The sequence below is a fragment of the Toxotes jaculatrix genome, chromosome 16 (genome assembly GCF_017976425.1).
Source record: "Toxotes jaculatrix isolate fToxJac2 chromosome 16, fToxJac2.pri, whole genome shotgun sequence".
Lineage (NCBI taxonomy): Eukaryota > Metazoa > Chordata > Actinopteri > Toxotidae > Toxotes > Toxotes jaculatrix.
Window position 1 is genome coordinate 22,103,840 of NC_054409.1, and position 116,249 is coordinate 22,220,088.

The window sequence follows — 116,249 nt, forward strand, 5'->3', positions numbered from 1 at the left end:
TGCCCATTGTGAGAGCAAATCCACAAGCATTAAAGCAATAACCCAATGGTAATGATTTTACCATTTTACGATAATGAGAAGAGGCTAAACACAGTGATGGTTTAAATACCTTCAATCATTTGTCCCCTCATGTTAACCATCACAGAAACATAGTTCATCAAAGGCGGATATATGTAGTTTATATTTGACATGTACTTATGAGCGTGTGAAAATGGCTGCAGGAACACCTAAGGAAAACAGAATGCACATGTACTGTCTTCCTTTGTGTTGACGTCCAACACCTTAATCTCAGATCTCTGTCCACTGGTCGTCATTCTCTCTCCATCCAGCCGGCTTCTGCTCATCTGGTTCTCATTTGCACAGCACAGCCAGATGGAATGTGCGCATGCTTTTAAAGATGAGTTATTAGCCCATTAATACATACTTCAGCCAACACTATTTTAAAGTGAACCAGGGGCAAGACACTAAAGGCAAACACATTGTTTTTTCATGCTTTGGTCAGTTTTGAGATTTCGGGCTATTTGCTTTCATAATAAGTCTTTTCATGCTGGTGGAAAGAAAATGTCCAAAACACATTGTCTATGTATCTCTGTAGATTTCTCCTACTTTCACCAAAAGTTAGCATTCATGTCCTCACACTGTATTGTTGTCAACCTCTCTAGGTACTTAAATCAGCACTGGTGCTGCGATGGACTGTGGCACCCCATCTTTATTAATATTAATAACATGTTATGCTTCATGTTAGTTTGCTGTTTTTTTTTTTTTTATTTGTGTCATTTGTACAAATACCATAACACTCAGTTCAATGGGTCAATAAAGTTTCACAAAGATCTTTTTTTTTCAACCAAATCTGTATGTGTACATATTTACAACTGGTACTCTATACCAAACATTTAAAAAATTAACTAAAACACCACCTGCAAAAAAAAAACCCCTGCAATTTTATGAACTGCATTTTCTATTACCAGCCTGAAGATGGCACTGTTCTCCTGACTAAGCATGTAAAGACAGAAATATTTCTTTTTCTTTTTCTTTTTAGTTTTGTCTTTTTGACATGGGTTGTGTGAGAACAGTAATTGTGTGTCAGAGAGAGTGAGAAAGAGAGACTATGTTTGGTAAATGGTCATGTTTCTGCTTAGCAGAATTCTTCATTGTTGGTGTCGCCTCTGCACACAGCTCCCTGGAGCCCCTCTGTGTTGCACCTGCGTGTCCTGGTGCGTTTCCCTCCAGTACAGATAGACCAGGTAGACCAGCATGACCAGTTACCTTCCTGATTAACAGTGGGTCTTGTACCTGTAAAACATTTTCCAAAGTAACACATAAAAAATAAAGTGATCTGAATGGCCTTATTGATATGTTGAAACACTGTGTTATGATCCAGCTGTTCACTCTTACCTGGGGTTTTAGATTTATCGCCCTTGAAATTCTGGCAGGCCATGCCTTCAAACAGGTGAGGGCACAGACACATGCACTTTCCATCTAGCAGAGCAAGAGTGCCACCGTTTTGACAAGGCTTACACTTGCATACGTTATACTCCGCGACATAATCTGCGGTGGCCTGCTTCAGGTTGGTTATCCTGGAGTTAGCACCAGGTATATCCACAGGAATTAACATATAGATGGGCTCTGGCTGCCAGAAACAACAGAAAATGTGCATCAGTTCACTTGCCAGAATATGTTGATATGTCACTCTGGTCCAAAGTGGTGGACAGGCCAACCTGTTGACCCACCGACAGATGGACTAGCGTTATAGCTTCACTTCGCTGATGTATTGGGTCCTACCTCACTGTAAAGTAGTGCAGGGGCCTCTGGGATGGTCCGTGCCCAGTTCTGATACGTAGTGATGTCCATCACCCCTTCCTTATTCAAGTGAGCCCTCATGGTTACAGCGCTTTCTAGAGTACCTCCTTTGACTGATGTCATCACCTTGTCCACCACTGCTTTTCCATGATCGCTACCTGTGCACCAGCAGCAGACCAACTTTTAGTAACTTTGCATAAACGATATAATTGTGTAAACCTTACTCAAACTCATTGCAGTATTTGTGCACAATGTCTTCATAAGAAAATAGAGGTTAGGTTTTGTAAGTTAGGTTTGGATTTTTACAAGTATGTGTTATTGCAGCCATCCAAAGTTAGTCTTTTTCATATGAATTTCCCTTTTATAATCAGTGTGATCAGGAAATACATGGGGAGGAGACCTTCTCCTTTTGATGTTACATCATCACAGCCATCCTTGTTGGTATGTAGTTTTCCTAGACCGCTAAGTTCTGCTGAGATCCCTAATTTGACGCACTCTTGAACCTTTCTCTCCGTCAGATCTGCAAGAATCATAAAATAAAGAGAATGAATGCTTATCACCATAAGACGGGAGAAGTTTCCTAACAGAAAATAAAAATTTATTTTAAAATTTAGACATTTTCTAAGGTGCACATACTTTTCGTCTTGATGGTGTCCTGGTTGAGAACATAGATCAACTCATATTCACCACCAGACTTCCCATTTTTGGTATAGTGGGTTCCATAGTCCTCCAGGAAGGCAAAATAAATACCCTTCTCATACTCCAAAGGCAAAGATTTGACATGCTCCAGGAATTCATCGGCCACTTTGAGTTCACGAGAGCGCATCCTGTAGGTGCTTAGCTGTACTCTTCCCTTTACCAGCATAAAGCTCTTGTTCTAAATGTGCAGGACAGAGGTATTAATGAATACAGGTGCAGACAGTATGTATATTCCTGAGATTCTTGGTTAGACAATTCACATTCTCTTTTAGTTCATTTAACGTTGCTATTATTACTTATACTTACTATAAACTGCACTGTGAATTACATGCGGCACAAGTATTCACCAGAGTAATTTTGCTATCTGGGAATTGTTACTGGCTCACATTTACCTTAATGGTGGTGTACTCCGAGACCTCCTTAAGCATTGTATTCTTCTGATAATTCTTCCCAACATTTATATTCACAGAAGAGTTTGACATGGAGTTCTCACTTGGGTCGAATTTGAAGGAAAGTCCAGCATCAACTTTAAGAGTCATCTCTTTCAGAATCTCCCTCAGAAGGCTGTGTGTATCTTCATAGATTTCTCTAGAAACTGTTTCCTCCACCAGAGTCTGGAAAGGCAGGGAGTTAAGGGAAGACAGATTTTGCTTTGTAGAATCCTCACGGGCATGTATTCATCATAATTTTACAGAAAATTGGTGACTGCATCCTCAGGATACAATAGGAAAAATGGTTGTGGCTGACCTGATAGTTGAGCACACCGACGTTCCAGGGAAGCCTGTCATTCCGCCCAGTGTTTGGATTCATCACTCGATCACACCTCCCGTTGAAGTAATCATTGTTGAAAGGGTTCATTCGAGGATCTGCACCCAAGACGTTGATTCTGGTGCGTGGACATAAAGACCACTTTCAGACTATATACAGCATAGCTAAGTTTGAAGAGTGCCTGAGCATACAACTCAAGTACACAGTCTATTGCTTGGACTTAAAGGGATAGTTTGATTTTTTGTGTAATGTGAAATGGGACACATTACACTGATACCTCTCGTTATCTTTGTCCATTAAATATGAAACTGTTTCCTGGCTCAAGCTCCATTTTTAGCCCACACACATGGTCAACTCAGGAATAAAACAACTCAGCATATTTCCTAATTTTTTTTCTTTTAACTATTAGTCAGTTGCAAACTACATATTGCTTTTGAATATTATTGTGCACTGACTCCTTCAGCTGAAGCTGAATTAGATCTTGAATAACTCTCTCTTACCCATATCCTGCTGTCCTGCCTTGCTCATTGCTATCCAGGAGAGCTGACCCACACGGTTTACGCCCAGGGTCACAGTCCTCATCTGATCCATCTTCACAGTCGTAGTCCCCATTGCACATTAATCTCTTCTTAATGCACGAACCTGTGCAAAGATGGGAGTTAAATTTATGCGGCCTAAAAAAAAAAGGCAGGGGTACTGTAGGTGACTTAAAACAATCTGAAGTACCTGACTCGCACTGGAACTCTGAGTCTGAGCACACAGGGGGCGGTGGCAGGTTACATCTGGCATCTGTTACACAGAACGCCCTGTCCCCAAGTGATCCTTGGCAAGACTCGCCTCCAAACTGGCCAAACACGTCTACACTTCGAGAACGTCTCTGAGGATCACAAACAACATACTTTGTTAAGCATCTACACCTCCTTACAAAGGCAGAGAGCACATTACTGCTTACAGGAGGGATTCTCAAACACCGAGGCAGGCCTATGAAGTGAAACTAAGTTGAACATGATTCGCGTAAGGAAAATAAACAAACAAGGGTTTGCTGATGCTGTTGTGCTGACCTTTATTTCACTACATTTCATCTTGTAACTTGTTTGTTACTAGTTAGTACTCTGGTTAGACCGAGTTTAGAAATTAGTTTTGCAGCCACTCTCACTGACCACTGTTTTAGCGGACTCACCCTGGTTTTTGTGCAAGGATCACAAGAACTCCACTCTGTCCAGCGGCTCCATGCACAATTCACTGCTGGTGGATCAGGCTCCTCTCCCCTGGAATACACACACTAGATGTAATGAATTTTGTCTGATATACTGAGATCCATAGTAAGTGATTGAAAACGACATCCTTACTATGCTTAGGCCTGAATGAAGCAGGAAATATACATACATTCCTTCTCCAAGAAGTGCCAGAGTCAGATAAAGGCCACAGAAGCCCAGCTGGAGAGCAACCTTAGTCCTCATGATGAACCTCTGAAAATACAAATCGTCCTATGCATCTCTGCCTGTTGAATCTTTTAAGCTACCTATCTGTCAATGATTATCCAACTGCAAAAGGACTGTGTTGTTGTCAAGAAAGTCAATAGTTTGGATTTCAGGTGCAGGGAAATTGATTCAGTGTTTGGAAACTCCCAAATCAGAGTTTACAGTGTTTGTTTGAAGTAAAACATTTTACTCATCCAGTTTGTATGTTTTGTTCCTAACAGTGTGATCAAAGCCTCTTCAAGAACATAATAATAAAAGTAAAGTGATGATTAATATCTTCTCATCATCTCAGCAGGATTGTTATATTACATTATTCAGGTATTAGCTGTTATTTTAGTTTGTCTATGTATGTCCAAAACTACACTCTGATGTTTAATGAACAAAATGAAATTAATGAGACGTGGAGTTGAAATGATTTTAATTTGCGTTTCATGGTCCAGCAGCTCAAGTTGTACTTTTATGTATTTTTATATGTCATATTTGTATGAAATTCAGTCCTACTCAGGGTTCTGGAGATTTGTGTTCCAGTTTTTATTTCTAGAATGCTTCTATTAACTGCAGACAATTTGTTAATTTCTGGTTTTCCCAGATGATGCAATCATTCAGGCAGGTTCACAGCAAGGCAGAGCAAATATTTAAAGAAGCGGTTTTTGACTGTTGTAATATATTGACTAGATACGTCCACAGGGCATTTAGGTCACCATCTGAGATTGGGAAACTGAATGGCAAGACTTTGAAAATTCAACCAGGCACACACAGCCGTGTCTGCCAATATTAAAGATAAACTGTCATGCACAGGAAAAAGGTTCTTGCAACACAGGTTGGTAATGTACTGAGATACAACTCTTTGTCCACAAGATGGCAACATTGAACAGACATGGCATTATTCAGTATTGTGTGTCCAAGTCTTACAGTTATACACTGTTCATGTATCCTGGGTGAAGAAACACACACCAGTAAAGTGACTATAATAATAATACTGCATATGTTTGAATCTGCACCATATCAAACACTGTTTTCTTTTGTTAATATATCCAAACGAGCCTTGCACAACTTGCAGGAAGTTTTAAACTGTTGCACCTAATGATCTGTCATGTGATCTGGGAGGCTTTTGCTGAGTCTGCATTACTTTGTTCTTCAAAAGGAGGGAGGGCAGTGTGTATAAATTACAAAAAAGAAAAAAAAAAGAAAAGAGAAAACAGACTTTGTCTCAGTGTGGAGAGATGAAAGCACTACTGAATTTAAAAGTACCGGATTTACTAAGATTATGATCAAATTAGCTGATCATTCATGATCAGGTGACTCATTATTCATGGATACAGAATTTTGGCACTGTTGAGAGGATGACGAATGTTTGCTTTTATCCATACGAGAGAGTAAAACTGATGTTAAATCCCAGAATATTCAGCATGTTGACAAGTATTTTCTGCTGACTTAAATAAACACTATTCCCTGATGTTTCCAAAGTCAGTCCGGGGGCTGCCCTGTCCTGGTTCTTTCCCTCTATCTGCAAGCAGAGCTGGGGTAGACTAGGGGCTATGTGGTCATGGCCCGCTGGAGAGGCACAAATATGTGCTGAAGTCACCACTTTTAGGAGGTTCGGCAGTTTCCTCCCAGCTTTCTCAGGAAACCAGAGGGTAGGTAAGGTGCTTGGCCAATATTTCTCCTGACTAGAAAGACTTCCTGTTTTTTTGGGGGGGGGGGGGGGGGGGGGGGCTGGTACTCTGTGGAAACACTGGAGGAGGATATTGGTCAGCTTTACTGTAATTTACACACTGTGTCCCATAGAATCTAGTCATCATGTGCAACAGAATTTGATGACATTGGTTCCTGCACTGCCACTTGTGCTACTGCTTTGTGCTGTATTTTTAGACCGAAATGGACAAAAGCAGTGATGGCAGCTGAGAGTTAAAAGAACAGAGACGATAAAATCTAAGCCTACCTCAATTATGGACTGGAGATAAGTGGCTATCTTAGGTTCTGGCTGCGGTGGCAGCCGGTTCCAGGATTCACGCCCTAAATGCTTGATGTTTGGATTGTGGCCTTCCTGTCATAAACTAAGGAAAGGACACTTCCCATTAGATTGTCTCTGTCAGCATTCTATCATAAAAATAAATCCTCCAATGTGTTACAGTCTGTGCTGACTTGTGCCATCTGTTGTCTGTTTCTTGAAAAGGGTGTCCCAAATTTTTCCCCTTCCTACCAGGATTCCTACTGCTCCCATGAGCCTGAATTCCACATGAGTAAGTAGAAACATGTCCAACATGCCCTCCTGTATTCAAGTGTGCGGTTGTGCTGGGTGTGCCACTGATCTAAACAGACAATGAATCACATACAGAAGAACAAGGAACCATAAGGAACCATAATCGTCATCAGACAGTGAGGCTGAACCAGAAAAACACATCACCGAAGACTCTACCAGTTTCCAAATCTGACTTCTACAAACCATATTTTGTAACCGCTGACGTGATTGTCTTTAGTACATGATCGTTATTTCATTGATAGACATGAAATCAGTAATCGGATCCAAAAAACCAACTGAAATTCCAAACAGCTCTACTTAAATATTATCATATTATATATGTTCTCAGCTAGAAGCATTTCTTTACGGGGTCTGGCAAGAGCAAACAAATCTGACGACACTAGATTTTTAACAAAAGGTTATGAAAAAGCTTATTCCCTTGGTTAGTGACTGAAAGGGAAAACACATTCTCATCCAGTCAATTATCTGGTTTCTGTGGGGTTCATCTCCTAAAAACCAGCCCCTGTCAGCAGAACGCAGGATGCAAAGCCAGGAAGGACATCCTTCCTCTGTCCTTTTCTTCCCTCATTTCTCATCTCTCGACCTACAACATACAGTACACTTTACAACTTTTTAACATTGTTTGTTTTTGTTTGCCAAAATAATAATCTGTTTTTGGGATGCCAGGACAATGTAAATATGATTGTATACAGTACCACTAGGATCTGGTTTGAAGTAGGTGCAGATGTGATTGTCACATCTGGCTGTTCTCATGTGGTGGTTGGATGGCTCTGTGATGTTTCAGTTTTTTTATGCCACCAACAGGCCATTAATGCCATTAACTGTGAGGCGATGGCTCAACATAATGATGAAAACACACAGATTTACAGATGTAAAACCCACCAGTTCACATGAAAACACCAGACTGACATCACTGCTTATGTTAGTGCAGATCTCTGTGTTGATGTTTACTCTATTCGTGCAGCTATTACAGATGGGTCTTTTCCCAAAAGTTTATTTGTATTGCTTTGCATTTTCCTGACAAAGAAGTTCTTTGTCTTTTTAACTGTGGCTACTCTTGCTTATAGTAACTACACACTTCTTCTCTTAATTAACCTAAACAAACATCCACTAATGCTTCTGCAAACATGACACAATACACTTCCTGTGTGACTTAAGAATTTTCTTCCTGGGAACATCATTAACTGGCACTCAGGGCTTAGAACAGCAAATACATAAACTGTCATTACATGGCTGAATCACCACATGGTATCAAAAGCAGAATATACATTTAGAGGAAGTTGAAGACTTTTTTTCAGTCAGTTTTACTGTGATTGCCGTAAGACTAGTGCATGGCAGAGGAAATGTAGAGCCTACTCTTTAAAAAAAAAAAAGTTCTGTGTCAGCAGCAGTGGAGCTTTCCTCTCTGGCTCATCTTTCCCCTCACTCTTTCTACATTTTGTGTTATGACGCTCATTGCACATAATTTTCAGCTGTTACTCTGATATGAATTATCTTTTCGGTTTGAAAGTCATGCAGTGTTGTGGAGCCACAGTGCCGGCAGAGGAAGGTGGGATATCTTCATGGTTTTTCTGCCATTGTTGGAAGAAAGTTCTGCCACAAATGTTGAGCAACAAGGGATACTTTCTTGGTTTCAGCCAACCCTTTGCCATTTTCTAGCCAGTCTGCCCCCTTACACAATGGAAACAAAAGAAAATCATATGTTTCACGCCACGTTTCATATTTCATTTAAAACAACAGTTATACTAAGACATATGATGTTTAAAACAACAATAACAATGAAAGCTAACTGTCCCCACTTTTACTTTCTAAAATACTTGGGAGGAGGGGCTTAGTTGGAAAGTCACTGTACTGGAAAATTAAAGTCAAAATGTCAGTCATATGGGCCGCAGGTAGAACACAGTGGGTTTTTTAGAGCTTTGTCATTGTAATCAGAAGCTTGCTCTTGCTGAAAATGATGCTGTGACAGCAGTGAGAGTGAATCAAAACAGTAAGGCTAAAGTTGCAGGCCCTGGAACCAAAACAAGCCGTTTGAAGGCTAAAAAGTTCCATAAAACTGAGGGCAACTGCAGAATCAGGTGATAATTTTCCTCACTGGGAACAACCCCTTTCACATGCAGCCAGTTTATTTAGAGAAACCTCTCTTTTTGTCAAAATTATACTCTCATAAATTTTTTAAAAGTGCAAATATGCAAGCAGAGGTGGTGAGGTGGGGAGGCCATCATTGTTAAACAGTGTTGTATTTAAAAAAACAACAACAAGCAAACATGTAATGGCATTTGATCTACTGTGGACATTTTTCATGACCCACTTAAGTTAGTGTATGACCGACGGTGATGTCTTCCCACAGAGACCGCCCCTCTCCCAGTTGAAATGTGCAGTGAGTTAGGTCTGACAGTCAGTGAAGGGTTAAACTGGGAGTCTGCAGCAGGCTCTCCTTTCTGTCCACTGCGTTTAGCAGAAAACATCTGACTCCTGCTCGCTCTCCGAGGCTGTGTTTGATTTTACTCATTTTGCAGCGTAGCCGCGGAGGCATCACGGGAACAACGACGTTCACCGTTTCCACAGCAGGACTTCACCATCTCTCTGCGCGCTTTCGAACAGGTACGGTATTGTGTTGTGAACTGTATTTTCCATCTGTGCATTAATTAAAGGATCTACCAAAGCGCTACAGGTAGTCGCTTTAAAGCAGTTTTGGATTAGAAACTGTTGTTATTTTGGTTCGGCTGTAAAAGAAAATTAAGAAGGTTTGTGAAAGTTGAGCTTCAGTCTCAAACAAACTTCATCGATGGCGCATCAGTTAGGGAGGTAAAACTTAATGCAGTGTTTTGCTTCATGTGTGACTCAATTCCTGGTCCTTTTCTGCTTCGACTGATGAAATAGCAAACCATAGTCTGACTATGTTAGTTTTCCTATCAGGACAAGAACATATCATATTTTTAATTATTAGACAATTGTGACTTTCTGTAAGTTTTTATTTTTTACTTTACATCCACATGGATATCCTAGTTTTAGACCCAAACTGTCTTTGCATGAAAGTGTTTGCATGCTCTGTGTTCACAGTGGGCCTGTGGTATTTCACCATCTCATTCACTTGCAGACTGAGTCATTCCCTGATTTCCTCCAGATGTGCAGTAGTTTACGTTTCCTGACGGCCCAGGATTGTGACATTTCTGCCTTTGCACTGCAGTTATTCTGCTGACAAATATGAATTTGCACTTGTGTTCTGTGGCTGAGTGCTCTTTGTGTCGTGACACCGGTGGATGCTGTTAAAAGCTACAGATTTTCCTTCTCATCCTTCCATCTGGTAGCTGTGACTGCCTTTTGAGTTAGTTGTTAAAAAGTAATCCTTTAACATGAATCTGCAATGAACAGCTGACATTTTGCCCTTTTTATTAGCCTGTCCTCCAGCTAGTGGGACTCTGACACCACTGCGGTTACTGTACAAGTGCAATCATGTGTCATGTTCGTGTAAATTGAGCGTCAACAAGTGTTTAGGGTCTTGTTTTTCCACGCTTCCTTGTGCAGTGGCGAAAACAGCATCTGAGCCTTGCAGGAATTTAAATGTCGGGAATCAAATGCAGAAGGACTTAGACGTTTTTATTGTTTTACAGCTACACAGTAGCTCGTGTGATGCAGCCCTCTTTCAAACAGCATTCAAAAAGGGATTTTTTGAATAAGGAAAACTTGCCCAATTCACAACCCAACTTTGCGCCCTTTCTTTTGAAGTTACAAATTCTCTGTGTACTTGTCTGTGTCTGAAATGGTCAGAGGTGATGCATAGAGAGGTAAATGTTGGCACAAAGCTGGAGCGCACTCAGTGACCTGAAAGTTTATGTCTGTTATCTCATCCTGTGTAGCTCTCATTTCCTTTATGAATCAAATGAATAGCTGCCTGTTTATTTCACCATAAACAATAACTCCGAACTGGACTGTGTTTTTATAATTGATTCTGTCTTTTGATGAAAACAGTCAGAATTTGCATTCTGATACGTCTGGATTTGTCTCCTTTTGAGGATCCTTTTAACCTGATTCCACATCAACTTTATATCGAGTACAGTGATTGGTTTTGTAGAGAGCTTGGAAATGAGAACATTATGAGTAAATGATCATTCCAAAGTCTCCAATTTCCGTTTATAGTTGCTTAGCTGGGCATCACGAGATCTTTTGCTTTGCTAGCGTAACATTAACTTCAGGTAATTGCTCAACCTTTGCTCATTTTCAACCTTTGGTCTGTCCTGCGGTGCTCACAACCTCTTTACTCTGGTATTCCAGCCAGTGCAGCCTCTGGAAGTGGTCCTAAAGGTATGTATGTCCCACACAGAGCTGTGTGTACATTGGCTGTATTCCACTGGTTGTACAGTGCAGGAATCCTTTATGTTTTTTTTTTTCATCTGATCTGACCTAATGCATGGGATTGCTTGTACTTTATTGTGATTGTTTGAATTATTAAATTACTAAATGGTGATAGTGATGTATCAACTGAACGCTGAGGAGATGTAGGTGAAACGCAGCTGCTGTGGTATCTGCTCTGGTCCACTGTGACGTGACTAAATGCAGAGGTGTTTGTGTCTGATGTCAGTATGTTGGCACTTTGATGATGACATTGTTGATATGCAGATACGGATGACTAGCATGTTGCTAGTCTGAACCACAGCTAGCGCCGCTCACTGATTTTTATGGGGTAAGAAATCGGAAGATGTGCCAATGGTTAGAAAATCTGTTTTTCTTTGTCCATCTGCACATTTATATTGATGCTCCATCCTAAATAAATGAGAAGTTCTGTAAAGGTGCAGTACTTTTATGAAGAGGTGACTATGAGCATTACCTTCTTTATCTTTAGGTTAATGTACTCCTTTACAGGAGCTGAACACCTGACACAGCATGTGTAAAGCTGGGTTAAAGTGTGTGTGTGTTTTTGGTGTACTTGACCATTTGAGGCCATGATGTTTTATGGGTTATATGTCTGCTTATGCTTCTGCCTCTGAGGGGTGTTTCTGTGGTTGTAAATGTTTACTGTGGATTGTTAAATGATTGTTTATGATGTGCAAAATATCCTTTCAGCAGCTACTTACAAAATCTTTCAATCAGTCACAAACTATTTTAACTGCAGCTGTTTACAGTCCAATATCTAGTTTGCAGTTTCACCAGGAGTGAGTGTTGACTACTCATCTTCTCCTTTTTTACTCACACCACACACTCTCTCACTTCACTTTTTCTGCTCCAGACAAATAACAAGAGAAGCATGTGTGGGTGTTAAGAGTCATCTGCCCGGTTGACCTCACTGCCCCCGAACACGAAGCTGCCATCTGCTTTTACCCCTGACTGTCCACTCGTCCAGTGAGGCTCACTCCACACCATGTCTGGAGAGGTGGAGAACAGCGCTCCTGTCCCTACCGACCCCAGCAACACTTCCCCATCTACAGCCTCAACCCCCAGCACTCCTCCTGCCTCCCCTGCAACAGCCACATCCAAGGTCCCATTCAAGAAAGAAAAGAAGAAAGGTGAATTATGGAAGAGGACACGTTCATGATCATGTCTTAGTGAAAAATTTGCATTTATTTTTAAGATATTTAAGTTAAATTAAGTTAAAATCTGGCACAGATCATAGTTTTTATTATTATTGTTTTTTTACAGTTCCAGAGAAGACAGATGAGTACCTGCTGGGCAGGTTTCAAGGGGATGGCGTGAGGTACAAGGCCAAACTGATTGGCATCGATGACGTGCCAGAGGCCAGGGGAGACAAGATGTGCCAGGACTCCATGATGAAACTTAAGGTGCAGCATGAGACCAGAGACTGTGCACTGCTAAGCTTTGAGATTCACGTGTGTGCATTTTCTACCGTTAGAGGTCATCTGCAAGTAAAAATGTGCGTCATGCTTGCCAGGCACTGTTCTTTCCAAATCTTGCAGTGGCTGATTCAACTCAATGCCTGCCTTACACAAGCACACTGTGTTTGCTGTAGATGAGTCCTCACAGCAGAGGGCGACCTTGTGCAGAAAAATTAAAGATATTGGCTTTAAATCAGCAGTTATGTTTTGTTAACTTACAAAAGTAGAAAAAAGATCGTTTTTGTTTTCACTCTAGGGCATGGCAGTAGCTGCTCGGTCCCAAGGGAAGCACAAACAGAGGATCTGGGTCAACATTTCCATGTCGGGTATCAAGATCATTGATGAGAAATCAGGGGTGAGTTCTTCTGTTTCATTCATTTACTGCCAGATTAGACTCCGGAGTTCATCAGATTTTGTTTGCAATGCAAATAAAACCTTTGTCCTCGTCACGTAGGTGATTGAACACGAGCATGTGGTGAATAAGATCTCCTTCATCGCCAGAGATGTGACAGATAACAGGGCATTTGGATATGTTTGTGGAGCAGAGGGACAGCATCAGTTCTTTGCCATAAAGACCGCACAACAGGTAACACTCGCTCACAAACAAACAGTAACACAAACTCACACATTCACACTCTTTCACAGGCATTCTCACTGATAATACCATAAACTGCATGAATAACAACACCTAATGGACAACAATGATGATGTGCTGTCTTTTTTTTTTCCACCGTACAGGCAGAGCCCCTGGTCATTGATCTGAAAGATCTCTTCCAGGTTATCTTCAACATGAGGAAGAAGGAGGCAGAGGCCTTACAGAAGGTAACTGGCTCAGAAGCTTTTGACTTCAAACTGGAAAAAGTTTTTTTTTTTTTTTTCCTTTTCAAAAGTTGGACAGTGAGAACATTTTCTTTCTGAAAGGAAAGCATGTGGTGCGGTCATCTGGGAGGGTTGACAGGGTACACACTGTATGCACCTCCTGAATGTCAACACTGCCTCTCTGTGTTTCTTCAAGGAATCACATCCTCAGACATTCCATTGAAATGATGTAAAAAGGCATGCACCTCAGGAAATTAAGAAAATAAGTATAATCATTAACAGTCTACCTCTGTTTACAGGGTGAAAATGGCAGCGCAGTAGTTGAGGTAAACACTTGGAAGCTCTTGTTTTCTTCAAATAGTTTCTCTCTCCCTTTCTTCAACCCTCTGTTTTTCTGTTTTGTTTTCAGAATGGGAACGATGCCTTGCTAAATATGGAAGGTGAAGTTAAAATTGCCCAAGTAAGAATTCCTGCTCTGTTTGCAGCTTAACACTGAATAAAAAAAAAATCACAGTTATAGTGGTTCTAGTAGCTGGATAAATACAGTATGTTTCTGTTTCTTTTTGACTTCCAGCCAGTGGAGCAGCTTGACCTTTTTGGAGCCATGTCGACCCCCCCAGACATCCAGGCACCAAATGTAAGTGCGGTGCTGTAGCGTCAAATGTTCCCTTTATCTGGACCACATAGTGGAATTATATTTAGTCAATGAAGTGTAGCTGGGCATTTACAGTATTATGATCTATTATAATTATTATCTGTACTTTTTACACACATTAATAATTACAACAGGGTTTTTATCCAGTGTTTTTTCTATACTAAGATTTTTTTGGCAAACAGAAAATGAGTCATTATATTGATACAGTAAGTGCAATATTAACAGTCTGCTTTGCTACATGCTCTTTCTTGTCAAAAATACATTTCTAAGATCTGATTTTCTGTTTGTAAGAAGAAAATTCCTCCATTGAATAACCTCGGCACCTCCCAGATCACTTCTTTTGTGTGTGTGTGAACTCAATTCTAAAAAGTTTTGTGCTTAATTCTTTTTTTCTTCTTATTATAATCATTATTATTTCTTTGTGCTTCAGATTTTATACATTGTCAATTTTAGGCTTTCTGTAAAAGAATCTTTTAAGAATTGAGTTTATGCTTCATGTTTACCAATCTCATTCATCAAACCTTTAAAGCTGCTACAGGTAGAATCCATGAAAACAAAAAAAATTGTTGTCTTTGGTCAACAGAAAAATTGACCAGAGTCAACTGTTTTCAGGTTAAGTAGCCAGTGCAGACTATGGCATATTTATGTTACGTTGCTGTTTAAAGCAAGTGTGAGTTTAGTGACAACTCTGGAATGTGGTTTACTATCAAGATTCATATAAGTGATATTTTGAAGTGAATGTTCTGCAGGTAGCAGCTTTAAATTGCCATGACTTTTCACGCCATGTGATTCATTTTTCGTTGTGTTAACACATATGTTTATCTCCTTTTGCAGAAGTGATTTCTAAATCTTTTTTCTCTCCCACTGTCCCTCTCATGTTAACCAGGACTCTAATGATATTCTCTTGCTGGACTTTTCCACTGAAGTTGACAGCAATCAGAATTGCATAAAGGGAAGCTCCTTTGTAACTTCCTGTGCCCCTGACCGTAGGGCATCTCCACATACAGAGAATCCTTTTTCCTCGACATTTGGCTACTTTCCAACACCAGACAGCGACCCTTTCAGAGATGACCCCCTTTCTAAATCACCCGCTCGGTCAGCACCCGATAATTCACAGATCATCCTCACCACCAGTCACCTAAACAGCACTGCTGGCAGCACTAGTAAGACACTTATTAACGGTGGTTTTAATGGAAACTCTGAGCACCTTAGTCAGCAGGTAAATGGGTTAACCAGTAAGACTATGATCCTTGCGCTCAGTAACGGACAGTGGCCACTAGGGGGCAAAATAACTCAAGGCAGCACAACTACCATGATGGATGGAAATGATTCTGGACCAGTTCTCTCAACCAAAAACCCATTTTTTGACTCCTCTTTGAAAACCTCCCCTGTCACTAACGGCATATGTCATCACCCACAACCTCCTGTGACTCATAGCAAGGATTCAGTTGTCATAAACCCGCCTCCGCAGAGCTCTAAGGCTGGACGAGGTCGAAGGAGTGCAAAGGTGAAATTCTATATAGCTGGACCGATCATAGTGAAGTTGCATGTGTGATGCCTAAAAATTAGGTTTCTGCACATTTTCCAGAGTGTAACTAGTTGCTAACATCTCCTTCTCTAAGCATTTGGGTTATGCATTGGTGTCTGACAGGAAATGCTAGGGGATGCATTGGGTTTACATAAGATGCAAGGCCTGTAATTTAAACCTGTGGTTAAGGGCTTGTTGTTTGGATCCGTTCTGTCTTTATGCATGCACAGGTGGTCACATGCTTCTCTAACTGGCTTTGGTAAATGACACTTTGACTGTGCTGATGAACACTCAACCTCACCCTTTGTCGTCTCTGCTCATAATTAATTTTCTAACATTCATGCTACAGTGATAAAAGCACTGGTAAGTGGAAAAGCATGCATATATATCAGTGTTCGGGTAAATAGTTTTTACTTATGACATACATAAGTATTGTAAATAATTTATTTCTGTAACTTATGAATAGCCATGTACTGTATTAAAATGATGTCAGTGTTTGCAACTTTACTTCATATTTTTATTTTATTTTTATTATTAGTCCACATCAAGTGACCTGTTCGGGGCAGAGCTGTTTGCTGCTCCTGGTAATTCTGAGGGATCACCTGCTTCCAGTAACTTCTTCAACAGCACACCTGCCAACTCTGCTCCCTCCTCCTTAGCTGCGCTGGGTAATAAACAGGAGGGGAACTTTGTCTCAGATGCAAATGTGTTTTTCAGGTTTTATGTTTAATTCTCTTTAAACTTCCATGTTCAATGTTTTCATGTTCAGGGAATCTTCAGTTAGGCCCTCCAGCTACCACCAGTATCCCTGCTGCAGGCATGTGGGGAGCCTCCACCACTGTACCCTCCATGTTTCCTATGCCAGGAGTGACAGCTCCCAGCCCCAGGCCAAACTTCCCACAGCCATCTGCCTTTGGCGGTCTACCCATACCACCCACCGCCTGGGGCCAGCAGATGCCATCTCAGTTTGGTGTCCCAGCTCACGCCTGGGGTCAGCCTCCACCAGTTGCACCACTTGGTGTCCCAGGTTGGGGTCAGCCCGCAAATACCAATCCTTTCCACACAAGCCCATTCCCTGCAATGGGTGACCAGCAAGGTCCGTCACGCCCCCCTCCTAGACCACCCGCTAAAGAGGCCCCTCCAAAGGTAGAGAACAGTGCCTTCACGGCTTTGGACCCACTTGGAGATAAAGAGAAGAAGACTGGAAAGGACATGTTCAAGGACTTCCAGATTGCAAAGCCTCCAGCCATCCCAGCGAGGAAAGGGGAGCTTGTGTCCAACTCTGCTCCGCCCTCAAGCAGCAGTGAAGCAGGGGCATTTGATATGTACTTTTCCAGTAAAGTGGGCCTGGCTCAGGATGCTGCAGATCATGATGACTTTGATATCAATCAAATGTCACCAGTTGTTAATGGTAAACCAGCTGCATAATGCATGGAGATAAACTTTACAAGCTGACATGACTCTAATTTTGTCCTCTGTTGTAATATGCCTGTTTAGATATCCCTGCTCCAGCTGCAGCTCCGGCTCCAAGCTTTAACCCTGACCTGCTCAATGCCGCCTTCTCTCCTGCTCCCATCGCAAACAACTCAGCACCAGCACAGGGACAAGACCTCAATCAGGACATGTTTGATAAAGCATTTGGGGCCCCAAATTCCAGTCCGTTTGGAATGCCACCTGTAACTATGGTACTGAGATTAACACATAGACATTAAATTACACCATATCAAGCAGCTCACAGAAATAATTTATCATTTTGATCTTTCTTTTTAATCAATCTCACAACAGACCGCTACTGTTGGGCAGACTTCTGTTTCAACAGCTGCTTTTGGTGATTCTTTTGGAAACCCCTTTGCTTGACCACAACTTTGTCCACAAGTAAGTGTTTTGTTTTTTGTTTTTTTTAACATGCTTTATCTGTTGGTACAGATAATTTTCACTGTTTTCTCTTGTTTCCTTACAGTGGAAATAGAATAAATGGATAAACGGAGCAAATGGAGATCTTCTCATCAAATAACATCTTTGGGACAATCTGCTACATGTGCAAGACAATCCAAAATCTCAAACCCTTGTAACCCTTGTCCCTGATCCACCCTTCTTTTATACCTCCACCTGTGATATTGTTTTTTTTCTGTCCAATCAGTTATTCCTGAAGACCACTGATCTACGAAGTAAATGTCATGTCAAGATCTACTGAAGAAAGAAACATGGTGTGTGAAAGAAAGCATATCCAAAGAGGTTCACTGCTGATGCTGTGTGTATTAAAGAAATAAAATAATTCAATCAAAATACTGCAAGGTGTTGACAAGTTCATTGCCCTCTTCAGACTGAATCAGCAATTTGCAATCAACTGGAGCTTCAGTAATCAGGTGGAAATACTGTATGAGTGAAATAAATAGAACATAACTGAACCACAGACTAATCCTTGGCTCATACTCCACTGTCATGTGAGACAGAAGGAAGCTGACAATGAGAAATCAAAGGTCAGAGTTTAGGTCAAAGGTCATATTATTGATCTATATTTAAAAAGGAAAGTTCTCAATAGGCACAAAAGAGAGTGTAATGTCAAAGAAAAAGACTGGAGATCATTGGTAGAAGAAGAATATAGACATTCTTATTCTTTAGGGAGCGATACCACAGTGCAAAATGCTCTGCTACAAGTAAATTTCACAGTCTAAATTTTACTTAAGTAAAAGTACATTAAGTATTATAAGCAAAATGAGCATGTGCTCATAATGCAAAGAGTGGCCTCTCTCAATGTTACCTATTTGAATTATCACAGATGAAGTATTTTCTGTAAATGAGTATGTTTAAAAAACTGACAACAGTCCTTGCATTTATGCACTAACACCACGAAGTAAATAAAACAGTGGTGAGAAGTAAGTACATGCATATATTCTACTGTACTGACACAGCTTTGAGGAATATATACTATATTTACAATTTCTTCTATTTTATACTTCTACTCCACTAGAGGGCAGTATTGTCTTTTGTTATCCCACCACATCTGTCTCTGTACTCTACCACTGTAGTTTATGTACTTTGAAGATGAACATTTTATGTACAAAATATTTAGTATGATCAGCTTATAAAATGTGATCGTTATCAGTAAAACTACCCAATAAAAATTATTATTATTATTATTCTCCAACTACAACATAAAACTGCTGCTTACATGCTGATGTGACCTAAACTTTGATATTTTTAGCTAAATGTTGGTGCTCATACTATTGTATTTTCTTTTAAATTATGAATGCAGAACTTTTATTAAATTGAGTATTTTTAACAGTGATGTAGCGTTGCTTTTAATTTTTATTAAAATAATAAATTTTAAAGTGATGCTCAACTTCCGTGAGAAGGTTAGGGCCAGTCTTGCCCACAGACCGTGTCATCTCTTGCCTCAGCAAGCGCGTTGCAGCAAACCGAACTACATTTCCCATGAGCACTTTCACTCGCGGAAAAAAAAAACAACCGCGTCATAAAAAAAGACATGGCGGATTAACCTAACGCGTGCATGGAGTCCGCTATTTGCTACTCGTCGTCGTTAGGTGAAGGCTTGTGTCTCCCAGCAGACGACATTTTCTCGAACAGGTACGTCCGCGTGTAGGTGCGTATGTGGACCTAATAAAATGACAAATGTAGCTGCCTCAGCTTCTCGGTGCTAACAACGGGACGGTCCACGTCCGGGAGACCCGCATAACACAAGTCTTGTCATGGGAGTTCTGTGCCAGTCTTTGTGTACTTTTTGTCGTGTTTTGCGTTTTATGGAGCGTCTTTATTTCTACGCCCTGCCCTCGTTTGAATGATGTGTGCTAGCTTGCTAAACTTCTGGTGATATTTCCTTGTGGTTTTCTTCGCGGCCGAGACTTAATTGCTTCTCGTCTGTCAGCGTCGCTGGTCACTACGTTACATATGTCGGTGTGTTCTTGCTAATGCTGTAATATGGTATCGCTGCATTGCCCAATGTTACACTTACAGAGGGAAAGCCTTAGACATGTTAGTGCTCCATCGACTCCCCGATCAATAACAACAGAGTTTCAATCAGCAAATCCCTCTGTACTTCTTAGTTTGTCCTGCACAATCTCACATGCATGCAAAGGTAGAATGTCAATATATCAAATCAGGAAATACAGTCCTGTGACTTTGAGTCCTGGGGTCATGGTGTCAGCCTGGGATTACATGAAGAGACAGTGAGACAGCCTAAATCCACAGAATAACTGTGGCAAATTGTCAACCTGCCTGTCAGTTATCTTGAAAAACTGTGCTCAAGAGTTTTGCACATTGAAACTGCCAACGTAATCATAACTTACTGTCAAACAGATTGAATATTTGTGTGTGTAATTCATGTGTCAGGTGTCACGCTCCTGCTGTTTTACCCTGCACCTCATGTTCACAATCCTCTGGTTAATTTTTCTTTAGTAATGTTTCACTTTCAGCTGGTTTTCACGTTGTACTGCTGGAATATTGATGCATCTTTTACGTCTTGCATGTTTTCAGGTCAAAATGTTTCGCCGGTCAAGATTCAGTGTTCGACCCAATGTCAGTACGGCAGGGAGAATAGCAACAACACCTCAGGACACCCCTTCATCAAATCAGGAGGCCAGTGAGACGCCCAGAGACGTCGGTGAGAGCAGCACTCCTGCTGCTGTGACAGATACCAAGGCTGCTGTGACTCCATCAGAAAAACCTACGACCCCAGAGTGAGTAACAAATATTAAACAGCTTCTTAAAGACTACTGATGCTATGTATAACCAAAACGATTATTTTTACTACTGCTTAGGGATGGCAATGACCAAAATGGGGAAGGTACCAGCTCCTCAGCTGCAGTCCAGAGAAGGAAGCGGTTTTCTGTCAAGCCCAGAGTGGCCCCAGGCCGCCCCTCCACCCTTCCTCGGACACCAAAGTCTCCTGTCAAGGCAGTCTGTGAAACTCCTGTTGAAGTCTCCAGCCCAAACCTCGAAAAGCCCACAACATCCAGCCAAACTGGGACTGCAGCAGCCCCTCAAGGACTCCAGTCCCCAAGGCGACGAAAGCCTTCAGGAGAGAGCAAGCATCCTAAAGTGCAACCTAAACCCACCCCCACCTCCTCTGACTCTGCAGGACCTTCAGTCGTCCCTGTAGCTGAGGAGTCACTAGAACAAACTGATCTGCCGAAAGACACTGGCAAACAGTTAGAAAACAAGGCAAGCAGTCAGGTTAAAGAAGCTCCTCACAGACCATCAGATAAAGTGCCCCCCTCACTACCAGACAAAGAAGCTATTGAAATATCAGAGAAGGCCAAGACTCTAGTGTCATCGAAGAGTGGACTTTCACTGTCACCGTCAGCGTTCTCCTTGAGTAGACTCCTGAATGACCCATCCGACTTACAGAGGCTGGCAAAGGCCCAAAAGCTCAGAGATCTGCTCAGACAGGAGAGACACAAAGAAAAGGTGAGTTCAGATTATTCTGTAAACATACTTATCCTCAGTGCTTTCTAACTTTGGTAAGATATTTATCAGATATTTACCTCTAGATATATTTTGATTCATTAAATTAAAGGAATGATCTTATTTAATGTTGCAGAAACTCAAGAAAGCAAAGGCACGTGCAAAGGAATATACTTTAGATCCTGCCAAAATGACAATGAGGGACCTTATCCGTTATCTACCAGTGTCTAACCCCATGACGTAAGTGTCTCTTCAGCGACTTTGTCAGGCTTGTGGAACATTCAATCCTTACCTCCATAAATAATGTTTTCTATTGATTATCCTGGGTTTTATTTGACAAGAAATTTTTTATGGGGTTCCTTGTCTTATGACTGTAATTTGCAATTTATCCAGATCTAGTTTAGAAGACTCATCTCAAGAGAATGAGACTGTGGTCCCGCCTTCACCAGGAAGAGAAGAGTAAGTTTATTTCATCATCTTTTTACAGTCTCTTTCCTTTAAAGTTTTATTGATATCAAACATATTATTGTTAAAGTATCACCACTGGTGTTTCAACAGCCGGTACAGGTTGTTTGTGCACCAAAGCCCTGCCTTCTGCCTGATGTTTGCAATGTAATCCCTGCAGGTCACCGGAGAGAGCGCAGGAACCTGAAGCCCTCCCTAAAATAGCCGAGCCTGAGGAAGAGGAGGTGGTGGAGGACGAGCAGGAAGAAGCGCTTATGGTTCCCCGGGTCAAAGTAGCAGAGGATGGCTCACTGATAATTGATGAAGAGAGGTCAGTCGACTTTTATAGGCCACAAGAGGCCTTCATTCACGTTGATCTACTTCCCATTGCTCAGTTATTGTAGATTAAAGATTGTACACACTTGAGTTTTTCATTATGATTTTCCCTCTTCATAGAAACATTGCTACATTATTGTGATATTGGAGATGATGAAACCAACTGGTAGTTTGATAATATCCTTTGTCTCAGCTTGACGGTGGAAGTCCAGCGAGCTAAAGGACCAAACCCAGCACACGATCGAGACCCCATCTTTGAGCGTGGGTCCACTACGACTTACTCAAGCTTCAGGAAAGGGACCTATTCGAAACCCTGGTCCAGTGAAGGTTGAGCTGACACAGATTATAGATATAGATCCTTAATTACAATATTTTCATAACACACATTTCGCTGTGATGCCTTGTTCATATTTGTTTTTAATCTGTTGATTATTTGCCTGTTTTTATCAGAGACAGACATGTTCTTCCTGGCAATCAGTATGGTGGGGACAGACTTTTCCATGATTTGTCAACTATTTCCTCACAGAGCTCGATCAGAGATAAAGGTCAGTGATGACTATAGGTAAACACGTATTTATAGAATATGATAATGAAGAGGCCACTCACTGCTTCAATAAAAAAAATCAATTGCACTGATTTAAACTTCCAGAACAAATTCAAAAAAGAAGAGCGAGAGAATGCCTGGAGGATTGATAAAGCTTTCAGTAGGTTAACTTTGTTTTTCTTATTAAATATGACATCAAATTGTTAAAACTCCCCGTGTGTATCTTAATGCAGCGTTTATTGCTGATTGTTTTGTAGGAGAGAGGCGCAAACTGGACATAGAGTATTTTTCTAAGCTGCTAGAGAAAATTCTGGAGGTTCAGAAAAATAGGAAGAAACTCAAGTCGCTCGCTGATAAGAACTCCCCCAAGAAGCACAAGAGAAAGGCAAAGGGTAAATTGATATGGTGTTATCATGTTTAATGCTCAGTAAGTTTTATATTATTTCTGTTCTATTTTATATTATTTCTTCATAACTTAATGCTGGAAAACAATTCTCAGAGTTTGTCTTCATTCAGCGATTCCTTTTGTGCTCTCATTCCCTCCACAGGCAAAAAAACTGCAAGGAAACTAAGTGATGTGGAGGAGGAAGAAGGGGAGGATGAGAATGAAGTTCCTGACTTGGAGGATGAGGAGGAGGGAGAGAAAGAGAATGAGGATCTCTATAATGAAGGAGGAACCTCTGCATCTAAGCCTAAGAGGCAATGCAAAAGAAAGACTAGAGAGTCCCCCTTGAATGAGGAACCAAATGATAAGAAAAAGAAAACAGGTGAAAAGAGCAACAAACAAGGTACAGGAGCGTTCAGTTATTTCATGGAAATGTTTTTGATTGTTAGAAAACTTGGTCGATTTAAATAATGTAGGTATGGAGATTTTTGTGGTTGGACAAAATTTGTAGAAAACTAATAACCAAGGCACTGGTATGTGCAATATTTAAAAATTTGATTAAAATTTGATAAAAAGAAAAAAAAGGCCAAGTGGCCGCAGAAAGTGCGTTTGCCCAAAGTTCTCCCTGTTTGTCCACATGTGCTTGGCTCTTGCTAATTTTTGTCTTGCTTTTATCCTCAGGCGAGGCCTGCACACCCGAAGACACTGAAGCAGCACTTCCTGGAGACCATACAAGTTCAGACATGTAATCACACTTTAAAAATGCTGTGAAAAATGCTTAAATAAAGCATTTTTATGCATTTCAAACTGGGATTAAAATACTCTTGTTTTTGCCTAATAATCAGGTCTGAAAAGACTGAGAATGTGAATGCACCCAAGGACACTGCAATCAAACCAGCTAAACTCTCACACACCAGAGCATCAAAATCAGTACTACCTCTGGGCCGGAAGTGGGGTAAAAAGCCTCCACCACCCTCCACGAAGACTGTGCCAGATAAAGGGGACGAGACTGTGAGTGATGGAGCCTCTGAAGAGCAGGTTATTATTTCATTTTCAGTTCAGCCATCAGATCTTTCTACACGTTGTTACTTCACCTCACTGAAACTTCTTAAATAACCTTTTAGGCGAATAAAGATTCATCACCGTCAGCTGACATTTCCTCTGAAGAAGAGGATGCCACCATTCAACCTCCAAAACCGACCAGGTTCAAAATATTTCACGTCTTTGTTGAATGTTTCTCATTTTAATATTGTAGCCAGAAACATCCCCAAAGAAACTACTGTATAATAGATATACTAGAAAATGTGATGTAATGGGATATGAGTGGTTCCTCAGTGTGTGATTATGTTTTGTAGGTATGGGAGAGTGCCCAAGCCCACCAAACCCTTGACTTACCCTGCCAAAGAAAATGCACACACCTCCGATACCACTCCCACTTCACCGGTGGGGTCCACTGGTGCTGCTGCCAAGCCTAAACCCAAATGCACAGCCAAGAGGGGAAGGTCATCAAAGCAACCATCAGCTCAAGAGTCCAAAAAGCCCAAACTGGTCACCCTCAGGGCCTCTCGGTCAGAGTTCAGTGATGATGAGGATGAAAAGCAGCTGGATCACGAGGAGATTGAGGACGAGGTGGAGCATCCTGCCTGTAGCCCCAGTAAGGACAGCATTGCTCCTGTGTTTGTGCCTGTCAGCCTGCGCTCCCCACAGCCAGTGATTTCAGAGGTGGAAGAGACTATGGAGGAGGTATGACAAATAGCTTCCCATCATGTCTTGCACAGATACACAGCATCAGTTAATTTTATTTGTTTATTACATCATTTTTGCTTTTTTTGCATTAGTTTTTCTTTGTGCATGTTTTTACATTCCATAATTCACACCCTCCACTCTGACTCCCCCATCCCACCCATAGCTTGATATCTTGGCCAATATGCCTGATGTGTTGGGCATCTCCCAAGATGCACTGTGCCCTGATGCCTCGTGCGAGCGGGCACAAAATGAGACAGGCACAGTGGAACCATGTGAACATCAGTTGGACCTGCTGGTTGTAAGTGTCCCATGTCTAAAATATACTAGTGAAATTAAATCATTATCCCCAGTTACACAGTTAATATGATTTCTGAGGTCTTATCTTAAAAATGTGACCCATATACTTTTATCTACAGTGATGAAAATGCAGTCTTATTTCCTCACAGTGTCTTCCCTTTTTCAGTTTTATTGCATGTATTTGTGGTTTGATCACACAGTTATATTGTAACTTGACACCATTTCCAGCTCGGTTTAGTTTTTGCACATTTTAAATGAAGAAAAGCAGCAAATTTGAGTTGGAACAATGATGCATGCATCCTTGGTATTTCCTTTTTTTCTGAGCTGAATGAACTCATAGCAGCATTTGTGTGTCTAGATGTAACCAGCTGATAAAGACGTATAAAGAAAGTGACAAAGAAATGTAATCGGGGCTACTGAAAAAAAAATTCCATATACATCACATCCTTTCGCAACTAGCCTGACATGTATGTGGAGCTTTTAATGTGACTTACTATGTATTTGTTTCCCTTGCAGGACGTTATAGATTTCCTTTCTTCAGAACACACAGAAGGTATGTTGAAGAGGTATTCTGAGTAGCTGCTACAGTGCATTACTCATGTTTTTAGACAGTTTCATTTCGTCTAAGTACATTTTTGTGGGGATCTTTTTGTTTCAGTAACTGAGGACGAGAGCTACAATGAGGCTGCTCAAACCCTGTTGGCCATTGGCACACTGACTCATCTCCCTCAGTCAACAACGAATCAAATAGTTGCACAAGATCACACGACAGGTTAGAGACACAGAAGCTACAAGAGTCCTCGTTTTGGAATTGGGTTGAGTTTGTTTTAGAGCAAATTACAGTGAAATTAAAATGTACCTCTATGTTAAATTGCAGGGACAACAACAGACAGTGTGAGAGAGACCAGGCAACCACTAGAAGAGGACGCTGCATCAGAACCTGCTGCACAGGAGGAAGACAGTGCAGTTCCTCTTATGTTTGTTCATGGAGTCGCAGAAACATCAGAGATTACAGCTTCTGCGGAGCCACAGAACAGCACAGCAGACAGTGGTGACATTCCCATTATTAAAACCAGTGATCAGATGTGTGCTGAGCAGAGCACTGTTTCTGAAATGGACTCTCAGTTACAGTCAAGTCCAGAGTGCTCGAAGAAAAGTTCTCCACAGCCCAGGAGGGGACGTTTATCCACGGTGAAATGTAAACCTAACCTAGGCCGAGCCTCAAAGACTGCACAGCCCAAATCCCAGCCTGACACATCAACAGAACAGACAGCTGAAGAGGGCAACACAGAGCCTGCCAACCTTCAGGTCACTGACTCAGTATCAGCTCCTGAAGAAAGAACCCCTACGATACCAGAATCTTCTTCAACAACGTTAATAGATGACATTTCCTGTACTGAAGTCAGACCTTCACAAGAGCTGTCTGCCAGTCAGGAGAGGAGTCACTGCTCTTCTGATGCCCAGTTTGAACCCAGTGGGGAACAAACCAGCGGAGACACAAAGTCAACTCAGGAGTCCTCAAATGAAGAACTGATGTCTCGCGCCGAAATAATTTCAAGTTGTTCTAATTATTTAGCGACATCTGACACACCAGTCACAGGATCACAGTTTGAACTAGGGTCAAACTGTGATTCTGTCCCGGTCGAAGAAAGCGGTCAACATCCCGCTGCTCTCAGCACACCTTTAGAAGATTCACCTGTCAGTCAGAAAACAGAGAGTGACGCTGCATCTGCTTGCCAGTCTAGAAGGAATCGATTGCAAAAAGTCAAACCCAAACCAAACATACCTCAGATATCAAGAACTGCTCGGCCGACACCTCAAACCACAAAGGACTGTGTTGAGAAAGACTCCAGCCCAACTCCAAGCTCCAAAGTCCAAGAAAAAACAACAGTAGAGGTTGAATCAGAAGCAACTTGTGGCACCTCTCTTGAAAAAACAAGTCAAAACATTGGTCCTGCTTCAGTTTGTACACTATCATTTGATTTAGGCTCTACTCTTACACCCACAAAGAAGCTGTCAACAATTGAGGAGAAAAGGATAGATACAGATGTTGGGCTTGTTGGTCAGGTACACTCTGTTGCAGCATCATCAGATCAGAGCGCCTCAGAAAACCACAACCTTTCTGATGCTGATAACCCAATGACATCTGACTCAGCTGCCACTGTATCACAGGTTGGACAAAACTCAGCCCCAAGAGTCCAAGAGAGCAGTGATCATCCTGCTACATGTGCTACACCTGCAGAAGATTTACCTGTCAGTCAGAAAGAAGAGAGTGAAGTTACATCTACATGCCAGACGAGGAGAGGTCGGTTACAAAAAGTCAGACCCAAACCAAACCTCGTACAGACATCAAGAACTGCACGGTCTAAACCTCAAACGACGAAAGAGCCTGTCCAGCACATGCAGCTTGTGGAGAGACCTTCCGTCCCAACTTCAGCACCTGGATCTGCTGACAATGTAATAGCAGAAGTAGAAGCGCTGCCAGTTTGCAGTATCACCCTTCCTGAACCAGGTGAAAGCAGTGGCACCGCTTCAGTTTCAGTACCATCACTGGAATTATGCACTGCTCACAAACCCGCCGAGGAATCGTCCTCAACTATGGAACAGAAGGCAGACGTTGGACTGAACTCAAGCTCAGCGAGCTCAGAATCAAATGTACCTCAAAGAAGACGACACCTTCCCAAGGTTAAACCCAATTTAGGATCATCCACCAGAACCAAACATACAAAGAATATCGTCAAACCCTTAGAGGAACAGTATATGGACCCCTCTTCAAATGTAACCTCAGAACCACAACAACCTGTGGACAATTCACACGCACAACCGAAATGTACAGAGGAAGACTGTAAAAATATGACATTAAATACAGAGCTCAGCTCAACAAAATCTGTACCTACAGAAAAGAAACTAGACAGCAAAAATGATAAGGGTACATCCTCTGATGATGTTGTCATAGCAACATCTTGGGTTGCTGAGAATCAGTCTATGTTGACAGACACAGTTCCTGATGATAAAAGCAGTGAAAAGTTCACATTTGAGAGGGAACCCACTGGGGACAGAATGTCAAGTAATGACAGGGTGGAGGCTGGACCTGCCTCACAGGGGGACTACGAGCTGGATATGTCCACCAGACTTAAAGAGTTAAATGCTCAACCAGCGTATGATCCAGCTGCAGTTTCAGATGTTCACTCTTCAGAAGGTGGCTCCACGGAGTCGAAAGTAAATTCTGTACTGGCTGCTAATGCTCACTCCATACCAGATCCTAAAGAAAGCAGCCCTCAGCCTTCAGAAAGCGACCCGGAGTTAAAAAGTCAAGACGCAGCCCAACAGTGGTCAGAAACCAGGGAAACTAATCAAACATCAAACGACAAATCTCCATCTGCCGAAAGGTAAGACATGAGTCATATTTTCTGTCAACATTTTGTCCTCCAAAAGGTCGTTTACAATGTAAATACTGCTCTTAATTCCAACCTTATGTTTTAGATGAATTATGGGGAAGTTGGGGAAGTTATGATAGAAGTTTGTCTTGTAACTTTCCCCAAATTTCCCCATTTAAAGTGCTGATGATACACAGTCAGAGTTGACTGACTCTTCCAAGTCTTCAAAAAAAGCCCTTCAGAGCCGTAGAGCCAGGCTTATTAAACCCAAACCCAACCTGGGATGCAGCAGTCGACCTCCACAACCCCAACAAGACCAGAACACAACACAAGCTGAAGGTTTGACATTTTAAAATAAAAGTTACCTTATCACCAAGAGTGCTGAGCAGCTTTTCATGATCACTGCCACTAATGGTTCTTCTTTTGCACAGATCCTGGTACACCCTCAGAACGTGTGGATGCTTCGGTTTCCCACAAACCTGTGTCTAAACTCCAACCTGATATTCAGGAGCCAGTAGAGGGAGCTGTTGAACCACGAAGTCCCCTCTCTGAGTCCCCCCCGAATGATGCTGGGGCCTTGCTGGGCAGTTTGACACAAATTATCGAACAACTGAGTGAACATGACTCCCCTCCAAATGATGCAGGATCCTCTCTGGATTGTGTGACACAAACACCGGACAATTCTTCTCAGGTAAGATATCAGTTGATATGTGCAGGAGGTGGCATGAGCATTGCATCTGTGATTGCAGTGTCTTTTTGTTCTGAAAACAAACACTGACTTTACCAGTTCAGGTGGAGCACTGACAGAGACTTTGATACTGACTAACAGTATCTGCTAAGATGCATTTAATGGTGTTAAATAATATCCAGTTTAAAAGGTTGGGAACAGCTGCTGTACAGTACCAGCAAAACACTACACCGAGGCATCGCTGTGTAGTGTGTGGTGTAATCTTGGTGAAGAAGCTCTTACCACATTCAAGGATTCATTCTGAAGTGTTTTCATCTGATTCCTTTAATCCTAGGACACATCAACATTAAATGCAGAGGAGACCCAAAGTCATCCAAGTCTCCCAATATTTCCAGACAGTAAGTCAAACACAGATTGCATTCAACTCACATCACATGATTTGCACTGTGAATTATACACAGTGCAAACACCGTGGCTTTGGTGAAAACCTCTCTCATCCCCTCTCTCAGTGCTGTCGGAGCAGGTGCCTTCAGATCCAGATGAACCATTTTTCATCCTCTCACTGACTGAGATCCCAGTCTGCTCATCCGGGGATGTGGTGGACACTGCATCTGAGCCTCTTCCTTATCTTCCTGTAGCAGATGCATCAGTACCACAACAAAGGTTTGTCCCTGCCTTTATCGGCTAGCCATCCAGGCAGGCTTGGAGTCTGTTTTGTTTGGTGTCTGATTCTGCAACCTTCTTCACCCCTCAGCAGTGTTCCTGGAGAGTGTTTGGCAGCTGAAATGGGAGATGGGGCTCTCTATAATGTATCTGTGCCCATGTCCACAGAGGAGAGTGGTGAAATGGGTCCCAGCAGTGTGAAAGACACTGGGCCAGATCCAGCTGCAAATTTAGTAAGTGAAGTTGCAAGGAACCACCTGTATCTGCAGTATGAGTAAAAATACCTGTATTTATCTGGTTTTCCTGCTTTTTTTTTTAACTCACACCAGGATTCGATTATGGAGAATCTAGTGGATCCACATGGTAGAGTGATTATATTATTATTTGCATTTTTTAAACTAGGTGGTTCATGTTGTATTACTGACGGTTAATTCTGATTTTCTGTGTTTTTGGAACAGAGAGTATGAAAACCCAGCCACCCAAATTATCAGAGGCTGTAGAGAATAATGATGAGACTGAAATTCTCCCTACAAAGCAGGGACTGACAACAAGAACTGGAAGAAGAGGTATGCAAAGGTTAAACACATACTCACATGCACTCTCGGCCAACTGGACACATCTGTTTCATCATGTACTCGTCTGTCTTTGAACCAGCCAAACTGCAGGTTAAGCCCAATACTTCAAGGAAGAAACAAACCAGCAAGACCCTCGCTACGAACATCGACCAGGACTCTGAACTTCCTGGCCCTTCCATGCAGCCAGAAGCCTCTGATGCAACTGCAAAAGCAGACGATGAGGTCGTCACTGAGCCACGGAAAAGAAGCAGTGATCATGTAAACATTGAAAAGGAGACTCCGGCAGATGGGAAAAGCCCTAAGGATAACCGCTCAGGAGCACGGACTCAGACTACAAAGACCGGCGGGACCAGCGCTGAGAATAGGTGAGGAAAAGCAGTTCAAAATATATTAAAATGTCTCAGCTTCCTGTTTTGTTGAAGCATAGTATTATCTGCCCATTGTTAAACAGAACTAAGGAACGAAGGAGTCCTCCGCCACGCTCTCAGCTTCGTGAGGATGCACTTAAAATGTCAAGATCTGCATGTTAATGTGTTCGCATTGACCATTGTTAGATGCTGGTGTTTAAGCTGGTGATGTTCCCCATTTTTGTTTAGCAATTTAGCATGCTAACATTTGCTAATTCGCACAAGTACAGTAGAGGTAGTTTATCAGGAATTCGGTCATAAACCAAGAAAACACAAAACACGAAGATTCCCTTCCTTTCCTCTCTGACACGAGCAGCGATCCTTCATCCGGCAAAGCAGCTTCCGAGGGCCTTAAGGTCAAAACTCCACACACACCGAGAAAACACTCCACCCCAACACCTGTAGCTTCAACATCACACAATGTCGCTCCCACGCCCAATCCGACACAGCTGCCAGAGGACACCCGCTCAACATCTTCTGCCACTTCACCAACACTAACAGAGGTGGTTATTGAACAGGCCACTGACCACAACCGACAATGCTCAGACTCAACTCCTAGCACTTCTCAGTTAACAGCTGAGGTAAGGAGGGCACATGGGCTCTTAATGCAGTGGATTTTTTTACACACCCGCAAGGAATTGATAAGAGCTGATCCTTTGCTCTTTTTTGTTGTAGGTTTCAGCTTCCCAGCAAAGTGACTATGTGGAGAGCAGCTCCACAGAGGAGGAGCCCACCAGTGTGTCTCAGTACTTCTTAAGTGATATTTTTACAGACGTAGAAGAGGGATAAAAGCCATAGAGAATTGGCTTTTTTTTTTTTTTTTTTTTTTTACCTTTTTCAAAAATTATTTCTTTTAATTTTTGTTGTGTGATATTATCTCTGTAAAGATTAATTTATAACTAAAAGGTTGTTTTTTGTTTTTGTTTTTTTTTTGCTATCAATGGAATAGTCACATTAATAACAAGCATTGGTCTGTCACCAGTTTGATTGGAGGTGGCAGCTTTTTCCTAATAATTCATAATGTTTCAAGCCTCAGTTTTCTTAATTTGTTTACTAACCAGCTGTGACAATGTAAATATTGTAAAATTGAAAACTTTTTTTTTTTTTTTTTGCCATATTCCGTTTTAACACAGACCACAACGTGGGTCTCAGGAAGAGAAACATAACCAGATTACTTGACAACATGTACAGTTGCACATTTAAATGTGTTTACCTTTTTAATGCCTCTTCTGTATATTTTTATGCAAAAAATTGATTGGCTTTTCATTTAGAAAACAGACATCGGATACAGAATATAATGAAGTACAACTGCATCAACGTATTCTGCAGATTCACCCCATACAGAGCAGAGGTAGTCAAGCTTTATTTAAGGAAAATAACTGCTAACAAGCAGATATTTTGTTTTATTGTGTATATAGTGTAGATCATTCACTTAAAGAGGTTGTGTACAGATACGCAGCATTCAGAACACGTGTCCTTAATTTAATTAATGAATTTAATTTCAGTGAATTAATGAAACATTTAAGGACACGCGTCCTTAAATGTTTCATTTATTCACTGAAAGTAAAACGTTGAACTCTATAAGATCTGAATTAAAGTGTTCATCCACCACCGCTGGATTCAGCGGTCTTTATTATGATGTACTAGCAGTATTCTAAAAAATACTGCAGATGTTATGAAAATATGATCACCTCCTGGCATTAAGGATTTTGTGCAGTTTTGGATACTGGTGTTGTGAAATTGTCCCCTCTGTTGCTTTTGCATCAGCCTCTTCTGACAGAGCTCATGTATGGCAGGTGGGACTTGATGAACGGTACGTGACAAACCAACACACCGCTGACACGTCGAAATCCCGTATTTATTTCCTGGTTGTGCACCACAGATGGGAATTACACTCTGAGGCACAGTAAAGGAACAACAAATTGCACCATACAACATTTCAATCCATTTATTCACATATCAAGGCTCATGGTCTCAGATATTAGTGTTAACACTTCTCTGACTGTGTCACTTAAAAATGGAACATTACTGTAAACTATGTAATATTAGTTTTGAAGCAACCTGTGTGCTTTATATTTAATAAACTGTACTTAAGTACTGTGTGTTTGTGAATGAATCACTGTATATTTAAACATTCACTGGTGGAAGTGATAGAGGTGCCGGAATAAAAGACTGCATGGTTTGAGACTCTAATCCCTCATGCTGCAGCCTCTTGTAGTAAGGCTTAAGACTGTTTTGATCTCTCTGTTGAGTAACTAACTGCTCTGTCTTCAGGTCCACTCGAACACTGTTGTAGTCAGCTGTAGGATTAGTCAGTCCGCTCGCTGCCCTCCCTGCTGACTGCATAGCGACTGGAGCAGACCTCTGAGGCACCGAACAGAAGGAACATGAACAATAACACCCAGGTCAGTGAACGGAGATGAGTTTTGTACTTTTTGCATTTCAGATGAATGTGGTTTGGAATAGAAATGTGTGGCTGTACTGTTTTGATTAAAGCTAGGTCTGAAATATAACATTTCATAAAAATCTAATTTTCAAAGGTAACTTGTCATTTTAGACATCAGAAAAAGGATCAAAACCATCTGCACATATAACATTACTTATGGTTCATTTATGGATTTCTTTTAAATGCATACTCTGGGTTTCTGTGGAAAAAGTAATCTTAATAATTATTATCATTATTATTATTATGTATTTAATAAATACCCAGAAATTAACATCCGTGACTGTTAATTTTTACTATAAGAAAAATATACAACGAATTATCCATTAAAATGTTTTTCTTGAGTTTGCTGAGTGAGGTACAGGTTATGTAATTATTTGGAAACTGTTCCTAACTAAATCACAACATACCAACAAGGCTTAGGCTCAGGAAACATGGCTGAATTATGTAACAACCTTCTAATCCCTAAAACTCTACTTCTCCTATTCTCCTTTTTCCCCCATCGCTCCATACACACTGTCTTGTTCTTTTTATCCATTAAAGAATGATGAGGCCTGTCGTTACAAAGAAATAGGTAACACCATCTCATGGCTTTGTAGACTAACCAGCTCACCTGAAATCAGTTTAGTCTTGGTGCTCTGACAGCTGGACTTTATCCAGGGATTAATGTGATGCACTGATTTATCTCAGGGTGTTAAACACCGTCACCCCATGGTTTCTGGCTTCTTAAGCAACAGGCCAGTGTTTGAAGTTGATGCAAGCAGAAAACTCAGGCTGTTTTAAAGTCACAAGGCGGATTGAAGTGACTACCACCTGATGTCATGTGGGTAGTCATGTTTGTTACTGTATATCATAAGCAGCAACTGGAAAAAAGGAATTAATCACACTTCCCTCACATTATGACACATTATCTATATCAATACCTCTGCTAAGGGTGTTCACTGATGCTAACGGCTCCAGGAGGCTGTACAGGCACAGTAGCACTTTGGGCTAAATGCCTATAATGCTAACTTGCTGACAATGATAATGATGGCATGCTGATGGTCTGCAGATAAAATGTTTACTGTCTCAGTTTAGCGTGTTAGCATGCTAATTTGCTGTTTCTAGATTTCCATGGCAAACTGTCCAATAGTTGTAAAATCACTTCACTAAAAACAGAAATGTCAATCTTTCAGTGATGCTCAAAGGAAAATTCAGGGTGTCACCAACATCAGTACAGACCCCACTTCCTCTGGGGACCATGACGACTGCACAGACTTTGATGCCAGTCCATCCAATAGTTGTTGAAAACAATATGAATATGGACAGTTTGGATTAAAATAATCTTCTTTTTCCCTAAACTCTCGGACAGGACAAAGAGGTGCTGGAGCAGATTGAGAGGGAGGTGCGAATGCGGGAGGGGGCCAGTAAGCTACTGGCAGCCTGTTCCCAGAGAGAGCAGGCCCTGGAGGCCGCAAAGAGCCTGCTAACCTGCAATGCCCGCATTCTGGCTCTGCTCAGCCAACTCCAGGAGATGAGGAAAGCCCAGATCCTGCAGAGAGTGGGATGCAGGTCAGATGGAGGGCAAGGATGTAATGTAGTTAGTTGTGGGTAAATAGATAATAGATCAGTGTAGAGGGATTTCAAAGGTTATACAGTTATGCTGCAGAAAGTAAGTACAAGTATTTTTGGACATTGCCATGCCTGCTACCAGCCACTAGAGGTCAGAAGAAAGTTGTTGTTTTTTTTGTTTTTTTTTAATCCTTGAGTCCTGATTTATTGTGTATATATCTTATATGTAACATTACGCAGGTGCATACAAAATTCACACTCATAGGATATGTATGTTATGACAGTTTGCATTTTAATGCAATACATACAATACAAATCTTTCTCTTGGGAAACTAAATTTTAAATTGTGTTGAGACTATGTTACAGTAACAGTTGATTCAACTCTGTTATTCTACTTGAGCCTGTAATTTGTGATGCTCGATTGCATTTGTGTTCCTGCTGTTTTATCTATCCCCTGCTCATACTACACTGCATGTTAGTATGTATGGATGGTTGATAAATGATCTGTGTCTTTAACTGCAGGACACCTGAAGATGTAGTGCCATGCACGGGAAAAGTAGCCCTTTCAGGTGAGTGTTAACAAAACATCTTGCCACTAATTTATGGAAATACCGGAATCTGGCTTTCATTTCTCCTAACGACAATTTGCACTCTGTAGACCTGCGAATCCCACTCATGTGGAAAGACTCAGAGTACTTCAAAAACAAAGGAGGTAAGTTAGAGGAGTGTGACCAAGGGAACTGATTAACATGAAGGCCTCAAGTGAGATTATTTTGATCAAAAGAGAAAAGCAATTAAAATATAAAGAGTTTGATAGCACCTGGTCATTTGTAATGTCATCACAGTGCACTTTCGCTTTTGCCACATATCATTATGATGAAAGTTTATATAAATGTGTTATCTACACCCTGACTTCCAAGAGTGAATGTCATCAGAGGAAAAAAAGACAAATATACACCAGTATCTTTAGGATGAATTACAGTTTGTACTGTTCTTATTTTTGCTTGCAGAGCTTCATCGCTGTGCCGTGTTCTGCCTGCTTCAGTGTGGCACAGAGATCTATGACACTGATCTGGTGATGGTAGACAGGACTTTAACTGACATCTGTTTTGAAGACACTATCATATTGTATGTCACCTCTACTGACACATTTTTAGAGATTTAGTTTTGTACATTCCAATTTTAAAGACATTTTATACGTCTGTGTGTGTGTGTGTGTGTGTGTGTGTGTGTGTGTGTGTGCAGCAATGAGGTAGGTCCTGGCTTTCAGCTTCGTGTTGAGCTGTACAGCAGTTGTGTGGTTGAGGATTTCTTCCCAGGGGCTCTAGGACCCAGGAGAATGAGCCGCCTCGGGGGCTCTCTGGGATGCTCCTCTGGGAAAAAGATCCGTGCTGCCTTTGAGTCTGCAACTGGTTGTGGATCCAGTGGAGGAGATGGAGGACCTGGAAATGTGTCCCTGTCTGATCTGTCTGCACTGTGAGCACGACAATTCTCCCTGAAACACAACAATAAAGGTGAATATTTTATGGATGAGTTTCACTTAGAAAAAGTCAAATTGATTTTGCCCCCAATGCTTTCTGTCTGAAGGGGACCAAAGTACAACCTGCTGGCTCACACAACACTGAGGATCGAACATGTGCAGGAAGGTTTCAAGACGCATGATTTATCTCTAGCAGCAGCAGGTGAGTTACAAACCCTCTCCTCTCTTCCCCTCTTCTTGTCTACTCTTCTCTCTTGTCCCCTCCTTTTCTTGTCTCCTTCCCTCTTGTTCTCCTTTACTTTCCCATTCCCTCTTCTCCTCTTTCTCCTCCTTTTTGTTCTAATTCTTCATATCTTTTTTTTTTCCAGAGGATAGTGTGTTCTGGTTGCCTCTGTATGGAAATATGTGCTGTCGCTTAGCTGCTCAACCTCTGTGCATGATGCAGCCAGTCATAAGTGGTCAACTCAAGGTTAAGGTGACTTGATTTCCATCTATTTCCCAGCATGTGATGTTTTTATCACATTATCATTCACAGTATTGCTTTACTCCCTGCTCCCATTCAGCTTGGAGAGGATCTTAATTGCTGGGAAAATGTCTATGGCGTCCTCAGGGGGCAAAGTCTTCTCTGCTTTCAGAGTCAAGAAGACCTGGAGTCTGAGGACAACCCATTACTTGTAATCCCTATTAAAAAGGTTGGTTCTAAACGAGCGAAGCCTCATGAATAAAGTGATGGTATCATTTAGCTTTTTTTTTCCGTGTTGATTATAATAACAGACCGAGTGCCCTGGTGAATGAATGAGATATTTCCTGGTAGGGGAAGTCTGTTGTAATGGTGAGCGTCTGAAGACTGGAATGTTTTTCATTCATCAGACAGACTATAACTCAAACTAAATGATACCTTATTGCATTTGATGTGTTCTCTGACAATCATACTACATAATAGCTAATATTAAAGCTAATGATAAAGCGTCCATGACATTGTAAGTATTGTATGTGAGACCAGAGAGCGGAGGTACTGAGGCGGGTTTAGCAGTAGAGCCTTACAGGTAAATAGCATTCAATGCAACTCCTACCTGTCTGTCAAGGAGGATGATCACACCTTTATTTATTTATTTAATTACATTATTGAATGGTATTTGAAAGGTAAACTGTAGTTAGAAAGTAAATTGGAGTGTAGAGTGGGGTCATGTTCAACCTTCCTACAGCTGATATATTTGTAAAAGGATGTTTTCATCAGTAGCAGATTTACTATGAGCTTCATTTAAACTGCAGTTAAAGCTGTTCTTTTATTTTCTGGCATGTGTTTGTTTCTGACAGGATACTAGTGTCGGAACATTCGAGGGACATGCTGTCCATTCCCCCAGTATCTACATCAGTACGCAGTGTCAAGGAGAAGATGTAGCCTGCACGCTGATCACGCCCATGCCTGGAGACACACAGCGCTGGACCGAGGCCCTCTGGCAGCACATCTATAACATGAGTGAGGTCTAGATGAACAATAACACCAATGTTATTTTAATAATCCAGGAGACTTACAGTCCTGTCTCTAGCACGTGCCTCTAACAAAGCTGCTTAGTTGATTTGAAATTATGTGTGACTTTAATCCATGATGCAAAAAAGAGGTGATTCCTTGAGTGTCACCTTTAATTAGAAAGGGCTTTGGTTTTTTCTTACAATTACAGGTTGTGCACACAAAAGAAAAAGAGTTTTAATCATAACTTTATTTAAAAGCACAGGGGATAGAAACAACACTTGCATCTTCTCTCTGCGACATTGCTTTACTTTTTCGTTCAGCTGTGGATGCTGCTGCTCTCCCTTTCCCTCGAGTTCCTCGAGCACTTGTGGTTTGTCCTCTACTCCTGCCACCTCTGCATCTTCTCTGTCTCTCTGACTGGGCAGACTGGGTGTGAAATTGTTGTCGATCCAATAATAATAATAATAATGATATCAATAATGAATAATCACACTGCAAAGTAAACCTGTGTGGAAAACATTATTCCCCAGTCCATGCAGGTTTGTCAACATGTCAACAACTGCACTATGCTGAGGTGAGATTTACTCAAGCTAATGTTAGCTCAGTGTGATGGTGAGGGTTGGTTGTGATTGGCCTGTGAGTCCAAACCCAGACCACACACAACATGCTTTCATGCACACGCAGAATGACAAGTACACAGGGCCGGTAAAATTTATGGAGTTTTGTGATGCTCCTCCAGCCCATCGACGCAGCAGCCCTGTGGGATTTGTCCCAGTATTCCGGTCCGACTATGGCATATGGAAGGGGAGGATGAAGTCAACAGTTCTTGTGAAACACCGCACATCCACCTCATCACATCGCAAAAACAAAAGAAAACCTGGGTACGTAGTACTCATAGGTTGGCCCTCACCCATGTTCGAGCTCAGGCTTCATTTTGACCTCAGCTACACACCTGTAAGGTTTGTGAGTGTATCTTGCTCGGTTGTGATGCTTTCAAGATGACAACATCTGTCCACAGACGGAAAGATAAACAGACGGGCAAGCAAACCTGCCAAAATACTCAAAACTGCCTCTGTGAAACTTCCTGGTATCTCCAGGACCATGTTTTGTAATGATGACGCACACACAGACACACACACATTCTCACAAGATGAAGACAGTATCAGCTGCTGGTAAAAAAATACCACAGTGCTGTTGCAACAAGCAGCTATACATGCTAGCAAATAATTCTTTGCATCATTTCATTGTGTTATTCATGTACCTGCTATGATTTACTTCCCAAACGCTGTTAGAACTCTGACACCACAGCCTGTAGGAGTAAGCTGGTTCATTATGACTTGGCAGGAAATCAGGAAATAAGAGGGTTTGTTTTTTTTTCCCTTTTTTTCTTTTGTTGTGTTTCTTGCCAGCTGATGACTTCAAGGCCAACATTCACCTTACTTTATCTCTACAACAACGTCTGAGGGAAATATATGACTCTTTAGCTGTTAAATGCTCCACTGTGTTCACCAGCTAGTTGCAAACTCTGCTGGTCTTCGGTTTGGTGCTGGGCAGGTGGCAGTGTGTTTATAAGAGCCTTTTGTTTTTTTAATGAGAGTGAACCGGGATAGGACAACCACAACAATGAGCTGAAAGATGCTAACACTGCGGTGATAATTAATTGGGGGCTCATCACTATAAGCACCTCACACCTTAAGTAATCACTTTTTTTGTTGCATTGATTTTTGGAGCTGCCACACCCAGTCTCTATTACTTAAATTAAATTATAACAGTCACTATAACATAAGAAAGGTCACCACATGAGAAGACATGCCGACTTTTAAGATTTAGGGAAGAATGCGAGGGACATGTTGAGTTAGAGAATTTCTGTTAAAATGGGAACGTTAGAGGGGCATTTCTCATTCTGCATATTTCCGAAAATCAGTCTCTACTGTGCAACGATAATTGTAGTCTTCTCCAGTTTTATACAGACAACGATACGTACAGAGAAAATTGGCATCCAACCTAATTAAATCATCCAGTCTTGTCATCTCTTTAATGAGAAACATCTCAGGAACTTCCTATGCTACGTTCCAATAGAATTCAAATAGCTTGTTGTCAGTTTACTTTTTATTTTTTTAGTAGTCCGTATGGTAATCATGAACATAATTTACAGTGGGGCCAGGGGGACCACATCCCCCTTAAAGCACATTTATTACCGCCAATACTGCAATTTTCTCTGATAGTATTATTCATATACATGGCGAATGTAGATGCATATTCCTTCTGTGTACCCACTGTGCTACAGAGGCAGTTTTATTATTCTGCCTCGCTTGTTGTGTGTTTCACAGAAGCTTGTAAAGATCATGCAGATAATCATGATTGGAGAAACAATTTGTTTGACAGTGGTTTCAGATGCCTTACTGTTGTTAGTAAGGTAGCTGTGTGAATCCGTTGTTAGGTAATTCGTTTTCATTACACACACACACCTAAAACAATAATAAACATTGGCTGTGTAACTTGCATCTTTGTCTCAGGCTCGTAAGAGGAGAAGTTAACTTGAGCGAGGGAAAGAAAAAGCAGTTTGCATTTCTTTCATTCATTTTTTAAAGTCCTTTGGGTGCTTCCACCAAGGGTGTGTCTCTAAGTCTGCTAATCCAAAATGAATTTAATACTGTGCACCCTGGGGCTGTTATTGTAACGTCTGCATGCCTCAGTGAATTACAATGAATCTTTGATAAGGATGTGTTTGTAAAAGGCATTTTGGTGGTAAAATGGATGTAGAATGTTTTTCCAAAATACTTTTTAGTTGCTCCTGTTGTGCAGACAGGGAACAGACTTGAGGACTTTTCTTTGAACCTGTTATCAGAGCCACACTGTGAACAAGTGTTCGGTGTTTGCCTTTAATGAGAGATATCATCGATAAGTTCAAAGTGTAAAGTGAAAAGCAGAAGAAGAAATATACACTAGAAATAATTTTAATCACTAAATTTATTTAACTTATATTAGCACAGTAACCTTCCTTGGGCATTTGCAAATGTGCATTGACAAATGGAAGTACGTGGGAGTTAATTCTCACTATTTTTACTCTTAACTTATTCTCCCATGCACCTATCCATGCACTACAAGTGTGCAAAGAACAGTCATCTTGCATGACAGAGAATACATTACGGTGTTTTAATTAAATGGCATATTTCTGGGGTGTATGGGAGCTTGATTTCGATTTGTCATCATCTCTGAAAATCTTTTGATGACTTGTTGAAATTTACGGCTGTCTGCATGCATCACTCATCCAGGCTCACAGTTTTTCTTTGTAAGTCAAGCTCGGTTAGATTTCAGGATGCAGCACAGGCCAAATACAGATAGTTACTATATATATACAGTATGTGATGAGTTCATTAAGAGTCATGCTTATGTGAGAAGGTATGTCGTATGTTATAGCGTCTTTATAAATTAGGTCAGCCTGAGATTCTGCAATAGGTATTTAGATGCTGCCAGGTTGCAAATTACTGTAAGCACAAATTGACAAAGTAATTGTGCAACAAAAGAAGATAATAAATCAAAAGCTTTTCAGTTCATCTGGTTTAAAATCAGTGGTTGTACGGTTTGTTGCAGGACAGTGGAAGCAGTGTTGCAGTCACCTCCTGAAGATTGAAAGGCCAAACCCCAGGAAATCCATCACAGTGAAGCAGGGATCACTATACCATGAAATAGGTAGAGTCACACAAGCACCGTGACACCTGCATCATGTACTCACACTTCTAAGAAAAGATTGTTGATCGCTGGAGGTCACATAACAATAAAAGGTGACTATGGGTCGTAACAAGTTGCTGGCACAGATAACCTGTGGGCTTGTTTTTTACAGGAGGACAGTCTTCTGTTTACACCCAGCAGATGCTGCTCCACGTTAGCATTCATTTGCAGTCCTGTCTGTGTCATGTGAAAATGAAAGAAAAGTGGTTTCGAACAGCATGCAAAACTTTAACATGCCTTATCGAGCTACAACGTGCAAATTTACTTATCCGTAGATGTATCAGAATGGCCAACTTTGTCGTGATCTGTAGAAAGCTGGAGTGACGCTGCCGTGAAAGTAGACAGACGGGTTTGAACAAATCACAGGATCTAAAAGAGATAAATGACACTGCCCAACAATGACCTGGAACAACAAGCCAGACGCTGTCGACGGGAACACCTGCTGACAAAAGCATGTCAGTCATGCTGATTGGAAAATATACAACTATACTGTATAGCAGCAACCAAGGAGAACAAATATGTTAACACCTAAAATGTGGGTGTGTTGTTTGAATAACATTTTTCTCTTCTTGAAGAGCATTCCAATCACTGAGATAACCTGCAAACCAAAACTCTTACAAGGAAGAAAAGACAAAACGCAGTGAAGGAAATAAGAAAGATTCTTCAAATTTCCCTTCATCATCCACTTATCAACTTTAAAATTCCAGATGTCACTACGAAGTGCAGCCCCACTCATGCTCATGCAGTGAAATATTTGATCTGGTGTTTGTTGTTTCGAAGTCCTCTTCCCATTTGTCTAATTTCTTCCTCTTCTTTTTTTAAGTCACACCCTCGCCTCCCAGAGAGGGTCCTGTGGATCCAGATTTATCTGTAGAGATCCGCACTCTGCTTTCTTCCTACTACAAAGAAAGGTAGGCTTTCTGTCACGGAGCACGTTCCTCTCACACGTTTTAACTGTGCATGAATTTGGCAAAATTATTTATTTTCTCCTGATGTATTAAACACAAAATCCTCCTAATGCTTATCATGACACCATGGTTAGTTGTTATGACAGTCCAACAATGCTTGCGTTTTGACTTGAAGCAGTGCAACACAAAATAGGGCATGCTACTGACGCCGAGGCATGAAAATGAACACTGACTTCACAACAGGCTTGTTCAGATGAACAAAAATGTCTCTCGGAATTTCTGACTGAGTGAAGAAGCAACTTCCCTCCCACATACTTTAGATAACCGTGGATATTTTGCAATCTTTATTTTTCTGTCAGTATTTCACTGGACAAAATGGCTGCACAGAGGCGACAGATATGTAAGAGATAAATTCTTAGAAATACCAGACAGTTTCTTGAGATTTCAAGTTTGTAGGTGTTGCAGTATTGCCTAATGCATGCTACTTCAATCTGTTTTATGTTAGCAGTTCTTTTCAGTGTAAACTGCTCAGTGAAATTGCATCACAATTAAAGTGGAATAACAGTGGGAGGTTTATTTTTCATATAAGGCTCTAGTGAGTGAGTCAGGATTTACTTACAAGTTGTAATTATAAGGCTAGAATTTCTTGTTTCGTCAGTTTATTAATTATCATGGAAAAACCAACAACAAACAGTGACCTGGGTCACAAACTGTTCTTTCATGCACAAATTGAGGTCAGCGGAGACATGACTGATCAGTGCCCTAACAGCTAAGCAAGATAAATACCACTTTGACTCAAACATATAATGGGCCTCTCATACAATGTGAGCTATGTCCTCAAACACTAACTGATAATTTGACTTCTTAGAATGACAAACACTCAAAGTTACAAGTTTAAGTCCGTACATAATGCACCTGGGTGTCAAATGTTACAGATATTGTTCAGGGGTGGGATGGTTTGTGTACAGAGAAAGGCCAGAAGTTGGTCAAAAGATGTCTTGGAGAACAGGTTTTGCTGGAGACTCTGATAGTTGATATATGTGAGGCAACAAGCTAAGGAGATGACTGGGTCCAGCTTTTACAATGCTGGTTTTGTGTAACTTTGAACGCTTTATGTGTGTGTTTCCAGGCGTGGAGAATGTTTTTTTCCAGTATTGTAGTAATGAGTCAGACTTGACTTCTGTATTGTGTACATAACTATACTCTAAGCCAGAGCTTGCTGATATGATATTCATGCAGGTTTCCTGGGCAAATGATAAGGACTTTCTGTCTTTACAGCTTTCAGCTGAAGAAAATGATTAACTATCTACAAGACAGTTGATCGACAGGACAGATCAGAGGTTTCTTTGGGATGATACTATCATCTGAGTATCATCCGTGTAACAATGACAAGCAGCACCATGTCTCTGTATTATCTGACGTTGGGGAAGCATATACAGTGAAAAAAAAGATTGGCCCTAAAATCGAACCCTGGGGCACTCCACGTGTTACCGGGGCCACTAACCCACTGAAATAAAAAAGAAAAGCTTGTAATCAGGCAAATATGCTATAAACCACGTGATAAGGCTGTATGAGGTATACCAACACAACACTGAAGACTGTTTATCAGGATACCGTGATCAATCGTATCAGAAGCTGCAGTTGTGTAATTTGGGATTCTGAGAAGCAATTTCTGTGGGCTTTTGTGAGCTGTCACGAGACTGACATTTCTAAGATTTTGGCAGTAGACAGAAGCTTGGAAACTGGTCTGAAGCTGTAGACATAGGACTCAAGGCCAGGTTTTTAGAGACGAGGCTGGACACAGGCAGTCTTGAAGTAGCCACGGACGAAGACATTAGAAAGTGAAGTGTTCACTATATTGAGCAGACTTTGAACAACCACATCACAAACTTCTAATAAAAATTTAGAGGGCATGATATCAACTGGACTAGAAAAGTGTTTCAAGTGTACAGTGTCCACTAGTTTTGCAGAAACTGGGTTGAAATGTCTGAAAATGAGACGGCTGGGGCAGGAGATGTCTGTGGAGGAAACAGGATTGGGAATGTTGGGTCTAATGCCATGTCATTTTTGTCTAAAGTCTAATAACACTCACTCATCAACACTAGATGAGGTAAAACCTCAAAAATCTGGTCCTTTTACAGTGTAATCAAGAATGTTAAAAAGAATTTTGGTGCTTGTGAGCAGTAAAAAAAAAATCAGAAACATATCTGACTCTCTCAGCCTTAACATGCTTATTGTATGACGTCAACAGTATCTTCGTCTGCTGATAGTGTATTTTGAATGTAGGGTTTTTCCACTGACACGCCGCACTCCTGCACTGTACCGTGGCTGTGAGGAAAGGCAGATGAGTCACTGCTGATTTCTAACTGTCAGTTCTGATCTGCATGATTTTAACATGTCAGCTTTAAGAAAAATAGTTTGTGTCTTAGTGGTGATTTTCTGTTTGAGGCATGAAATGTACTTCACAGTGATAATGTATGCAGTGACAGTTTTGTTTTTTTTTTTAACTTGGGTATTGAATTGCTCATGAGAATTTTTGAAAGTGCAAGCAGACTAATTGTCCCAGATGACTGGTTCATCAATGGATAATAAAGATAAACTGGATACTAAAATATCCATACATTTCCAGCCAGGAGGTGAATGCAACCAGCGTAGTGATGTACTCACATCCTTGTCACAATGATCAGACAAACACCGTTTTGAGTGTGTTCTGGTAACTGAAAGTTCCTCATTCCAAACCATGCACCAAAAAGAAATTGGCAGTCTCACAGTTCGAGCTGCGGTTTAGACAGATACGTGCATGATTAGTTCCACATGTCAGGAAGGTGTGATTTGTGCTGTTGTTATCAACTAGAATTTTAATTGGGGTGTGTGTCTGTGTGTGTTGAGAGAAATGATTTTCAACTCTACATACTTGCCTTGCAGTTAATTTCACACAGATCATTAGATAGCAAAACCAAAAATAGATTGCAACGACTAAAGCAAAGTTCATGTGATTCTATTTAAGAATGCTGGCATCTTTTTAAATTACCTTGTACTACAGTTTTCTCTGTTTTTATTTTTCGCAGTTATTGATGATCCTGCCACGGTTACACAGGAGGAGTGAGAAACTGTTCTGTGTGGTTACCATGCGTGGTCAAGGAAACAAGCATGGACATGATAAATGATGCTATTTCAAAATCTACAGAGGACACATCCAAACTTACTGTAACATCAGTTATTTTTCATTCCTCTTCCTCTCCTCTGTGAATCTTAACCGCGTACCCGGTATTAGTAGAAAAAGGAATGAAAAATGTGAGTGTGAGTCGAAAATCCCAACCCAACACTGACTAGAAAAATCTAACTGTACCACTGTGTAGTAATATTTTATATTTCAAGAGATACCAACACATAAACCAAGTACCATCTAATAATGATTCTGTTCATTGATGTGATGATTTCAACAAATCATGCTATCACTGCTATCACTCTCAAATTGATTTACAGTTCATTTGATACAGGGACTAACACTGAACATCGCTCGAATGTTTCCTGATGCTGTTAAAGGTTTGTTCAAACTAATAATGTTGTAAAACATGTCTGTATTTTTAGTTATGATAAATCCAGCTGTTACTTTGCTTTGGCAGCCAGGCTTTTTCCTACTGAAACTACAGAGGCAGTTGGGCCTGAAACCACAGAAGCAGTTTGGCCTGCTTCTAATTTTCAGCTGAGTCAAAATGCAAATATTATCAGAAGAAATCCTTCAGACTGACGCACCCCTCGGAGTGTCCAGTGGGCTCATGATGCCGACATGATGAAGGACATAGACCATTTATATAACCACACATCCTCGAGGGTGTTTCAATAGTAAATGTAGCTTCTTGGCTTTTACCTGACACATACAGCCGCCTTCCTGCAATCTAAAGCAATGCGGAACAAGTAAAAGTCAATAAACAACTTTGATTTTGGTTCCAAGAATAATTTGAATATTCAGCTGCTTCAGGTTCAGTCCAACAGAAACACAATACTTGGGTTCAGTTGTCATGTGTGTGGAATGACGGCAACAATCCAACAAAACAGTTTCAGTGTGCCACAATTAGAGCTGTTAACATCAGACATTTGAAAAAGTTAAGGAGATTTAAACACGTTCAAAATGAACAGTCATTTTCGATGTGTCTTGTTTATTTAAAATTACAGATAACTCCATAAACACAGTGTATTCTGTAAAGTGATACTTATAGTTTCAAGTTTTTAGTCTTATGTTAAATATTTCTTCTTCTTTTAATATTTCTTATTCTTGTTGCTTCTGATAACCTAATTTGGAAACTTTACTACTCACACTTTCGCAATGACTTGCGGTAGAAAAACAGTTCTTTCCTAAACATGTCCATACAGGATTTCACAAATGTCCACTATCATTTATTCGAAACCTCAGTGATGCATTTAATGGAATAAAGAGCAGGTAACAAGGTGAACAAAATAAGCAAAAAATAGAAAATGTGGAATCAGCTTGTAAGCAGACAGCTCAGTCGGTATGTTCCCTCCGTTGATGACTTACATTTTTAGGATAGTGAGGAATAATAGTTATCACAGATCCCTTGTGACGTAAATACCAAATGTACACACAATAGTCACCATCCAAAGTGACAATCATGAGCATGTTATTGTCACACCTGAACATTCCACAGATCGCCTATTGAATCTGAGAATCTTAATTACGATAATAACAATAACACAATAGTAGTCTGCACATGTAAGCTTCAAGCATGCAGTCACAACAAACAAATAAAAGCAAGGCTTACTGAAGCACAATTGACGTGTCCTCTTTTGACTTAAGAGATTTTCCGGTGTTTACATACAGTTTGTTGATAAAGGCCAGAAGGGCCAAATACGAGGTTTGAGTATAAAAGTTCATGAGCAAAGCGTCTGTTGTCGTTCACGCTTATTGAACTACAACAGACGTAAACAGAGAATGCTTCCCTCCCTGAGGAAACGACTTTAATGACGCAGGTGTGCACAGCCTAAAAATATCAGTAGTGGCAAAGTCTGGTGGGAATAAAGTCGTGGTGCTGGTATCGTTACCACACCTCTTTCTGAATATAGCTAGGCCTCATCCTCTTTGCGAGCCATAAAAAGGCAATAATGGCTGTTATGCTTGATACACACCTCTTAAATAGTGATGTCACGCTCTTGAAAAACCCAATTCTTTTCAACAGCTCTTTGTTGCGAATGAAGGGATCCGAGTCGTACTTGTTCTTTTTATTGTTGTGCCCAAATTTCTTCTTTGCCCCCAGTGATTATTTTGCAGATAAAGAAAGAAAAGGAAAAAAGAAAAAAAAACCCTGTGTATGAAAGGATAACAACGGGATCACTCAATCAAAAAATGAGTCATGAAACATTTACTTTGATTCATGTGAATTTATTTAGATTTACATTATAATTACAATAAAAAGTTAAAAAGAAGAAATTTCTGTAAAAAAAAAATGCATAAAAAAGTTTAACAGACCACATTGTCCTTAAATCAAGCTCAGCTTTTTATGAATTATTAATCCTTAAATTATCTTTTTTTTTTTTTTTTTTTTTTATAAATTCAAAGACAAGTAATTTTGATTATACAAATAGGAAGAAAGAAGTTGCAGTATAATGTATAAATAAGCCAGTCAGCTTTAATGTGGTGTTGGAGCGTCACTGTAGTTTTGTGAACTGATTTTCACGATGAGCTCGAGATGATTTCCTTCAGCTTCATCACTTCTGCAGGGGTGAGGTGCAACAGAGAAGCAGAGCCAGAGTTCACCATTAGCACAGCTGTGGGCCCGGTCTCCGACCTCTCTTTCCCTCCTTTGGGTGCGTCTTCATTATAGGATTTACTGGCTGTAAAGTCTTGCTGAACTGTGAGGGGACTAGAGTCAGTTTTCCCGTGGATGTGGGAAGCACGAGTTTCTTTGTCATAGGCGTCCCAGCAGTTTGAGGATTTGGAGTTGTACGATGTCATGATATCCTGCTGATCAACTGGATAGACGTCCCGGATGGATGCGTTTTTCAGAAGGCCACCTGAAGGCAAAGGCTTGGAGCTGGTGAAATGATTTTGGCTTGCACTGTGGTGAGTCGCAGTAGTCTGCATGGCTGGTGTGGGGCTTGGTACTTTCCTCTGCCTGATACTTAGATCCTCAGGAGCTGGACTCAAGTTTTGGGGATTCCTGTGAAATGACAGATTGGTGGGGAGGATGTCTATCGAGGAGTAATTCCTTTGTCCAGAGTCTTCCTCCTGAGTATGTAGCTGCTCAGCTACCTGCATCATGGCCGAGGACCCATATAGCCTGAGCCAGCTGTTAAACATAGAAAGTGGTATCTGAATTTCCATCTTGCCTCCATTGTCTTGAGGGAGGCTGGGCAGAGTGTGTCTGGGACTGAGCCTCCTTACTTCTGGGCTGCCCTCCCGCTCTTCGTTTGACTGCACTGCAAAGTCTGTTTTTGGAGAGCTGGCTTTTTGTGCCGTTGCTTTGGCACCTTCGTCTGTTCTCACTGTCGGAGCCGAGTCATGTGTGGGGCTGCTTGAGGCTGTAATGGCTTTGACGTCAATGACATATGCCTCTCCTGCTTTTGCAGGATACGAATACGGTGTGACTCCTCCATCTGCCTCAACATCTTGTGTGTCACATCCTTCATTTATCACCACCTGTGAGCGATGAGGGGTGTACAGAGGGGAGGGTTTGTTCAGAAACTTTGGGTTCTTGCTGGATGAAGGTGGGGAGAAAGATGAGGCAGGGTTTCTGTTGGTCTCCTGGCTTGGTGCCTTAACGCTAAGGTTCAGGGGCTCATTCAATCCAGATGAGGTCTTGTACTGTTCTGCCAGGAGGCGCAAACGCTCCAGCGGCTTCCTGACCGTGTCTGCTGGGTTTGGACAAGATGGACGGAAAGCAAACTGGGGCTCGGGGGCAGGGGGTGCGTGTGGTGTCAACGCTGAGGAGGAGATGGGGACATACGGGGGCAGAACTACGTGGCTTGGGTGATAGTAGTGAGAGTAGTGGTGTGGCACAGAGAAGACACTCCCATGTGGATCTGAAGGGAGGTTATGAGGACTCTGTTGAAAAGATAAATCCGTCAAACGTGGAATAAATAGTTTGACATTTTGGAATTATTTACTCAATTGTAATAAAATTTGTCTAAATTTGTGTTTCTGCAAACAAGCTGGGTAACTTTATTTTGTTTGAGTGAAAAATGAGACCAACCTGATGCAGCCGTATTGATAACAGTTTGCGTTTGGCTGGTCTCTGGCCATCTTCATCGTCTTTGTTGTAGTTGGCATAGTGGAAGTGCTTTTGTTGATGTTGAGGCAAGGCGTTCATTAATATGCCTTTCACATGGCATTCGTACGGCAGAAGCAGCCTACACAAACAGCACACGGATCAGATAAAACCCTTTTAAAAACAAACCACCCTGACAAACGTACACGCATTGTTTAACTCACTTCTCATAGTGTCTGCGAGTGCAGGTGGCTGCGCTTGTGCTTCGAGGGTTTCCGCCAAGCTTGTTGTAAACTTGCTTCCACAGCTGCTGAGCAGTCACCTGGAGCAGTGCAGGGTATTCATTATTTACAAGTGTATCATTAGAAATTAAATATGTTATGATTATTTATTATATTCCACGTTTGTATAGGGACAGGAACATGGTATGAACCAGTGCCTTATCCCACAGCATTTAGAGCATGAGTTAATTTCCCTGTATTGCCTTTGTACTATTAAGTAAATAAGTAATGATTTTCATTGTTATCAAAACTAAATATACTTCTAATAATGTATTAACAATACTACTATTAATATTAATACCTATACTACTACTACTAATGATAATAATAATAATACTCAAATGGTAAATCAGAAATATGATTGGTTACCTGATGGTATCCACCCAAGTCTCTGACGGTCTTGAACATCACAAATAAGTCAACTGAAAATAAAGAAAATATCCACTTTATGATTAGAATTTAGGTCAAGTAGAATTTTGTACCTGCTTTTGAATTTGGTGATTGTTTTCTCAGTTAATCAATTTTATGAACCGGCAGAGAAAAAAAAAAAGGAAAAAATGCGGAGTTACTTTAACTCAGAGCTCAAGCTGACATGTTGTCGTTGTTTGTTTTGTCAGACTGGCGGCCCAAACCCAAAGTTTATTCAGTTTACACTGACATAAAACAGAGACATGCAGCAAAGCCTCACATTTGAAAAGCTGGAATTAGGAAATGTTTGGCTTTAGAAATTACTTAAATGATAGACTGAATATCAGACAGCTGTGGATTAGTTTTCTGTCAGTTAACTAATCAATCATTTGACTAATTATTTGACTTAATTATTTAAATCATACATTAGTAAAGAAATACTGAATCTCATGCTTTCCTGTGTGTGCACTGATCGGTTCACCGTTACAACATCAGCTGGATTTTTCAATTATGTTTTAAAACAAGCAAATACTAGTCAATTATATACTTAACTAACTGCTGTATATAAAACGTTTAAGTTCTGACTCTCAGAAACTGTGCTTTAGAATGTGATAGATAGTATGTGTTCGTACTTTGTTTGAAGCCCAGATGTGGGATCCTCTCTATCGGTGTATCTCTCTTCTTCATGAAAAGGTAGAGATCTTTAAGGAATTGTTCCTCCGTGATGTCCTCTGCCACCTCTTTGGTTCTTTCCTCTTGGGTCTCTCTGTGCGCCATTTCCATGTGTGTCTGAGAACACAGTGACCCGATCATCATGACAGATGTTTAATATTTAGGTATTTCAGAATGATCATATCACGGTTTCCTCTCTGACAGAACTGTGATGATATGATCTACTTGAGCAAACGCACTCCGGTGACAATGCCTCACAGTTTTGAGGCCCATGGCCTTGACTGATGATTGTCAAACACGTCCAGGTTTTGTCCATATATCAAAGTTTACACACGTTTGTACTTGCCTTAGTGGAGTCAACCCTGTCCCTTGAAACAATGCGCCATTGATACAACACTCAAAAATAGTGTCAGCGCATTCTTTCGTTCCCTGTCCGTTGTTTACCCTGTACTGTAGCACATGCTGTTTTTTGTTTTTTTTGTTTTTTAACTTTTATCGTATTACTGTCATCATATTCATGCTGTTTAATCACATGAAAATCACATGAATATAATGTGAATATGACGAATAATATGGAAAAAAGCAAACACTTCACTTTTTTTCACATGTACTTACAGAATGAGAGATAATAGAAGAATAGAAGAGAAATAACGCTGGTCAAATGCATGTTAGACAAAACTAAATAGTGACAGCAGCACATTCACTGAAATACAGGATCCTAAATCCCGGCACCATCGCTTTTTTAAATTACGTAATTGATCACCCACATAGAGCAACTGTTCTGGATTGTATCATAAATATTCCTCACCTGTGTTTCCATTAAGAATAAGGATGGATCGTATTATCTCATTGTCCTGATGATCAGGCGACAAGCTACTGCATTATACAGGCCGGTCTTCCCTCCAGTGAAATAAACACAGACTAGAAATCACTGCTGCCAGTTATCAGTGCCGTGTCTGTCACACACCTGTCTTTAGTGTCTGTGTGACAATGTGAGAAACTTACAGGGGGAGTGCTGACTCTAACGTCTTCCTGCTGAGATTTCCATCGTCAGACCAGTTCAACCTGCTCCCCAGCATGTGCCCGAAAACAATGCACTAGAAACGTCCACATAAATTGGAAGAATAACAAGGAAACCAGTGGAAATTAGTGTCCATCATATCCAAGTAACATGGAGTAGTGTTTGGATATTTTCATGTCTCTAGAGGACAAATGAGAGCCCATTAACTACACCATCGTATCTGTCCATCATTAGGAGATGATGAATATCAAGTATGAATGACAGAATTTGACACTGAAAACAGTACAGCAGAGGGAAATGTTTATTGATGTTGTGGTAATTACATTTAGCATAGTATATTGTGTGTATTATGATGCTATATTATAATGCTGACATACATGCCAACAGTAATTTTTGGCATGTACAGCATGTTAACATACTGAGCTTGGTAATTATCAGCGTGGAAACACGAAATGTGACATTTTGATCGGCCCATTGTTTAAAGTTCAAACAGAACAAATTTTCAATTAGCCCTGATTTTTATTAACAGTCATTATTATAATTATTATTTCACAAATGTATTATGTAAAAAAGTTTTGCAGTGGTTGTAATGAACTGGTAGTGTTTGTTTTTTTTTTTTGTTATCAGTTATCAGTAACTGCATTCCGAGTTGAGCCGTCTGAGCTCAGTAGCTGGTTAAGCTCAATCATGCATCTCAGAGGAGAGGAGTATCTGATAAATGTCAGATTTTGATGGCTATCCATCTGTACCAGTGGTTGGGACATATTGTATTAGAGCGATGAGGATGGGCCTCTTTTGGAGTTCATTGTTTTAGTTTGAATGCGTCTTTCAAAGCAGTACACATTTCACACAAAGCAGATGGAAGTTTTCCATTCACGATTCAACGCTGTATGTTGTGTTCAGTGCCAGATTTTCTCTCCTACTCTCTGTGCTCACATACACAGTATTTAAACACAGACAAACTCCTTATAAAGCTCTTCTCATTTTAACGTTTTTCTGCTCCTGGTGTCAGTCAACGGAGCTAGTGTGAAATAGTGACTGAAACATGGCCCGTTAAGACTGTAGGTTAGCCAGTAGTCAGTCAGCCCCAGTTCATTTTGAAAGATCAATGGCCAAGTCCAACGTTTGGAAGTTTATTACTCAGTCAGTCAGTCAGTGATAGACTGCGTTTATTGGGCTGATCCCTCTGTTGCATTTCAGCCAAAAATGAGGGTGGTGCTTTATAATTGGCAAAAAGAATTAATACCATAAAACAGGAAATACTGCTGAATTATTGTTAAATGATGTTGGTGGTTTCTCTTCGCAGAATTTAATCTTGGCTGCAGTGTGTTTTCAAAGGAATATGACATCTCTCTGCAATGAAGCCTGAGGCCTGTTTTCTGACTGTCTGTATTGTTGAAGGCTCACTTCACAGGTGTTCTGTTGGTGTGGCACTGCCCTTATCAAAACACAGAACATGATAGAAGTGTGTTCACTGTATTACGCTTACAAATATGAAAACCTGACACGGCTATTGGAAGAAAGATGAATGGGTGAAAGTTACTAAAGAATATTAATCCGCTCTGGATTCAGCCGATTACATGCATACTGAAACAGCACAGCAATACGATCACTTCCCTGTGAACAATAGGGAACATTAATATGGAAGTTGAATACTGTTGCATGTAGCTCAAAGGCCATTAGTTTTGACTTTTATTTGGAAGCAACTGTTCCCTGTATCACTGCTGTCAGAGAGCCAGACAGAGAAAATATCAATACATTCCAACTTACCAAAAAAAAAAAAAGACTGTAGGGAAAGAGTAAGAAGGAAGTAGGAAGAAGTAATGAAAATCTGTTAACACCTGTTCAACAAGCTGAAAGTTTGGAAGATAGACGTTTTATTTGTTTAACTCGGGATTTTGTCCCCCATCACTTCCTCAGAAACTGAATAATCACAACGAGCATAACCTGTTGCAATGTTCATACCTATCTTTTAACATACATGTCCCCTCCCTGCATATGTTTAAGATACATTTCATTCTCTAGCACAGACTCCCAGTAATATGACGAATATAATATGTGTTTATGAAAAATTAGAAAGAAGTCAGCTGAGACGTGAAGACCACACACGGCCGAGCTGCTAGCAGTGTTACTCACCCACCAGTCAGAGGAAGGGCCTCTGCAAAGGAGTGTAATTTAGAGCTGGTATGAACAGAATTCCTCATTCCTCATCTCATGTTTGATTCCTCATCAAACATTCTGTCACGAAAGAGATAACCTTTTGTTGGCATGTCTTCTCTGTGTTACGTGCTTGTTGAGAAGGGACCTGTGCAGTTTCCCAAAGTCTGATTATTGCTTAAAAAAAAAAACAACAACAACCAGAAAATGTGACTGTTATCGTTAGTATGTGGTTCACACCCTGTGAATCATCAGACATCATCAGTGTTTGTTACCTAACTTAATCAATTTATGTTTTTGCAACAAATTCTTTAGTGCCACCAGGAAATAGTAAAAAAAAAAAAAAAAATCCCTGGTGCTGTTTATGTTAAACAGTTTTCATCTCGTTGCTTTGGTTCCCATGGCAGGCAGTGGTTGCTTGTATAAAACCACACCCAGTACATAAACTCATACATCATGCCAAAATGCCAGAGTCAAGTGTGTGTCTGGCAAAGAAGAATGAGAGTTTAGCATTTCATGGAGTGTTTGAAAACCAAATATGTTTCTCAGCAGAGGGAAGATCCACCCTGGGCGACGCTGGCAACCAATATTGAACTTCTATTTGATTAATTAAAAGGGATTAATCCAATTTGATTTGTTTAAAGCGAGACTTTGTAACTTTTGTTAGAGGACTTAACACAATCTTCCTCTTGCGAAAGAAAAGTTGATTTCGTAAGCAATAAAACGTACTGTTTCTCAGTTGATAAGACTCAGAGGTTTTGCTCTTGCAGTTGTGTTTGGTCTGTGTGACCTGCACCTTATGGTGGATAATGTTAGCTAATTCACAAATTCTTATATAGTTTTGTGTAACTGACATTACCAAGTACATTTGTTGACTTTATGACTGGTTTGAAATTGTGCTACTGTTGAACTATGTTTCAGCTTATTCAGGTCACCTACTGCATGGTGTCTTTAAAGCAGGTTACTCAAGAAAGTAAATTCTATGTGCCATTATCCTGCAATTGCCACTTGTGGCCACAGGCAGCTGTTTAATTTTGGTAGAAGTTAAATACAGCACTTAAATTTAATATCCACCTGTGGCTCGGCAGAACTTTTTAGCCTCTTTTAGGTCATTGTTTTGTTTTTACCGACCAAAGCTTTAATATGTAGTTGAGTTTCATTCACTGCTGTATGTCAACTGGTTGACATACTGGTTGACATTTCCAGCAAAAAGCTTTGACAAAGCCCCACTGTATGCTACGATACCTGCCCAGTGTCAACTGGCAGACAAAGTGTGAGTGGCTGTTTGCATAAACATAGAATTTCATCATATATATAAAAATGTATATAAGAACCATGCACAGCTCATATGCATCACACCTTCACAGAGCTGGAACAGCCTCTCCTGAATGAACAAAAGTTCTGACTGAGCCACATATAGAGCAAAACATTAGTATTGTCAGACTGCTCCACTTCTTTTTGTCTCAGCTGGTTTCTGCTCCAAATTAATTGTAGAATGTGTTATTTATAAAATTCTGCCATTTGACACATATCTGTTGCTAGTTGGTCTCAAAGGGTCTGAAGAAGAAAAAAAAAAAACAAATTTATGCATAGTTTCCCCTTGATTCAAAAATCCAAGATGGTCCAGTCGCCACCACTGTCTGATCCTTACAAGACAACCTAAAAAACGTCATATTTTCTGTGCCAATCAAATGCAAAAGGGATGGAAGATTACTGTCTGGTGTCATGTTTCAAAATTGCAATACACCTTTTACTGGGAACAAGGTGCAAAGACAAAAGGTGTCGACATTCTCTCAGCACAGAAAACACTTTCTCAAATTGTCTTTTTTTAGTTCAATACAATTCGAATAAGTCAGCTGAGTGAAAACTGGCTTTTAACATGATGTCGTAGCAGTGATATTCCATACTCCAGGAAATGAGATCCACATTGCTGTGTGGCACCTGACAGGATTTATTTATACCGGTGTCTATGATACACATCGCTTCTAGAAATGAGACAACTAAATCCTTCTAAATCTGAACATTGTTTCTACAAATACCTTACACATTTCCTCACTGAGTCACAGATCATCAGTCTAGTGAGACAATGTGTACTGTTATTCACAAGGAATGAGAGGCTTCAGGTTTACAGAGTGAAGAAGAATTTCTGGTAACAGTACACTCACATGAAACACAAGAATTTTGAAAGATCATATTGTTTTGTTGCCAAAGTATATAAAAATTAAAACAGACAAAATACTAAAAGGCGATTTCACAAAAATTAGACAAGAAATCTTATTTTCCCTCTGATATTTAACACAAACAACTCCAAACCAAAAGGTGGATGCAAGTGCTCTTTGCAAATGAAACAGACACGTCTCACTGCAAGATGGATTTCAAACTGAAGATTTTTCAGGTGTACATGTTAAAATGTCTGCAGTGAAAATAGGCTAGTTGTCCTTTTTCCAAACACACTCGTGTTTCCATCATTGACATCCACTTATCGTCTGTTAATACTGTGATCATAAGCAAAACTTTTAGGTCAGTTTGTTGGATTGCGTGGGAGTGTAGGAGTATGTGTCTGCGATCGCAAAGAATCTCTTATAATAATAGTTACAGTGGTTTTTATAGGCATGTCTAACCATACAGGAGGAAAAAATAGACTCCATTATCTGACTTCAGCTTGGTATTAATAGTAACAAACCACAGCAGTGTAACCCTGTAAGACTGCATGATATACAGCACAAGGAGATCAAACACTGATCAGTGTAAATCAGATGGATTTAGTTCAGAGATCTGTTTACTTAGTTGTGGATGAATCACTTGAATAAATTATTTGAGTAGACCTAGACAAATATTTTATTAAGATTTAGCTTCACTGTTGCTCAGTGTGGCTGTGTTCTTTTTTCACTGACAAGGTTTAAACTTTTAACTTTAAATTTTATCTTTCTTCGCACAGTGATAAAACACAATTGTTGAGGTCAGCTGTGATAAAATATAATAAGACAGATAAATCACACGAGTTGGAGAGTGAACTTTGAACATTATTTTTAGAAAGAGCAGTTCAACGCTTGTCATGAGGTTCCTCATCACATAGTTCCTGTATTGTACTTATTCCTGTGACGCAGCACTGGCTGCCTGACTGTGTAACCAAGACAGACAAGATAATACCCTGATGGGAATCTAGTTTTACAGCAGTCTGGGTGATGAACAGGTTGCGTATTTGTCATGCACCATAAGTCATTACCAGTACTCATGCAGACATAAACAGCTGTTTTTAAAAATCACGTTTTAAAAATCAGTTTTAGTTGAGCTGGTTTTATACACCAAATTGTTTCTATTCCCTCTTTAAATCTCATTGTTTTTATGACTTGTCTTGTTTAATTTTGCTGCCTCGTGAAGAACTTTGCAACTTGGAGTTTGAAAAGTGCTCCATAGAAAAAGATTTATTATTTTTATTATCATTTTTACATGCACACATGGTTTCATGCCTCAGAGCTACGTTGCGATCTCCTCTGAAAGGGCGTAAAGAATCACCTGCTCACACTGGTGCAGCAGACATTTAAAATGCAGCTGCACCAATTCACTCATCAGGTGTTGGACAAATGCAGGAGAATAAGAAGTTGTGCTGGTTCATTATTATTTGTTTTTCGTATTTATAAAAACAATTTGCTGCAGATTAGTGATACCATAGAGCTTTTATTCAGAGCTCTGAACCAGTTTGGTTTTGGCCTTTTTTTTTTTTTTTTTACTGCTTCTGTAGTGCCCATAAGCCTGATAAATGCCCAACGCCTAAGGTCTAGACCTGAATCTGAAGAAGTGTGAGTTACTACCTGTTCATTCATGTGAAACTAATATGATTTGCGACATTCCGGTGAAACAGGAGGTTCAACACCTGATCTGTAGCTAATAAAAATGAAAGTGTTATATAAGTGAATATTTCAAAATTGATTGCACGAAGTAATCCTTAAACCCGGTGGTGCTTTTAAGAGATGTCTCCTTATTTGGTAGAATCAAGTTTTCCAAGTCAGAGGGGATTTCACATGTAATATACCCCTGTCACTCTTTATTTATTATCCCAGAGACAGTAAAACGTGATAATTCTACAATTTTTAATTGTATCTTGAGAAATAAAACCCACTATATTTCTTAAACACGCTTCTTAAGAGTTATTAAAATCATGGTTTGAAAACTTTAGATTCTGAGTCACTTGTTGGGACATTCAGGTTAAACTGAATAAGGAAACATCTTTCACAGCTCCATTCTACAAACTGTTTAATAAGTTATGTGGTCTGGACTTCCTCCCTAAGAGTGACTTTCACATGCCAAAGCTACCTCTAAAATCATCTAGGGAGAGATCAAAGATTAAGGATATTTTAATGGGCAGTGTTGATTCATCATTTAATGAGCAATAATAGAGGAAGTAGACCAGACAGATTTTCTCCCCTTCAGGATTCCACCAAACCTGTTTCTTTCTGTTGATCTCAGAGATCTTTGACTTTAATTAAGTTTAATTAGGTTTAATTAAGGTTTACATAAGGCTATACACTGACACTGCTTTTCACCACACATCAACAGACTTTCCCTTATACATAAGAAACAAGCATCATGAATATTAATACTATTCCAATTTATATAACACTGAACTTTATGAATGTATAGTATATTAAAGGTACTTTTGAGCAGCATGCACAGAACAATAACAATGTCACAATTTTTCTGTCTCCATAGATTAAAAGAATTAAAATTTTAAATTAGTCTGTTTTTTATTCCAATTTGAAGAAACCTATTTGAATGTGTTTTATCTCTTTCCCTTTATGCTGATTTCTGCCTTGTCCTGCAACAAGTGTGTTATGTGTTGAAATAGGCTTGATTTGCTTGTTTACCAGCTCAGATTTATATAAAATATATTGTACTGTATCCTTCATCCACTGGATTGTTGATCACGTAATCAGATGCCTACGGAGCGACGCATATCATTATGGAAGATTGGATGAGATTCACACAAGGGTGTGGTTTCTCATGTTCTGCTTCATTTACCACACATCAGATCATGACAAGCTTCAAGTTAAAGTGCATAACTGTCCCGAGCAGATGTGGGCCTCTTTGTTTAACAAATGATGTTTTCTACTGGGACTGTGGAACTCAGTCTTTCTGAACAGTGATTTTGGGATTTGTCACATGAAGGGAAAAAGAAATAACATAATTCACATGAAGGCGTCTCAAAGGCTTTTAATATGAAGAGGTGTGGGAGTAGCTCCTTTCATCTCACCTCAGTCACTACAGAAGCAATAAAGTTGAGGAAAAAAAGGGGTTTTAAGATTTTAGGTTAGCCAGAAAAACTGTAACAGATACAGAGGCTGTGAAGCTTTCATTCTATACCTTTTCAGACTGAATATCTGCCATAGAGCTACATGCTTTGAAAATTTACTGCATTCTGCCTCTGAATAATCTAATCTGGGAAAATGCAGTACCTACAAACAGAATGTGTTCTTTTAGCTTTCCTGTGTACTTAACTAGTTTATTTAAGAAAATAAATATTTATCATTTGCAGTTCATCATTCATAGAAATAAAATGTAGCTGTTTTTGTTAAAGTTTTCCATCTAGTCTTAATATTCGCATATAAATCAATTGGAATTACTTTACAATTTGATTCATTAAAATACCTTAACGACACCATATCACTTGAATCAAAGGATAGATTTTAATGTAAAAAGAATTAAAAAGTAAACCTTTTAAAGGCAAAATAATTTTTATGTGTTAAAACAGAAATCAAAATGTCAACTTATGGTCTTAACTCAGTTTTGACCAATATGTAGTAAGTCTGCTGAATTTTGGTAGTATTTTCGAGGAGGTTGGAGTGCAGTAAGAACAAAGGCTGCTGTGCAATAACGATAACAAATCTATGATGTAAGTAAAACATATTATTATCTATTTTATGGCGAAACATACCTATGACAACAGAAATGTGTAGGAGGTGACAATAAGTTGTTGTTGTTGAAATTGTTGTCATTATCATGACTATTATTATCTTTCACGAGTGCAAGGACATAGACATAGCTGAACTGTCTGACTATCTATTATCTGTTTATTGTGTCTTCCTGTTAAGCTGTACTGATGTGTTTTTTTATTGTGACTTAAGCTTTTTTGCTGTACAATGAAAGTGATGTTTATCACAGAACATAGCTGCAATTTTGAAATGAAGGCCCACATGTGTGGGTGTGGTATAGACAAGAACATGGAGCACAGCCACGCTCGAGCACAGTCAGAACCTTATCAGATAAGAACAACTAGTGTACCATAAAATGTACCAAATAGCACAGCGGCGTTTGGTATGTAATGTTGATATTTGTTTTCACCTGAGGGATTTAAAGACTCATATGTACTCAGAGCTCTTTGTACAGAAGCTATGACTTGTTCCTCTAGTTTATGAAAACAAAGAATGAGTGACTGATGCTGACAGGCAGGCATTAGTGCACATATGTAACAGGGGATTTCAGTGGAATTAGTCTCAACCCTGGTGACAAATGCATGTTTCATGATCCACAAATAAAAACAAGATTCACCAGTGTGTATGACACTGTGTGAATTATTCATGGTTTTCACAAACTCATTTTCCATTTCACAAACACCAAACAATTTGAGCAGATAAAAACTGTGTTGCAGAGAACTACAAGAAAATCGAAATAAATGTTAGTAGTGCATGTATGTCTATGACTTAAAATTCATTAATCTAATATTTTATCTCCACATAAATCGCTGATATGTGACCAAAATGAAATGTGCTTCGACAAAATAGTGCTCTGCAACTCAACTTGAACTAGAATTGCCATGTCTCAGTGATGAGGGTGATAAGAGTCGCCCATGCAAAGTTCGAACAGTACCTCACACCCTTCCTGCGATGACTCTGATTGCACAAATATGCGCCACATTGTCCAAGTGTGCCTGCATGTGTGTCCTGGCAACAGAGTTTGGCAACTACTGCTCTTTCTGGAGTCAGTGTTATAACACTGACAATAGTATTAATAAAAAGTAAAACAAAACAATGACAACAATTCAGTTTGTCCAAAAATCCATATTCCAAAAAAAAAAAAAAAAAAAAATCAGGCATGCCTTCAAGAACCTCTTTAGCTTCTTCTTGAAAACCTTTTGTTGTAGATTCTTGAGATATAGAAAAAAAAAAGTCACAAACTGTTCCAGCTCTCAAACTGGCTCTACACGTCTACACATTGCTGTTTGCTTTTGTAGCATTGGTAACAATATTCTTTGCAGTTTTGTGCTATTGTGCGTTTTAGACAGTTTTAGAAGCGACAGACTGCCTGACCAAGTGTGACTCACACTTACTTACTGCCACTCTGAAGCAAATTTAACTCATCTGAATTATCTGAGTGTGATGCAGAGACAGGAAACCACACAGGAAGTGATAATCAGGGTATCCACCCAGATTACATGAAATGCATAGCTTCCTGGAGCATTTAATGTTTTTAGTGTGGTGGCATTCCATTACAGGACCTTGCTTTGGCAGTTTAGGATGAAAATATATTTACAGCCATGTAACATGATGATAGCCCTGTTGCGTGGTAAGACTGTAGGGTTACTGAACGCATCACGGAACTGAATTATGACACGAAGACAATGAGCCCTTCTTTTTTTTTTTTATTACTGTCATTAAGTCTTCCTACTCATCCACCTGTACAGACAGTTGCTGGAAAAACCTGTTGCCCAGGATTGTAATATGTCTGTTCCAAGGGTAAGTATCAGTGAAGGTTATATGTTTGTTTGGATAAAAATTTATTTGAAGGGGTGTGCATCATATTATTACTCATGACTGAACATGAATTCAATTTTAAGCCAGGATCTTCTTATAATTATTTACTTTGATATAGTCTGGCCAACACATTGTGTAAAACAATATCTAAATAGTAATTTATTAAACATTTGTACTGAATTACTCATGAAAGACGTACAACAAGGCTTCATTTATGCTCCTTCAACCATTTTGATCTACCAGAGATTTTATACTTTTTGTTGCTGTGTTTGTGTTTGTGACTTGCTGACAATAGTCCTCAGTAGTTCAAGTGTTGGAAGTTCATTGCTTCGCCACACAGTGGAGCTGTGGCTCAAGCTTTTGCATTGCTTTGCCTGCACTGACACACCCGTGTGGCATGACATCAAGATTAGGATATGACATATAATATTCAGTGTGTTTAATCTCAAATGAAAACCTGCTACCTGTGTGTGTGAATGTTTTTATTTTTCATAGTGTACCCTGTAAATGTTGTGGGAACTGAGGTAGACAACAAACAAACTCTGTTAACCATGAGGAGGGCTCTTATTACTCTTACAGTTCTTGTTGCTGATTTTTATTTTTTGGTTATAGATAATATTTTGCATTCCTGTCATGTTTTTTTTCTTTTTTTTTTTCTGCCCCAGCGTCCACAGAAGACTGGCATAAGAAATGAAGAGCATATTTGGTTTTACTTGGTAGTTATGCTGTTTCAATTCAACAGACCTTGTCATATTTGTAATGGATCTTTTTCACTGCAGAGATGGCTGAACTTCGCTTTTGTTTTGCTGTGACATCTGTAGAAACAAAATCAAAACGCTGCCGCCGCTGTTTACTCTGCTTCTCTTCTGCAAGTCAACAGAAAGATGAATTATAATTTCAGAGGCGAATGGTTAGATTGACACTAGATATGTTTGGCGAACTGCTGCAAAGGTCATGCCAAAGAGAGACTCCAAATGTCAAACACCCGTCTCTGAAGTTTAAGCCTTTGTAAGATCTGACGGACTGATATTCTTTTCCAGACTCTAAAAAATGTCACTAGTGATATTTTGATGCAGAATGTACTTGTGCTTCTCCGATAATGGTAATTGAGCATTGATGGACATCTGTGGAAGACACTGGTTCAGCGATATGAACTTCTGATGCGCACACGTGTGTTTGTGCTTTGTTCTGTAACGGTACTGGGAGTGTTATTTTGAGCAAATACCCCTGACCTTTTTTGCCCTTAGTGCCCTTTCAAACCAAGATCGAATTTCTAACAGTGATAACCACCTGAGGCACTAAACCAAAAGGGGCATATTAACAGTTTGAAGGGTATTTGTAATGTAGCAAATGTCACTATTTGCATGCAACTGAATCTCAAAGGCAAGCTACTGCTCACCACCCAAACCAATGAAAGTACATTCTTGAGGTTTAAAATACCCCAGCCTTTGTCAGTTTTTAGGAATAGTGTCTCTACGGGCATGCATCCTTAAGATACAAATGACTAAACACAGATAAATAGGTGCTGACCATTTTATCTCAATTATGTACCATCTGTTACGATGATATCATCCTGAACAAGGAGCAAGCTAAAACATTTCTTAAATTAGGTCCATAAATAGCCAGCAAGGGTTTGCTTACAGGAGAGGGCATGCAACATTTGTGCACCAGGAGCGTGCTGGAAAACAGGAGAAGCAAATGGGTTTGGGAGATGTATGCACCGCACCGCTGAAGTTCCAAATCAAAGCAACCTGTTTTGGGTAAACGTTGTTGTATGGCCTGACCTGGGAATAGAGAATGTTCTTGTTTAAAGTGGGGAAAGCTGAGGTTGTTTCTTTATGTAGAAAAAGGAAAAAGTCTGTGTGTTTCAGGCTGTCATTCCCAATTTTCTACGCACAGTGATGTCAAGAATTTCATGATATGCTCCGTGGACAGCACTTATGGCATGGTGTGGTTAAATGGTGCCGGCAGAGCACAGTCTTCAGCCTGGAGCCTTCAGATCTCCCGGGTGCAACAGCTGAATCTTCTGCATTCATTCAGATTAGGTCATCTTGGAATTTGTGGAAGCTGATTATAAATGTGGATCGTGACAAACCGGGCCACATGATGGCATGGTTTAAGCTACCCTTGGCCATGCAGGAATCTAGTTGGAGACAAGAACTGTTAACTGTTTAATGATGTAGCTAAGCCTCCAAAGCTAACAAAATAGTTATTGATATTTTCCATAAAACATCTTAGAAGATGCTTATTCGCTGTCTTGTCGAGAGCTAGATGAGAAGATTGACACCGCTCTCATGTCTGCACGTTAATTATGAAGCAAGGAGATGGTTTAGCTTAGCATCACATAAAGACCTGAAACTCGGGCACACTTCTGGCCTGGCTCTGTCCAGGGGTAAAGAAATCAGTTTGCCGGCACCTCTGTCATCCCACTCGTTTACTCCTGTAGTCTCTGCTGCCTGGCAAACTCACTGTGACAACAAGGAATTCACTGCGGTGCGAAGAAATAGTCCAACACATAAGCCACAAGTTGTTGTTTCTGTTCTTTGGTGTTAATTAGTGAGCTTGAGAGCTTCTGGTAGGTGGACTTTTTTTTTTTTTTTTACCCTTGGACAGTGCCAGGTTATCTGCTTCCCCTCAAGTCCTAATACTAAACTAAACTAACAGGCTCCTGGCTGCAGTTTCGTATTTAATTAACAGATTTGAATGTGGTATCGATCGTCTCATTCTCTCAGTCTCGGCAAGATTACGAACAAGCGAATTTCCCAAATTGCTGAACTATCACTTCAAGGTCTGGAAATGTTTTAATTTAAGCTCGTTCCCTGCACTGCACCCTGCATGCACCTTACAATAATTTTGTATAGTCTGTACATATTTCCACTCATATCCACATATTTTGCTTTTTAGTGCTGAATCTATGTAGATTTTTTTTAAGCAGCAGTACATAAAAACTTGCTTAAATGAAACTGTAGGATGAAATGCACATTGTAAGTCACAGAAATAGATAGGACCACACTTCTCTATGCTTATTTACAAACCATTTTTTAATTAGGTAAACACCGGGCAACACTTGTAACAATGGGAGCGTGGGACGGGCGCACACTAGAGAAGGCAAGCCGTAACACTTCGAAAATGTGACACGAATATCTGATTTTGTAATGCTAACACTAACAGCATTTTTAACAAGGCCTTCATTAATTTCATTTGTATTTGGGTGTGTGAAAGAAGAAAATGTGCCACCAGCACAGGAACCCTGCCAAAGTGATGCACACAGTTCTTTCAAACGGAAGAATTTGGGGAGGAAAAAGGTGAGTGCTAATGTTTTTTAGGATTTGATGGTGATTTGAAACTTTCTTCCACCTTAGACAGAAATAAACAAGGCACCTTTCAAATACTTCCTCAACTTAAACTGTCTCTTGTTTTTTTTCTCTAGGATGATTCATTTGTTTATCAGACGTGGTGTGAATGGAGGTAAGTGGAAATGAATTCAAAAACAAGTGTCATGAGTTCCTTAGAAACTGTTCCTGCCTATGATGAGATGTCACAAGACATGTCTTCATGATCATTGACCAAAAATCTGGTGTTAGTTAAAGTGAAATGTGAAAACCAAAAGGGTTTTAGATTTAGGTGTTAGGCCAGAATGTTATCTACTGCGACAGAATTATAAAGAAAAAAAAAACAAAACTGAGATGAGCTCATGCCTCTTCATTGGTTGTAATATTGGAAAGTTTCAATCTTTCCTCCTCCTCCTTCTCCTCCTGCTTCTCTTGCACTTCTCCTTCTAAATGGTGTCCAATCATTAGCTGGTACATCAGCACACCCACCACTGCTCCCAAGAAGGGGGCACAGACAGGCACAATGAACCAGTAGGTGTTCGCACTGTAAGAGAAAAATTCAAAGAGCTGGAGAGCAAGGTCCTATTTTAGAATTTTTATTCAATTTATCTACAGACCTAAATTAAATATGAGTTAATATCAGAAGTTACAGAAACGCAACATTATAGGCCAGAAAGTATGTGAGCCATATCAGTATTGAAGATAACATTCTGATATGTTGCCCAGAAGATGTTTTAATGTGTTTAAAGGGGCATTTCAGCACTTATTAGCCTTTAAAAACAGTTGTATAATGTCTTCTGTGGCTCTGGAGGGAGCTTTCCAAAGTTTCAAAAATAACCCTGATGATGTCTTCGGGGTTATCTCAGACTGGGTTTCACACTTGAAATTTTTTTTTCAATTTTTTTTTTACAGAAACCCTGCATTACAAACCAGAGATGTGTGAAGTTTGAAAAGAATTTGGCATTGAAGCAGGGTGGGTGGAAAGATGCATTAGGGTGGCATTATGGGAAAGGCGAGATCCAGGGTTTTTGGAGCTTGAGCTATCTGAGGGACTAAAAGTCAAGATATCTCTGCTTCTGCTGTGTCAAATTTGGCCACTTTTTTTTTTTTTTTTTTAAATCTGTCTCTTTTGAGTTTCCCAACTTTATCCAAGTGCAACACCAAACACCAAATCGCTGGAGTACCCCTTTGATATGTCAGTAGAGTGATGTTTCTAGTTTCACTCTACACTTCTACTCATCAGCTACAGCCCTGAAATAGTAATGTCAGTAACTGGCAGGTGAAGGGTGGCAAGTGCTAAGCTCACATCCAATCATCACTGCGTCCCTTGATAGTCCAAATTAGTGCTATACTCACGTGAAAACCTCTCCACCCCAGCCTGCAAGCGCTGTGAAGATGCGTGGTCCCAGGTCCCTGGCTGGGTTGACTGCATACCCAGAGTTGAATCCCATTGACAGGCCGATGACCAACACCACAAAGCCTACAGTGAAGGCCTCCAGGCCTTGAGGGATTGGATTGTTGTGTGGATCAACTATAGCGAGGATGCACACGATCAGTGCAGCTGTGCCAATAATCTGAGATACAGAACAGAGACAGTGATCTATTAATACTTTTTGTTTACATTAATTTTCCTTTTCATCAAAGAGACAAATCAGAAAGTAATTTACAACAGCGTTTCAATATTCCTCTTTGGAGATGTTAAATATTCACACAAGCTTCAATTTTGCAGATGTATTTGTCTTGTGATTCCTGTGAGGCAGGCATCTGTTTAATCACCTTTAAGAAGTTGTGATATTTAGAGTGGATTTGTTCTGAAAAAAAACTGACTGAAAAGCTCTCAGACTAAAGACTTCTGTTGAGAAATAAATGTAAAATCTGTCAATCATGTCAACGTTTTTCATCAGAAAACTCATGCGTCATGGAACTCCCGCTGTCCGCTGAAGTATTCTGACTGCAATGGAGAGCGGAGGCAGCTAAAACTGTTGCAGCGTTGACCAGCAGCCACCTTGTCCAGCAGGGGGAGCACATCTACGTGACGTAGCCGAGCTGCAAAGAGCTGTTTAGTCAGTGAGTGAACAGTATATTGAGCCAGAAATGTAATATAACATCATTGTTATGGTATATTACATTGTGATCATGATCAGTCCCTTGGTGACTGTATTTGAACTTTTTTGGACAGTCTTGGACTTTTGTTGAACTCCTTATGGACCATTTTGGACTGTATTTTGTAGCTGTGGTCCTGCTTCAGTGTGGCTCCTATGTTTACTGCTTGTGTTTTCCTGTTGACGCACCTCTGTTGCCTTTTTTGGCCCAAGTAAAAATCCCTGACTTTGGTCTAGTGCTGGTAACAAACACATGCAAATTACACAGGCAAAAGAGCCCTACAGTATGTGTTGACAGTATGTTATGTTGACTTGGTGACTTGCATTTCTGTCTGCTCAGACCACCTAACAAACAATTTTCTGCCTTGTGGGCTGCGGTACCTGCTCAGATCTCTACAAAATGAAAACGTCACTCACACCTGTCGTAGGAAAACTAAGTGCTTTTTGAGATAAACACGTGTGTTCAACAGTGGCGGGATCATGTGTCATGTTTCAGACACACCAAACTTCCTTTTGTTCACACTTCATCATTGGCAGTGGCACTGACCAGCTCATTACACTGTCTGCTGCTTTTAACAGGTTAAAGGGGACGAGAGGAGCTGAAGTGATGTGATTGCCAATTAGGCCATTACTAGATTGTCAGATTTCCATATAGTACTGCTATAATAGTAATTGCCATGTCTACAGAACGCTTTGTTTTCAGAGGATGTGACTCAGTCAAGTTTTCTGTTCATCAGTCTCTCAGAGGATGAACTTTGAGTCAGTGCTTCAGTCAATTCAGCTCAACTCGACATGCGTCATTGTGACTTCAAGTCTCTATTCAAGTCTATGACTCTTCTTTTTTTTTTTACTTAAACTGAGATGAAACTGAGGATTATTGTGGACACAGATGGAAAATGACTGTAATACATGTGCTATCTGTGCAGCTTGACCTGCTTTAGATGTGCAAACCATTTCTGCTGAACAGAGGTGAAATCAAGTCATTGTTACCTGATCAAAGAATCCATTAACCAGGGTGAGATGTTTGGATGGATATGTGGCAAAAATTCCAGCTGTGGCATTCTTCCCCACCACAATCAGCTCCCCATGGCCAAAGTCCCATAATGCATCTGGTGAAACATTGGGCAAATCACTCCAAAAATATTTTTTCCTTTAATAAAATTGAACTTTTTCATCTTGTTTCTATTTGTGGGAACCCAGCTGACAATTTACAACCCATTTATGCTGTTTTTTTCTTCTTCACTGCTGATCATTTAGGATGATAAAACCTTTTGATTGCTGCCACACTGAAATACAGCTTACTGTAAACAAAATACACCTAAATAATATGACTTAAATTAACCTGCAGATTTTAGGTTAAATTGCTGAAATGATGCATTTTTCAGAGACCCAGTTGACAGTGACTGCAGATAGTAAAACACAGCTGCAATGAATGGGGGCCGGGGACACACTAAGAACTATATCACTGCACTACATAAGCATGCAGAACAACATAGCATACAGAGGTCAAAACGACAAACTGTGTCCCATTGGTTGTCATACAAATAAACAAACAGTTGCATAACAGACATTACACAATATAAACAGTAATTCATGATTCATGTATGAACACCCAGTGCCCTTTGGAGAGCCAAAGATGTGCTCCACTTCAGTGATCATGTGGCTCTGAATGTATTTTTGCATTGCAGACTGGAGTCTCATATAAGCTCAATGAGCAACACCTTAATAAAGGTACAGCCACGGTTATTTTTAGCCATGGTGGCTGCACAAAAAGGCGCAAGTGTAGATTTTCCTTTTTTCACTGGCGTGTTTGCTCAGAGCAAACAACCATTTGGCTTTGTTCAAACTGTCACTCAAAGTTCAGGTTCAAAATTGTTCTGGTCCTCGGGGTCCATCCGGCGTTTGACCCCTCCCACCACCTGCACATAATACTAAGTGTACCACTTGCAACAGTTGTGATTGTTTAAGGATAAGAGGTGCACAGCTGATTAAACACTAACATTTTAGTTAATATAATTATTCCTCTTTGGTTTCACTTACCGGAATACATGCCAAATATGATCCCTGCGCCCATAAAGGCCCCAAGAGTCTGGAAGAAAAAGAACAACGGGAACTTCCTCCAAGGCTCTCTTCCAAGTAAACACAGCGAGAAGGTCACCACTGGGTTCAGATGACCACCTTGCGATGAGAAAAATACGGAAATCTCAGTCAATATTTATACATGAATCAGATTCTTTGTGATTTGCTGTGAGGAAACAAACACACGGAGGCCGCTTTATCTCTGTCGCGTACAGTAGAGCCCCCTTTTTCTCGGGTAAACAGAAGAGAGTTCTGAGCACACCATATATTCATTAATGGCGGTCTCAGTAAAGTCCTGTTAGGATGGAAGGTCTCTGTGACACAAATTAAATTGGAAGGATGAAAAGATTCACAGAGGCATTCTTTTTTTTTTCTAACCTTGAAGGGGGAAGGAACTGCTCTGATGGCACACTCATGTGGGTGCCTCACTTATATTCATACCTTAATCGTGTCAGGGTAGGAGCTATCTAATTATAAGAGCTTATTTTCTCAGCTGCAATGTGTATTAGAGGGGGACAGCCTCATTATAAAGGCACTGAAGAAGTGAGCATGAGCGAACTGCAGAACCCTTTGTAGTGTTGCTGCTTTTGACAGAGGATACTGGGACTGAGGATTGACTCGCTCGCTTCCCTTTCAATTACAGACCACCTCGTTTTCAAGTTAAGGGGTGAGTGCCCCCTCCTTCTGTGTGTGTGTGTGTGTCTTTCAAACTTTGCATTCTTCTGTCCACTACCTCCTGTTCTGCTTCCCCTGCTGCCTTGAGCTGTCATCCATCTGGCAAACACATCAGTGCGGTAAATGCTGCACTTCAGATACCTGCCACTTTACCTTTGGCTGATATTTAGTGTCTGTCAAGCCATCAATAACAGTGACTCCCTGTTTTGCAGGTAGAAGTTGGGAAAATGCAAAAAGCTGAGTTTTGTGGAGAAACTCTTTTAATGACAGGTACTTCATGACAGTGATGCAAATAACTGTAGCTCAACTGAGTGTGATTTTTCTTAATGATCTTAAAGATCCTCAATTAACCCTCATGGTTTGTTGACACTGGGTCCTACATGTATAAATACGTTGATGTATAAATATAAAATTGATAATTATTGTTAAATAATTGTGCAATCTGTTTGCTGCCAGTGGGTTGTCACTGTTAGACCTCTTATCAACAAACTGTTGGAAACTCCAAAAACAGATATGGACATGTTGTATTTAAACGTGTTTTATAGGCTTAAAGGTTAAGAAGATTTTTAAGGAAACTGTGCAGTAGTGTATCCTCACCTGAGACCTGTCCACTCACAAGGATGCCCAATGTTGCAGCAAATCCAAAGGCAAAGTTAACAGTGAGGAATGTGCCATGGGATCCTCTGCTTAGCACCAGCTGTGCCACTGCACCACAACCAAACATCTGGACAGAGGAGAGAAAACACGACAGACAAACAATCTGGATTCATTTATTGACCACACATACCCTTTATTCCTTCCTATTTAGCATTTCCCTATCATAAATAGTTTAATATTTTGATATTGAACCAGCAAAATGTTGTCAAGTGAAAAAGCAGCACTGAGGTGGAGTTATTTTTGTGGACACACAGTAGTAGAAAAACTTCAAAGAGAATAATAAAGCACCTCAGTGGCCTGACCTGGAGTCAGGTGTCCAGCTGAGTCTTGCTTTTTGTCTTATCCAGGGTGTGTCTCTGTGACTTCAGAGGTCATGTGTATGTTGTGGGTGGGCTTTGTGTGGGACTATTGATGCTGACAACACTCTGACTCCACCTGTGGAGCCTTCCTTCATGGAAGACCAGCTCCAACCACCGAGGGGACCCGATCGCCGGCAGAGCGAAAGGTGTTGTAGAATTAACAGATCAGTCACAGGTGGGGAGCTGAATAACAAATGGCCCGGTGCTTCACTGTCGGCGTCCTCTCCTGATATTTTTGTTGTCTGTGGGTTACCATGAGAAGCAGGGGATTCTGGGTTGCTTTGCATCGCCTAAAAAATATTTTGTTTTAATTTGAAAGAAGCCTGTGGCTTCCTGGTGTGTTGAAATAGGTTTCAGTGGGGACTACAGACGCTGTATGAAGTCAACTATCGTTAGTGAAGAATATGGATATGAAACAACAGGGTTCTCTGTGTGTAATTTCACTATAAAGAGGGAAATAAATGCAGGAGATAATTGATGTACGAGTCTTTGGTGCTTCAGCTTTAAAGTTCTTAAGGATAAAGGTAAAATTGTTCGGTGTTTCTTCAACTCACAGACATCTAAGAGAGCAGGAATTTAATGGGAAGTGAGCAGTAACCCAAGCAGTTAAAGTTTCTTTACCTTTTAGCACTACTGTAAAAGTAGCCTTTGAACATCAAATCAGTCTTACAGAGGAGACCCAGCCAACCTTACAAGAAAACAAATTATTCGCTTTTTTTGTCTTCAAACAACTAAACTTTTGCCAGACACGATAACATCCTCACCTCGTTCTCTGCACAAACATGTTGGACAAGGAGGTTGCAGAATCCCTTGGAGCATTTTCAAAAGATCTTTTTCTCTCGCCTCGTGTTGAACTGAAGAGCTGGTGGAAGGCTTCAGGAAATGTTCTTAGCGAGAAAATTACCTCTCTGCTAGCAACTTGCTAGCCATTTATCATGATGTGCTTGGCTGTGATATATATGTAGACTGTCAGCAATAATTATTTTGATCACCATCTGGCATCTTTACTTATTGTTGGTTGGACTCATTGATCTCAGGCATCAAATGGCAACAGACAAGAACCTGAAAAACAATCCTCTACATTAAATTCTAACTACTTTATACCCCGCATGGCAAACGTTCAGTAATTTAGCCTTTTCATAGTTTATGTGACCGAGCTGATCCATTCAGCATCCTGAAAGATTAATGCAAAATGCTCTGTACTCACCACCAGAATAAGGGTTCCCAGGCATTCTGCCAGGGCCTGGCGGAGCAGCACATGTCGGATCCGAAAGGTCCCTGCCAGTTTCTCCAAAATGTTGCTTTGTTTTCCCATGATGCAGTTATTATCAGATTATCTTGAGGTGGGCTCTGTGGTCTTATAATGACTGTGTCAGGGGCTGTGCATCAGCTTTTAGGGGTCTCGTGAGGATCCCTCCCTCAGTAAAAAAAAAAAAAAAAAAAAAGTGCTCCTTCGGACTCTTAAACACATTTCCACCCATCTCTTCCTCCTGATTTTTGAGGCTGCTGAACTCCTGATCTGACTTACTTTCTGCTTCTATCTCTCTACACCACTGCCAAATATGAAACTGAAGAAATTGCACATTTACTGTTGAAACTAACTGATTTTTTTTTCCAGGCTTTCTTACTCTACTTTAAAATTACACCCAGCTCCACTTAAAATGTCTTCCCACATGTAGATTTATCAAGCCAAGCAGTTCGTCCTGAGGGACATCAGATGACAAAGGCCCTTTCCCAGATTGATCTCTCTTCACCAGCACTTCACACTCACAGCTGTGGAGGGCTCTCCACATTAAGGGGTCATGTATAAATAAACAGGTAAACTGTGGGATGCACACAACACTCTTCACCGTAAGCAGGAAGAATCAGTCGCCATGGATACTGATAGATACTGTGCTCACCCGACTGTTAGAGCTATTGTGTGGTTTCACTGTAAATGGCTAATTCCTCTTTACCTAAAGATGTTTAGACCCATGTTGGCTCTTGACTGAAAGATTGCGAGTCAGTGTGCGCTTCACATTGTGTTTTTCCGATAATGACTGACAAGTTATTTTGTGCGTCCTTGAGCTTTCTTGAACTAGACAAGAAAAAATTGTTTTGCACACACTAACTGTGCCACTGTAAGTGCAAAACATCTTCAAAATAATTTTATATGGATGAATTATTATTTAAGTCAAATAAATTTAAGTAAGGAAAATATAAGAAAGGTTTATTTGGCCAAACTATTATTTGCAAATGTGCAAGAAAAACCTTGTATACTGTTTACTGTATTCTACAACACATGTTCACCTGTCAGGGGTAGTGGTGTGTAAGTCAGCACAAGTGTTTGTCAGAGGCTTTTATGGTCCACTTACACTACCCAGTAGCCGGTGTGGGACAATCTTTCATTTAGTTAAGCCTCCACAAATCTTGTAAATGGCAGCGGAGTCAATAGGATGAGGTCTTAGGGGCCACGATGAGCCGGAGCCACAGTCTTACCCTTCCCAGTATAGCGTACATCTCTTCTGCTTCTGCCAGATATGATTACTGTTTGAATACTGTGCACCAGCAGGGATAATTGGAGAAGCACTGAAATGTAGGTGCCAGGTTTTGATGAGGAAGAATGTGTGGAATAAAAACGACAACATCTCAATGTTATGGAAGCGCAATTCTAAATCAGTGGCCAACCCTTTTATCTAGTTTATATTGAATTCACATAGCACATGCTCCTAAATAAAGCTGTAAAATCTCCTCAAACAGACAAATCCAGCCAAGTACTTATATCACGATTATCTGTGGAGGAAATCAGGACTGGTAATGGCCTTGACCTTTCAATTAACTGGTTTAAATTCAACTTAATTAAAATAAAATAAAAAGTGAAATAAAAGTGCTGAACCTTCAGTTGCTGAAGCACCTTGTCAGTGTTAATCTATGAGAAAAGCAGGAAGAAAACACAAAGAGGTGTTTACTCAAAGATACGTTTTCACCTTGCTGTAACATTCAACCATTCACCAGCGTGTATGTGTCTGTGTGTCTGTGTGTGTACTTGCATTCGTGCAAGCCTCTTCAAGCAGGCGAAAGCAAATGTTATCATTATCTCAGAGTGCACAGTAATTAAGACGTTCACATCCCCTGCTTTGTTCAGCATATTAGTGCAATGGGAACGGACAGAGGATGTTATGCTTTATCTTAGATATTTGTTATAATCAGACTGACTTGCTGTTTTAGCACAATGCAGAAAACACCCCCATGATAACCCCAATTAACATATTTATTCAAATACGCCTTTATTTACTGATCTAAGTATTTATCTAAGATTTTTTTTTCCTGACCACTGTTTTTACAATGTGCACTCTCATGAGGTTGCTGCCTTTATTTTGTTCTTCTTGTGTATTTTGTTATAGACTCACCTTGCTGAGAAAGACAGGTACAAGGGTACGAGATCCAAAGCCAAAGCTGTAATCCAAATTATAGCCCCCTGTTTCAGAATTTCAGAGCCAAAGCACTAGAAATATATGTTGGGGAAGATGATATTCAGTTATTAGGAGATTCAGATGTTTGGTATCAATGAAAATACAACTTTAAATGGATTAAAAATAATTGCACCCCAATGTCAAACACAAAAAAGTGTAGAATCAAAAAACTGTTTCTTGTCACGAAGTTGTTTGGGAGGAGTTATTCCTGCACCAGCTGGATTTAGGACCCAACACAGGCTCACTCACAAACACACAGGAACACACACACCATCCTCCATCAGGACATATAAGACACAGCGTGTCCCAACCAGCAGGCTGTTGCATCTGCTAAAATGCTGGGTTTGTTTGCCGAAGCCTTATGAGTGCAAGATAAATTGATTTCTAAAATAAAAATCACAGTGACGCTCCCTCGGGATTACCCCAGTGAGGCTTTTGTCACACTGATTACGATTGTTTGTCTCTCCGATATTGACCTTCTACTACCAACCACAGCGAGGGCAAGTTTAATCTTGTCTTTGCACTTTAAAAATTAAACACACATGGTTGTGATTTATATTTTATATTCCTGAGCTAGATTCATAATGCATTATGTTGTGTTCTGTGTACAAAATCAAAGGTCATATATTGTTCTTTATAAAACGTGTTTCAGTGGGGCCGCTGCAAAGTCGTCTCAGCATGTTAGCAAACTAAGCGCTTGCTTGAGGCCCCTATGGCCACCAGAGGGCCCCCAAGAGTGCTTGAAATGTCCCTGAAAGCCGCTGCATGTTTCTGTAGTTGAGTTAGGAGAGACAAAAGACAAAGATGAATTGGTATAAGCTTATTATTTACATATCCATGATTATGCCTGGTGTCCTCCACGGCTTCCTCTGAATAAAATGAGTTTCCATTATCGGTGGATCGTATGAAAATTCACGGCTAATGCTGGAAGGTGCTCAGTGTGTGTGGACACAGTCGGGAGAGTGGCACCGCATTAGCATAACATCAATGTCAAGCTTACACCCATGAATCAAGCTAATCAGTATTCCTACTGTCATATTAGTGTGGCACTCAGAATCTCAAACATACAGATATCTGGTAATATCACCAATCAGCCATGTCTATATATGCTGCAGTCACGCTCTAATGGAATTTGAAAAACAAAAAACCTTGAAAACCCAACTCTGCTGCCCACAAGGGTAAATTATAAACGAGGAAAGCCTGGAAAAGGTGATGTACTGTAATGACAGTGCATGTTATCTCTACTGAGTAGGGCAATGGTTATGTATCTACGACTATTATCCTGTAAGAGCTCCAGGAACATGTGCTGTGTGCAGGTATTACTGCAGCTGATGTACAGGTGGGGGCAGGTTTGCAGGGGGTTGTTTTCACGGGGCACTGTTTTGATGGTGGCTTTTCTTTGCCACCATCTTCTTTCATATTTTGTTATGGATGAAGGATTCACTGTAAATGCTAATAAATGTGTTAAATAGACTGGAAAGAAACTAAAAAAAAAAAAAAAAAAGAAATAGCATGATGATCCTTAATGCAGTCACTGCCCAGTGAACACCATAAATTTTTCACTTAAACTGAAGGATTGAGAGCTCCTTTATGTGCTGAGAAAATTCTCTTGCTTATTAAATAAAGCTGATTTTTTTTCTGATTGCAAAGATAGTTAGAGCACATGACTTTGTGAAGATATATTGAGAAATTTTCTCATTATTTTGAGATACTAAGTCATAATTTTGAAATACTAAGTACTTATTTTGAGAAAGTTTCTCGTTATCATGACATAAAGGATCTTCTTTTCCACCACGCTGTTGGAAATGGGATACCAAAGAAAACTTACTTCTTAGCTCATGAAAAGTTGATGTTTTGGAGATACACTGCTTTCACAAGAGTGTGATCAAAACTGTGAGGTAAAAAGCAAAAATCAAAAAAAATCTCCTGCTCATTCTGTATGCAGAAACCTGCATGCTGAGATGTATTCCATACATATACAGAACAATAAAATTTCCCTGAGCTTACAGCACGGACTAATAAAACCACCAGAGAGCTGTCTGTTCTCTCTCTGTGAAGAGAAATCATATTTCAAGCGTTGTTTCAGTGCGGTTTGTGATTAACGCTTTCCTGGCCTTTCCTGAATGTTCATTATAAAGCTCTAAATGGATTAACAATATATTTCATTTTACTGGTTTATGTGAAGGTAAAATGGGCAGCACATTCACACGTTTTCCAATCGTCACTGCTGCTTGTCAGACATGATGAATGTGCATTATTTTATTTAACTAATGGGAGCAATGGCAGAAACAATTGGAGGTAATGATGTTTGGAATGAAGGTCAGGGTTTATGTTGGTGTTGAATCAGGGCCGTGTATAACAGAACTCCCCAGAAGCAGTTTATACATATATGTGCTGTAATGAGTGACCAGCTATTACTTTGCCCTAAGCTACACGTTGTGCACGTTGTGCATGTGACATGCAGATAATCATTTGCAATTCATTCTTATACTGAATGCAATGCAAACAAAAAATTAACCCCAACACATGCTGATGCCATTCAAATATAAAGCATGTTCAGCATGTTAGAATCCTATGGGAGGGGATTTATTATGGTCCGTGTGATAAAAAACAACATTCACATTTTTTAAAATAATCCTCAGGCATTTTTGCCTTTATTTGACACCCACTGACTACTTTTACATATGGCTCACAGTGATATTTTATATGCTGTGCTGTCATCAGTCAGTCACCCTTCAGAAAAGGAGTAACCTCCAAAATGTGATTAATGTGATTGGTGTCCAGTCACTATCCACAACCACAAGGCTAAAAGGACTAACAAACAAATACATAAACCAGTAAACGACAAAATTGTTTTTCCAGTATTTCTGTTGCTCCAGTTTTAGCTCCAGTTTTTTTGGGATTCCTCACACTGTGCAATAAACAGATTTTCCAGGAGCGGATCCTTGAGATGCATCACGTTGAGCATGTTGATTGTCCTTAAAGGTTTAGGTTTTTCTCAAACTGCAATAAACCTTTCTGTGTGCAGCAATTTATCGAACAGGTTCTTGGCAGCTAATTCTTTTTCTTAATTGCATCTTTTTTCCTTTTGTGTATCTGTGATTAGCTGTGTCTACTTTTTAATCAGCCCTTAGGGAATGAATACATTGATATTAATGAATTAAATGAATTGTAATTTAATTCAGTTGGAGTTCTGAAAGGAAAAATGTGGGTCAAGGCAGTAAAGAGGCATCACAGTGTCACTGCAAGTCCACGACAGCAAAGAAAACAACTTCTTTGAGAATTTTTGAGATTTTAGGCAACAATAGAAGAGGCATTTTTCCATCAGCCTGCTCTCTGTGGCTTTGATGACATGAAGCGTGAACAACAGAAGGATGAAGGTACAGAGAAGCTGGTTTGAATAAATCCCAGGAAGGAGAAAAGGCTTCTCGTTGTCAGTTAAAGGGCAAATCACTTTGCTTTCATTGATAAATAATTTTCTTAAAATGATGAATAAATGGATTTATATTGCAACACCGATTTCCCAGCTGTCGCAACTTCTGTCACTTCCTTTCTGGACCTGGTGTGGTTATTTCCTGTTTTATTTTGAAATTATTTTCCTTTTGTGTCTGTTTTTGTTTTACTTCCCACCTTTGTGTTTTTCCCTCCAATTTTCTTTGTTACCTGTTGCTCATCAGCTCATTGGTCCTCAGTGTATTTGTAGTCATTTCCTTTGGTTCTGTGTTCTTCCTGTCATGGTTCCTTGTGTTTTGCTTGGATTTTGATCGTTTTGCCCGCTTTTTGGACTTTGGATTTTAACCTTCAACCTTCCTGGACTTCACCTTTTTGGACTGCTCTCTCCTGTTTTCCCCTTGCCAGCTTCACCATCCCGTAAGCCATTGTTTTTCTTTAAGTTAAACACAGAATCTGCATTGTTTTACCCTGCACAGTTCCCAGTGTTGGCAGTGAATCCTCCACTATCTAATCTGTCAGAGTCTAACTGTACTATCTTGTTTAAACCTGGAACTGTATCACCAAATGTACTGGAAGTAAAACAAGCAATTTAAAGACAGTGATTTGATGGCACATCACTCAAATTCAAATCTGAACAGGTTTTGTAAACTAAGCAGCCTATAGGACAGCATAGATAAATCATACTAGCGTTCAAAATTCCTAGAAACACTGTGTGCCTGAAAGTCACTGTTGTAGCCGTACGGAGATCTGTGTAACAGTAGACAGCTTCCTCACAGCTTAAAGAATACCAGATAATGGTCACGACATTTCCAGGCTGCATAGCATGCTGGGGCAGTGCACTGGGCTACAAAATGACACGTCAAGCCACTTTGCTGCCTAAAAGGATCAAGAACCACTTGTCTGACTGCCACTTGCACAGCAGCTTTGCCTTCTGGCAGACAACGCTTATTGCTTAGCATTCTTTAAGCTGTCTGGAAGCTACTGTATATAATGATGTTTGGCTGTTTGCATGGCTCAGTGTCACTGTAGTGCTTAGCAGTGTCCTTCCATATTGTTTTGCTGCTTGGCAGGCATCTGAAATTATCTACAGAATTTGCTCCAGTCTGCCTTGAAGCTATGTATTATTATTATTTTCTCTGTGGGGGAGAGCAGTCTGGTGTGTAATATTTTACTGAGGACTCTGTCGTTTCTGTGAAAATGGCTTCAAAAGGCCACCATCAGAGAAATGTAACTCATGTATGCCGTACGTACACACTGTGCCCGTTCATCTGAGTTCTGAATCGTATCCAAACTAGTTTACATGTCAGAAACCTGCCTCTTTAAATATGAAAAAAGGGGAAAGTTTACAGAAGTTTTAAGAGTTCAGTTGCTGTCTGGACTAAACAAAAGAGGTAAAATGTGTTGGTGAGCTTTGTAGGTGCAGGCACTGTGTTGTATCTTCATATTCATCGCACAGAGTTTTATCAGTCATCTCGTCTAACTCATGGCGAGAAAGCAAATATCTTATTTCCCAAAATGTCAAAGTATTTCTTCAACACACACACACACACAAGATGAAGTGAAGATTAATACGTTTCTTTCAGGAAATCACTGTGACATTTTGTGTTAATGCTGTGATTTATTATGTGGATCGCACTGATGTGGGAAAACATTTGACCATCTTCAAAATCTTTTTATATTCTTTGAAAATTTTCTTGGGAGAAACACTTGCACACTGAGCAAGTAGCACAGAAAATTTTCCCAAATGGTTTCATCATTAAAAAAAAGTTCCACCTTCATCGTAAACTTTAAATAAAAGAAATAAAAGAGATTATGTTTTTCTGATTTTTTTTTTTTTAAAGTGATGCAAATCCTGCCCTAGCACAGTGCATTATTTGATAACTGCACAGCTTGTCACGGATTAAATTCTAATAGCTTCCTATCTGTAGACAGCCCTTTGTGCCCACCCCACTACTCCATTCTATATTTTATGCTACTAAAACATTCACCCAGAACTTTTGCATATGGAAAGTTTAGGATGTAAATTGAGCTCATGATTCTCCTTGAAAGTTTAATCACAGCAGGCCAACTGTTGGCCAGTGGCCCATGGCCTGAGAATGACCTCTTTCTGAACCCCATCCGAATAATTTTACTGCACTGTAAGTCTCCGTGTGTCAGAGCTCTGTCGTCTAATGATCAAACAGTCTGAACATGTCCCCGCACTAACTGAAGTCAATTAGAGGTTTGATTCCTTCTAACCTTTGGAATTGGCCGAGGCAGGAAGGCAGAACACTGGATAGATGCTCCTCTGCAGAGGAGAGAGACTGTCTGACAGACAGTGTTTAATCTGTCCATGTCAATCCATCATTGTCAGCCGTCACTGTCACGGGCTTATACCCAGGGCGGATGATAGAAAACAGTATGGAAACAAAAATGTGTTGGAAGTAGGGCATCACAAATTTAGCTCAGATCAAAATCACAGTGTGGGCGCCATTTTTCCTCATTTGTGTTACATTTATTAAGATGTTTTAGTATTGTCTTTGTACCCAAACCAAACATGCTTAATATCTGTAGAAATATTTTTTGGGTGAAAAGTATCAGAAAATAAAATGATGACTTGGTTGCCTGTTATCGTACAGCTTTATGACTCATTATCTTCAGTTTCTTTCTAGGTTTCTTGAGTCTGAAGGAATCAACTTTATCAAGGATATTTTTAGTTTTTAAAGTTAAGTTAATTGCTTACTTATGAGCAGACCTGAAGATCAAAGATGGCAAAGGCTTAGAAGAAATTACTTGCTAAAGAAGAATTAAAAATGAGATTTAGTGAGGTTAAGTGAAATAATCATGTAAACTACTGCACTAAGTATTACCGTAAGATAGAACATGTGAGTGTTGCCTGTAATGAGCCTCAGTAAATGTGCACAAAAGGGGAAAGATTCCACTAGAAAAAGGGGGAAAAAGAGGGAATTAAAAAAAATCATGTATTAAAATAAAAAGAAAACAATATTTTTTTTAAGAGGGAAAATATCTAAATTAAGATATTAAAAAAAAAAATCTAAACCAGTAAATGGCTGTTTAAATTACCTAACATCACAATGTGATCCCTGAGAGTAGCAATCAATAACAATCCAAAGAATTCCAAAATAACCGCAGTGATTTCTGGTGGACTGTATATAGAGAAAAGCTATGAGCAGCCTTTTATAACATTAGACAGCGTTTGAAATAAAGATCGGGATCCAAAGTCAATGCCTGTGCATTAAAAACTATTCACTGTGGCTCCATCGTGTGCCGTTTCAGAAGCTATAACTGCGGCCAAACAGAGACGAGTGCAAATGAAAAACTCTATTGTGTTAAACTGACCTCAGCAAATATGAGGATACATTATAAGCTTTTGCCTTGTGAGAAATTACATTATAAGGCCCAGCGGGGTGTGATGGAGCTTTCAGCTCTGAAGCTTCGACTGAAGGGAGGGTGAAGGAGAGAGTGCTGAAAGATGAGCCACTTTTTACATGAGGCATCTTTAAAACAAGGTGAAGACATTAATGTCTCAAGTGAAACGGATAGACAGACAGAGAGACAGGGACTCAAAGGCGTACCATGCCTGCTTGCCAGCCATTTCCAGGGTTGTGTTCTATGACGTTGTGCCTCACAAATGTGCAAGTGAAATACGACTATTTGTTATGTTTGATAAACACCAACTGGTAATGGTGTTCATGAAACTGCAGCACAGAAAAGATCAACACGTTGTGTGTCCAGATGACATGAGGGTGCGATGACGCTCCTCATCAGCTCTCGTAATTTTAAAACAAGACATTGATTATAAAGTTTCTCAGTCAAGGTTTAGTTACAACTCTGGACTGATGCAAGATGGAAAACAATCAACTGACGATGACGATTGATTATTGCATTTAAAATGTTATTTGCTGGGCGTGCTGGGCAACATGGATGCACACCACTCAGTAAATGATAACCAAGTATTCAGGTAAGCTGTAGTATGATATTTGAAAATGGTTTGGCTCAGGAAGGAGGACCCCTAAGGAGAATTTTGCTCTGCTTTCCCTTATAGACCATGCTAGAATATGCACGCCCAGGTTCTGTGTCACAAACCATCCCTGTTGTAGACAAAACAGTGATGCAAGCTCTTCAGTAAAAACCTCCTCAAAGAGCGTCTGCCCAGTGCTACCCTGCTGTGCTAGGCCTAAGCTGTGTGCATTAAGAAAAGTCACACTCCTCTCAAAGTATGGACGAATTCTCAAAAGAGAAGTAATTCTCTTCCTATCAACAGTTCAAGCATCACTTTTTTTCCTTCCTTTCCAAAGAGTAGAATATCACATAAAAGAGGTTGGTTGTAGTCTTTTTGTGCGATTATGTAGAGTATGTATGTTGGACACAAAATACACGTCTACATTAACTTGGAAACAGTTTCTGTTTTGTAATCTCTCTCTTGCTGGTTGCATCTGCTTGCACACAATAAAATGAAAATGGGACACATTGTAAATTAGTTGTGGGGTTTTTTTTCTCTCTCTCATTTCTTGAGTCTCTCAAAGCAGTGTTCACAGATTCAGTACGGGTCTGTCCTTTCTTGCTTATGCCAGTCCTAGTTTACTGACATGGAGCCCTGAGTCACACAGTCTGCTACAAATCATACTGTGGTTTACCATTAAAAAAAAAGTCACACAAAGCATCAGAGCTGTTTAAGTTGTGGATGAGTGCCAAATAGTTCGTTTGCAAGAAAAATAAAAACAATCAAACTCGTATATGCATTATGTTACTGACATTTTTGGCATCACATTGAAATATTGCACCAATAGACTCGTAGGAATGATGAATGTGCGATGATGGAGAAAAGGATTAGTACGGAAAAATGTTTGTGTACAACATCTTTGCGTGGATAATTGTCAGTTGAACAAAAGGCCCAAACAGCAGATGTTTCATTCCCGAGATGGATAGCCTCATGGCTATGATAATGAACATAAACCTGGGGGAGGGGGTTAAAAAAAAAAAAAAAACACACATACACAAAATCTGTTTTGAAGGTTGCTAGTGTCTTCCAGTTTCTGCCAGTTAGTTCTCGCTAAATTACCATAACAACAAAGCAGTGGTCCATCAGGAGTCAGGTGTTTACGAACTGTCAGGAAGACGGTTTTCAGTCACTAAACACGACATTAACGTCAGCCATCACAGTCGTGCATGAAGCTGAAGCTCACTGAAGCTTTAGATGAAAGGTTGTGTGTTTGGTGCGGTGTCATTGTAAGACAGAAGTGGCTCGTATGAGTATTTCATTAGTGACTTGACTATGTCTCTGTGGGGGAAAAGGAAAACCTGAAGATAATCTCTGTGTTCAACACTAAACCCTGGTGTTTGTGCTTTTTTTGTAGGTCGTGACGACAACAACAAAGAAGGTAAGGCCTGTTCATTTACTCATTTTTCACCACTTCACATTTGAAAGACCCTCACGTTAAGTCATGGCATGGTGTGTATTAGCCAAATAAGCCTACTGTTCATAGGCTACATGGTTACTGTAGTTCACTTTTTCGCAAGGAAGCTGATTTCTAAGGTATCGACCACATTTTATTGTACGTGGCTGATTTAATAGAAATGAATGAGTGAGTTGAACGTTTTCAATTCAATCGATGCTCGGCTGGGTGTTTTCATTTTTTGATTTCCTTTTACTGCTGCTGTGCTGCTCAGTTTCCGCTTTGTGCAAAGGAAAAAATGGTTACTTTACAGTGTGCTGCGCTGAGGAGCTGGTTTTGATTGTGCAACTGTATTTTAGGCTGGAGAGAGACTGTTACGTAGCATCTTCATCTACCGGATCTCTGTTGGTTGAGCTTATGGGCCGTGTTCTGCTGTTTCTGCCTTTGTGATGCAGAGTGCTGGTTTTTTCAGTTTGTCCACGTTTGTCCTTTTATTATGCTTTAAGTTTTTATTAGTCCTTTTCCTGGAAAATCACAGCCCACTCACTTGTGCATTGGCCCACCCAAAATACAATATCTCCCTACACCATAGCGTTAAACTAATAGCAGCTAATGTGGCCTCACTTGAGGCAATTATTAGATTTTACACGGCTCCCTTTGAAGCCACAAGAGGCTTTAACTTTCTTTTTTTATTCACACATGCAGTGGTACACCCCAAGACCTGTAAACAGCCTTTGATGTGAAATATTGGAGGAGTTCCTCTTTGTCTGATACCACTGCCAGAGTCACCTGGAGTAAAACTGTTGCACTATGAAACAAGTTCATCTTTGATGGGAACGGCATATTTCTGGACCATGTCTATGATTTGCTCTTAGATGCTTCAAAATCTGACTTTCATTTGCCCGCCTAGTTTTTTTTTTTGTATCATCCCTGATCAGACTGGTTTCCACCTCAACCCTCTCAGCTAAATAAACCTCAAGCACATCAGCGCTCCATCAAGGTTACGCCAACAAGCTAAAGAGTTTTGCTGCAACGTTTGGAAATATGAGTCACACATGTGAAGACAAAAGCTGAAGTAAAATCTGCAGGGTATGTGACAGTGATGAAAACACAGCCAGACAACTGCTCAGAGACAAAAGCTTTCGGTGCCATTGGCACAATGAAAGGACACAACTCTCTCTATCCTTACATAAGTGCTCATGTAACTCTAAGTATTTCTCACCATAGTCCTCTTCAATGGCTCTTTGAGGCCACTCTTTCTCTGCAATGTGTATGTGCACAGCACAGTCAAAAACTTAATTCCAAACTTATGAATTTCATTTCTGACTCCTCCTCAGAATTTAAGTGGGGAGGGGGGGGGGGGGGGGGGGGGGGGGGGGGGGGGTTCAAAAAGCCAATCTTTTGACCGTCGCCAGATGCCTCATTCAGTGTTTGGTTCAGAGGAGTTGGGGGAAAACAACCTGATGAGCAGGGCTGAAAATGGCGTGCAGTGTAGGAAAATGGGGAGAGTGAAAGAACAGAATGTGTGAAATGAACAGTAATTAATGCTGAGTAAGAGAGGCTATAGAAAAAAGGGCCAGCACGCGCTTCTCCCATCCAGCCTGGCGCTAATGGGAATATGATTGCATTCTGTCTTTTTCCTCCTCATGAGGGTTCTTTGTCTAATTCAATCAATACTTCAGGGCATTCAATGCACTCTGAGTGGATGCTCTGAATGAGGGCAATCAAAGCAAAGCGATTCAGACAGCAAAATGCAGGCAGTTTGACCTGTGGTCTAATTTAGTGAAAAGCCAGAAAATGCTGGAACGTTTTATAAAAAAAAAAAAAAAATTTGGACAAAAGCATTTTTAGAAAATAGTGCTTCCAGAACAATCTAATCTACACTAGGAAACAGTAACCCCACACAGTAATAGGTTGGAGATTTGGAGGTGAATTGTTCATTACATTAAGCTGTAACAGAAGCTGACATTTTCTTTGTGTGATGGAGATGAAGTTTATGGCGCCTTCCCCGAGAAAACTGAGGAACACGATCCACCAGCGGCAGCTGATGGCAGCTGCTGCAGTGCTTTTCAGCAACCTTTTGAACCTCGCCTGACTCCAATTAACTTGCCAAGCCATGTAACACAAAATGTTGACGGGGATGAATGACAGCTGATCAAAGGTCCAAACCAAGACCGTCTAAGAGATTGCATCTTTAATAATATTAAAAGGAATGGATGTCTGGTACAGTGGATCTAATGTATGCACAGAGGCATCACATGGGAAAATAAAACAAATTCCTGGATAAATATTAGTATTTAATTCAGTTTAACATTGAGCAGGAGTATCTCATAATGCAACAGGAATACATTAAATAGAAATGCAACCAAATTTGTAAGCAGATGCAATAACCAGCCATTTATCCTAGATGGGAATTCATGAATTTTTATTATGAATTTTTATTATTATGTTTACTTTATTGTATAAAAGGAAACGTTTATAACGCTTGTGTTTGAACGTACACTCACCTTCAGATGCAAGCGGTATAAAACATGCACTTATTGTTTGCGAGCGGTGTTGTTAAGGTTCTACCTCACCACCTGAGATCTCTGTCTTACTGCTTTTCTCCTGTAACACGTGCGCACACACACCTTTACATCCACACCTCTGCTGCTTTGCATGCGACATATATGTGCCGCCTCACATACTGCAGCAACTATTTATTTTCATCAATTAACCAATTTTTATTCGACCACACCAAGAGCATCTTTAAAATGCCAAGTGTCATACACACTTGGATGTCACTTGAAGTCTGACATGCAGTAAGTCAAGTTGTAAAATGGCTTGAGGTCCATTTGGCATGATTGTGCCTCCAAACTGGAATTGACAATTATAATATCTGTGTGAAATGCCAGCGACTCACAGTCCTTGCTGTGAGAGGGATGGTCAATATATTTTCTGTTGCTGTAATCAGTCCTGTGAGGTGGGACCTCAACCTCAGTCAATGCAGAGGGTTCAAGCATCCTCACTAATGCATATCACTCAGCTGTTCTCCAGCTCTCCTCCCCCCAGTAATTGTGTTTTTCTTTGCAATTCAGCTATAAAATTGCTTCTGCCCCCCCCCCCCCCCCCCTTCCTCTTTCATTTGCTCCAGATGTTTTATCAACATGATGTGATTTCTCCTATGAAAGCTCTGTGGCTCCAGGGTTTACAAGCTGCAACAGGACTTTTTTTTTTTTTAGAGAGGTACAATGCACTCCTAAAAGATGCAATAAAAAAAGATAACTTGAGCTGGAATCTGTGGTGCTGTCCAGGTGTGGTTTTCTCGTTATTGCTCACAGGCCTTCGCTGGATGCCATTGTTTTCTTTGCTAGAAGAGATGTTGTAAATGTCTGATAAATTTAAGTTACAATACATTAAAAAAAGGCCTGTTAAAGAACAGTAGTTTGTGAAGACAACTTGAGTCATCTCAATGCTCAATAGTCACGCGTCCAACACCGCCCTATAATAAAGTAGTAGCAGTAAATCACCCTCAGAGCCACTGTTTCTGCAGTCACCGCTGCTACACTGACTTCTGCCTTACACCACTCTGTCAGCACCACTAACACCCCAGCATCAGCCTGTAGGCACTGAAATATACTCCAAAATGATATTTGGTGGGTTTGTGTTTTCAAAATCGAAAAGCCAAAAAGAGGCTCCACATTTAGCTTTGATCTTTGCAAACTTTCGTCTATTTAGATCAACATTCACAAACAGAAAATGGATTCTGTATTTTTAAGCAAAAGATTTGTCAGAATTATTTATCTGATGCTTTTACTGATACAACTTTTACTGAAACTAGTTCCTTGTCGCCTCAGACAGTGGTACTTACATATTTGGTACCAGTTGTAGTACCAATTAGTGGCTACATGTGCATGTCAAATCTCCCTATAGCTGAACTCCATAGAAAAGTGTATTCTGTCAGTTCTGCCAAGACCTCATTCTGCGAGAGGTAAACAGTAGATTGTATGCTGTGCACTTAGTGTCCAGTGTCCACATGGCAGTATAAAGGCTTACACGCACCAGTCTGCAGCTACACTCCAGCCACAGCAGTGCTTTGAGCTGAATCATAACTTTAGCATGCAGGTTTCACCAAAAGGCATATGAATAACATGCCAGTAGATCAAAATTCTTGATCACCAAAGTCATTAGGATTTGACCCCTAGGGACCACGAGTACCTGTACCAAATGTCACGGCAAACCATCGACTAGCTTCTGAGAAATTTCAGTCTGGACTGAAGTGGTGAACCGACCAACCGATCAACATCACGGCCTCGAGGTTCAATGTTGTGCCTGATCGGTGCTCAAACATAGCTACTGCTGAAACAGTTGAATGTTAGAAATGCAGATAGAAATAGTGACCCTTCAACTCAGCAAGGAATGGCACTGCCTGTTCAACACAACACTGAGGAAGAAGCTGCACTAGTTGGGTGGTAAAACGGGGAAAGAATGCGGATCACACACAGGCACGCACACACTTGCACACTGACACACACAGGAAAAACCTGTCGGTGAATAAGAGCCTCTATTGAAATTCCTTGCCATAGTCTGGGCTCTAAATAAGCACAGAGGTGTAAGGAGACAATCACCATCTCCATTTAAAGGGAGCAAAAACTTCACACCTCCAAACGTCATTATGCTTATCCAAGCCCTTATCGCAGCTCAGGAATTACTCAGTCAGGCTGCAGTCAGATCACAGGAGGCCCCCAGATATAACCTTCCAAGAAAGAAATAAAATAAAAATAAGATGGAATAAAATGCCCACTGCTACTTTACAGCCGTACTATCAGCGCTAAGCTCCCGCTTTCAGTCAGGCATGCCGAGGGTGTTTTGTGCTGATAAATTTACCTAGTGTACATGTGGGTGCTGCAGAGGCAAAGGAGTTTGGTGCCAGCCCTAGAGATTTGGAGACCCTAAAGAGGATTACAAACCACCACCACCACTACTATCCCTGTCAGGGCCACGGGTTGTGTAATGGCGATATCCATCATTAACAGCGATGAATGAATGAAGGAAGGCTCCAATAAATTAAAATAGCAATAAAAAGAATTTGAGGGCTGCACATCTTTTAAATCACGCCATCGTCGTCGTTATGGGGGGATTTAATTATTTTCCCTTGACTTCTTTGATGTCAGTTCCTCAATGATTTAAAGTGGTGAAGAAGAGCTCAGACAACTAACTTTCACCACTCTGGAGGTTTAAATCTGAGACCTCTCTGTGAAGCAGCAGTGCTAACCACCAAATGATAATAACAACAACAACAACAATAATAATACAAATAATAAAGAAATACAATTAGCTAAAATAGTGAGATGATCGGGAGGAAAGTGAAAAGACACAGTAATGCAGATTGATTCAGCTCATGCTCTAAGACCTTGGCTGCCAGGTAGGAGCTCTGAGGTGCAGAATACTAATATGGAAAAATGCTTTTCAGCTTCAGGGGTCACAACCTGAGACATTTTAGCCAAGGCTCCAATCAATTCCAATTTGTCACTGCAACATCCTGGTGTCACATTTGCGAGCACAAAATGGGAGCAAATTGTTGTATTTGAGAAGGGACAAAGAGGATGTTCCAGGTCAATCCTGACACATTTACATCCCATCAGTTATGGTGCAAGGCATTCTGGGTATTAGTCATAATTCTGTTTTCACTTTAGAGAACTTTTCAGAGGCAGTTCAGTTCTGCAGTGATTAATATGATGTGGCGTGTGTGTTGTAAAAAATCATGTTACATATGGATGTTTTTCTACTATAACTTTGCTGTTGCTGAGGTATTTTAACCTTGGCTCTGACATGAAGGTATTTTAATACATTAATTCATTATTCAAGGGTGTATTAGTTAGAATTACACTGTCTGCCATGATCTTCCTCTCTGCAAAGTCACAAAAACTAACATTCTTTCAGTGAGGTTTACAATAAGGTTCCAGGTCAACTTTCAACAAAGGAGGCATGAAGAGAAGATGCAAATGAGCATATTAAACAGGAATAAGACTTATTCACTTATTCACAGGCAACTGACGCAGGCTTCACACATGTAAACACATCACACATAGACAAACATCACTGACAGGCCATTTATATACGATGCACAAAACACTTTTCCTGCACACACTCACCTCTCCACAAACAAACACAGCTACCCACTGCAGAACACCATCATGCGGATTAAGGGTCCTCTGTGGTTGTTTGCCTTTTTAATGGTGTCTTAATTATCATTTAACCCTAATTAACCTGCATGGATAGGAACCGGGCCTGATTATCCTGCACATTGTTGGTCCACTGTGGGGTGGAAATCAACTTCCTCATTCACTCTTTAATCAGCTTTCTGCTAAAGCATTGCACAAACTGTGGTGTGTCGGTACATGCATGTGAGCACACACACACACACACACACACAGACTCACACAAATCCATTCAGTAGCATCTTTGTTGGTGCAAACATCGCTCCACAAGGACAGACAGGGTGTTTTAAGGCCACATAGTTTTGTTCCAAAGTTTAGTTATTTAGTCATGAGGACACATTTTGAAGAAGTCCCTGTCCTTGGTTTCCTTAAATAGAAAAAACATCATTGACTGTAATCAGTTTTTCAAATGAGTTCCTTTGATGTCATGTGAACATTCATGTTGATATTGCTTTCCCAAGTTTCCCTATCGACTTTTCTATTTCAATTTGATGCTTTCGTGAACTGGTGGCTTTATTTTGTAGTTTAAGGCACCGGTGCACCTCACATGAATTGGACTCTGCAGAATTGTTTTTGTATCAGTTTCTGGATGTTTGTATTGGGCGCATTACATTCTCCTCTGGCCGACAAGGAAGGAAAACAAATAAACAATTCCAGAATTGGACCAGCAAAATAACATCTGCACTGCTGTGCCCTTTGAGATACAGAACTTCCTACTGTCCTGCAAGGTGGGTCAGAAATGAGTCGGGACTGAATAGTGATGTGCACAGATTTATAATATAAAATAAAAATATTTCAGCAATGTTGTTCATTGAATTCAAATAATACAATTGCCGTGCACAGTTTCCAGTTCCTTCAGGTGCTGTAAATTCAACACAATTAGCTAGATAGCTACAATAAAATATGTTAGTGACACTTGTAATTTCAGCTGGAAGCCTGCTTTTGTCTTCCTCTGAGTGAAATCAAGGACTCATTAGGCTTAGCAAAAGGTCCATTCATGTCTGTCTGGATGGTTAAGCTCAGGAGATTTTTGATTCTTTCAACTTTCAAGGAAAACTGGCTTGGAAAAAAATAAAATAAAAAAGTAGTGAATTGCTTTAAATTCATTGTTCAAATTATTGAAAATTATTTTTACTAGATTTGTAGGAAAACTGGCTTTTTAACATCATATCACTATTTTAGAGAGCTGGAATGGTAATTTGTAATATCTATGACATATTTAGTTGGATATGTCCTTTTACTTAGGAGGCCTTGACTTGGTTTCTCAGAGACCTTCTGTTTTTTTAATCTTACTTTTGGAGATCAAATCAATTCTCTTTAGAATGTGCAGGAAGTAATAAGGTGGGAGTTGTGTGTATATTTGTTGCTTTAAATTTTGAAAAGTTTTAAACTTTCACTTAACTTTGGCATTCATCATCCTGACTTGCGCCCAATCCAACATTCTCAACCTGTCGCAAAATACACCATTTTATTTCCATTTGCCCAAAGCACACAAAAATGCTCCCTACTGTTTTGATGATAATGCTCCAAAACTGCAGAACTGGCCGCAGAGTACATGGAAAAATAATTTGAGCCAGAGCTTGCATCACTACCCAACAACAGACAGCTCAGAAAATTTGGTTTCTGATGCTTTTCCATTATTTCAGTGTGAGCATGTCTTCACATCAACACGTTATCATATATAGGGAGGCAACAGGTGATATTTCAGGGGAAAACTGAAATTCATTAGCAGGCAATTACTTTTCAATCACCAGCTAACATTATCAACACACTGTGTCCTGTAGCTGTGAAGGCAATTTTCGTACAATGACACTGTATCTTTTCCCATAAACCTTTCCTTTGCTTATCTGTGTTGCATTTGTTCAACCATATGTGCCCTGTATGCCCAAATGCAGAGGTTATGAGACATTGTGGTCCAGTGCCTTATGGCCGATAAGCTAACCGGGAGAACTGACTGGCATTCCTTATTTTCTATGCAGGAGATATTCTCTTTTTCCATCCATCCATCTATCCGTTCATTTTCCACCGCTTATCTTGGCCTGTGTCATGGCGACAGCAAGCTAAACAGAAAAGCCCAGACGTCCTTCTTTCCAGCCATGTCCTCCAGCTCCTCTAAGTATATGCCGAGGTGTTCCCAGGCCAGATGGGATATGTATTCCCTCCAGTATGCTCACAAGGAGGCGTCCAGGAGGCATTTTGATCAGATGCCAGAATGACCTCAAGTGACTCCTTTTAACACAAAAGAGCTGCACTTCTATTCCAGGTCCCTAATGGATATCTGAACTCCTCACCATGCAAAGAGTCATGATTACAAAATCTGCTTTATCCACACTTGGATTGAGTTTCAAAACTCTCAAAAAGTATACCTCATAAAAGCCATGTTATGCCATGCTACAGCACCTTTTTCTTTCAAACTTTTAAAATTTTTGGTCAAATGATTATGTGATGTTCCTTCACTACACCTGACTCTGCTGCTCCTTCTCCATCTCTTCCTCTCTGACATGATACATCTCTTCCTCTGTGTTTCTCCTTTCCTCAGTTTCCTCCTCTTTTCCTCAGACTTTGCCTTGACAAAACAGTTCAACACAATAAAAATACAAATGTTTATTAAATTTAAATGCAACCAGATTAATTTTTACACAAAATCCATTTGTAGTGAATACAGCATCATTCATTTTTTATGATATAGTTTAGACACTCACAGCTCTTTGTAAAGCTTATAGTTACCTTCAGACATGGTGTGTTTATTTACATTTAACTAAAACCACAATCTTTCCCTAACCTCAACCAAGCAGCTTTTGTTCCCTAAACAGACAGTTGTGACAGCTGTGTGGTTTCTACGCCTGCCATCCATCCTGACCGCCTCCTTGTAAATCCACTGCCATTAATAAATGTGCAGCTTCATTCATTCAAAAAAAAAAATTGCTTAAGAACATAATCCAGCCAGCAAGTCCATTTTCTGCAAAATGTTTTTGCTGTTGCAGTTTAGTCCAATATAAATGTAATATCTGGGAGTCAGAGTTGGTCTATGCCTCTGCTGAGCCCTCTGACGGGTGACACCATTATCTAACCCTGACCTAAACTGCACTTTGAATGACAATTCTCTAATGTTCCTTTAAACTGTTTTTGAAGCCTATACTCACCCAAGCAAAGAGCAGATATTTGGCTGTTTCTCCTGCATCTTCTTACAGATGACTACTTCCACTAGTCACTAATTTGTAGCCCCTCCGATATCAGAAACTTTTCACATGAATCATGACCTTTGACAAGTCTTACAGAAGTTTAAAAAAAAAAAAAAAAAAAAAAAACAGCTTTCAGTATACAGCTCAGTGGGTAAGCTTAGAAATGATAAAGACAGTGTTTTTTAGTTCTTTTCAATTAAGGGTAAACCGATGCTGTTTTAATAGGCTGAGTGGATGCTGTGAAATCACTTTATTAGCCATCAAACTGAGTCTTGACACAGCTGCGTCCTGGACATCCTGTGGGATGTTTTGAAAAATATCCAACCATTAGTCACTTTCCTAGAAAGAGAGCTGACTCTCTTTCTAGGAAAGTGCACCAGAAACTGGGAGTTGATAACACAGACATTTTAGTTTAATGTTCAGTTTACCATATGCCAAGAAAAAACACATTTTTGTATGTTACCATTTTCCAGCAATGGTAACTTTTATTAGCCATCATGAATTCCTCATAATAAGAGTCAGTAAGAATTTCCCTTTGTCCAGCTCTCATTGCAAAGGCAGAATACCTGGGGAAACCAACTCTAAGTAGGTCAGTGAGAGAAGTATAAATTGTACTAAACATTTCTGCACATTTTCTTTTTAATATTCCTTGGTAATTAATCAGTGAGGCTCATTAAGGAGGTGTTTGACTGAATCACAGATCTTCCAGTTTTTTTTTTTAAATTAAGGTAAAGGATTAGGTGTAAGGTAAGGAAAGGTGCAAAATTAACACCTTGAAAATTCATCTTATATTTCTCGACTTGTAAATACACCCAGCTGCATATGTTTCCCCCTCCAGCTCTGGTCAGTAGGAAATCATATCATATTAGTGCCACAGCATTAATATGAACATAATGGCAGAATATTGTTAGTTACATTTCACAATATAATGCAACTCATTATTTTTTTATCCCTTGTCAAAATCATCGTTGTCTTAGTTCGATCACCAAAATTGGATCAGTGCTTGTGTAATCAAGAAATCTGGATGTGCAATGTCGAACACATTCAAGTGAAAACTGAATTTGAAGTTTATGATGATCATTTAAAATGTAATTCTGGGTTCCTCCCTGAGTAAATCACCACACTTCACAATGACCTCTAATAAAAGTTATTCACTAAGTTATCCAGTATCAACATAAGACTCGCTGTGATATATCCTTCACCGGCAACACTAACCTTTTTCTTTGCCCTCCTCATGTTTTCTTCCCTTCCCTGTTTTTCATTCGTGCTCTGTCTTTTCTGTCTCTCTCTACAGGCAATTTTCCCCATTCACTTTTCCTCTCCTCATCATGACTCAAGTCACGAGTCATTAGAAAAGCCTGACCTTCTGGGAAAGGTCTTGGGTAAGCAGTGATAAAATAGGGTTGGCCCATTGAAAAAAGCTATGCTGTAGCACTATAATAGGTGCAGCTATAGTCCAGGGAGCAGACTAATGGTCCTTAACCTCCATGTGCCATTAGCTTGAAATAAAGACTGGAGGGAAGAATACAGACTAGAGGGAGGACGAAAAGTAGTCTCCATCTCCTTTACCTTGTGTGATATGGAGACGTGGATGATGTGAACATTAAATGCACTTTATGTGTCTGTATTGACATTTCTTTTAATAATCACCTCATCCACTGAGGAAGGTGCCAGCCATTGCTAGATGAATGACATGTAATTGTCTAGTGTGAACATACAGAACATGAGTTGCCCTTTTCTTGTCTGGTAACTGCCCACATCAAACCTCATGTCCGCAGTTCATAATGCAGGTTTCCTGTTGAACAAATTTGGCTTCTCGTCAAATCCATGAGTATCCTAATATCTGGATTTTTTTTATCGGACTTTAGAAAGTTCATTCAAGGTCCACAGAAGAATTTTAAAACAGTTTTTTACAACATCAACTTTGAAGAGTAAATTGTTCTTTATTTCTAAAACTGGTGCAGCGCCTCTTTAACTTTGCATTAAAAATTCTGTCTTAATCTGCACATGGATAATGTGATGAGATTTTTAACTAATATAATATTCATCAGTGCTTGGAGCAGTAATTCAAATGTGTGCCACGCACCCAACTGCATTTGGAAACCCTGAGATAATAAATAGTGTTTCATTGTTCAAATAGCTCAGTAATGACTCTTATTGACTTCAGCACAAAATTAAAAAAGCCTATGACTGTATAAATGATAGTACATTGCAGAGTGGACCCAGATCTCATGAGAACAGTATCTGCTGCAGGATTTTAGCCTGGAAGCAATCCACTGGCTAAGCAGCTGGAAGCTTGGCCAATCACTGAGCTATGGAGTAGTGGTTTAGGTGATCTCATGACTCATCTGTGAACTCCTGAAGCTTGAAAACAACCATTTACCCAAGTCAATGTAGACTTGAGGTGAAGCATAACCCCGCACCTCCCCATATTTGTTCAAAAGACACTTACAGTGGACTCATTTACAAGAAAAATTTCCAGGAGAGTCTCCATCTTTTTCCACTGACAGCCCAAACACATCAGATAACAATTTCTGGTTGCAGTTTTTTTCACGTGCTGAACGTGCCCATCAGTATTTTATTAACCTGGACTTCCTAAGTGGTGCTAATTACAGCTGCTGACCAACTGTTTCCTGCCATTGTTCTTTAATGAGTCAGTGTGTGCGTAAGCCCAGCCATGATGAATAACACCAGTACGTGCTGTGCGTCCCAAAAGGTGAAAGTACGGGTGCATATGAATAAGATTATCTGCGATTAGTACATACACAGAAATACAATTAGAACACGCTTTGCTGTAATGCTCTGTGAATGAAATCACTGCTGTACAAAGCAAACAAAAACAACAGTGTTGGTAGATCTTTGTGCATTCATGGACCTGATGCAAAAGATGAATTTCTTCCCAAGTTTCCTGGAGCTAATTCATCTTGGTATCACAATCTGCCCATCTGCCCAAGGTCAAACGTGAGGAAGGTGCAAATAAACAACGAGCAAACCGCAGATGTGGGCTGTACTGGACAAGGCCATGCGTTAAGTGCACAAGTAATCACATGACATTTTTTATTCAGTTGAAGGTGGCAATGCAACAGTGAGCAAGACAAAAATTTAACCAACGTGAAACTCTAAACTCTCCAACCAGTGAAAATGAAAGATGGTGTTAAGTTGCTTTTTAATGCAGATACTCAACTAAATCTATAAGAAATATAACATTTCAAAATGTGCTACAAACACTGTTTAATCCCAAGATAATATATAGCAGTAAATCTGGATGGTGCCTGTGAATGTCCACAACATTTCTAACTATATATATATAAAGCTATTCTGCAGCTGCTGAATCTATGTCACTGTATGTATTCTATAAATTGTTCTTTTACCCTGCTCTGTCAGTTCAGTCTTTTGAGGTGGAAATAAACACATTTAATTTGACTAAGGCCCCGAATGATGAGATGATTTCATGGCATTTACTATGGGAATGCCTACGCTGATGGAGAGATATATTCTGATAGCTGCACGTGAATTCAGTCAATTTTTCAAATGAATCACGCCCCAAATCCCTTTCTAAACAACTGTCATGGTACAGGCAGTCTGTTTAGCATATTACGACTAATCAATTAACTGCTGTGTTGATTAATTGAAGTCTAAGTCAAACCTAGCAGACCAGAAGTGGATGTTAGAGGCCTGCTCCCATGACGCTATTGATCGCATGAGGTTCAGCTAGCATCCTGCGGGAGCATAATGTGTCACAGTACCGCTCACTGTAGGAGAAAGCACCTTCTGGCGCTGGCCTGCATGCTCTTATTTTGAGGCGGATTATTGAATAGCTGTCCATCATAACCGTGCTTGAGTAGACAGATATCCTGTGCAAAGCACTGGCACAGGCAGGGAGCAGATGGCGCCATTTTTTATTAATGACTAAGATCAACATTATGCTGTGTACACATCAAAACAAGATGCACATACCACATATCACACCAGTGGGTGGACACATGCAGCGCAGCCCCTGAGCATAAACTATACATACATCACCTTATGTGTGTGTTACATGGAATCTGAAATATGTGCTGAACAGTGAGGTTACAGAAACCAGCGGATGAACGTCCACTACTGAACATGGTCGATGTTAGAGTCAGAGTTAGTCAGAAGCTTTAATCAAAGAGTGTGTGTGCGTTTGTGCTCACATGCCTATCCAACAACCTTCCTGTTGTTGCACACTCACCAACAGTGGGCAGCAGGCAGTGTGGAGGCACAGTGCAGCACCCACTGTCAGCAGAGTGTGCAGACCTCATCAGCCGGATTGGTTTTGATGCTCCAGGTGCTGACAACTGCACAACTGGTGCTTTACAGTCATGAACAACTGTTTTTGAGCTTCTCTCCTCTGAGTGCTTTTCAGTCTTCACATTGAGTGAGGTAACAAGGAAAGCATTTTTGAGTTCCTCAATCTCTGCTCTGATTTTCAATCCACTGCTGAAAAACAATATGCAGTCTGGTCATCCCACATTCTCTTTCTGCAGTCACTTGGCAAATCCCATCAAAAATTTGGTGGAATAGGACTTCATTGGCTGGAAGTTGAGACGACTGTCTATTAATAAACATGGTCACTGGGGCTTGGCTCTGCAAGGGTTTGTTACTGATAGGATCGGTAAATAGAAAAATCCCCAGAGACGCACACTAAGCTTTGACTCTGAAAAGTAACATACTGCTGTGCTGCTCTATGTGATAATAATAAGTCAAAGTCTAATCAGAATGGCCACAGATTATAGTTTATTTTGACTTGTGAGAGGAGAGAGCTGGAACTATTTTGTTTGCTTTCCTTTTTTCCTCCTGCAGAAATACTTATGAATTTCAGCAGCAGATTACTGTCCGTGTCGCTTTGTATTACTGATATGCTATTAGTTATTGACTGTAGCTATAGAATTCATTTTTGTGGCAATAATATATATATGATTATGAGTAGAAGTGTTAGCACTAAAATGTCTTTCATATCATAATCGTACTATGTAAATGTAGAATTATACTGGAGAACGTTTCTTGAACTTAGTGAACTGCCTTGTTGTCAGATTTCAAAACTTTTATTAATTACCCTGTTCGAATAGACAATAGTAAAATCAATAAGGAAATGTACATGGCTGACACCACGACTGGCTTTTAAGTAAACTGACTTCATGTGATGAGCAGGCCTACAGCAAACAAAAGGCTGGCATGTCTAATCCCTTTCAAAGTAAGACTTTAGAGGAAGCAGACAAAATGTACAGCATCCCAGTCGACAAAATAACAGTACAGTAACCACCTCCAGTAATTTATTACAATGAGCAAAAAGAAATTGATTCAGAACAGTAGTCAAACACAGAAGAACCCATCGCAGCTCTCGAACTGTCAGCTGAAAAACCCCAAAACACAAAAACTTAATCCCTGCTCCCACAGGTGAAGCTGTCCAGCAACAGCAGGAATCAGCTCATCTGTAATAATGACATGTCATACAGAACAGGTCCAAAATGTGTTGACTAGTGCACTTTTTGGTGACACAAAATTTCTACCATTTATAGTAAGCACTGACAACTAGTAATATTAAGTGCCTAAGGTGCACGCTGCAAAGAAATCTGTAAGTAATGTCAAGGCAATTCAAAGATGCCCATAGTTAAATATTTTAACAGATGAATATCTGTTTACTTTCCTCTAAAATGCATCAGCTTATTAAAAATACAAGAAAGTCCACAATAGTCTGTACAGTCAGTAATAACCTTCATTTCTGTTTTAGATTTCGGATTTCTTACCATCCTCGATGCCAGCTGATACAGAAAGACTTTCAGTAAGTCTCCTGTTTATAATAACAGACAGAGTGCAAAAAGGAATGGAATTAGGACACATCGTATTCCTATGGAGGTGTGATGATAGATCAGCTGTATGTTGTTACACTTGATGACAGACCCACACACCCATTCATGCCACACATTAAACAAAAAGAGTTAAATAAGACTAAATAGTCAAGTAAGTCATTGTATTTTGGCAGTTTCACTTCATGAATAGTTTCATCACATTGAGAATATCATGTTCTCACTGTGGCATTAGAGGAAAAGTCAGGAGATCACAGCAGTTGATAGGCTTTGTCTTTTGGGGGCGAAGCAAAACCAGGCTAATAACAGAGAGTGTGGCCTTAGCCCTGCTTTCTACAACACGGGCTGTCAATAGCTGTCATGTTAAGACTGAGTGAGTAAGAACATGTGAGGTCTTAATGAAAATTACTGATCAAAGACAGGAGGTAGGTTAATTACAGGACACATCAAAGACTCTCAAAGATTCTCAGGGGAGAAGCTTCACATCGCCATTCATGGTTTTCCAAACATATCATATAAATCAGCCGTTTCTCACCTCTCCTTTTCACTTGAACCCCCCAAGATGCACACCAGCATGCTGCGGAGCAAAAGAGTTTCGTAAGAGCATTAATGATCCTCACCGTGGATAACCAGTATATCTTACTGTGCTCAGTCTCTCTTGCCCTGATCTGATAGAAATCCAAGAATTTCACCAGCAGCTCTGCACTGACGTACTATAAAATACTATAGGTGCTTTCTGCATCAGTGATCAATCTAATGAAAACAAGGTGCCTCTTCTCCCCACACGGTTGCCACAAGACTTTATGTAAACTCCATTAAAACAGCAGCAAAAATGTAATTAGTGTTAGGCATCACTAAGCATCAGCTTAGCAGTAATTCACTCCTTTTCACTTTCTTTCTTTCCCTCCTTCTTCCCCCACAACAGTTCAGAATAGGGAGGGCTGAAATTTCCAGAGCATCCAGGAGAACCACACAGGAAACTCACAGCTACTACCATGAAGCGAGGCTTAGGTTTCAATACAGTATTCATACATATTCCTCCCTGGTATTTTGAAGACTAGAATTACAGAAATAATGTATGCGCTCCCGTTGTGCGGGGGTCATTTATTATATTGTAGCTATCTCAGTGCTTATGAACAATTTCATTAATGTTTCTAATATTCAGCTGGCAGTCATCAATATAAAAAGCTTGAATTAATCTCAGTGTGTCTCTCACGTTGACTGATGGCCTTTACTTCTATACACTAAGTGAATTAATTACGTAGTCTCATGTCAGCTTAAGCACCTGAGAGGAGAATAGGAATTAAGAAAACTGATAAAGATGCGTCGTACAGTCCATTAGAGAGAAATCAGTTCCCATGATTTAAATTCTGTGATTAATATGCATGCTGATGAACGCAGGAATATTAAAGAATATGAGATTCAATTTTAGGACCTGTGCTGTGTGTTGCATGAATATCAACTAATGACGATCAAACGTTTAGTTGGCAGGACCAAGCTGGTGAAGGTTTTTGGCATGTACATACACGCATCCCTGCACTCTTTGAAATTCATGACGGTGTTAAGGCCCCTGGATTTAATTAAACCAATTCAGGCGCGGTGGCAAACTGGATTGGTTAATGCAGTGCTGTGGAACAAGGAGAGGCAAACTGGGAGGTCATAGCAGCAGGGAAACCTGTGCTGCTGAAGGGCTGATAAAAGCATAGCTGAGGGAGTTGTGGCATAATGAGAAGATGAGAGCAAATGGCACCAAATGTTGCCTGTACATATACAGTTTACAGTGACGGTGGCAGATTTACAGCTCAATTTCTTTAGTAAAATTTGAGTAAGCAACAGCTGATTTTGCAGGTTGAAATGACAACTTTCAGTGGCAGTTTTCTATCTATGAAATCCTTTTAACAAAATTTACAACCCCACAAACTAATGGAGTTGTGCTCCTTTGCAATTGGCGCTCGGTTAGTACTGTAGGCAGTAAGCTAGTTGGCTAGGCAACAGCTGCAATTTATGTTAGAGCAGATAAACAACCATTTAATCAATTCCTTGCACGTTTTCTCTTATGTTTTTTTTTTTTTTTTGGTTTTGGTAAAGCTAGAAAAAAAGCCACCACCGGCACATTGCTTCAACAGTCCTTTTTCACAGCAGACGATTTGACTTGTGATAACAGGGAAAGCTCAGGTAAAACAAATTTTCCTAACAGCGACTTAGCTCCATCAAGTGTCCCAGAAAGCCATGACAGAGGCCCAGCATGCGCAAATACCAGTGCACATGAACCACCTCACCTAAATGACATGCAGTTGTTTTAAATGTCATCAGTATCACCTGTGCTTTTCCTGTTGTGACAAGCTAAAATGTCAAATGTGAAAATGATCTCTATATGGAGAAATCCCAAAGCTTGACACACCTGCTGTGCTTCGTTATGGTTGCTAAGCTGACTGGGAAGAGATTTAGCAAATGGCCAATTACAGTCAATTAAGAATCCTGATGTTATGAACTGAACTAAGTGTGATATTGTTGACATCCACAACTGTAAAATCATGCAGAGATGATAGAAAAGTTTGAGTTAAATCAGCCTGTTTTTTAATGATCAAGTTTGAAGCCTATCAGAAATTTGAGAACAGAGATAATTATTATACTGAAGTATATATTTAGAAAACTCACTGCTCTGTAGAAGCCGGAGCACTGCAGCATGAAAGTGAAGTTAGGTAATAGTCTATTAATGCTGAAACACCTTTGCTGCCTTCAGTTCTGTGGCATCACCCACCCACCAGCACCCAATCACGCCACGTCTGTGTTTACTGCCTTACTCCCATTAAAAGTCCTAGGCATTGCAAGTACTGTAGCAGTGAGGTAGTTTATATCAAGCATTGCACCGTAGTACACTGATGCAATTTACAGTAATTGCCAGTGACATGATCTGACACAAAGTACAGCTCCAAACCATCTCAACAGATGTTTCACTGGAGCACCCTTTGGTCCTTTGTGCTCTGTGTTCCTCTCTCCCCAATGAAACCTGCCAAGTTTGTCTGATTACTGAAGGTGATGGCAGGGAGAAACGGGGGTGATTAGAGAAGGTGCAGACAGTGCACCAAGGAGTGTTTTTGGGTTAGAATTAAAGTCTTTAAAACCTGTAACAGCCCCCATAGGTTTGCAGATTTACGTGCACTAACTGTTGCATGACACTGCCTGCGAAATACAGATCTCCTCCCTGCCCGGAAAGTTGAAACCAATCCGCAGGATTTGGAACAGCAGCACAAACTGCATCCTCCAAAATGATCACACAGTTGAATCAACACCTCTCTTAAACAGACATACATTTAAAAAAAGTAATGATTTCAGGCAGGACTACTGTATCACACTGCATTAGCAAAATCTGCTGCAGATGCACATGTGCTGTCATTGTGATATTGCGAGTTGTTGAAATGCTGTGCACATGCTATGTCTAATATTAAATGTGCGTTCTATCATTATCTTTCATGTTATGTTGCTTTGCTAGTTTGATGTGTATTCAAAAGCCTTTTTTATTAAGCACTTTATTTATTAATTTATTACTAACCTCAGTAACAACCATGTCCACAAGATTATGAACATGGCTTCTTAACTGTTTTGTATTTATCTTTGAAACATTTTTTAAAATATATGTCTAGATATATAATATGTTTATGTATATACAACTATTAATAAGTTGTTTTATGTACATGTGAGACTTCTTGATGTTTTTGAGTTGGTCTCAAAGGCAATGAAAGAAATCCTCTGCAGCTTTGGCTTGTTATTACATTGAACAGTTCCATACAGTACACAGTTACAGCCTTTCCCATGACAGGTGAAAAGCGTTGTTGAGCGTGCGATGTGCATCCTCAAAATTTAATTCTTGCGGCACACAAGAGGCTGCAGTTTCTTTCATGCCATAAAGGTGTGCAACGTTGTGGAGGCACACTGCATTTTTCAAAACAATGCCATTAGTCATAGGATGCCTGGATGACTAATGCTTATGGGCTTAATCTGATTCAACCAGTTTGGTTTCTGAAGTCAGTGGGAAAATGTGACTGGATTTTTTTTTTTCTTTTTACAGCTTTAAATAAACAAGTTTTCCTTTTTCATTTGTCTGTTGTAGCCATTGTCACATTTGGCTTAATGTTTCATGACTTTTTTTTTTCAAACATTCATGGTTAAAGAAAAAAAAAATTAACTGAGAATCATGTTTTACATTGTAAATCTGACCCTTCGTGTGCCTGGTCTGGCGGCAGCATGGGTTTCCACCTATCAGTTGTGAGTTAGCACTAAGTCAATTTTTCCGCCGCAGCTGCTGCCCAACAAAGACTGATGAGAGTTAGATATGCAGGGGCGAAAGGCGGTGGTCTCATTGCTGACTGATCCTTATCCTCCCTCCGAAGCCTGGGCTTGAGTTCTCTGGCTCAGCTCACATCTCCTACTGCTAACAGCTGTTTTATCACGGGTCTTAGATTCAACTACTTTTCTAATAGCCACCGGCTCTGCATACCAGCACACAGTGAAAAGGTCACCTGCTTTATCTGCTGCACCTGGACAAGTGATGAAAAACAAATTTATGTGAGAAAAGGAAGGAAAAAAAGAGCTGGACAGCAGTGAGAATGTGCCACACTTTGTTTCAGATTTCATTATTTTCTCTTCTTGCACATATGGATTCTTAAAATAGTTGATTCTTACGTTTGACCCTTAGATATGGGAATGACGTGGAGGTTTGAAAGGTGAGGCCTAGTTAGTTGCTATAGTACCTGATTAGCAGCGGACCTGAGCGCTAACAGCAGCCCACATGGTGGCAGGTGGTTCCTTTCCCAGCTCCTCCCTCCAGCATGTCCAAACATCCTCGCTGAGACGAGGTCTTCTTAGACCAGTGTGCTGTAACTGTATGGAGCTCATCACCATCACAGGCCATTTTCTGCCATGTGAAGATGCTGCAGGAAGCACTGTCATATCTGCAGTGCAGCAAAGAACGTGATTCATTGCCACATCTCAGTGATTCAGTTGTCCAGCACTGTCCCTTTTTCATGCGTAACATTGAATTTAATTTGTTTTGGAGGAAAATAACGTGATTAAAACTTATTAATAAGCTCTTTTTATTTTCAGTATCGCTAATCTCACCTGACTCTGTGTTTTGTTGTGTTGGGTGGAGGACAGGTGCACGGGAGGCCTATGTCCATTTCTGTGCCATCACTTATTGTCTGTATAGGATTAGAATGCATGTGCTGTTATGCACCTACAAGTGGCACATGAGAAAGGGCTCCCACTAAACCCACACTACTGGATTTATAGCCAGTGGAATCACACACTACACAGACTCAAATTACATATATGAACTAAAGTAAACTCCTTGAGTTGGCACAGTGTACAGAGCGAGTGGAAGCTGGTGATTGTTTTCCCGGATGGGTCTACAGACAGTGAATGTAATGATGTATCTTCTGGATTAGTGTGGCGTGGACAGTGAAAACACTTGTGTTGCCACAGACTGAGAATTTGCCCTCTACCAATGTAAGTCTGTTACACTGCTCACATGCAAATTTTATGAGACAAGGAAACACACTCCCTCTGTCAAACTTCCAGCTCCAAAACCAACTTCTCCACTTTGCCTCAGCAACATTTATTATTACAACTCATAGTACAATTCTATTTTTATATACAGCGTTTATTCTCTTGATTCTTGATTGGCTGCTTAGTGTAATACTCCCTCATGGCTAACTCAAGCGTAGATCTATTTGTTTCAGTAGACCTGTCATCATTTGATTTTATGTCTCTCCATCTTGTCAAGCATAGATTTTAATCATTTCATTTTACACTCCTGGAAAACTTTAAGCCGAGACACTGAAGGTGCTACAAAAAAAAAAAAAGTTGCTGCTAATAAGCAGTTATTTGGATACTTGTTCATCTGGTATTTTTAACTTCTCAATAGTACTGTCACTAAAATTGTGAGATTGTTGATAGGTTGTCTCATCTGTCTGTCAACTTATTTTTTGGATGCTGAAGACTGAAGATGACTTAAACTTCAACTTCAGCATAAATTTTTGGCACCTCCATGTAAGGGAGCACCAGCATTTTCATTTCCCTTAGAAGTTAAATAACATTGATGTATTATACGCTAAATAATATGGTTTGCCCATACAATTTAGAGATACTAAACACATCAAACTCAGTAAATATTCATGTATGCAAATATTAAAGTATCTAATTCTGCATAAGTGAATTCAGCTGGGAAACAGATTGAGTTGTTTAACCTCATTCACAGATCACACTATAGTTTTGAAACAACCTGGCAAAAGTTATTGACTTCAGGAAAAAACTAACAGGATCTGGCAGCGTTCATGTGCTCACTGTCAACGAGTCAGGGAAACATGATGAGTGACTGGGGCTCTGCTTTCACTGCTGTTACGTACAGTGTGTCAGTCTTGCTTTAATTCTCTTCAAATACATTTTTAAACATTTATCATGGTGCCTTTTAATGACAGGACTAATGAAGCAGAGAACTAGCTGGTGGAGGCAAACACTTCTTCAAACTATTAAACTTTTTTCTCTCCCTTTCCCTTTTCCTATCTCTCTCTCTCTCTCTCTCTCTCTCTCTCTCTCTCTCTCTCTCTCTCTCTCTCTCTCTCTCTCTCTCTCTCTCTCTCTCTCACACACACACACACACACATATACACACACTGTACATGCTAAAGCATGAGGAAGACACAGGAGCAAGCCCCATTTTTAAGGTGGAACGCCAGTCGATGTGAGCAGATCCATCAGTGTTTGTCTCCCGCTGAGATACTGAGATGATGGATGGATCTAATGGATTGATTTAAGCCTCGGCTCCCTTTACTGACTGACTGAATAACCGAGCGAACGCGAGAGCAAATAACTTCAGATGGTGGAGAATGCATTTATACTGTGCACTTCCTCTGCAGCCGAGTTCATCCATCACTCCGGCTTATTGTCATGTTAGGCTCTCTTAAGTTTATTGTGTATGCTTTATTATTTCTTAATAAGGAAGGGATTTGACACCACAGTACCACCATTCCTTTGTTTATGTTTACTTCAGTGGTATAAAGAATTTACTCAGAGTTCTTGTTACACTGACTGATTATGAAGCTTTACATGAAGTACAAGTTCCTCTTGCTTTACAGAGGAAGATAACTTGTATTTTAAATTATGATGGTGTCTGTAAAGGGCTAATAGATCAATGCTACAGGAACCCACACTTCATTATACTGATATCTATTAGAAAAATATCAACAACAATTTCAGTCATTCATTGTGACTGCACAGTTCTCATGGTCATCAAAAGAAGGTTTTGAACTGGAGTGTATATTTCTCCCTGATGTAAAATAAAAGGCGTAACAGATCAACATGAGACCACCATAATTGCATAAAGCACTTCTTGATGGTTGAAGCTCCAGATTTGTGCCAATTCAGCTTGCAATTAGCTATTTCACTGGGGGGGAGGAATGGCCTGAACCAGTTGTACCCTAAGAAAAAGAGGCTTGTTGCTGCTGAGTGCTGATGTGGAACCTGATGATTTCGAAGTGCCTGAAAACAAAGCAAACATGGATACCTGCCAGCCAGGGTCTGTCAGACAGGGTAGTTAAACCTAATTCTAATGGATATCGTGATATATTGTCAATGCGAACCCTCAGACAGCTAACACTATAATCATACAACTGCAGTACTGCAGAACTCAAGACAGCTGTATGCAGGCAGCTGGCTTTTTTGAAATCGAAATAATCTGACATGGTTTGTACATGTTTTAGTACCTGTAAAAAAAACATGCAAAGTATGTATGTTGGTTCCACATGCAGCGTTTGAGAAAATAATCCATTTGCCAAGAGTTGAATTATGCTGTAGGAAATAGTAACTTTATTTTTGGAGAATCATTCATTATACTTTTTAATACATTATTTCGTAGTTAGTATTCTAATGTGAAATATTTATTAACATATGAGCACTTCTTTGACACAGAGCAGGAGAGTGAGACTTAATTATGAATATGTTTTCATTTGAAGTCATTGTATTCTACAACCTTTCTATTCAAGGGCTCAGGCTGTGGATTTCTGCACTTAAAAATGTTCCGTGAATGTCTCCTGTCGCTCTTCTACTCTTTCTTTCTCATTTCTATTCTTTATTTCTTTCTATTAAAGGCAAAATGGCAGTGAAGTAAGAAATAATGTGTCACCTGCATCATTCAGCTGCTAATTTGTGGGTTTATCACTTTAGACTTTGATGAGGTTTTCTTATGTGGAGACAGCCTTTTGTTTTGCATGTTTCCAGTCTGCTGAGAAAATGTGGCATCGCTGTCTTTGTATAACCAGCTGTAGTAAAAAAATAAAAAGACTTTGGAGTGATCCACAAGACTCCATGAATTAAACATACAGGTGCTCAGCTGGAAGCATGTGGATCAAACCAAGTGTGGCTATGTGCGGAAATTTATGTTGATTACATTAGCTGGATATGATGGGATGATTCAGGAGAAAGAGCTCCAACAACTATCACAGCAGTTTATGTCAGTGAAAAAAGACATCTTAATTTGATTCAGTTTATTTCTTAATACCTCTAATTTCATTTTTTTATGTGGACACAAAGAAGACCCCTGTGTTGCTCTTTATCATTGCAGAGAAGAAGAAAGTGAGTCGTTTTGATTCAGTGTCATTTGTACAAAGAGCCTTGCCTCTTCATGGCCACTGGGGGTCAGACAGACTGAATATTATTAAATATAATAGATTATTCTTTACAGTTTGACTTGTAACCTGAGGGTCACAACTTCCTACATGCAGGATCAAAATCAGTGTTATCAGATGTTTTTTTTCCATTCTGGAAGCATCACAGAAAGATGTATAGCTGCCTGCATCATTTGGAAACAATGAGAATGAACCAAAAACAATGAAGTTGTAGCCAGTGAAATCAAAACAATGAGCTGAAAGACAGTAAAGCCCTCTGTAAAACTGAGGGGAACTGCTCATCAATGAGAAAAGCTTGATCAGCTTATCTGTGGATTTGTCACTAAAAGTAAAAACCTTTCATATTACCCACATTGTTTTTTTTCCATTGTTGATGTAAAAATGTCGACTAGTGAAGCAATAAATAAAAGCAGCAGGCTTCAGTTATGTCGGGCATACATTAGTATTGTGACATGTGGGGTTCATTCAGACAGCTAAAAATAATAGCATGTGTAGAAGCCCACTGACAGAGAAATAATGGTTTTATGCAGGTGCAGGCAGATGTGGATTTTCAAATTGAATAGAAGCATGGGGTTGGGGCAGTTAGCAGGTGGATAATTGAGATTTGAGTGACGTCAGAACAGACCTGCACATCACTGCAGTGCTGCTAGACTGCCAGACCCAGTCTGAAATTTGCCATCTCCATATGTACATTTCCAAATGCTTATTTCTCACATTTATCACCCACTGTCATTAATGGCCGATGCAACCCTTATTTCATACCTCAACATGTGTTCAGGACCAAATGTCTTTACATTTATCTCTCCGGGGATGGTGTATTCAACAAGGGGAGGGGCTTCCTTTTAACCTCTCGAGTTTTTGGCAAGATCAGCTTTCCTTTTTGCTTCACATCGACACCTGTGTTTTACACCTGTATGTTTTCACTCTGTACTTTGCCCTTGTTTTAAGAGAGAATGGCTGACTGATTGGGGAGGACAGATGACTGTTCAAGTTTGGGTTGGAGCCAACCCCAATCCTTCCTCTGGTTTTCCTGCTCAAGGTCGACCGTCGAAGGAGGGTAACGGGTGTCATTCCATCTCCCAGAGGCACAATTCACAGTGGCAGACAAGCAAAACACCTGAGCTGTCGAGCACTGATTCAAGACCTTGCAATGTACTTGCCTTACTTTTTCACAACTTTTGTTCAGGAGTATTTGTTGCATATTGTTGATGTGTAGGCCTTGTTGTACTCCTAACATGGATATAGCACATGACAAGATCACTTGTGATGTGTCTTTTTTGTTTGGCATCAAAAGCACATAAGTATGTAGAAGAAGAAAAGAAATATACATGCATCATCCATGACTGCGTCAACATTGGTTGCCGTGCTCTTTGCAAACAAACAAGGGCTTTTTTCATTTTAACTATTGATTGCAACAGGACACAAAACGTGAGTCAAACAAACTCCAACTTCAAGAAGGTGATCTGTCTTTCTCTGATCATATGGAAATAAATGTTATGTTTGAAAGAACAGTAAAAAAATATTTTATAATAAAGCTTTTTTTTTGTATATTTTATCATCAAAACTTCTTAAATATTTCAAAACTAGGAAAGTTCTAAGATGCCTGACATAATAACCCACTCTTCACACAATTTATAATGTATTTTTTCTCTTTTGGTTTGTTTGTTTTTAATGAGAAGGGAAATTGAGAGTTGAGTGGTTAAGAAGGAAATACAGATAATTGGTCTCAGAGGATGTGATACATGATCTGAACTATGTTCTGAGATATCTCTATGCTGTTTTAAGATGTACACTGCCAGTGGCGCAGCTGGCAGTGAGCCCAGTCTTTTTTTCCACGCACACACTTTACTTTTATAGCACTTCAATTAACAAACTCACAAACACCCAGAAATGAACACCGAAGTACATCATAAAAAGTATAATATTTTGTAGGTACATAGTTCTTTTTCCTTTCTGTTCTTTGGAGAAATGAAGTGAAACAATTGAGCATATTTTCTCTTCCTTTCTCTTAAGCATCACCATCTTTGTCTGTACCACATTTTTGTTCATGCATTACATGTTAAGAGCTTAATTCTTGATATTATTTGAAGAATTTCAGAACATTTCATTAGTACAGGTAGTGCAGGAATATAAACTATTTTTTAAATGCCACAAGCAAGCAAACACATGAAGTGAAAGAATTTCTTGAAGGCAATTTATATCCGTCTGTTAGAGCAATATATCCTTGACCTGCATTATTAACCACACATCTGTGGGCATGTTCTGCAGCATTTTATAATTTGGACTAAAAACTGATGCATGTGCACATTCATTGTCTGGACTTAGCCTCTTGCTCTTTTTCCTTTTTTCTGGTTCTTGAGAACATTACACACTCAACAGGGAAAATCTGGATCAGAATCCTCGCTGTGTTGCAAGACCACTGATTGGCAGTTGCTCCAACCCTGAGGGCAATATTGCACCAATCACCAAAAAAAGTTTGTCTTCACCTTTGCGTGAATGTCAGAAGCTTCAGGGCAAGATTACTGGAGAGACTTTGGGGGAATCCAGTTAGTCAATTTTGACATTTCATTTCCATAAAACACAGGAAGTGCTATATCTTTGCAGACTGACTTGAGTGGAAATGTCTCCGATCAGATTCTGGTGTGAGATGCATTATTGCTCTGAGAAGCTGTGGTATATTTTTCTCTGGCCATGGTAGCACCCAATCGTATGTGCACTTTTTATTTTATTTTATTTTTTAATTTTTAGTTAGTGAAACTGATGCACACAATTAAGGTGTATTAGGGACAAATTGATTATCCTGGTTCACTATTCTTATTTAAAGGTGGACAATATGATGATACATATCGTAAGATGATATGTTTGTCAACAGAGACTTTACCACCATACATGTGGTCCTTTAAGTCATTATCAGTACTTCCGTAATGGAAAACTAACACCAACACATGACATCGCTGTTATAATATGAACAATAATAACGCAACAGTTATTATTTCTTTACTTAGAGACAGTTGCATTTGAAAATCAGTTGTATTTGAAAATCAGTCACCCATTTACCTTGAATCAGTTACAAAAGGTAAAGCCATGTTCTGTTACCAGTGTACTGTCAAGCATTAGCATATATACTATAATTATGTACTACTTTAGCCAGCGCTCAGATGTAGCTGAGGAGCTGGGGAGAGAAAGACCTTCAGACTAACTACATATTCGTCTGTGTCCTTGTGTGTCGAGAATCTTCAAGTATCAGCAATAGAGACTGTTGCCTGAGAGTGTCCCAGAGGTCTTGTTCTTTGGTCTTGAAAAGTGATAGTGTTGTTACATGATTGCCCGGTTTCAAGACGGTGCCAATACTGTCTTCAAAAACTTTCTGTAAGATTTTAATTTTATTAGAGCGATACTTCTCTTAATTACCACACAGTGCAAGGGATTTTTAAGTAATGGGTTCAACTGTTGAGTGCAAATCGTGCTTTCATGGGCACAGTGGCCAATTTTTTCAGCATGTTGCATCATGCATGTGATAACGTACCGAGTCGATCAGTTCAGAGAGGTGAGACTATTTGCAATTAAGAGAAAACTGTCAACTTTATATACTCCCACATTCCAGCATATGAATTAAGCCTTGCCCTGAAGCCAGCACCCAGCCAACAGTGGATGATGAGCTGGGGGAAAGAAAGACCTTCAGATTGACTTTATCCCTCTTTGTCCTTATGTGTAGAGAATCCCCAAGTATCAACAACAAAAACTGTTGCCTGAGAGCATGTCCCAGGGGTCTGATTAGTTCCATGGACCCCTGGCCCTGTCACTGGGCTGGCTCTCGAACGCTTGAGCCTATTGCTCGAGGGCACTGGCTCTTTGTATTGTACCTAGTGTGTCCTGGTTCCATTACAACACAAAACCACACACACACAGACTCATGCACATACAATATGTGACTCTGCTTCTTGTGCACATGCATCAAGGACCTTGAGACTGACTTGTAACTAGATACTTGCTTGCAGGGAACACTATCTCCTCGAGGTCTGAGCCGACACATTTGAGAGGCAATAAACAGCACAACACAAGAATGCATATTCTGTTTAGATTTAACTCATTTCTTCAAACACAAAATGAGCCCCCTCTGGCACACCTCACATCTGAACAAACAAAGATGAAGATATTGATGAAAACACAAAGCAGAATGCTAACTTTATTTTCTGTTTCATATACTGTGTGCAGATAATTTAACAGCGGTTGGTATATACGACAAGACCTTAGAAACAAGGGAAAATCACGCGTTTAAAGGCTGAAAATAAACTGAAATAATTAATGTCCTTAAAGCAGTTAACAAAAACCGGTGTAATAGAGTTGAGAAATGGGAAGAGCTATTTTGGGCTCTCCCAGTTGAATAACCAGGACAAAAGTTTAACATCTGCATCAGAAAATATCTGGCTATTTTATTTAAAAAAAAAAAAAAAAAAAAAAAAAAATCAAAGGATCAAAGGTACAAGACTCTGCACATAAATACTTCGGGGCAGAAATGAAAGACAATTCCAAAAGTGCATTTTGGCAAGAAACATCCAATCATCAGGCTTAAAAATCTGTTCTCCTTGTGCACCGCTGAAGATGAGCAGTTTAAATCAATTTACTTTAAGATTCCAGATCTATTTTAGAAGAATTCTACAACTGTGTCTACATGTTCTTTAAAAATTCAGCAACGAGGCATTTTGAATTCACTTATGATTTGCCCCTCTGACTGGCCTATTCTCCATAGCAACAGCAGCCGAGGCTCATGGATGTCGTTGTATTTTGGACCTTTCTTCCAATCACAACTTGTGGACAGTGATTTTTCACAAAGTTGAAATGATTACGACTGACGATCACAACATAAACAGCAACAACATATAATAAATGTGATTATTACATAACCCTGTTGGGTTTTGCGTTTCTTTGTTAAGTAACACTGAGGATATTGTTTAAAGAAAACATGGACAGGATTACACAGCGGGGGTAAACACATCTGGAACCAGTGACTCATTCCACTTTGCAGTTCTACAATAAATATACATAGCCAGCACATAGAACAAAATAAAAATAATGATTTATGTTGTTTTTTTTCCCCCCAGTTGTCCTAAGTTTCTTTCTTTCTGGACACCTCAACAACCATGTTTTCACTTTTAGTTTAGTTTAACAGTAAATAAGCGAATGGTTTAAATCATGTTGTATAATCTCCATTAGTGTTACAAGACTGAGCCAGGTTGCTCTCAAAGCTTATTTACCACACAAGAAAAGCAAAACTCCCTTACAGTAAAACCTCCCACACAATGCCTGTGTGCAATTTTCTATCTATTATTTTGTTCAACTGCTTTTGCCTGAAGGCTGGCTGAACACCGCGGAGGGAAGCAAGGACATGTTGGCTAAATGTTTCTATCACGTCTTCAGCATAATAGCTTTGTGTTTATAAGGACACAGCGGTCACAGATAACCTGCTGTGCTCTATGTGTGTTTGCTGCCTCATCAAAATAGGACTGGTCTCTCTCCCTCTGGTACTCACCCTTTAGCATAAACAGAAATGTCAGAGCTGTTTTATTGGTACAGAATATTTACACTAACTGCGGCAATACATGCTTGAAAAAAAAAAGCCAGTTACAGTCATAGTATCTTTTATCTGTGAGTTAAAGTGGTGTTTTGCTCAAATTTAAGGCTACATCAAATTTAAGAGCTGAAAAGATACAGCACTGTTTGCTATTTGTTCCTTGCCTGTTTTGGTGGCGTCCCCAGTGTAGGGATTGCACAGAGACGCTGGGTGCTGTCCAAAATCTCACTAGGACAGTGCCAGTTTGTGCTTGATAGGCAGGGTTTCTACGCACTTTAAATTTGAAGAAGGGCTCGACTGGTTATGCATTTGATACGCATTCAATGTTCTAATTAGCATTCAGCAAGAAAGACATGGCACAGGTGAAACAGTAAGAGACCACAGTGCTGTTTAAGTTCATTTGTATATATGTGACCTTAGTGCATTTTGTCCTAAACAAGCAGTGACCCCCCAACAGCATTTGGCAAACAAGCCACTGCTTTACCATCATCTAATAAAAACTCCATCAGCTTACACTGTAGTCTCCAGTTATGTGGCAGGTCAGCAAGGTCAGACAGAGCACAGCCGTTATGATCTTGAGAGGCAATAAGCAGTTCTTCTGCTGAGAATATGACATGGCAGCCTTGCTTGTACTATGTAGAATGCCAGCAATATCATGGAAATGGATAGGGAAAGTTAACTTTTTAGTAGTGAGTTCATTAATGAGCCCTAATCCCAGTTTTGAGATAAGTGAATATGCAAGCTGAAGCACGATAGTAACTGTGATACTGTAGCATTTAAACACCGCTGTGTGTGTGGGTGTGTTATCAACAGCAGTTAAAATAAAAAAATATGACGGTTAATGATGTAATGATGATGAACACACTGAAATATAGAGGCTGACTTTGGTAATGCAGATGATAAACTGTATTATCACTCCTTTTTTCATTACGGGTGAGCAGATGCACAGACTACAACAAGCAGAGTGGTGGAAAAGTCCAGACCGTTTCTCCTGTTCCATGTTAGCCGAACACCCGGAATATGACTGAAAACCAGAATAAGACTTGAAACCAGGATCCTAATGTGCACGGCATGCAAACATACTCAGTGTCATACTCGTTACGGACCACAATCTGTGCATGTTCAAAGTGATCCATGCTTGTGCTATCAAAAGGTATCATAACAGATTATAGGCCTTTAAGTTAAACAGCTGCACGCCATCGTTCAAACTGCAAAATCTTCACATCAGACAGCTGAGTAATGTATTAACAATTTAGTGTACATGAAAGCCATAAGTATTACAAATGACGCCCAGAGAGAGTAGCATCAGCAGATCACTACCGGACATCACTGAAGTTTTTCAATTATCACTCAAGTACTAAGTAAGCACTTTAGTCATGTAAACAGGATTATATAACAGTCCACATCTAAAGAAATGTAAATTCAGCCTTCACAGGAACAAAATCTGCCCTGGCAACATATTTGGGGTGTTGTGTATCCACACTGGGGGCATGTATTCGCATTTATGGTGTCATATATTTGTGTATGGGGTGGCTCTGCACCTCCCACACAAGAGCATGATTTACCTCTCAGGAGAAGCTGGTGTCGAATCTCCTTTCCATTACATGACCGATTTTATGCCCTAGGTGGAAGGTGCACTGCTCTTGCAAGAGATGAAAAGGGCCTGACTTTATTGACCAGCTCCCTACCACATCTGCTGTTGTGGTAGGGAGTATTAAACTCCTATTCCTCCTTAAAGAACTTGCTTACACGACTTCACCAGAGGCGGTCATCCCGTGCCTTTGGTCACAAAATTACCACCACTTGTTCACGCCCAGATGAGCTTGTACTGTGAATGTACTGCCTGTGTGTGTCTTGATACAAGGAGGCTGGGGCCTTTATCTAATCTTGAATTGATTACTGTACGTGTGCTTCTCTCATCAGTAAAGCTCAGTCTCATGTGCATTTGAGTCACAACTGCCCACAGCGGGATTTAAAATAAGAACATAGAAGAGAAATCGCAAAACTTACTTTTAGCTTTGCTGTCTTGAATTCCACTTGAAGAATGACATATAAAATTTCCTTAGGGTAAATACACACTATATGAGTGATTTGTTCAATAAACAGTGCTATGCTTTTGTCTTGGCTCTTCCATTATTGATTTTGGTGATCGATACATGAATAGGGAACACTATGCTGTTGAATTAGATAGAAAAATACATCCAATACATTGATTTTCTTCTTGTCTTTTGTAACATAATTGCACCTTTTGACTATTCACATCCTCATAGCGCCTAAACAACAAAGAACAATGGTGAATTGAAAAGTGAAACCCCCTTTTTTTTTTTTTTACTATCAGTCCACACATGTTGTATGTGGAATAAGCACTGTAGGACTGCTGAGCACCGAGAATGTTGGACATGTGATGGCTTATGACTGGTGGATTGCTGCTTTACTGGAATGGAGGGTGGAGATAACTGTCTGTCATCTCCTAACTACTATTCAAGTGATGCACTCCAAGTACCTTGAGGAGTTTGCATTGTACATTTGTATTCAGCATTACTCACCAAAACATGATGTATCCCTGAGCCCTAAGAATATGTTGAATGCATTTCCTTCCTCATAAAAGATTTGCAAAGCAGGGGCCTTCCTCTCTTCCTTTTATATTAACATACTCTTACCTTTTACAGCGCATTACCACCAAAGCTACCACGGTGTTTAGTCTTTAGAAAATGTGTATCGCATCGCCTCCTTGCTCATACACATTCAAGGAGTACAGTATGCCCCCGTGCCAGTTTTATTGCCAGACAAGAACACAAATATTGGCAGCCTCTGCAAAACCTTGGGATACAAATCCATGATAAGCAAAAGTTTCAAATGCCTCAAATCTGAGCATGGCAAAAAAAAAAAAAAAAAAAAAAAAAAAAAAAGTTTTTGTAAAGACAAAGACATTTAGGGAAACACTACACTTATTCATTTCCTTGCTGAAAGTTAGATGGGAAGAACAACAGTCTCGTATCTGTACACTAAATACAGTATGAAAGTACCATCTGGCACAGTAGCTTAAGTAAAACAGCAAGCTGTTGTTCATACACTTTGGTTTTTGTACAGATTAAATGAATGAGATATAATGTGTTAATAAGTGACCTTTAGAAGTGCTGGTAGGCAGATTCTGTAGCCTTTGGACTAATCAAGGCAAGTAGATTCCCCCCGTTTAGTCTTTATGCTAAACTAAGTTAGACGGCTGCTGGCAGTGGCTTCATATTTAGCATACAGACCTGAGAATGGCAGCGATATCCTCACCTGACTCTGGGCAAGAACGCAGATAAGCACATTTCCCAAAATGTGAAACTTTTCCTTTAAGGTAAGATTAAGGTTGGGCAACTAAAACACTTATGGTCACTAAAAATGTAAACAATAATCCAGTCTCCTGCAGTCAGACTCGCTACACATCTACATGTCCATCGACATAAA

The 116,249-nt window shown here is 40.0% G+C and overlaps 6 protein-coding genes across 10 annotated transcripts; 3 read left to right on the top strand and 3 right to left on the bottom strand.

Moving 5' to 3' along the window:
- Nucleotides 1-719: 719 nt before the first annotated feature.
- c9 (complement component 9) lies at nt 720-4,782 on the bottom strand. The gene is made up of 11 exons (XM_041058414.1): nt 4,654-4,782; nt 4,448-4,535; nt 3,994-4,144; nt 3,768-3,909; nt 3,247-3,385; nt 2,892-3,113; nt 2,437-2,677; nt 2,201-2,320; nt 1,783-1,958; nt 1,396-1,630; nt 720-1,293 (listed from the first exon to the last, which is right to left on the bottom strand). Exons 1-11 carry the CDS (start codon nt 4,725-4,727, stop codon nt 1,136-1,138), a joined length of 1,746 nt encoding a protein of 581 aa, XP_040914348.1. The 5' UTR covers nt 4,728-4,782; the 3' UTR covers nt 720-1,135.
- A 4,618-nt stretch (nt 4,783-9,400) lies between these two features.
- On the top strand, nt 9,401-18,155 carry dab2 (DAB adaptor protein 2). 3 transcript variants are annotated; one of them, XM_041058412.1, is made up of 15 exons: nt 9,401-9,615; nt 12,239-12,515; nt 12,649-12,788; nt 13,099-13,197; nt 13,297-13,428; nt 13,581-13,664; nt 13,961-13,987; nt 14,071-14,121; nt 14,236-14,298; nt 15,203-15,823; nt 16,383-16,512; nt 16,614-17,255; nt 17,342-17,529; nt 17,630-17,719; nt 17,805-18,155. In XM_041058412.1, the coding sequence occupies exons 2-14, from the start codon at nt 12,371-12,373 to the stop codon at nt 17,699-17,701; spliced, it is 2,394 nt and encodes a 797-aa protein (XP_040914346.1). In that variant the 5' UTR covers nt 9,401-9,615; nt 12,239-12,370; the 3' UTR covers nt 17,702-17,719; nt 17,805-18,155. The 3 variants fall into 3 exon arrangements, with proteins under 3 accessions (XP_040914346.1, XP_040914345.1, XP_040914347.1); XM_041058411.1 differs by having other exon boundaries at nt 17,627-17,719; nt 17,805-18,154; XM_041058413.1 differs by lacking the exon at nt 15,203-15,823 and having other exon boundaries at nt 17,627-17,719; nt 17,805-18,153.
- Nucleotides 18,156-19,303: 1,148 nt separating this feature from the next.
- zgc:162472 (uncharacterized protein LOC553495 homolog) lies at nt 19,304-32,828 on the top strand. Of its 3 annotated transcripts, XM_041058582.1 has the most exons (30): nt 19,304-19,432; nt 20,339-20,541; nt 20,623-21,271; nt 21,405-21,508; nt 21,662-21,727; nt 21,894-22,043; nt 22,242-22,375; nt 22,499-22,593; nt 22,698-22,752; nt 22,850-22,984; nt 23,141-23,380; nt 23,659-23,722; nt 23,823-24,015; nt 24,102-24,181; nt 24,333-24,720; nt 24,887-25,021; nt 25,537-25,573; nt 25,679-25,792; nt 25,898-28,316; nt 28,356-28,409; nt 28,579-28,736; nt 28,829-29,088; nt 29,420-29,483; nt 29,595-29,748; nt 29,840-29,981; nt 30,078-30,111; nt 30,207-30,314; nt 30,403-30,688; nt 31,032-31,311; nt 31,406-32,828. In XM_041058582.1, the coding sequence occupies exons 2-30, from the start codon at nt 20,345-20,347 to the stop codon at nt 31,517-31,519; spliced, it is 6,909 nt and encodes a 2,302-aa protein (XP_040914516.1). In that variant the 5' UTR covers nt 19,304-19,432; nt 20,339-20,344; the 3' UTR covers nt 31,520-32,828. The 3 variants fall into 3 exon arrangements, with proteins under 3 accessions (XP_040914516.1, XP_040914515.1, XP_040914517.1); XM_041058581.1 differs by having other exon boundaries at nt 25,898-28,409; nt 31,047-31,311; XM_041058583.1 differs by lacking the exon at nt 31,406-32,828 and having other exon boundaries at nt 25,898-28,409; nt 30,775-31,125.
- A 110-nt stretch (nt 32,829-32,938) lies between these two features.
- On the top strand, nt 32,939-68,434 carry rtkn2b (rhotekin 2b). The gene is made up of 14 exons (XM_041058585.1): nt 32,939-33,135; nt 34,525-34,724; nt 35,247-35,293; nt 35,383-35,436; nt 35,735-35,852; nt 35,970-36,200; nt 36,312-36,406; nt 36,573-36,679; nt 36,768-36,896; nt 37,522-37,684; nt 41,273-41,371; nt 42,234-42,321; nt 65,259-65,296; nt 67,065-68,434. Exons 1-14 carry the CDS (start codon nt 33,118-33,120, stop codon nt 67,109-67,111), a joined length of 1,434 nt encoding a protein of 477 aa, XP_040914519.1. The 5' UTR covers nt 32,939-33,117; the 3' UTR covers nt 67,112-68,434.
- arid6 (AT-rich interaction domain 6) lies at nt 47,921-51,870 on the bottom strand. The gene is made up of 6 exons (XM_041058584.1): nt 51,711-51,870; nt 50,863-51,019; nt 50,192-50,244; nt 49,766-49,863; nt 49,527-49,683; nt 47,921-49,378 (listed from the first exon to the last, which is right to left on the bottom strand). The coding sequence occupies exons 1-6, from the start codon at nt 51,720-51,722 to the stop codon at nt 48,008-48,010; spliced, it is 1,848 nt and encodes a 615-aa protein (XP_040914518.1). The 5' UTR covers nt 51,723-51,870; the 3' UTR covers nt 47,921-48,007.
- aqp3b (aquaporin 3b) lies at nt 65,521-72,358 on the bottom strand. Its single transcript, XM_041058586.1, has 6 exons — nt 72,240-72,358; nt 70,614-70,740; nt 69,303-69,440; nt 68,253-68,371; nt 66,517-66,734; nt 65,521-65,704 (listed from the first exon to the last, which is right to left on the bottom strand). The coding sequence occupies exons 1-6, from the start codon at nt 72,345-72,347 to the stop codon at nt 65,521-65,523; spliced, it is 894 nt and encodes a 297-aa protein (XP_040914520.1). The 5' UTR covers nt 72,348-72,358.
- Nucleotides 72,359-116,249: the final 43,891 nt, after the last annotated feature.

Excerpts from the sequence above, each read along its gene's own strand:
- c9 (XM_041058414.1), bottom strand. The coding sequence starts at position 4,727 with ATGAGGACTAAGGTTGCTCTCCAGCTGGGCTTCTGTGGCCTTTATCTG. Across the intron at positions 4,536-4,653 it reads GCACTTCTTGGAGAAGGAAT|GGGAGAGGAGCCTGATCCAC; the intron begins GTATGTATATTT and ends TGTGTATTCCAG. Across the intron at positions 2,678-2,891 it reads CGGAGTACACCACCATTAAG|AACAAGAGCTTTATGCTGGT; the intron begins GTAAATGTGAGC and ends CTGCACATTTAG.
- dab2 (XM_041058411.1), top strand. The coding sequence starts at position 12,371 with ATGTCTGGAGAGGTGGAGAACAGCGCTCCTGTCCCTACCGACCCCAGC. Across the intron at positions 13,198-13,296 it reads TCATTGATGAGAAATCAGGG|GTGATTGAACACGAGCATGT; the intron begins GTGAGTTCTTCT and ends CTCGTCACGTAG. Across the intron at positions 17,256-17,341 it reads AATGTCACCAGTTGTTAATG|ATATCCCTGCTCCAGCTGCA; the intron begins GTAAACCAGCTG and ends ATGCCTGTTTAG.
- zgc:162472 (XM_041058581.1), top strand. The coding sequence starts at position 20,345 with ATGTTTCGCCGGTCAAGATTCAGTGTTCGACCCAATGTCAGTACGGCA. Across the intron at positions 29,089-29,419 it reads CACCGGACAATTCTTCTCAG|GACACATCAACATTAAATGC; the intron begins GTAAGATATCAG and ends CTTTAATCCTAG. Across the intron at positions 30,689-31,046 it reads GGGACCAGCGCTGAGAATAG|CGATCCTTCATCCGGCAAAG; the intron begins GTGAGGAAAAGC and ends TGACACGAGCAG.
- rtkn2b (XM_041058585.1), top strand. Across the intron at positions 34,725-35,246 it reads CTGCAGAGAGTGGGATGCAG|GACACCTGAAGATGTAGTGC; the intron begins GTCAGATGGAGG and ends CTTTAACTGCAG. Across the intron at positions 41,372-42,233 it reads ATCACTATACCATGAAATAG|TCACACCCTCGCCTCCCAGA; the intron begins GTAGAGTCACAC and ends TCTTTTTTTAAG.
- arid6 (XM_041058584.1), bottom strand. Across the intron at positions 49,684-49,765 it reads ACTCGCAGACACTATGAGAA|GCTGCTTCTGCCGTACGAAT; the intron begins GTGAGTTAAACA and ends CTGTTTGTGTAG. Across the intron at positions 49,379-49,526 it reads TATCAATACGGCTGCATCAG|AGTCCTCATAACCTCCCTTC; the intron begins GTTGGTCTCATT and ends TCTTTTCAACAG.
- aqp3b (XM_041058586.1), bottom strand. The coding sequence starts at position 72,347 with ATGGGAAAACAAAGCAACATTTTGGAGAAACTGGCAGGGACCTTTCGG. Across the intron at positions 70,741-72,239 it reads TGGGAACCCTTATTCTGGTG|ATGTTTGGTTGTGGTGCAGT; the intron begins GTGAGTACAGAG and ends TCCTCTGTCCAG. Across the intron at positions 65,705-66,516 it reads TGGGGTGGAGAGGTTTTCAC|TGCGAACACCTACTGGTTCA; the intron begins GTGAGTATAGCA and ends TTTCTCTTACAG.